We start from the raw sequence: 144,179 nt of genomic DNA on the forward strand, positions 1-144,179 counted from the left end.
CCTCCAACACCATAATTCAAAAGCATCAATTCTACGGCGATCAGCCTTCTTTATGGTCCAGCTCTCACTTCCATACATCACTACTGGGAAAACCATGGCTTTAACTATACGGACGTTAACAAGGCCCCAAAACCGCCAAAGTTGTGACAAATTGCTACGGGGAAGGCAAAACTTGCCAATGCAGGGGAAATTCCTTCTGGGTTCTGAATACAGCAACCATCTTATGACCATAGCAGCGCCCACTAACCTGGAATGCAAAATGTTAAGCTGCAAAAGAAGAAAAAGGTGACTAGAAAGCTGAATTTATTATTTAGGGAGGGTTGGGTGGGTAATCCTGAAAAAGAAGGAAGAAGAATGAGTGTTGGCTGAAGGATCGGCCCCAGTACCTGCTCCCGGCCACACCCCTGCCTGCAGCCCATTGGCCTGCCAGGCAGGGGTGGGCCAATCACACCCTGTTACCAGGTGGGTGGCACCTGGCCAGGTAAGCCCCACATGAGGTCACAAACTCCGCCCACCCGTTGGGAGGAGGTGAGTGGGGATTTTCATCTGAGAGGCATTCCCAAATAAGATCAAAGCTCATTCAGCAACAGTGGCAATGAACAGTACAAAGGGACACTCATTTTCACATTGTTTAAGTCTGTTGTTTCAGTGGAAGCTCCTGAGTCAGAATATTTAAAGCAAATTGAAAGCATTTTCCACTGTGGCAGGTACTATCTGTTTACAAGGCTGCAGATATAAAGCCAAATATTTGACTGCTTATTTCATATCAACATAGGAATGCATCTCTTCGGCCTCAGCTGTGAGGCCCCTCCAGCCTGCTTTGGACAGCAACTAACCTTTTCTATATTGAAGAGCCGAGGAGGCAGCCCAGGTGCTTCGGCCTGTAGCATAACTTGCTAACATCTGTGCTCTAGGCAAGGAGAAGTTGGTGAACTAATGCCAGGGCACCTGCCCTGAGCTGTAAAGCAACCAGTATGGAATCTAGAGTCTGTCACAAGAGAGTATCTGTATGGAAGCAGTTGCCTGGAGAAATTGTTAAAACACCATATCTAGAGGTTTCTATTTCTACAGCAAGACTGGATAAATGCCTGTCAGGAACAATTTAGTTTTAGTGAGCATTGCTGCAGAGTAGAAGATTGGACTTGATGACCCTGCAAGCCCCTCATACTTCTATTACTCTATAAAGCAATACCCCAGTTAATAACGTCTCTTTTCCTTGAAATTCATTTTGACTCATTTAACTTGTGCTTAAATAGCTATGACTAATGATTCAATCGCTAGCAAGAACAACAGGGGAGAAAATGGGGATCTTGACAGGGAAAGGCAATTGAATGGTTTCACAACCATTAATAATGATAATCATACCAGGGGTTTCATATACAACATTTTGGGTAGCCTTGTGGAAGCCAGAAGGATCACAAATGAGCTGCTACATGTGAATTAAGTAAAATCCAGTATCTGCATTCTGGTAGCCCTTTGCGGTCCTACATTCGGGAAGCTTCCAGATGTGGGCTTAATAGTGAAAACAGATCATTCAGATATCACAACTGGGTCCTTTGTAGCATGTTTTATTTTAAAGTTATTGGCTCTTTCCTGGAAAGGGTAAATCCAGATTAAATTGGGAAGGGGAAATATGGGCTGGCATTTTGATGCCACTGGGATTGTATGAACATTGTATATATGAAGATCACCCATCCATCTGGAAGCACCTTCCAACTCAACGGAGAACCAAAAACAGAGAATCATTTCAGTAACTGAAATGATCATGATGGGCTTAATGATGGGCCACAACATCATTGGTGAAACGACCCTCAAGGGCATCCTGCTCATCCATCATTTTATCTCCACAGCAACCCTGGGAGGGATGTTAATTAGAGAGATAGTGAGAGACCCACAATCACCTAGTGAGCTTTATGACTGAGAAGGTTTTGAACCCAGTTCTCTCTAATCCAGACATAGGCAAACTCGACCCTCCAGATGTTTTGGGACTACAACTCCCATCATCCCTAGCTAACAGGACCAGTGCTCAGGGATGATGGGAATTGTAGTCTCAAAACATCTGGAGGGCCGAGTTTGTCTATGCCTGTTCTAATCTAAAGTCAGCACTAGGCACTATATCACACTGACTGAAACCAAAGTACTTGTCACTGGGCACTAGTGAGTGCAATGGAAATCCATTAAAATAATTGGAAGATTTACAGTATATTGTTTCAAGATGCAACTGCAACTAGAGACTCTATGTAGGTTAGCATAGCATTATCGTATTAAGAGTACAAATCAGAACCCCATTAACAATTTACAATTTCAGAAATAAACACCCGAGATTAATTTCAGAACTCATCTTTCAGTGGCAAGCTGTTAATGGAATACAAATCATCCTATTTATACACCTGCTCTTCTGTATTTAAGTATCAGCATTCATTTCGAAAGTTCCATGACTAATGTGTAAGCATTCTATTCTTAGACATTTAATTAGATGCTTTCACAGGGGGAGTTCTCAAATGTACCTTTCTTACATGCTTGCACACCTTTACCTAATGGCTTTTTAAATGTGTAGTAACAAGTCTTCAAAGAGTGCTCATGCAGAATGCTATACTACGCTCATTATTAGGAGGCATTTTATTCTGGCCCTTTCCCCCCCGAAAGTTTTCCCTATTAGTGCATTCCTACCACTGTTCCATTGATAGAAAAGCAGGCATAATATTCAGCTACAATTTGACCATAATGGCACCAAAATAAATGTCCAGCTTCCAGTGCACATATGAGCAATGGTTTACACTTACCATAAAAATGGCAAGTCTCTTTTGCTCCACACCCAATAACAATTCCACTAACGGATACAGTCAATTCAGGTTTTATGTTCCGTGACTAAAATATAACTAAACTTGCTTGCAGTTGGGGCCTACAGCTCTGTTTACATGACCTGATCAATTTGTGGAGATTGGAGACGGGGGGGGGGGCTAGCAGGTACAATCCCGCACAATCTCCTTTATTCAAACATCACAAAAGTTGGTGGGTTAAGATAACCAATTTAACAGAAAGATGCTCAAGGCTAGTTGAGAGCATCTGATAGGTGTTCACTGATAATTATGAGCAGCTACTTAATCGGCATTTGACAGACACTCTGCATTTTTCTAAGGCAATTGGCCATGACTGTCTGAGAAGATGCTACTCATCAAGCAGCAAGTGCTCCCTGATGGCAAATAATCAGCTGAATAGGTATTGTGGAAAACCAGGGCTCCAAAATACATGAGGAACTTCCATAGGTACAAGAGGTTCCCAGTTACTTTCCAACTTGTGAGAGGCAATAAAGCCAGGAGTGGAAGTGGGAGGACCAAGTCCTCCCATCTCCATTGTCTCATCTCACATGGTAATTCCTCCTTTTCCATTATGCCTGAAGATGCTGGAGGCTGTTCCACAGTAGTTGACAAATTGCTTACTCTAAAATTAACATGAGCTGCTACATACAATAGAAATCAGTGTCTTGAGCCTAGTTCTAAGTAGGCTTACTGAGAAGTAAGTCTTACTAATTTCACTGATATTTTGAGTAAGAATTATTAGGTTTGTAACCTGAATTGCTTTCAGGATCAGTGTCTTTGTATGAAACTTTAAACAACTATTTCCCTCAGTCCTTTCTGTTGCCTTGGTGTCTTGAATTGTGAGGCAGTATTAATCAAAGGACATTTTCTCTGTGGTTGTATGTTTAGTGATAGCTTAAAGCCTCTTGGCTTGCACACTTGATTGAGTTACATCTTGGGGAAACTTTGAGGTCGAGAAAAACACCATAACTGACATAACTAAACCATTCTTAACTTTAAAAATAAACAGCAAAATATGAACTGCATAATTCTTTTCAATATAGTATTTTTCATTGGACTAGGCTACTGGAGATCAAACATAATGGATTATGTTCCATACCATCTTGTTTAGGGGGCTTAGAACATTATCTATCATTCCAGACCTTCAGCAGTCAGAGGTTTATGAGGAGGAACATAGCAAATAGAAATAACACCTATCCTCTCACCTATCATCTCAGAAGAGGAGAATCAGTTTAGGCAACAGGCATTAATTATATGAACAGAATAGAAACAAGTATTGGATCAAATGAAGCTTTGCTGCAACAGTTCAGTTTGACATTTTAGTCTGTAGCCCTATATACACTGAGCTGGGAGTAAGCTCTGTTGAACTGTGGAGGCTACTTCTGAACAGACATGTATAAAATTGCTATGCTGACTGACGGTGCAATTGAAATGGTGGTAGGAAAGTTTTCACCACCATCATCACTATGGAGTGGGCCTGTAAGTGAGACAAAACCTGTGTTTCATCAGAGCGGTCATTAGTTTTCCCTCTCCAATTGGTCTACCATCATCCCTCCATTTCACTACCTGTAGTTTCTCAGAAAACCAGGTGAGTGGTTTCGTCAAGACACTACTGCATCCTCAATATTGTTGAGAACTTGAACTCAATGGCAAGCGATGGCAAAAAGAAAATGCTGAAGAACCATCACAAAACCATCTGAATCTATCATTCTCTGGGAACAGACCATTCAACTAGATAAACCTGTAGATAAGGACATCAGGAAACCTAAGCCCTACATTATAGTGGTATAATTTCCGCTGGGGGTTGCAACTGTGAAGACACATTTTCTTTTCTTTCTTTTCTTTCTTAAATTCTCAAGTTAGAAACCCATTTCTCTTGTTGCTTTAACTGGGTACCCTAGTTCAGTGTTCCCCAACCTTGGGCCTCCAGCTGTTTTTGGACTACAATTCCCATCATCCTTGACCACTGGTCTTGCTAGCGAGGGATGATGGGAGTTGTAGTCCAAAAACAGCTGGAGGCCCAAGGTTGGGGAACACTGCCCTAGTTAATGACTCAACATGACTGCACCAGCCATTCATAGTGAGTAAGACAAAGTATTTTCTGTTTACACCTTTTGTCACAAATAGTTCTTTAAGATTTATGCAAATAGTTGGCATGTAAATGATCTAGACAAGTGATGGGAAACTTGTGACCCTCCAGAGGTTGTTACACTACAACTCCCATCATCTTATGCTTGTCTGGGTTGATGGGAATTGGAGTTCAGGAATATCAGGAGGGCTATAGTGCTATAGCACAAAAGACCATCGTGATTTTAAGGAGGTTAGATTTCAAGGAGGTGTCCAGCAATTGAACTGCTCATGCCCAGATAATGCCTAGAAATTCTGTGGGCCTGGACCTTTAAGCGGTTAATTCTGTCTGTTTTCCATCATTCCATAAAGTAGTAGTCTCTCATAGCTACATAGTTATGCTGGGATGGCACTGTGTGGGAATTTTAATCTTTAAGATGGGCTTTAGCAAACACTTGAAACATGGAGAATACTCTGAGCCCTGTCCAAACACTGGAACAATTTTGTGTGTATAAATGACAGCTGGAAAATTGTAAGACACATCACAGAACTCAATTACATGCACACATCACCTTTGTGACTTCAAGATGAACAAGGTTTGCTGCCTTTCCAGCCTTCCATTCCTTTAGTCTCCAACTTTCTGCTGCCCAGAAAGAATGAAGCTTGCTCTCACACTCCAGACACTAAGATTACTGGTATGTATTACAGTCAGTTGACTAATAAACCCTGGTGAAGAAGAAGAAGAAGAAGAAGAAGGAGGAGGAGGAGGAGGAGGAGGAGGAGGAGGAGGAGGAGGAGGAGAAGGAGAAGGAGAAGGAGAAATTTTAGGTGACCTCCAGAAGTAGTTTTGGATTTTTTCCTCCTTTGAATAGCAGGCCCGTGGCCCATACAATAACATGGGTTTTTTTTAAGGGTTTTTTTTTTTTTGGAAAAATTGGTGTGTGTGTTTTTTAAAAAAGTCTACTATCTAGCACAGGGGTTACAAACCCAAAGACACATTGGGGATGTGTGTAAATAGCTGTGTAGCCCAACAGAACCCAGACATTGCTTGGCACTTGATTAGGTTTTCTTTTGATCCTTTGTCAGTTTTAGTTTTTATGGGTTGGTGTAGGGAAAAAAAGAACAAATCAGTATACAACTTAGTGGGGGGAAATGTATACTTTTAAATCCATTCGATTCACATGTGAAGAGCATGTGCTTTTCTCAATAGGTGTTAAGTGCTTAACATTGCCTGGATCATACCCTAAGAGAAACCTGTGTCCCTCCAGAAGTTGCTGGCCTCCACCCCATCAGCTGCCACCATTATGGCCAAAGGTCAAGAAGTTAACCAGGAAATATGTCTAGTGGCGTTAACAATGAAAGAAGCAGTAAAAGGATGTGAGTGTCGTACACAACATCTAAAGTGTCACAGATTCTCAATTCCAGCCACAAACAAATAGGTTGTGACTACACAGCCAAAACCAGTAAAATATGGAAAGTTTGAATGTACTGTGCATCCTCTGTCTTGTGTGTGTTCAAAGAGATTTTTTAATACAATACTGCAGACATTTCCCCATTCCACAAGCTCCCCATTCTATAAGCTTAAAAACAAAGAACAAGGCAATCAGTGAACCAATTCAAAATATGCCTAGTGAATTTAACAATGAGAAAAACCAGCACTTACAACAGGCTTTCGCTTTAAGAATTTCCATAGTGTTGAATAAGGCATACTTAGGATGGGGTATATAAATTATAACTGCAGCCTATTTACACTAGAAACCTCCTGATAGTAGTTTTAATTAATACTGTGAAAAGAAAAACACATCTGCTTAAGTCTCTGTGGGAAACAGGACAAATTAAATGGCTTAGTTAAAAAAGTTAGTACTCCAAATATGAGGAGATGTGTTTTATGCCTCTTTTCTCACCTTTGCTACATGCGCATGCTTATCAAAGCTGATTGTAGAAACTAATTTGAATGATTTTTTTACATTTCTCTTAAAGTGCCAGTTCAGAGTTTCTTAAAAAGAAGAGATTGAATCCAACTAACTTTTACTCAAAGAAGACTCATTGAAATTAATTTAGCCCAGTTGATTTCAGTACGTCTACTCTGAGTATAACCAACATTGGCCAGCCCCCAATGTTTACATAACTAACAGCACAATCCTTATCATGCCTGCTCAGAACTAAGTTCCATTGCAATTCAGTGGGGTTTATATCCAAGTACAGTGTTAGTAATGCAGCCTAAAATAATAGAATGTTATTTTAATGGAATGCAATTTCTAACATTATTCTTGTAGTGGGTGGATTCATTGCCCAAGATGAATGTGAGGAAGAATGCCTAAAACCAAATTTGAGTACTGTGCCTGTGTGCATGTTTTTTAAACCAAGTCATTAAATTGGTCTAATTTTATAATTTAACTGATATGCTACCAAAAAGAGCAGAAGCCAATTTGTATGCATCCCAACCATCTGCAGAGTAGAAGGTTGCTCATGTTGCTTTGTCAATGAAGATAACAGCAGAAGCGGCTCCACCACCAATATACACATGTGGGCTGAGATCCTGAAATCAGTTACTGAGTAAACCCTGCTAAATACAGTAGGACATTCCTGAGCAAACATGCACAGGATTGTACTGCCGATCCTTCTCTCTCCCTCCCTTCTTCATTTTAGATAACTGATTGCGCTGGACATTGATGGTTACTCGCCACACTTACTGGCTGTAACAGTCCTCTTTCTGAACTCTAGGGCGAGTCATCCATCCACACCTTCGACCCGGAGAATCATGACAACCTCACCACATTTGTTCCAGATGTTTACACACACACACACACACAGAGAGAGAGAGAGAGAGAGAGAGAGAGAGAGAGAGAGAGAGAGACTCCACTGTTTCCACAACACCATTGCACAACATAAACTTTCCCGTCATGAAGAGACAAAGCACTAAGGGGACACGTGTCCCTTCGGGCAAGGTCTTTCTTGTCTTTCCTCAATAGTAAGGAGCACTCCCTTTCCCAAACAACACTTCCCCTCATCTCCCTCGTCCTCCTCCTCCTCCTTGAGGCGGTTGGGAATCCTTTCCTCCGTCCTTCTCCACAGCATCCTTGCCTAGAGGATCCCTCGTCAATCCCGGTGCTTCTGTGCAAACGCGCTCCCACCCGGAGCCCCTTTCTGCGTCTTCGCGAGGCAGCTCTGCATATCTGCTCCGTCGTCCTGGGAGCTCCCCTGACTGGCTGAGGAAAGTCCACTGCTTTGATTCCGTCTCCGCCCCCTCCCCCTCCCCTCTCCTCCCCTCCCGAGCCCTGGCATTCCCAGTGTTCAGGAATGTGGCGAGCTGGCTTCTGGCCGGAGAAGGAAGGACCGGAGGAAGCGAAGGCGGAAAGTAGGTCTTCCCTGCCGCTGCTTCGCTTCTCCCGATGCCTCTGCTCGACTGCCTGGTCTTTCCCCCTGGGATCAGCCTCTCTTTTTAAATGCACAGCGCAACCCTTTGCGAGCTGGTTGCCAACAACAACCACCCCAAAATGCCCGAAGTCCCAGGCGCTGGAGAATAGACGACCCGGGGCAGAGGCGTCCTCGCGCGATTGGATTTACAGGTGCTGGAGGGTGCCGGGGAGCTCTCCAAGGTGCTGAACACTCGGCAGCCTCTCCAAGAGCTCTCAGGCTGAACTCTCCCGTCCTCTGCTTTCCCTTCTGGATTCCCTCATGACTCGGACACGTTCGCTTGGGAGGAGGTTGTGAATTCCTCACCATATCATGGCCCGGATTAGATACCTGCGTGCAGCTGTCTCGGGATTCTATCTGTGGGAAGCTGCGGTGCTGCTCAGGTGAGTCTCCGCTAGATCTCCCAGATGTGCCTTACTTGGTGTGATTGAGCGGCAGAGGCAACGGGACTCATGGACGGAGCTGTGGAAACTGCCTCTTCCACTCGTAATGCCCCCACAGACGTCGACTAGCAAGCGAGATTTATGTGGACATTCTGATACTGTGTGCAATAGTCTCTTGCATCCCATGCCATTGTTGTTTTGTACTCCTGTGCCTGACGTTTAAATTTGGTTCTCCTGGAGTTCTGTATCCTGTTTTGTCCGCTATTCTGTTACGAAGCACAGAATATTACTGAGCAATATTTGAATTGTACAGTGTTTATTCAGAACTAGAAATCTCTCTGTTATTCTTTCATACTGAAATAAATATATGACAATTAATCCCTAAAAGCCAATCCCAGATCCCAATAGCTGCCAGCTTCACAAAGAAAAGAAAGAATTTGATATTGGATTGTTTTCCCAAAACTACACTGTGTACTCTCTGTGCCAGATATTCAAATGTGAATTTTAGTGGGTTGCCCCACTCTCACTTGGGATATTTCACACAGAACCCTAAAAATAATGATTATAGCCCATTCCACAGTTCAGTTTACATGTTTGAATTTAAGCCAGTTTAGTTTTATTAAAACAAAATGCATCAAAATTGGCTTAAATCTAATAATTTTAACTTATTTAAAATACAACTCAAGTACCTAACCATAAAAACTAGAACTAAGTGAGGACTTAAAGGAGTATCCAACCTATATATATATAAAACCCTTCATGATAAAAATAAAATTCACAACAGTGATATCCAGCTATTGTGAAGAAAAGCATGCCAACATAACAGAAATATTAGGCTATTCATGTTTTTATCTGAAGAACTTTTCATACAGCATACATGACAAACATGCATGAGATGTTGAAATATTATGCACATATTCATATTCAAATACAGAAACATGCAGGAAGAAAACTGTTGTGTAAGTGAAATTCCTTTTCACATACAAATATTCATGAGCTGCGCTACAAAAACATGGAGGGACCCCTGAAATTAGCAAGTATCACCTGAAGCTTCTGCATGTTTGTCTGCATGTTCTTAAGCTGCTAATTTGCATTATGAAATGCAAGACTAATTTCTTTAGGTTGTGCCTCAATGTCATGATGGTTATAACATTAATGGAAGGGAATGGTATGAAGTAGATCTGGTGATTATTTTATGGCATGGCTGGTAAGATGAATCTTGTTTTTTTTGAAGGGCTCATGTACAAAACAAGTAACTGAGCCTCCATTCTCAACTTGGTGAAAGGGTATTACAAAGGGCTCTTTAAACCATTTTTATTCAGTGGTACTATACTAGGTGCATTTCTGAGAAGCAGAAGTCAACAGGACAATTATACTTGAAGCCTTGCACCCCCAACTCATTTCAAGTTCATATTGACTCCAGAGGTTATTGGGTTATATCTTCAGTTGACCACCAGCCAGGATGGAGTCATTTAATTTCACTTTCGCAGACTGGTAAAATGATCAAGCTCTGGTTAAAAGATAATAGCTATGATGGTACTAGGAAGGGTGAGAGGGTCAAAGGGAGGAACTCCTAATCAGGTTGTTATGGGGAAAGTGCACAACATTGTGAGGACATGCAGAGCTAGAGGGGGAAATGAAATGAAATGAGCCCTCACTAGATATGCCATTGGCATGTTATTTACAAGCCACATATTTTAGCTTTAGCTGTTAATTTTATTTTACTAAAGCAGATATGTTTTTTAATGTATGACAAAAACTATTTGGAAGCAGCAAGAAATGTATCCAAATCTCTTGAAATAAAAAGTGCACACGCTTAAAATCCACTTACTTCAATGGGACATAGGTGCACCTGATTTTTCTTAGAGTGAGAGAATTCCTGGTATACTATTAAAAAGTGACGTACTAGTTTATATGCTAATAGTAATCTGAGTCTTCCCACATTTGTGCTTATGTGAACCACTGATGCACAAGATGGAATACTTGCAGACACAGCAGAACCCAGAGATACACACAGGCAGGGCTTTTTCAGGGGGAACTCACAGAAACTCAGTTCTGGCACTTCTCAGGTGGGTTCCAGCACCTCTCTGGTGGGCGCCATTGCCATTCTAAGAGAATGAGAGAGGTTCCGGGATTGACAATATTTAATTTTGTGGGGGATAGAATGTTGAATGGATGAGAGGGGGATAACCATATAACTGGGGGGGGGGGGAGACAACAGAGTGGGATACCTGGAATAGAAGAAAATATTTGTATTTGTCTACCTATTTGAGTAAGTCACTTCTTCGATGACACTGAGAAGTTACTTAATGCCTCAGGTACTGGAGACAGAACTGTCTGTAGGCATCAACTGAAAAATTAAGAATATAATGGGACTGAGATCATGTCCAGCTTGCTCCCTCGTAGAAAAAAACCCCTCAACCCAGCCCAAGGAAAACCCCAACATGGTGACGGGCATACCATCTCAATGACAATTGAGCATGCTCAGTGGGCATGGAATGTTAACTGCTTGTTGGAAGGGAAAAGAACAACTGGGGAGAGTGAGATGTCATGGCTTGAACCTAGAACAGAAGCACTCCTCACCTGCTTTGTTGCCACGTGCCCCACTTGTTTGGAGAGTAGAGGCAGTAGACTCAAAATTAGTCAAATGTGCCTAACATCACCCCATTTCATGTCCAATACATAGGAACCAGCAGACCTGTATATGCTGAAGATCAGTAGACAATACCTGTGATCTTTTTGTGGAAAATGTATTTCTAATTTTGGATAAAATTTCGCAAATGTGCCAAAACGTAGAGGTAATATACTTTCATTTTTTAAAAAAAGCCAACAATAATGAGAAGAGTACATTTTGCTTTTTTTATATATATAGATGCCACAATGCTTCAGCCCCCTATCTGAGTGAGAGAGAAATAATCTCAGACAATAGTCGAGAGGTAATGACGCATATAAAAGTGTTTGTGACAAGTGAGAGTGACCTCTAGTTGGAGGGATCTGTTCTTGAGTCACAACAGGGAAATGGAGCGAGTGGGTGTGTTGAGCAATAACGTAGGAGCATAGAATATAAGAGCTATCATCCTATAATTTAAAGTTAGAACTAATTTTCACTTGGAGGTGTATGTTCTCATCAAACCATTCTTACAAGAAATTCACCAGAATATGTATTATGTGAAAAATCTCCAGAAGCAGACTTTTTTTGCTGCAGCATTCTGTGTGGTGAAATAGTCTTTTAAATGCATCCCTGTGTGAAATAGAAGACTACTGTTTACCAAACCATACAAAGCATGAGTTATATTCTCACTGCTTTGGATTCACTATGTGTTCATCCTACGATAATTAAAGGTTTTATAGAACAAAATAAAAGACAGAGAACAGACATGGGATGAGATGGGAAGGAAAGGAGTTTGTGCAGTTTTAAGACTACAACGCCCAGAGTGAAGTGAGACTGAGTGAAATTATGTGGATGGAAATTTCTGGCATATCACAAACTCTAATAGCAAACTCATCTGATGGGTGCTGAAAAGACTGTAGCCAATTCAAGGCCACTGAAAAACAAGAGAGCAGTATCTGTATGCCCAGGGGTCCCCAAGGTTTGCAGAACTACCAAAAATATTGGGGTGAGGGGACTAAACAGCCAAATGAGGACTGTGAATGCTCGGTAGTAATGGAATGCTAAATGTAATGGAATGCTAGTAATGGAATGGAATGCTAGTAATGGAATGGTAGTAATGGAATGCTAAATGGAACAGGAAATGGAATGGAGTAGCCTAGAAGACCACATGGTTGGCTAGCTGAACTCATGAACTGGAGCATGCCACACTGCAAGGTTTTATAAACGTTGTATAAATATACTTGTATAAACATAATTAGAAATAGTTACTATAAGAAGCATGGCAACATGCCCAGGATAGTGCTTTATATTCCTTTTTCCCATGAGTGAGAATACTGAGCAATAAAAAGCACTGATGTTGATACCGAAGTATCACATTTAGATTATTTTATGAAATAGGGAACAGGGGAGCTTACACACACACACACACACACACACACACACCCTCAACCAGTCTTTGCCATCCTATTACCCTCCAGATGTTTTGGGCTACAGCTCCCATTATACCTGACCATTGGCTACGTTGACCAACACTGATGGGAGTTGTAGTCCAAAACATCTGAGGAGCATCAGGTTGGCGAAGGCTGCCTCACACTGGGAAGACATTAAGGTAGGTCATATATAGTTCATGCTCGGAAGGTTACTATTTCAGGCCTAGGAACCAAATCTCAAAATGAATGCATACTGGGCTCCAAACTACATCAGTAATAGGAAACCTGAAGCCTTTCAGATGTAGTTGGACTGGGCTAGGCTGGCTGGGGCTGATTAGAAAGTCTCAGGTTCCCCATTGTTGCTCTAGGATAGGTTTCCCAAACTTGGGTCTCCAGCTGTTTTGGGACAGCAATTCCCATCATCCTTACCTAGCAGGACCAGTGGTCAGGGATGATGGGAGATGTAGTCCAACAACTGGAGACCCAAGTTTGGGAAACCCTGCTCTAGGATAAACAGCTTATTGTGACTCTATGGGGCATATCTTTGCATCTCTAATTTTCTTTGTTATTTTTTTTGAATTCTGAAACATATACAGTGGTACCTCTGGTTACATACGCTTCAGGTTACAGACTCTGCTAACCCAGAAATAGTGCTTCAGGTTAAGAACTTTGCTTCAGGATGAGAACAGAAATCGTGCTCTGGCGGAGTGGTGGCAGCAGGAGGCCCCCATTGGCTAAAGTGGTGCTTCAGGTTAAGAACAGTTTCACGTTAAGAACGGACCTCCAGAACGAATTAAGTACTTAACCTGAGGTACCAGTGTATAGAACTTTAATAAACATATACTAAGTAGGCAGGAATTAGGTATGTTCTAAATGGGCCTGCATTGCACCTGAAGGACCAGGTGAATAACAGGGGTGGGGACCTTGGTAATATGGCACCCTGTGTGAGGCTAAAATTTGGGCCAAAGCCGCCTTTCCAAAGTGGGTGCTGGGCTTTGGGAAGGAGGCACAAGGCTCTGGCAGAATCCTAAAGCCCACCTGTCTTCTTTCCAAAGCCAGGCAAGCACCAGCTAGACATTGGGAAGGAGGCCAGAAGACACCTCTTTGGCCCCTGCACCCTGTGTTGGGAAACCGGTCACATTGTCCTAAATCTGCATTTGTGCATAATCTAGAGGTGATTCTAACTTGTTGCTAGAAGTGCAAGGGTCAGAGGGCCTGTTTTCAGCTATGGCTCAATAGATATAACCAGGCGACAATAATCTATGTTCTACTTAGTAACCTCGCATCTAGACTGCTACAATGCGCTCTTTGTCAGCTGCCCTTGAATACTATATGGAGATTGCTACTAGTGCAAAATACAGATACCAGGATCTTGATGGACCCGATAGATGTAACGCCAGGTAACACCAGTCTGTAAAGACATGTCCTGGATGCCTATTTCCAGGCCTGATTCAAGTTTTTTATTTTGACATATACATTCCTGAGCAGCTTAGGACTTGGTTACCTGGAGGACTGCTTCTCTTTTAGTCCTGCCCATGACTTGAAATCTGCTCATGATATGCGGTCCTTTTGGAAATGCCATCTCTTAGGGAAACCCAGGAATCTATAGCCCAGCATACGGCTTTCTCAGATTGTGGAATATGTTACTCCTAGAGGTCTGGCTGGTGACATCATTGTCCATTGTTAGGTGGAAGGTTAAAAGAAAAAAATCTCTTTTGTTATACCTTTGACTGATACACCTGCACTGTTTTACTTTTGCTTTTTGCTTTTTTGGTGATAGCACTTAACAGTACAGAGTACTATCACTTCTATTTTTGCTGCATAGAGCACCCACAACACTTTTATTGATATATGAACACTGTTTTTTAGTTGTTGTCCCCCCCCCCCCCAGAAAACTGCTCTGCATGTCTGGCTTGTGTATTATTATGTTTACAGATAGTTGGAGGATGGTTGTGGTTGTTTTATGGTTTTATTATTGTTCTTATTTTAATGTTTTGACCCATTCTAAGGTCTTCAAAGAACGAGATATAGATTTGAATTAATTCAAGCCACTTCTATGGCCTTCAAACTTTGCAGATGCATTTAAAGCAGGTTTTCAGCCAGAAATAAAAAGTTAATTCCAAAAGTTCAATATAGGGGAGGGATGTACCATCAGATACTTCCCCTTAATAGTGTTAATGCTTTTGTTGGGGGGAAAATCAGAAAACTGGAGAAAAGATTGTCCTGTTTTCATATTATTTGACTATGTTTTTTACAGGAAAAACATGATATAGACCATTATTCTTTGAGTTCATTATTTAGTATTTCCTATATAGCTGTCTGCTACTGCCACTACTTTACTATTAAGAAAGCTAAGGATTGGTACAATTAATCTGTCACCAATCTTTATGCTCGTTTTCACATTCTATTCATTTTCTACACAAATCTTGGTCAGGGCTTCAAATTCTTTGTCAGCTAAGGTTTCCTTATACGTTTCAGAAATTGGTCTAACAATATCTCATATCAAAAGAAATAGTAGTTGGATTGTTCTGCTTTTGGAAAACCAGTATTTTGCTATCTCCTTTGATTTTTCCGCTTTCACACTCTGATGTATAGATATGAGTAGCTGCAGAAGTGCACACAGAGGCTTGTTAGGACATAGCTTCAGAGGCATTCTGTGTGAAGCAATTCTGGCCTACTATGCTGCCGGTCTGTTTAAATCCCATTAGCATGGCTTACCCTGATACAACTGGCTTGTACAATTGCATAGAGCCAGTTGACCAGGCAAGGCCTCTGTTATGGTGCATCACAGATGTGTCATCTCCTGTACTAGTTTATCCCACCATCTTTTCTCCAATGCCCATGCAAACAGTCGATTGCTACACTTGTACAACCGTCAGGAATATGTCTGTTACCAGCATAATGCCATTGGTCATGTTGTTGCGTTAGCAAGGGGATTGGGAATTCTGATGGCCACAAAGGTAGCAACCTACAAAGCATTCAAAAAGGAATTAAAATGGTTCCCCTCATCTTGCTCCTGCCTATGCTTCATTTAGAAGCACAGTACAGGCTTCTAAATGGTTTTGTGAATATATATATATATATATATATATATATATATATATATATATATATTTAATATTCTATTGAATTTTGAATGTCCAGTACAGAAAGGTTTAAACCTAATAATAAAATTACTAAATGTGACCAAAGCTGCAGATTTCAGATGACTGCATCTTAGCCAAGTCAGTGAAAATGAACTTAGCTTAAGCTCTCTTCTTGAAGTCATGGGAGCAATGGGACTGCCATGCCCAAACTAGAAATTGAACGGCTCCATGCAGACTTTGACACATTACAGAGTGGCTATGTGATTGCTCTATGGTACATAAGACCTTGTTGATTGTCTACATTCCACATTCTGCACACATGGACTCAACACACATTATCGGCTTGTCCATAGGAAAGTCCAAGTGAGACAGTTCATCTTTCAGATGAAGGAAAAGCCAAGGCTGGAAACTATCATGGGGCTTGGCAGTTTATAAGACAACCAAATTAAAATGATGCTTGGATTTCTATTTACATTTCACACCTCATGCTGTGCTAAACTCATTTTCCTATTATTAACCATTCTTAATATGCTCCAAGCTAACTGACTTGCTCTACAAATAGAGGTGAGTCACTCTGGAAATAATATTGTTATTCTTTACAACACATGTCACTAGAATTCCAAACCACAAACCAGTTAAGCAAAGAAAAATACAAAAGTTAGTGTCAGTTTTGATCCCTTCAGCTTTAGATATTAAGGACTTTAGATATTGATGACTCTATACTACATGGATTTGTGCATGGAAAAGCAATCAAAGAATGTGCAAACTCCTCCAAAATAATACTAATTTCCCTATGGGAAAGTGAAATTATGAAGCAAGGCGTGAAGATGCAGTAAACTGTGCCATACTAGATACTGCTGCTTACTTTTAAAGCCCCACATCAGGGTGTGCAAGCTCTGGCCTGAAGGTCTGATTAGGCTCACCAGGCCTTCCCATGTGTCCACAAGGCCATTTCAACCAAGCCAACTCAGTCAAAATGAGGGTTGCAAGCGCTGCTGTCCAACTGATTGGAGGTGGGGCTTCCATGGGGCTTTCCAAGACCATGGGTAATGCCTTTGCCCTCACAATTTGATTTCAAACCATGCAAGCAAAAAAAGGGTCACCTGCACACTTGTCTAACTCACCCAGTTGTCAGACTTGCACACCTGTCCAACTTGGCATATGGGTGGTGAGAGAGATAATGATCTGGAATGATCCGGCCTTCCATCCAGATGCAGTTTCTCACCCTTGTCATAAATACCTGAAAAGGGCTCCTCACTATTACCAGCCTGTCCATGCTTTAGAAGCAGCAAAGGGGACTCTTTCTTGAATTCCGCTGTCAAGAGAGGCTCATTTCATTGTGGCACCCCATTTGTGGAATGCTCTCCCACTTTAATACATAAAGATATATCTATTTTAGCCTTCACCTCTGTCAATCCTTTTAAAATTGTCTTCTTTTACTGGTGTTTTAAGAAGTGGGCTTTGGTTTTACTGGCGTCTTTTATAGGTTTAGTTTTTTTATATTGTTCCCCACTCTGGTTCTTGTACTGATGAAAGGCAACATAAATCTTTTTAACAGATAGATTGAGAACATTTACTAATATACACAATGTACAAAGAATCAAGTACATACTATTAGCTAAGTCAATATGATTAATAATTATTGGTAAGAGGGTTACATGATGTGCATGTCTGATAATTGCATGGTTGGCCCACAATTCAGATTATGAGTAATTAAATGTACCATATGTTTCCATGTACAGTGGCACCTTGGGTCAAGTACTTAATTCGTTCCGGAGGTCCATTCTTAACCTGAAACTGTTCTTAACCTGAAGCACCACTTTAGCTAATGGGGCCTCCTCCTGCTGCCGTGCCGCCGGAGTACGATTTCTGTTCTCATCCTGAAGCAAAGTTCTTTACCCGAGGTACTATTTCTGGGTTAGCAGAGTCTGTAACCTGAAGCGTATTTAACCCGAGGTACAACTGTATAAGACAACGTTATTTGCTTTTTAAAAATAAATATATTTCAGATAAATATTTTAAGGGCAATGTAAGTTTAACAGTTAATGTGCAAAATAACTGACCAATTTGCAGTTTCACTAGGTCTTATAGAGACTATGCCTATTAAAGATTATGTGTAATGACAGAAGAATGTGCAATATTAGGGCAATATATGCATGCTCTCAGGAGCCTGTTGGAGCCAGGGTTGGCTGCCCTCCCCTCAGGGAAAAGTCTTTGCAAAGTATTTTCTGCTGGGTGGTGGAATTCTGCAAGGGCATCTGGAACACTCCACTCTTGTCAAAGCTTGGCAAGTGGGGGGGGGGGAGCGTTCCAGAAAGCTTTGGTGCTGTAGATCAGCAACAAAGCAGAGCTTCTCCACCAGTGGTTGAAGCAGTGAGGTAGGGTAGAAAATGCTACCTCTTGCATCTAAGCAACTTGAGGCAGCTGCTTCACCCCACCTCAGCCAGCTCTGGCTGAAGATTATTTATTTTGACCTGGAAATCTTCACAATTCCCTCTTCATAGACAAATTATTTGCACATTTTCTATGAGGCCTGGTAAAGGTGCACAATGGCCAGTTGTTATGTGCATTAACTGTCCAATTTATATTCCCCCTAACACATATATGTGCTAACTTAACAGAGAAAATAAGTGTTAACTCCTGTATTAATGCAAGTTTCCAAATAGTAATGGTTGCTGGTTTTACTGGGCTAAACTTCTCCTTGAACAGTGAAGTAAAGATATTATAACATTCATTCCTCACTAATTCCACCGTCCATTGGAGCGCTATTTATCTTTCTATTGAATTGTCTTCTAACATTATTGAGTTTGGTGGGCCTCCAATGTATTCAAGACAGAGTTTAATTTAAAACTGTTATGCCCCACATTTCAGTTATCGATAACTGAAATACATCATCACTTCTCTAAGTCACTTACAAAGTAATAAAGTAAGAGTTTAAAAACTCAACAGTCATTTAAGTGTCATAAGGAATAATAAGTCAGCCATATTTTCAGAAAGCTACTAACTAGCCATGGGTCATAATAAATGAAGTGTACCAGTATTAGAAAGTCTTCCAATAACAGAAGGCATCACTGCTGCCTCATTATAATTTTAAGGTTAGTCTTATTCTGATGGTAAGTCAATTGGTTCCAAAGGGTTGGGATCTCTATGGACAAGAAATTTTATCTCCAGCATAGGTGGGATATGAAAAGAGCTCCTTCACTAGATCTTTATGGATGGGTGGGTGGGTGGATGGATGGGATTTTACAGAAGGAGATATTCTTAAGATACACAAGGGCTCTTTAATGGTAAGAATCAGCTCCTTCAATTTCATTCTTAAGTTGACCTAGCCAGTGCAGGGGTTGCAAAAATCAACAGAATTATTCATCCATCTTGTTTTTTGTTAGAAGATCCAATATCCCCTGCATTTTTCATCTGTTCTGCAAGAATAGCTCTATGAAAAAATGTGTTGTAACATTTGCAAAGGCTACTTGGCCACAACTCATCACAGCTATGACATTAGGATGCATTGATGGGGCTCTTGATAGGTCTAGCAAGTGCCCCAGCTTTTCCCCATTGATTCTGGAACATGATACTCATCATCACCTGATTCTGTTTTGCATAGAATGTGGTAGCATGTCAGAAATCAGAGCAAATGTGCACAAATTGGCCAGGGAGAGGTCAATTTTAAGTCAATCCAGAAAGATGAGATGCTGTTGACAGACAGACTGAACCATTTGTGTGCTGATCACAAATTGATCATGTAGCTTTCTCCTCACAAATGATTTCTTCTTCTTCTTCTTCTTCTTCTTCTTCTTCTTCTTCTTCTTCTTCTTCAGTGATCACTCGTAGCCAAGTTAGATTGTCATCCATGAACATGGCCTTAACAGTGAGTCCGTAAGTGACTGTGGAGGCCAATTCTGGATCCACACATCCTTCCACAGTGGAGACATACGTTTCAGGGTGGGAGTTGATCATGGTGAGGGTTTGCCAAATGTGCCTTTGCACGTTTCTCTCTTTCGTCCTGAGTTTGAGCGTCTTCTAAGTCCATGACACCTTTGGTAAATGATTACAAGATGCCAGCAACCTTCTCCAAGCTCAGCCTCAGTTGAGAATTTTGGAGACTGCAAAAGTTCTCCTGAATAGAGAAATAATCTTTTTCAAGCCCTTCAATTCTTCTCCAGCTCAGAAAAATCTGAGTCCAAAAGAGTGGTCAACATCCTTCCTGCCAGCACCTCTCAAACAAACTCCCACTCTCCTTTACTAAACTTGTGGCAACAGGAGCAACAGCAGGACATGACGGTATGGGAGATAGTCTCCTCCCTGCTTCTGTGCTCTGGCATGCTGTGGATGAAGGGCACAGAGGCACTTGAAACTTAATAGTCTTCACATTGCAGTAGCCACTGGGTAAATTACCAGTCCAAAGGGCCACCTAGACTTTCTTCCTGGCATGCTGTTCCACAGCACACCTTAATGGTGAAGAGAGAGAGGATAAAGGAGAAGACCTCCATCCCTTCATTGTCTCCATGTGCTACTGTTGTTTATGTCAGTGCTTCACTGGAAAATAAAGAGAAAGGGGGATTGTGTTTGGGGGCTGTGAGGGAAGCTGTTTGAGTGATTGGTAGGTCTGGCAAAAATGGGATGGGATGATTATCTAAGCTTTGGATTGTCTCAGAGTTCTTGCTGATTTTTTTATTTAATAACTTGTATCACTTCTAAATTAATCCAAAACTGGGGAGAGCTTGCCCATCTCTACAATGAAAAAAGGAAGCATATATAATTTCTGCTTTTTCCTACACACACATACACAAGCAAAATGAAAGGGTTTTCATTCCCATGGCTTCAAATTTTCTAGAAGTTTTACATCTCTCATCTGGAGGCTATTGATCTAAACCATCCTGTTTCACTTTGAGGAATAAATTAAAACAAAAGAAGAAAATATATATTGCAGCTGCATTGAGAGCCTTGTAATTTGCCTTTTGCAGTATTTCAGTTTTACAGTTCACTCAGATGAAAATAGATTTGATAAATAACATGGAATAGTTGTAGCTCTGTGCAGCATGATTTATTGATGATATCTCCCACCCACCCTTTCTTGGTCAGGAACACTTTATGTCGACGGAGCCTTTGGGATTCCTCTCCTCTTCAAAATATGAATAATGTTATAATGTTTAACCAAACAGTATCATCCTGTTTAATTATTCAGAGGAGTTTAATTTTCTAGCATTTGGAATCAATGTGCTATTATGAAATAGCAATGCATTTGTAAAGAAAAAATCAATAGCCTTGGTTTTAATATAGCCTAAGCTTTTAAAACCAGCATTTTAAAATCTTTTTTATTTTATTTTATTTTACAAGCTCTACATACTGCTTTTCACTAAGTTTAAATCCCATGGGATCCCCCTGCCTTCCATTATGGTACTAAGAACATCCAGTATAACCTATAGCAGGAGTGGGGAAATCTCTTTCTCTGACCCCAGAGAACTCCGCAGATGTGATCGGCCTCCAGTGCCCACCAGTCCTTTAAGAAGGTCCTGATCTACACCACCAAGCATCAGCTAGGTGATGGCTTCTGACAAGACCATATCTGTATATTGCCCAGGGGCTACAACTGTGGGGAAAGGGTTGGGCACCTTCATTCATCTCCTTGATGGGAGGGACCCAGCTGCAGTGTCTCCTTCTCACCTTCATTGGCATATTGCTGAAATCCGAGAAGCTAGAAAATGTTATTGTCCACATCTCTGACATGGAAGAGGCACTAAAATGTTTCCCATCCATTCATATACACAATGTAGCTCTCCAAAGCCAAGTAAGTGAAAATTCTCTTGGTGACCTCCATCCAGTTTCCATTTTACCTTCTCTTAAGACCAGCCATTGCCAACCAACTGCTCTCTAGATGCATTGGACTGCCAACCCCACAGAGGCATGAGAGTGACGGCTGGAGCTGGTAGAAGAGTTTGGATTTGATATCCCGCTTTATCACTACCCTAAGGAGTCTCAAAGCGGCTAACATTCTCCTTTCCCTTCCTCCCCCACAACAAACACTCTGTGAGGTGAGTGGGGCTGAGAGACTTCAAAGAAGCGTGACTGGCCCAAGGTCACCCAGCAGCTGCATGTGGAGGAGCGGAGACGTGAACCCGGTTCACCAGATTACAAGTCTATCGTTCTTAACCACTACACCACACTGGCTCTCACTGGTAGGCGTTTGTAGTCCAAAATATCTAGAGGGAACCAAGCTGGTGAAGGCTGGTCTAAACACTTGAAGTCCAAGTGTTGTGTTGTTTTTAAAGCTGCTAATAAAGATATGCAGAGAATGAGGAGAATAATTCCACGCCTTCTGCATATATAAAACTTGCATTATTACTAATGGAAACTGTAACTGCAATGGTAATAAAGAAATGTGCCTTTATATTGTGCACCCACTCATTAAAGAGTCTTGTATTGCAAAGGCAGCATGTGATATAACTGGGCAATTCTTCACAGAAACTATCTGTGAGCAAAATATGTCTCATTAGTTTCTTGTTAAGGTTCCCTGCACGAGTTTGTTTTTCTGTCAAATATATAAATACATAGCCGCTAACTGTGTTTCTACTTACTCCTTCACTTGCCGATGTTACAGTAACTAGAAGTGACCTACAGTGGAGCTAGGCTAGGCTAGCAAATCTACCATCTAGGCTAAACATACATAACTTAGTCATTGTGACACTGGACTAAAAACCTGAAAAGCTGGGAGGGGGGTTGTTTTGGTTGTTTTGTGGTTTTTTGTTGTTGTTTTTGTGTTTTTTGGTTGTTTTTTTGCATTTTTCTATGTCAGGAACAGGCAGGAATCTGAAGGTTGTGCAGAGGAGGCAGAAGGGCAGGAGAATGATCCAGAGAATTGAGCCAGTAATTTGAGTGGTTTTGTTCCACCTGTGAAGCAGGGAGAAAAGACTCAAAGGTGGGGGAAGAGTTGCAGGAAGGCGCAGAGGTGGAAGAGACAGTCCCAAAGAGAGTTGGGCTGTTAGAATCTCCTCCATCACCTCCCCCACTGTCTCCAAGGACAAGGAAGGGCTTAAAGTTTCAGAAGCAGCTGGAGATGTAGTGCAGGAGAAGTTGCTGGTTGCTTGTTGTGGCATTTGCCCGTTCTTTTGGAAATGTCTGTACAGGGGGAGAGAAAGGGTTAATAAGTAGACCAATAGAAAAGCCAGAGGCGGAGCCTACCTGTTTTTAAAAAGACTTAGCCAGAGGTTTAGACAGTTGGGGAAAAGCAATAAGGGAAAAGCAGTTGGGAGTTAAAGCAGTTGGAAGACAGATGGAAATAGAGAGACAGTTAGTGCAGTTGGTTCTTGTGTGAGGGGAGGTAGAAGAGTTAGAGACAGGATAAAATAATTGTGATTTACCGGGGAGAACCTGGTTGGTGGTAGTGGATTAGTGGGTATGGGTCAATAGTCCGTGAAACGACCAGGGGCTCCGTACAAATGCCACACTTGTGCACACCATGTCAGAGGAGGGGGTTTAAATGTGCTGAAGGGGGCATGGCACACTGTTGCTCCAACTGTTGGATAGGAGCACAGGTCTGAAGAGGGATGTGCCTAGCAAGCTCTTTAGCAGGAGTGGTGCATGTAATTCTTGTGCCCTAGTGCTTTGCCAATGAAGAACTAAACTTCTAGTTGTGTGTCGTCCTTGTGGGGGCTGGACAATGTACTATATATTTTGGAATATTGCTTGTGTATTTGGGGTGTATGGGGTGTTCGGGGAGGGTAGTACTTTTGGTGGGTAACATATCATACTCCTTCTGGGATAGTTTGTCCACCTTTGGTCCCCACCCTGCACTAGCTCTCCCCTGTGGCTCCTAGAAGCTGTTGGTATGTGACAGCAGCCACACCCTGGGAATGGCTATGACTGGCTAGCTAAACCAGGTGAGGGTATCTGGTGGGTCTCAGCATACAGTTTAACACCCCAAACTCATAACAACACAATACTAAGATTTTACTTGGTGAGTCACTTATGGTGACTTTACTGCTTTATTGCTTCCAGTCTCTAATCTAGAGGTGGGAGAAGAAACTAGTACCTAAGCTTGTTTGTTTGTTTTTCTTCTGCTCTTGAAAATATTCTGCAAATAATTTTTTTAATAATGCACAATACAAATACAGATGGCAGTATTCTTTGCAGTTCTTTGTCAGCAGCAGACTTTGATATTATTTGGGGTGTGTCTGTTTGGAAGGACAGTTTCTTAACATGTGGCTGTCATTTTTTCCTAACTACTATTCAAGAATGATGTCCTCTCCAGCTGTGGTCAGACCAGTATAGTATGGTATGTTCTTCAGATGTAGTATACATGTTTGATATTCAATATGCATGCCCACACAAGACTGATACTTTGTCAGATGTAGACATAAACTGATATCAGTTTTTCCTTCAGTGCACTGCTTATAAAACTTTGATGTTGTTAATGCCCATCTACTGTAAGTACTTGCCTATTTGCCTGTGCTTGAATGTGTTTCTTCCATGAATTCCCTTATTACACTCCACTGAAAAGTGTTTTTCAGCTTTTAGCAAGCATTCAAGTGAAGCTTTGCTCTTTCATTAGTCAGACCAGAAATATGGGTGTTTAGGTCCAAGGTGGGCTCCTTCACAGCACCTCAGAATGTTGTAAATGATTCCTTGATGTTAGAGAAAGTTGGGTGGCCATCTCTCAGGCATGCATTGTGTTCAGTGCAGCTGTCGGGGTTATCTTGTGTCCTAGGCAAGGCTAAGCACTTGCATCCTATCTAAAAAAAATTCTATCTTCAATTTTCAAAAAGAGATACCTTGTAGGGGTGTGTGTGAAAAGCACAAAACTTGAAACTGCTAAATTTCATTTAAATTGCAATTAAATTATCTTTCTCAAATGCAGAAGAAGATGTTTTAGCACACAAATCTTTTTGAATAATCTTGTCTCTAAAAAGTTTCAATTTTAGGCACATCAAAATATCACTTTGCATGCCTTTTCCTTTGCTAATTTGGCCACCAGTTCCTTCAGGTCAAGGGTTGATGCTTGAGCATGTTCAAATGATATAACTGACAAACCAAGTAGTCTGTTTTGAAACATTGTTGAGCATATGTAAGTTCTTATAAGTTTGCACTTTCAGAAACTGCGGTTACCACATGCCACTGATACTGGAAGTGTTTAGAAGGACCCTTAGAGCAACAGAAACATTAGGCACATTATCCAGGAATTTTTGTTGTCATATGAAGAGAAATACTCCTTGTGGTGGCATAAACTTTGGAAGTCCTTGAGCTATTGCTGTAAGTTCACAGCACAGATCTTCAGCATCAACATATTTGTTTCCATTGTGCATTAAGGTCCTTTCCAACTGTATGTCAGCCTATATAGCTCAGTTGGTTAGAGCATGGTGCTGATAATGCCAAGGTTGCAAGTTTGACCCCTGTATGGGAGAGCTTCCTATTCCTGCACTGCAGGGGGTTGGACTAGATGATCCCTTCCAACTCTATGATTCTTGATAACATTTGGTTTTGCACTCAAGCAACAGCATTGTGTCAGTGACTTGGGCCTAGAAGAGACATGTTGTTTTCAGTTCAGTGCCAGGACTCAAGTCATGTACTACAGATATGAAGAATCAAGAATGCCTGAGTTTGTGCAGAGTATAGGCAGGTTTTTATTTTAATTTTCCAACACACCTAATTCTTAGTGTTGAGGCTTGGGAGCAGGTGAAGCAACAGCAGAGACTGAGCGCCTCATAAAGAAACATTTTTTATTAATCAGACATGACTCCTGGTAACTAGAGTAATATTGTTATGAGTACTGAGTGATGTATTGAGGGGGTCAAGCACTTATAAAAAACAGTATGAAGCCAAACACTACATTTCTTTCCCCTTCAGGGGTGTTTTGGGTTCTTTTCAGCACAGACTGCTGTAGTCATTCTTTGTATTTATTGACTAGATTCTTTTTAAGGGACCTACAAACAATTCTATTTAAAATAAAAATAAACTAACGTTGTAGTTGAAATAGGTTATGCTGGGACTGTGATCTTCTGTGTATGTGAACATCCTTTAGAATGTCACAGAGAGTTCAGAACACACAAGAAGAGCAAGATATTAAAAATGACACTTTTCATGCTGGGCCAAGATGACAATTTTGCCTGGGAGAGAGTTGCTTTCATTGACTTTAGTTGTAATTCTACTGCAGAGGCTTCTTTTAAAGGAAGACGAACTTTGTGCACAATGAGTTATCTGGAACAATCTGGTGCCATATGACCTTCTGGGGTGAAGAGTTTACTTCAGGGGAGATATTGTTTTATCCAGATTATGGGGTGCATAACAACACCTCAAGCACTATGCTAGCAGTTTTAGGTAAGCTGTCTTTCTGTAGAACGTACCATAATAAATCTAAGTTAGCCATGTCCATTAACTTCAATTGATCTAATCTGGACAAGAACTGAATGCCACCCACACATTTTATCTCATTTTCAATTTTCCTTCAGCACCTTCTCTTGCAATTTTGCCTCAGAAGAAGGAGACTTTCCTCTACCCCCAAATTATTTTGATTTCTTGCCATTTTTACTCAGCATACAAAAAGATTCTGATGCTGGCATTAGTCCAAGCAAAAGGGGGGTGGAATAGCAAAGGGCAGGGTAGGCTGTGGCACCAAGGCCCACTGGTGGGTCATGTGCCCCACTGTTTTAGAAGCACAGCTGTAGCGTCATTCAAATGGATTTAGAAGAAAATGATGTATTCCCCCTCCCCTGAAATGTGTGACACAGGTAAAATGTAGAAGAGTATTCTTATCTTATTATTTTTATTTATTTAATATACTGCCTTTCATCAGAAGATCTCAAGGCGGTTCACAGAATAAAATACAGGGTAAAACACAAGTACATAATTAAACCAAAACAACAAAACAATAACGCCCCCCCCCTTCCCACAGACACACTTAAAAGGCTGTAGAGTATTAATCAGCCCAAGGCCTGGTTGAAGAGTAGTCACTGGAGGCTTAATACTTGTTTTACTCTTGTGGTCTCATTGCTGCCACCATGCCAAATTGTTGTGATGCAAAGCCTCTTAGGGAGCTGTGTGTGATATGATTTAAGCTGTAGTGTGTAAGCAGCAAAAGTCACATGATGCAGGGATACTTTATGTGTTTTTCCTGTGGGCCGAGCTTTCATAAGGAGTCACCTACTTCAGCGTTTGTATGAAATGGATTTGTGTTGCTCTGGGAAATGGCTGAGACAAACCGTTGAAGTAGATTCAGAAGAAAGCATGTCGAAGGATGAGCCAAGTTAAAAAGACAAGAATGAAAGATAATGGGTGGCATCTTGTTCTGAAACTCTAATGCTTTCCCCCTGACATTTTCTCATTTGGTGTTATTCTGTTAAAATATGTTTGGTTAATTTAGGGTAAGGGGAAAATAGTAGTACCAATGAAATTCTCAATTTAGTTTTCAACAATTATCATTTAAGCTCATTCTTACAAAGACACCATTTTTGAATCTCAAAAATGTTGGATGCTTAAGCTGATTAAAAGTGTGGATTTTGCTTGCTTTTAGTTTGGTGGCCACGAAGGAAACAGACAGTGCAAGATCACGCAGCATGCCAATGTCTCCATCAGATTTCCTGGATAAATTAATGGGTAGGATGTCTGGCTACGATGCAAGAATAAGACCGAACTTCAAAGGTAATGTCATCTCCCAGGTGTCCATTTGGGTTATAATGTTGCCTGAATTGTTTTAGAAGCAAGAAAAATGTCTGGCTCATAATTGAGAATATGGTTTTGATCATTCACACTTCAGCAATCTTTTCTTTTTTAAAACAACTACATGTTCTTCTGCTGGTTCAAACTTCTAGAGCAATGCCCACCATTCCTAAAGGAGGGAGACGACCACATGGGTTTCAGATGGCTCAGCCATAGCTGATCCTGGCTCTGTCCTTGTATTGGAAACTTTTTCCATAGTGATGTGTATGAATAAGTCAATTGTGTGCGTCTTTCACCCACAATAATCACCTAATTGGGAAAGACACACACAGTTTGTCCTGCCCACATGATTCCAGTATTTGTGTCCAGTATTTGTGTGCATACCATCCCTGTGGAGGATTGCATCATGCAATTATATGTGGGAGGAAAATATGAAACCCTCTGACCCATGTGTATGGATTGGCTAGGTGCCTGGATTCAAAATGCAGGAGAGAGCCTTCAGTAGCAGAGTTTAAACTCAGAATAATGTGGGAATGTAGGTTGCTAGACCATTTTATCTCATTTGCTTGCATACGGTGCTCCCGCCTTTCTAGATATTCTCTTTCACACAAAATGGTTTCCATCGGGAGGTTTATTTAAATCATTCCCCATGGTGACTTGGACCACATAGTAAGCTATCAGTGTTCTCAGTGTCCTCGTAACCTTAAGCCCAAACATGTGCAGAGGAGCAGACTGAATTCCTTCATCTGCATAGGAACTCAGCGAACCACTTCACACAAACAGCTTCCTAGCCATAGGGAACCATTTAATTCTGCCTCCATGGGCAGCTGTTCCATATGTGCTGAGCCTTGTGTGCTTGGGTTTTTTGCTTGTTGAGAGAGAAAAGAAGGTTGCTATATAAGTGAACTTGCACAGTTACATAAGATATGCACTTCTAATATTACTTTCCTGATGTTGTGCTGGTATCATCTTCCTAATTACTCTCTCTCCCCCACTGCCACTGCTTTGCAGCCGAAGCTGTTCTCGTTTACTTACCATAGTTATTCCCATTAGCACATAAACTTCAAGTTCAATCTACCTTAGCTACGCTGCACAGAAGATGACTTCAGGCAAATAATAGGAGGCAATCCAATCTCTTTCCACTTTTTATTGGAATCTTTTAAAGATCTCCGGGGGGAAGCATTAGTAGAAAGCTGAAGGCATGGAGGGTCATTTGGAGATTGGATAGTGGAGCTTATTATAGACACCAGGAGGTCATGCCAACTGTGGAATAGGGCAGATGTTGAGCACGTAGTGAATTCTTCTGCAACATGTATTCTAAATATCAAAAGCCTCATTTTGTAATTGCTGGAATACAGAAGGGACACAAGTCTAATTTGGCATTTTTCTCTTTCTTAAAAGTGTACTTTGCAAAAAAATAAAATAAATCTGAACTATTATGCGGTAGTTAGTTTTAATGTTTTTAAGTCCTGTCCTTCTGCCACAGAGTGGCTTAACAGAAACATAAAACTGAAACAATCATGCTATAAAAATATCAATAAAATCGCAAGATTGCAATTAAAATACTAAAGCACTAAGTAATATCTGTAAAATCATAGCCCAGAAACAATACAATTCATGTTCCAAAAGCAAAGATAAACAGGAACATCTTGAGATGCCATTTAAAGATGTCAGTTGCGGGAATACCTGCAAGGAGAGGTTCAGACTTATTGTTCAGATAAGCATCCTCTTTGCTGAGTTTTTGGTTTGTGTGTGTTTCTATACTGTGGGAGAAAATATTGCCAAATAGAATTTCGTATTATTTTGGACTCTGCACCTAAAGCCAACCAATGACTTAGCATGAATGCTCAAATGTCCTGGCTCCTGCGGCAGCCACATTGCTTCTCACCAGGAATAGGAAGAATTTCAATTCAGTTATAATTTAAAGGTGAACCTACCTAATTCACACTTTTTTTAAACAAGGCACAACACCCCTTGAACTTCACACTGTTCCAAATTCCACAGTGCTGTTTTCCAGCCAAGTAGCATGTATAAGAATACATATACCAGGGTAAAGTGTGCATAAAAATGCAGATATTAATGAAAACATGATACAAAAATGCATTCTGTTAGGAGAAACTGCATTGAAAAATGTGTATATAAGGAAAACTGCATACAAAAATGTGTATATTAGGAGAAAATCACACTAAAAGGCTGAATTATCATGAAGGGGTTTGTTTCTTCCCCCAAAAAAATCTGCAAAATGATGTGGAAATGTGGAAAACAACACATGTGGGGAAAACAAGAAACTAAGGGCTTATCCATATCTCTCTGTGCTCCACTGCTTTCACTGTGGGGAAACCAGCAGTTTAGTGCTAAATTGGAACAAACAGCAATTGGCTTTTCCATGGATGGCCGTTGGTTCTGACTTAGGGCTAAAGAGTGCGTTTTCTGGGGGAAAGTGGTGGGACAACGGCAAAACCTCTTGGAACCATGCCTAGAAAAGCACAGGACTAGCAGAAAACTGCTCAGATCTGTGCTTTCTAGGCACAGGAAAAGAAAGAGCATGGATGAGGCCCGATAGAAATCAAAATTGGCAGAATTTCACATTCCTTCTCCTCCCTGGGCTTTTTAGCTCAGTATGGCGCATCAACTATTCCAAAGTTTGGATTAGGATGTAATCTGAACTTGAGGTTGCAGTTAAGGTCTCTCCTCCTTACAAACTGTATGCTCACAAACTGTAAGCATGGAACAAACCTTGGCTATAGGTCATGGTTAAGGTGGAGAGACCTTAGCTGTGATTACTGGTTTGAAAGACTCATAATGAGCTAAGAACAGCCAATGGCCCATCTGGTCCAGCATATTGTCCTCACAGCAGCCAAGAGTGTGGGAAATGAGGAGGGCAGAACAGGAGCACAAGTGCACTCTGCCCTCCTGTGGTTTCCAGCAACTGGTATTCAGCAGCATTGCTGCCTCCAACTGTGGAGGTGGCGCATAGCCATCATAGCTTGTAGCCATTGATAGCTCTTCCTCTCTCTCCTCCATGAATTTGTCTAATCCTCTTTCAAAACCATCTAAATCAGTGGCCATCACTGCCCCCTGGAGACCAAGTTGCATAGTTTGACTGTGCACTGCATGAAGTAGAGGTTTCTTTTATCCATCCTAAATCTTCTACACACTCTGCCACACTTCAGTTAGCTAAGAAAAAAACCCACAGAGGGGCATAGGAGGTGCAAATTGTTCTCTGGGACCTCTCACATTCAAGTGGTCATGGCAAACCATAGCCTAATGCAAAATCATTTAAAAAGCAAACTCGATTGTAGAGTATAATTAGTGCTTGATAGACACCATTCCATCAGCTTTACATCTGAAAAAGCTTTGCCAAGTATGGACTGCATACTTTAGAGAGGGGTATGGAGGTTCTTTCTAGGATGCTTCAAGCACTTTCCGGCAGGCAAATTATTATTTCAATTATTGATTGTCAAGCACATTGTTTTCTTACTACAGGCTTCTGTGCAGGAAAGCATTAGCAGTGACACAACCGCTTATCCCTTATGACAGTCTAGCTCATTATAAATAAATCAAAAAACTTTTGTTTTTTAGCCTGTAGCAAAATGGTGGCAAGGCATCATTGTAATCTTCCAGTGATTCAATTGCTTTATTCATTCAGACACAACCCTATGGTTATTCATAGTGGTTTTTAATGGTTGTTTTCTACCTTGCATGTTAATTATTATTGTTATCCAAGAAGGACCTTAGGTTTAGTTTAATTTTCCTGGAATTAGATATGAATGGAAATTAATAAAATGCACTAATATCCTCCTTTTGTTATAACTACTTTGGATAATATATAATTATTCCCATTTTACAGATGTGTACCTAAGTCTGGGATATCCAAGTCCACTTGGTAGTTGATGGTGGGAGAGGAATTTAAACATTCTAGGTTAACATTCAGTAGACTAATACAAGTTGCTCCTCGTGATTAAAATTAAACTATCCAAACATTTATTCCCTGAATAACAAACAGAAACTTAGATATGTTGCAGAGAGAGAGAGAGAGAGAGAGAGAGAGAGAGAGAGAGAGAGAGAGAGATTGGCTACATTCACATGACAGTTTATTCCATTTCCCATTTATGAATTTCACCTTCAGCCCCACAAGTGCACCCAGTACATGTTAGAAGAAAAGAGGGAAAGTACAACAAAACTGGCCTGTTACCATATATATAAAAGAGAGGAGGCTACACCAACTACAGTGTCAATAACCAAGTACTAATGAGTCTCAAAAGACACCTTATTTGACTTTTTTTTTTAAAGGAGATCACATATGTACACTATACAAAAGAATATAAGCCTCACCACCCCACCCCTCCTCTTCCCCCCTCTTCTTCCCCAACCTTATACTGTACTCAACACTAATGTCTCACAACAAATGTAACTGATTTGTAAGAATGACTGCACAACCTGAAAAAAAGAGACAGGGCATGTACTTTTGTAAACCAAGAAAATATTTAATAAGAATAATTTTTTTAAAAAGGAGATCATTACTTCTGCAAAAAGCACTTTTCCTGTCAGAAGAATAATCCATTATTTTTTACATCAGCCATACAAAAGCTGCATTTCAGACATAACAAGCACTGATTGAATGATTCTTATTCCGAAATTTAATCCCTTTATGCAACAATTCTGAATTGCTCCATCTCTTCAGCTGTGCAGTGTGAATGCACTCCCGAGTGTTGGGTTTGAGGGGCATTTCATCCTCGCAGTACCCACATGAAGGAAGGGCATGTCTGTGAGCAGAACCACGGGTGTTTATTATTAGTAATAATAATTAATCAATTTACTAACAGAAATGGCTCAAACAGTGCTTTTTTAAAAGAAAAAAAAGGTGCTGGTACTCACCATGAAGTTGTTACAGTAAATGACACACTTTTAACATTGGGGGAGGGGGAGAAGGTGTCAGTACTGCATAGACTTGAGAACCCCCAGAAAAAAATAACTGGACTCAAAGCAAATTACATACAGTTCTCCTAGTTCAGGAATGGAAAACCCCTGGCAATCCAGTGCCCAGTTATCCGTTGGCCATTGACCATGCTGGCTGGGTCTCATTTATTTATTTAGTTAGAAGATTTCATGCCGACACTTTGCTGCAAGGTCCCAGAGCAGGATAGAACAACGGAGTGCACAACAACTAAAACCATTACAACTATCAAACCCATCCCAATGGAACAAAAGAGTACAAATTCAGCAAATGCCTTAGCTGTCAAAGGCGGCGGTAAAGAGGTGCATCTTCAGCACAGGGCAAAAGTTGCTAGGCACCCCTCTGTGGGCACCAGAGTCCATCAACTCCTGGAGGTTCCCCATCCTCACTAGTGGATCTCCCAGCAAAGAATAGAAAAATCCAGTGATATACATTCAAATGCATGTGAAACAAAGGGCTACACAACCAGTGTTCAGAATGGGGTGAGGGGTTTTTGTGTGTGTGTTTTTGGCCCTCTGCAAATGTTGGATGTTGAGGCAGGAAACATGTCTAGACTGCCTTTGACAGATACCTGAGGGAGTGTGTCCCTTTTCTTCTACTTGACAACCCTGTCTAACTTGTCAGAGCGGTAAAATGTGATTTGATTTAACTTAAAGGAATAGATCTGTTGAAACAGTGTCATTTTCAGTCATTGCACCGAAAGGCTGCCGTGTACATTGTTCCACTGAAAGTGACAAGCATACTGCCCATTATTATAGGTCTCATAGCAGGCACTTAGCTGATCGTTCTGATCAGCCACCAACTGGTAGCACCAGCTGGATTGCTTTTTCTCCTCCAAAGGTAAACGATTTTAGCACCCAGTTTAAATTAAATTTGTGCAATTGTGCAATAGGTGTTGGAATAATGGTATTCCATGCGTGCATTGGAGGATTTAATCACCTTCCTTCTGGCAACAGTCTTTTGTTCTTCCCACTCACAAATGGGGGGGCGGGTGGCAGTGGAATGAGGTGCTTGAAAACCAACAGGACAAAGATTGTGACACCACCATGCATGCCCAATGTTAAATGCATGTAAGCAGAACCAAGGATTTTGGGAGCCAGATTAATTCTACTCTCCCTCTGTCCTGCCCGAAAATTTCCCAAAGCTGATATGAATTCTAGGAGGGAAAGTTTGGTTGCTAGTATCTGCTACATGAGTGTATTTGGGGAAACTCTAATGCACAGGAATAGAGTTATTGCGATCCCTGCGTTGCACAACATGACCCTTTGGACTCCTTCCAAATCTACAATTCTGTGATTCTGTCAGCACAACATGGTCAGACTGTTGGCTCAACTAGTTCATTCTTTTTTTTTTTAAATGATATTTATTAAGATTTTTCCATTATCACAAAATCAAAGAAAAACACAAAAACACAAAAAAGAAAACGAAACAATAAAAAAAAAGATTTAAAAACACATAAAATTCAAAGTCTTCACTTTCAATAATCTATTTTCCTGACTTCCCCCCACCTCCCCCTCTTGTATTCCAGTTCAAATTGTTGGCTCAACAAGTTCTTGCCCCCAATTTTTAACCTTTTTACATTTCAGTCATTTTAGAAAAACCATTTTTAACTTTTAAACTTTTAACTTATAAATTTATAACTTATAACTTATAAACATCAATAATTACACATCTGTTCTCATTCTTAAAGCCTTTTTCTAAAGTCGACCTAAATTCCCTTCCACGATTTCCCCAATTCTCATACAGATAACAAAACAAAATAAAAGCAAAACAAATTATAGTTATGCCCCCTTTGGATTCCCAAACTCCACCCCCCCTTTCCCGGTTCCAATCCCAATAATCGTCCATCAGTCAGTCTACTCTCAGCCTGGGGATCTCATGTCCGAGGCTCTCAATTCTCTCTCAGTTCCTCTCTGCCGGCTTTTTGGATAGTCCTTAGTAATAAACACCAAATCTCGGAGAAGCTCTAGTCCAATAAAGTCCATATTTCTTCCAGCCAGACCTCCATACTCAAAAGTGGAGCCTAAGTCTTGTTTCTTACTCTTTTTAAATCCAAATGTCCCAAAAGCTCCAACTTCCATCTTAATCAGATTTGTAATCCATAGGTCTTCAGATCTCCACACAAGAAGATCTCTCCATTCTTCAGTCTCCAATTCAAACCAAATTTTCACCATCGAGATCTTATTTTCCTTTGCAGCCATCATACCAGGCCTCTGGCTCTCCTTTACTATCTGTAAAATTACAGCTCCTCCTTCCTTTTTCTCAGGAACACCATATATCTCTTTCTTCCCACTCTCAAAGCTCTCAAGTTTCTCTTCTTGTTCAGCTGCATGAGCTTCCTGAGTCGGTTCCTTGTCAGATTCAATGAATTTGTTTACTGTTAAGTCCAGAGTTGTAACATTTGTAGCCAAAACATCAATTTGGCCTTGTAACTTTCCCAAGAAAACAAAGACTCTGTCCAGTTCAGCTTGAATTTCCCCTCCTTCAGCCATTCTTGTAATGTCCCAAAACCCCTCTAGAGGGATTTTGGTTACTTAGTGTTCTTTCCAGTTCAAATCCAAAAATCAAATTAGTTTGTATCAGTTCTTCCTTGTTTTCAACAAAATATAGTCAAATTGTAACAAGTATAGCCAGCAGAAGCAACAGAAACAAAGTTCTCTTTCCGTCTGACAGCTAATTTGACAGCTGTCAAACTCTTCCAATACCTTCAACAGGCTCTCTCGTGGATCACTCCCGGGTCCGGGGGGGTGGCACTTCAACTCCCAAAATTAGCTCTTATCCTCCAGTAAGATTTCTTCTAGTGCCAAATCGTGAAATTAATGTCTTTTGCCAAATGATAAAAGAAAAAATTCTCTCGACCTTAGTTAGCAGGTCCTTGCTTTAGATTATTTACAGGAGGAGGAGGCTGACTTCCTGTTTACACCTCCCCCGATCGTACCTAATTCATCAAGAAATTTTCTTTAAAAATCTAATTTCCGTACTACTCACGGGTTGTTATTTTGGAGTCCAAATCACAAGAAGAAGTCAGCGCTCTCCGGCCATGGCAGCGCGGCTTCACTCCACAGGAGAAGCAGACGACTCACAGCACCGTGCCGCTCACCCCGTCCCCCGTTTCGGAGCCTTTAAAAAGGCTCCTTTGCAGGTCGGGGGGGCGCAAATGGTGCCTGCCGAGTCACCAGGTTCACAGGCTTCTCCGTCTGTGATTTTTAAGGGTCTCCGCGTTGCCGCAGCGGTACGACCCTAATCCTGTGGAGCCGATTCCCTCCGGAGCTAGGAGGGAATCCGCCATTAGCCGTTGGCACTAACCCGGAAGTCAACTAGTTCATTCTTGCCCATACTGACAGCGGCTGTCCTTCAGCTCCATTCAGGAGCCCTTTTCAGCTTCTCAGAGATACCAGTGACGGAACCTGGGACTTTCTGCATCTACTCACCCACGTGCCTTTTCTCCAAACATCTGGCCCTCAGATGAACTTTGCGTAGTCTTTCAAGGTCTCTGGATGGCAGCCTATTGTGGATTACAGAAAAAAGATGTTGTGGAAAAATCTCCACTCCAGTTCTGCAAGGGAATGGAAGTAAGCCCATCCTATCCCATTTGTCTGTGGAGTTTTAAGGGGAAATCCTTTAAAATGCACATAGAAATTGAAAGGTACTCAAAGAAAAGGATATATGAAAAGTGGTCTTAGGGCTGCAGTTCTACCTCCATTTCTCTTAGCTCATGCATGGAGCCAAATTCTGCCCTCCAAGCCTGCCCCTCAGAGGCCACACATCCTCTCAAGTAATGATCCATACCCCACCCCACCCCCCGCTTTGCCTTCTCCTGACAATGTCTCTTTCTTGCTTGCTCCGTCTCCTTTTGCCATGCCATGTGGTTCCCCAAAAGGTTGTCCAGAAGAGAATGTGGACCTTGAGCTAAAAAAAGGTTTGCCATCCCTGGTTTAGCAGCCACAGGTTTTGGCTTGTTTGTTTGGTGTGAGCAGTAATTTCTCCTCATTTTGATTTCATTTACAGGGCCTCCGGTAAATGTGACATGCAACATCTTTATAAACAGTTTTGGATCCATTGCAGAAACAACCATGGTAAGATGTTCTTTATCACAAACAATTACATTTCAAATTATTTAGACTGCAATCACGTGCATACTAACCTGGAAGTAAGTCCCGCAGATCTTACTAGCACTTACCTTTGAATATACTTGCATTCAGTCCTGATCAGTAATCTTTAAATGGCAGGTGCAGCCTTCTAAAATGAAACACACTCATTTGTGGTTAATCCCTTGAGTGCTGAGCAGGGCATATGCTTCCATGTACTTGCAGGGTTCCTGCATAAGCATCTCCATTCCTTTCACTGAAAAGGGCAGCTTCATGTCTGCATCCCTTTGCCAAGTATGAAAGATTATTCCTCATGTCAGACATTCAAGAAAATTTGTATTGAAATTCCAGAACTTTGTATTAAAATCTAACTTGTAAATGCCAAGGATTGAATTGGCTGTTGAATGCCTTTGAAGGAAACAAACCTATCTGGGTTTGTTTATTTTAAATGCATGATCTTTTACTTCTTTTCTGCTATTATATGACCTGGTGCTCTTTTCATCCCTTGTTTTCTACTCTGCCCTTATTTAATTTTCCTTCACCTTACTGCTAGGGATGGGAGGATCTGCCAATTTCAATTGTCTCATTTTGCCAATCTTAAATTCAGTTCTCAGTGTTTCTGCAGCAATTTACAAAACAAAAAACCAAATCCTCATGAAAATTCAGAGTGGATTTCTCCTAATAAACACATTTTGTATGTAGTTTTGACTAACACATACATTTTTGCAACCAATTTCTGCTAATATAATGCATTTTTTGTGTTACTTCCACTATTGTATTTGTTTTTATGTACATTTTAGTAAAAAAATTGGAGAATTGCATTGCAAAATTCAAAGAAGGGTGAATATGAAGGAGAAATTCAGTCCATTTCATCTTTCAAGCCTAATTTATCATATTTGCACATTATGAAACAATATGAGAACATTCACACTTATTTGAATGGAAATGAAAGATCTACATGTGCAGAGCTGCTCTTTACATTGAAGTGAATGGATAAGTCATTGCATAAGAATCCTATGAAAACAAGGTACCACTGGACTGGAGCAACTGAGTGATTTATTTGATGCAGTGATTTATTTGTAGCTTTACCGGCCCCCGGGGGGTCCACACGCTTCTTCTGCGCGACTCTCTTCTCCCGGGGCTCCTCTGATTTCAGCAGAGTGTAAACACAGCGGGAACAGAAGCACAGTTGCCGTGTGTGCGTAATAAATCAGGCTTAACGCACGGTGTCTCCTTTATCTTACTTTAAGTCTTTATTCTCGTAGCAAAACAAACAGTTCATAACTCTCCTGGTGACAAAGCACACATCTTTGCTCCTCTCACGCAACGGAGCAAAACACACACTGAGAGAGACACAGTAAAACACTCCCCTCAGTATTCTAAACCACGCCTCAGAATGTGAGACGTCACTCAGAACTTCTTAACCCTGTGAGTTCTGATTCTCTCCACAGAACTATATTGTGGACAAAGTGGGGAAGGTCCTAGGGAAGAGAGGAAGATGCACAGATATATACAGAAGTGTTGTATCCTGATCATACTGACTCCATAGTTTCTCAGTCTTTGGCAGACCCTCCTTACACACATTGAGATCTTTTCATTCCATGATAAGAGTCAGAAACTCACTCATCTAAAATGAAAGCTGCAATTAGGTGGGTACATGCAATACATATTCATCTCTAGGGCCTTGGCTGAAGTCAATTATAAATTATTGCATAGGGGTTTTTTTATTTTTCACTGCTCACAGTACATCATTTTCAGAACTCCCTAGTAAACTGCTGCTCTGAATGTAGAGGAATGCCAGGGCTCTGTAATAGTTCACTTCTAAATTATGCATTGATGCAGCTCAAAGGAGGACTTTCTTGCGGTCAGCAATTGTCAAATTCTGTCAGAATCAAAGCCATCATTTTGAGAATATGAGCATGTTTAAAACACACATAGCTCTATTTGTGACCTCTCTCTTGGTTTAGCATCTATATTCTTTAACTTCACTGTACCGAACAAGAAAAGCTCTTTAAAATTAAAGTAGGGATTTTATGTACCTTAGTTACAGGTTAACATCTGATACTTCAATATAGCTAGGGAATATTTTGATGCTGTTTTCTTGAACAATTGGGTCACCTTTCAGATATTGTTTTATTTTATCCATGCCACTATTACATTTCACTTACTGTTTTGGATGAAGGAGAAGTTTTAATTAAATCACTATCTAAATAGTTTTCTGAAGAAAGCTTAGAATTTAGCGGTGCAACACCCCCTGTAGGGACACAATTTTCCTACCCATGAACGAGGGAGTTCAGAACACTGCAAAAAAAAGGGGGGTGGGAATAAAATGCAAGGGCACCATTCTATGTAACCACACACTTGCCACACCACCATGCTTGCCTAATGGCCAAACTGCACATAGAGGATTTCAAGGAATGTCCAGGCAGCCCAAAATTATCACCTGCCTATAATTTTAGACCCCTGCAGTGGGTTTGCCTTCCTTGAATCAAGTTAGTTTGAAGAGTTAAACATTCCTGAAGTCTCTCCACCCATTTGTGAAAACTACAATCAGGGCCTTAAAATGCTTTAAAGGTGTTACCATCTAAGGAAGTTCTTTCAAACAGGATCTTACCTGGAAGCCTCTCATCAGCTTCTTAGAGAATTCTTGGGTCTGGCATCCATCTTTCCCAGGATACTATGGAGGAATGCGCCTTTGGGGGTGAAGTCATACTGTTAGAAGGCTGCAACACCTGCTGTGGCTATAGAGACAGATATGAGAGAGACATATATACAATAATAATGTTTGTGCTATATGGTTCTTTGTACGTCTTGCTGGGATGTACGTTTTGAGATTGTAATGATTTTTTCCCTATTTTATTGTAGACTCTTCTTATCAATATATTTTTCGCAGAGTGCCCTTCGGCATTTTTCGTGGCTGTTACATGTCACATTGGGTTAGAAGGAGAGGGGGCAGCAAGTCAGCCCTGTATTTGCCAGCTTCCTATCATCAGGAATCTCCCATTCTTCAGGAACTCTTTCTTTAGATCTTGCCAGTGACCCTTCCTGTAGTTCTGCGATGATCTCCCCAAATGAGAGAGATTGTTCTTCGTTGTTCTTAAGCTGCTTAACAGAATACAGCAGCACTTCTGAAATAAGCAGCAGATCCTAAGAGACTAGTAAATGTGCTACTGTTTCATTGACACTTGGAAAGGGATCGAACAGCAAGCGACTTTAATGGAGCCAATTATCTGTGTAAAGGAACCATGTCTCTTGCTTAGTCCTGCCAAGGTTTTCCTCACAGGCATTTCAAGGCTGGCTGCTAATAGGCACATTGACTGGACCAGGAACAGGAAGTGACTGATCTGACTTGCATGCTGAAGCTGGCACTAGATCTGCTCTTTTGTGTGAGGCTGTCTAGTTGTCTTATTCTTAGAAAACTCAGGTCAAAGAGGCTATTAATCTCATAATCATAGAGAGAGTCAGCCTTGGAAACACATTATTCACATTTTGAAGAAGAACTAGGAAATTAGGTTTGCATGCTAACTCACTTCTGGCAGGTTCCATGTACCTTGCTGTGTGACAAATAAAAACTCAACAAGTGGAACTTTCACTCCCAGTGTTTCATACTGAGAAAATAGACTTAAAGACACAGGGAGATGATTGCCAGCAGTGCCTAGCCTGAACAGCAAAAATGACAATTATTGTTTGGATGTGACAACCTCAGCTGTCCCAACTCCAAAGCTGCTAGCCCAGCTGGCCTCCAGAAAACTCCCAAAATTCATGAGAAGCAAGTGTGTAGCTTTGCATTTCATTGACAATCCAGGGTACAGAGAGTATGAATGAACAATGTGATGCCCTCCCAGTAATGTGTTTGTATTCCAGCCCCTGTCAACCCCAGCTATGATCAATGGTCAGAGATGATAGAGGCTGTAGATCAGCATCATGTGGGGGCACCGGGTTGCATGCTGCTGGTGTAAAAAAGAAGTGGCTACACGCCTTGCATATGTTCAAAAGGCAAAATGTGGCAGACCATACATCATTCATAATGAGCAGACAAAAGTCAATGAGACTGCTTTGAATTAAGTGGTCGAGAGGGCAACTGTTGTTGAGTGTTCAGGAACTGAAGCACCATAATAATAAAGGAAATGATAATGTATGGGGTTTTTAATGGATTGAGAAAAAATTGAGGCCTGACTTTTTCTTTTACACTTTTACTAGTTTTAAAATAAAACAAAAAGAGAGGGTTGGAAGAATCCCCACCCCCAACACCCTCTCCAATATATATTTGAAAGACCAGCATTTTTCCTAGCAACTTTAGCAGGGGTAAAATACTAGCATAACATTACTTTCATCATCGATAGCAAACATAACACTAATTGGAGGCTTTTGCCACAATGCTTGCCAAGTTTTATCATCTATTGTCAAACCGATATCAGCTTCCCATACTTCCTTTTAAACTCATGTTGGAAACCATTAAACAAGATAAAAGGCCTCTATAAATGTTAGAAACACCACCTTTTAGACTACCCATAGAAGCTTTGTGGAAACTTTCATAGAAAGTCTCAGGCTTCAGTTGTCCATTGGTCCTGAGAAGAAATTTAACAGAATGTTGTATCTGCAATAGCCGGAGAATATTTTTTTTTAAGCCTTCATCAACCACTTGCTTGGCAGACATCAACAGGCAAATCTTTTTGTTCATTGTAGATAAATAAACATTGTCACCTGCTGAAGGATGCACATCAAGCAGCTGTTAATGGTGCAACTACCATGGATGGTTAAGAAGTTGGCAGGTTGTTTTGCTTCTGTGTTTATTTCGGATTTCACATTATTGTAAAGTTCTGTGACTTTTGGCTCTGAAAGAAGACTGCAAATAAACTGTCAGCTGCAAAAGGAATATAGGCTAGAAGAGTGCATTATGCTGATGGAGAGGGATTTACGAGTTTAAGTGCCATTAACTCTAATAGGAGTTAAGGGTAAAATCATCTATATATCAAGCTGAGATTAACCTACACACTTGGAGAGACAGCTAAATGCCGAAGACATTGGAAAAATTATTTCCCTCTGGCTACTTTTTGATTTTAACACGTATTATGTTTAGACTGGTCCCAGTATGTTCACAAATTAAGCTAGGGAAGCATCTGACACAATAAGGGCAACTGTATAGATATGCATAAATTGCATGATGGTAACAGAAATTGTTGCACACTCAAAATTAAATCTGCTGTGTTAACTCTTGTGTGAAGTGATTACCAAGGTAAATGAAAGAAACCAATATAAAGTTATTCTCATGTGGAAACTGAAGTACAATATTTTGCATACAGTAAATAAAAGGTAAAGAACCCCTGGACAGTGTCCCTCCCTATGAAGATGGTCTACCATACACATGAAGATATGTCTTGTGGAACTCTTGCGGTGGAGCGACATGTTAGCTACCCTTAATTAAATTGAAGGATGCAACATGTCACCCTTGCTGCTGTTATGCACAATAAACTTCTAATAATATGTTGAAAAACCTGCTCCTTCTCTTCTGCTCCAAAGTGGATATAATCATTTTGCCTTTTACATTCCTTTTTTATGTACAGCTAGAACCACTTATGTACTGTGGGATGCGGGTGGTGCTGTGGGTTAAACCACAGAGCCTAGGGCTTGCTGATCAGAAGGTCGGCGGTTTGAATCCCCGTGAGGGGGTGAGCTCCTGTTGCTTGGTCTCTGCTCCTGCCAACCTAGCAGTTCGAAAGCACGTCAAAGTGCAAGTAGATAAATAGGTACCATTCCAGTGGGAAGGTAAACGGCGTTTCCGTGTGCTGCTCTGGTTCACCAGAAGCAGCTTAGTCATGCTGGCCAGATGACCTGGAAGCTGTACGCCGGCTCCCTCGGCCAATAAAGCGAGATGAGCGCCGCAACCCCAGAGTCGTCCACGACTGGACATAATGGTCAGGGGTCCCTTTACCTTTAGAACCATTTACAGTGTATCAGCAAGTGCATTCCATAGTTTTAGTCACTTTTGAATTCTAACTGTAAAGTGTTAGATGAGTCAAGAGACACACAAAGGATACAACAACATCATACTCCAGCACTGTTGTTCTTTTCCCACTGAACACAGTCAGTAAATATGCATAGGATCAGGCTCCCACACCTTTTTTTTTTTTTTTGGTAGCTTACTGATGGTACGTAGAAAACAGCAAAAAGTCTGCGTGTTTTACCAAGCAGGCCTTTAGCAAATTGTTTGCCACAGTTCACTTCCCTGGTGACTGGTTTACAGTAGCACTGATGATAAACACAGGGATTACATTTTTAAAAATCCATACGCCTGCTGTCACAGTCAGTAATCACACCTTTAGGTACATGGTTCATTATTGAGCCTGTCTGTCAAATAAATTCTTTCACCATCCGAAAAGAGACTTGTTTCTCCAATCGTTAATTCTGTAGACGGCAAAGATTCAAGATAATCTAAAAAGGTATTGAATGACTGCCTACCTACCATTTATATGAGTGAGACAAAATTATTTTTGTTCTGATCTTACCTTATTTCCCATTCCATCACCTTCTGAGCATTGTATGGTGGCAGCTGTAGAGGTTAAATGGCTGCTGGTTAAATGGCTGGTGGGCAAAGAAGCGGAAAAGATCCCCCCCAAAAAAAACCCCTCCCAGCATTGCCAATTGACCAGATCAAAGCTAAACAGTCTGACCAGCAGTTTGAGCTACTCCGAAAAAAATCAATAAGTGAAGCTGCTTTTCACAGCATGGAGATAAATATTATCACCTGCCTGCAGATGATGTTGCTTTATAAACAAAGTAGTAGGAGCTGATTAAAGATTTGGCAGCCATACATAGCAAAGAAAAGTTACAAGAGCAATTTTGGGTGAGGAGCTTCCTTGGGCTTGGTTACACAAGATTAGGGATTAGTTGTCACAGCATTTTTGTTCTGTCTGAGAGCTTCCAACATGCCTGTCTGCACAGTTCATTTGCTCCAAAAGCTCTGGAGCTCACCTGAGCTATGCACGATGAGCAAAGAATGCAGGAGGAATTCTGTTCTGGTGAATCCTGATATGAACTGACCTGATCAGCACCTCTTGGAGTAATCTGTCGATCAGAACATAGCTGTCTGTCAGATTTGCTCTGCGGCGACACGTTTCTTGTCTTCTTTTTTAAACTGCATTTTAAAATATATATTTTGAGAAATCCTAGCTTTAGAAATGAAATGCTTTTTTTAATAAGATATTTATTAAGATTTTTTAAAATATTACAATAAAATGAAAAAAAAGAAAAATAACAAAAGTACAAAATAAAAATAATTAAAAACAGACAAATTTTCCATTGCTTATTTTCCTTTAGCTTGTTTCCCAGACCTCCTCATACCTCCCTTTTTTGTATTCCACTTCAAATTGTTGGTTCAGCAAATCCTTAACATTATGTTTTTACCTATTTATAACCCTTTTTTCATATTCTCTTAAAGCATTACAGCTGGAAACCACTTAATTTCTACCCAACATCATTCTAACATTCATTAATTTTACAATATTTCTGTAGATAGTCTTTAAATTTCTTCCAATCTTCTTCCACCGACTCTTCTCCCTGGTCTCGGATTCTGCCAGTCATTTCTGCCAATCCCATATAGTCCATCACCTTCATCTGCCATTCTTCCAAAGTGGGTCGATCTTGTGTCTTCCAATACTTTGCAATAAGTATTCTTGCTGCTGTTGTAGCGTACATAAAAAAAGTTCTGTCCTTCTTTGGCCCCAATTGGCCGACATTGCCCAGAAGGAAGGCCTCTGGTTTCTTCAGGAAGGTATATTTAAATACCTTTTTCATTTCATTATAGATCATTTCCCAGAAAGCCTTAATTCTTGGGCACGTCCACCAAAGGTGAAAGAATGTACCTTCAGTTTCTTTACATTTCCAACATTTATTATCGGGCAAATGATATATTTTTGCAAGCTTGACTGGGGTCATGTACCACCTGTATATCATTTTCATAATATTCTCTCTTAAGGCATTACATGCCGTAAATTTCATACCTGTGGTCCACAACTGTTCCCAGTCAGCAAACATAATGTTATCTCCAACATCTTGTGCCCATTTAATCATAGCAGATTTCACCGTTTCATCCTGAGTATTCCATTTCAACAGCAAGTTATACATCCTTGACAAAATCTTAGTTTTGGGTTCTAACAGTTCTGTTTCTAATTTTGATTTTTCCACCTGGAAGCCAATTTTCTTGTCCAAATTATATGCCTCCATTATCTGATAATAATGAAGCCAATCTCGCACTTTGATTTTTAGTTTCTCAAAACTCTGCAGTTTTAGTCTATCTCCCTCTTGTTCCAAAATTTCCCAATATTTCGGCCATTTGGCCTCCATATTGAGCTTTTTCTGGGCTTTTGCTTCCATTGGTGACAGCCACCTTGGGGTTTTATTTTCCAATAAATCCTTATATCTTATCCAAACATTGAACAAAGCTTTCCTGACAATATGGTTCTTAAATGCTTTATGTGCTTTAACCTTGTCGTACCACAAATATGTATGCCACCCGAAGACATTGTTAAAACCTTCTAAATCCAAAATGTCTGTGTTCTCAAGAAGCAGCCAGTCTTTCAACCAGCAGAATGCTGCTGATTCATAGTAAAGTTTAAAGTCTGGCAGGGCAAATCCACCCCTTTCCTTTGCATCAGTTAATATCTTGAATTTTATTCTGGGCTTCTTGCCCTGCCAGACAAATCTAGAGATATCTTTCTTTCTTTCTTTTTAAATGATATTTATTAAGATTTTTCCATTATCCAAAAAAGTCAAAGAAAAACACAAAAACACAAATAAGAAAACAAAACAAAAAAAAGATTTAAAAACACATAAAATTCAAAGTCCTCACTTTCAATAACATATTTTCTTGACTTTCCCCCCACCTCCCCCTCTTGTATTCCAGTTCAAATTGTTGGCTCAACAAGTTCTTGTCCCCAATTTTTAACCTTTTTACATTTCAGTCATTTTTAGAAAAAACAATTTTAACTTTTAAACTTTTAACTTATAAATTTATAACTTATAGCTTATTGTGATGGGATGGTGAGCTGCTTGTGCGTAAAATCCTAGTCCCTCAGAGTTTGGCTAAGTCCACAAACCTCTGTCTGTGACGGAGCTCCTTAAGCATGGCTCCATCAGTCGCTCGTAGAATCGGACAGTGGGCGTTTACGGAACTTCTTCCAGCATAAAAGCTCCTTAACGGAAACGCGTCTTCTGGACTCTCGGCGTGACAGTTTCCGGCGAGGAGTAGGTGTCCCTATGGGAGGTCCTGAAACCTCCCCACTATTTTCGCTGGAAGTGTCTCTGAGCCCTCCCTCCGACTCACTTTCCCTTGGAACTCCACCTCTCCCCCTGCTGGTTCCCTCCTCAGCTGAATACTCTCTCTCAGCCTCTGTGAGCCCTTTCACCTCCTGCTCCTCCGATGGCAGTTCCCTGACATCCACCTCCCCTCCAGGGCCCCCTTCACCCCCTTCCCTCCCCTCCTCTGCGGGAGGCGAGGGAGCAAAACCCCTGAAAGAACCTCCCTCATCTTCCGAAGTTTCGAACACTTCCCTCCACCGGTTGCTGTTTCCGGTTTCCAAGTACTCCTCCTCATCGGAGTCTGTTCCTTCTTCCAACTCCGATTCCCTGAATCCTTCCAGTTCCTCCTCATCGTCGGTGGTGCCAAAGTACTCCCTCCGGAACCTCGCTACTGGCTGAGGTTTCCTGGGGAACCTTTGGTGGAACGTTTCGATCAAGATCTCGTCACTGACCTCCTCTGCCGTCACCCAGGTGTTTTCCGACTCCGGTTCCCCTTCCCACGCGACCAAATACTCCACCTGATTACCCTTCCACCTAGAGTCGATGATCTCCACCACATGGTTGCTGCTTTCCCTTTCTTCTAAGACTGGCCCCCGTGTGGATACCCCTTCACCTTCCCCCCTATATGGTGACAGTAATGACCTGTGGAATACTGGGTGCAGTTTCATGTGGTTTGGTAACCGGAGTCTGAAAGCCACTGGGTTGACCTGTTGGATGACCTCAAATGGTCCCAATCTTTTGGGTCTCAATTTCTTGCACCCCCCCTTGAACGGCAACCCTTGGGTTGACAGCCAGACCTGACTCCCCACCCTAATGGTTTCACCTTCCCTTCTGCTCTTGTCTGCCTGCCTCTTATATTCTTCTTTGGCCCTTTCTAAGTTGAGTTGGAGTTGACGATGGATCGCTTCCGTTTCTTCTACAAAATGTTCGGCGGCCGGGACACTCCATCTCTCCCCTCCTCCCCCTGGAAACGCCCTGGGGTGGCACCCATAATTAGCCAAAAAGGGGCTCATCCCGGTGGACACATTCTCCGCATTATTGTAGGCAAATTCCGCTAGCGCCAACTTTTCGACCCAATCGTTCTCTCTGTCATTGACATAACACCTCAGGTATTGTTGGAGGATACCGTTTGCTCTCTCCGCCTGCCCATTGGTCTCAGGGTGCCTGGCAGTCGAAAAGTTGACCTCTACGTGCAACAAGCTCATAAGTTTCCTCCAGAACCTGGACGTGAACTGTTTCCCTCTGTCGGAGACCACCCTCAAGGGGGCGCCATGCAGCCTAAAAATATGTTCTACAAACAATTTCGCTGTCTCTTCCGCCGTGACTGCATGTGAGCAAGCTACAAAGTGACCCATCTTAGTTAACAGGTCTACTACGACTAGTATGGCGGTTTTCCCCTGGGATTTAGGCAGATCAGTCATAAAATCTATCGATACCGCCTCCCACGGTCGTTCTGGTGTGGGTAACGGTTCTAATAACCCCGCTGGCGCCCGCCTTTCTCCTTTGGCTCTCTGGCATTGGTCACACCCTCTTACATACTCCCATACATCCTCCCTCACCTTGGGCCACCAAAACTCCCTGGTCACCAACCACATGGTCTTGTGTTGCCCAAAATGCCCCACTGTGGGGTTGTCGTGCAGCTGTTTGAGTACTCTCCCCCTCAATTCCCCTTCGGGTATATATAGTGCCCCTTTGTAATACAATGCCCCATTTCTTTCTTCAAAACCTCCGGGGTCTTCTCCCTCTCTCCTTAAACCTCTGAGCTTATTCTGGGCGTATTCATCATTTACCGTTCCCTCTACCAGTTCCCTTTGCCCCACCCAGGCCGCCCCACACACCCAGCGGTCCTCTGGGATGATATGTCTCTCTTCAGGCGCTCCCTCCCCCTCCAAATATTCAGGTTTGCGTGAGAGAGCGTCCGCTCTGATGTTTTCTGGACCTGGCACATAGCAAATTTCAAAATGGAATTTGGAGAACTCCTGGGCCCACCTCACTTGTCGTTGGTTGAGCACTCGTGCCGTTCTCCAATACTCCAAATTCTTGTGGTCCGTACACACTTGCACCTTATGCTGTGCGCCAATTAGTAAATGTCTCCATCTCCGGAACGCTTCGTGAATGGCGAGTAGTTCTCGGTCATATACGGTGTAGTTCCTCTCGGATTTGTTCAGCTTACGCGAAAAGAAGGCACACGGTCTCCATTCTGACTTATTCCTCCCCGGCTGAAGCAGCACCGCCCCCACCGCCCGGTCTGAGGCATCAGTTTCCACTCTCATGGGTTTTTGTAAATCCACATGCAGGAGCTGTTCTTCCGAAGCGAATGCCCTTTTCAATTCCTCAAATGCTTGCTCCGCCTCCGCCGTCCAAACGAATTTCTTCTTGCTGCTGAGACAGTCCGTGATGGGAGCCGTTAAGTGGGCAAAGTTCTTGATGAATTTACGGTAAAAGTTCCCAAACCCTAAGAACCTTTGCACATCCTTTTTCGTTTTCGGTGTCTTCCATTCCAGCACCGCCTGGACCTTGCCTGGATCCATGGCTAATCCCTTGTCTGATAAGCGGTACCCCAGGAATTCCACCTCCTTGGTGTGAAACTGACACTTCTCCACTTTCACCCACAGCTGGTTTGCTTGCAGTTGGCTCAGCACTTCCCTGACATCCTTTACATGCTGCTCCTCATTCTCTGAATATATCAACACGTCATCGAGGAAGGCCACGCAATTCTTGTAGAGCAGAGGTCCCAGGACGTGGTTCATGAACGATTGAAAACATGCTGAGCCTGATTGCAATCCGAAGGGCATAACTAAATATTCAAAAGCCCCCAAAGGGGTGAACATGGTGGTTTTCCATTCATCCCCTTTCCTTATTCGTATCAGGTTGTATGCCCCTCTCAGGTCCAGTTTCGTGAATATCTTTCCCTTCCTCACCCTGGTCAAAATGTCATCAATCCTGGGCATGGGGAAAGTCACTGGTTCTGACACGGCATTTAGCCGCCGGTAGTCCACTACAAGCCTGGGTTTATCCGTGTTTTTTTTGTCCACAAAAAACACTGGGCTCCCCCCCACCGCTCTGGACTCTCTGATGAAGCCCCTCTTCAGGTTTTTATCAATAAACTCCCTTAACTCCTGCATTTCCCTGTCTGACATGGCGTACAGCTTGCCCACGGGGAGCTGGGCCCCAGGGACCAGGTTAATTTGGCAGTCAAAGGCTCTATGCGGTGGTAGTTTATCTGCTTCCCTTTCGCTGAAGACCTTGCTCAGGTCAGCGTATTGTTTGGGCACCTTCCCTTTGTCCGCCACTTCCATCCCTGCTAGAAAGGCTTTTGCCCCTTCTGGCACCTTTCCTTCTCTGCAGTGATCCAGGCAATGTGCTGACCCAAAGGAGACCACTCTCTGATGCCAGCCCACTAGCGGGTCATGCAACGCTAGCCAGCTCATTCCCAAAATGACGGGAGCCCCTCCCAGGGTGGCCACATTGAACGCTATCCTTTCGGTGTGCCTGGCCACCCTCATAACCATTGGGACGGTCTGTAGGCTAACTTCTCCTCCCAACAGCTCCCTCCCATCGATAGTGGTCACCTGCAGGGGGTTGCTTAAAGGGAGTATCTGTATCTGGTGTTCAGCTGCAAACTCCTTACTCATAAAATTACAGGAGCTGCCTGAGTCCAACAGCGCCTTTGTCTTTAGTGGGTATCCGTTTGCCAGCTCTAGCAACACCTCTATTACCAGGGCTGGTCTTGGAGGTTCCGGAGTGGGCACTTTTACTGCTCCTTGGCCTGGCTGCAGTGCCCTGACGGTGGCAGCCAGGCGTTGGCTTTTACTGGCTCCTGGACTCCCTCCTCCTTTCCCCCAACAGCTCCCGCCATCCCTTGCCATTCCTTTCTTTGCGGGCAGACTCTGGCAAAGTGACCTGGCTGCTGGCAGAGATAACATTTCTTGGCGCTCTTTCCCTCCTTCTTCCTCCCTTCACTGGGATTTGAAACTGCACGCGCGCGCTGTTCCAACTTCCATCGGCTCTCCTGGCGGGAAACTTGGCTCTGGAATCTCTGGAATGCGGAAATCCCTCCAACGCTCTCCTTTCCCCTCCCGCTTCTCCAAGGCTCTTGCCTCCTGGCGCGCTCCAATGGTCAGCGCTGATTTGGTCAGCTGGTCCATAGACTCCGCCCTGGGCGCCCGGGAAAGTTCGTCTTTCACCGCCGAAGAAAGCCCCTCTTCAAAGAGCATTTGAATGGGTTCCGCCGATAGGTCCCACCCCAATTTATGTATCAACATTGTAAACTCAGTCCAGTACTCACGAACCGATCGGCTACCCTGTTTGCAAGCCATCAATTGTCTGCGCACCAGTCCCTGTTCAATCTCGCTGGAAAACATCAAATCCATGGCGCGAAAAAACTTCCTCGTGTCCTTCAGCATTTCACTATTCCCTGCCATCAGGGGTCTAACCCAGTCTCTCGCCCCCCCTTCGAGATGGCCAATCACAAACGCCACTCGCGATGCCTCGTCGGGAAAGTCGTTAAACTGCAGTTCGAGAGCATACTGCATCTCTGTCCTAAAGGCTTGGTAGTTCCTGGGGTCCCCCCCAAACTTCTGCATCAATCCTGGCATCTTTCTTGCTAGTGTAGCGCCTTTTGCCTTTTCTGCATCCTGCGCCCTCCTTTCCTCTAGCCTCGCCGTTTGCAGTGCTAGCTGGACTTCCAACACCCTGTACCTTTCTTCCAGGCTTGGACCCTCTCCAGCTCCTCCTGCTCCCCCGGCTCCGGCTGGGTTGCTCATGATGCCTCTCTGCACAAGCTGCTTTCAGGGACTGTCCGATTGCTGTGATGGGATGGTGAGCTGCTTGTGCATAAAATCCTAGTCCCTCAGAGTTTGGCTAAGTCCACAAACCTCTGTCTGTGACGGAGCTCCTTAAGCATGGCTCCATCAGTCGCTCGTTGAATCGGACAGTGGGCGTTTACGGAACTTCTTCCAGCATAAAAGCTCCTTAACGGAAACGCGTCTTCTGGACTCTCGGCGTGACAGTTTCCGGCGAGGAGTGGGTGTCCCTATAGGAGGTCCTGAAACCTCCCCACTGTTCTCGCTTGAAGTGTCTCTGAGCCCTCCCTCCGACTCACTTTCCCTTGGAACTCCACTTCTCCCCCTGCTGGTTCCCTCCTCAGCTGAATGGTCTCTCTCACCCTCCATGAGCCCTTTCACCTCCTGCGTCTCAGATGGCAGTTCCCTGACAGGTCTCATGCAACTTTTAAAAAAATTCAGATTTCCCCTCATTCGGTGCATAAATTCCTACAATCAGAAATTTCTCTCCTTGAACTTGAATTTCAATTGCCAGGAATCTTCCTTGTTCATCTTTAAAAATTAATTTCGGTAATAGTCTCTCCTTTGCATATATCACAACTCCTCTTTTTTTAACTTTGTCAGATGAGATAAACTCCTGTCCCAATCTCTTATTGATAAGTAGTTTCCTGTGTAACCTTGTTACATGAGTTTCTTGTAGACAAATCAAGTCCAGTTGTTCCTTTTTTAGTAAATGAAAAACACTTTTTCTCTTCCGAGGAGAGTTAAGACCGTTGCAAATCCAACTTAAAAGTTTCAGAGCCATGATGGGGTTACTTCGCTTTGCCTCCGACTGCACCAAGTGTCTGTTCTTGTTCTGTCAATGGTGTCTCTTTCTCTGGACCGTGCAATCCAAAAGATAGGTTTGCTATATCTAGTATTCCTTTTTCCAGTGCTCTTGGCTCTTCTCCGGATTCCGCTTCTTTCTGTAGATCTTCTTCGTGGTCTTTCAGAAACCTGTCTTTGTCATTTACTGATCTTATTTTTATCTTTCTTCCTTTATATTTAAAGGATAGGGCTTGGGGAAATTCCCACCTAAAGAGAATTCTATTTCTTCTCAACAGGGCAACTAGATCTCCGTAGTTAAGCCTTAAGTCCAAAAGATGTTTTGGAATATCCTTAAATATCTCCACTCTTGAGTCGTCAATTTCCAAAGTCCTTTGATAGTGCAGGTTCAAAATTTTGTCTCTCTCCTCTTTTGTTCGAAGAGTAATCAAGCAGTCCCTCACCTTATTCCTCCTTTGTCCTCTTCCAAGTCTAAATGCACTCACTATCTTAAATTCTTCCTTCCCCAAGTCCTGTTGCCAAAAATCTGTAAATTCCTGTGTAAGAAAGTCAGCCAGATTATCTTTCTCACGTTCTGGTACAGCCCTGATTCTTAAATTTCTTTGTTTCTCTTTCAATTCAATCATGGACAGTGTCAAACCGTGGTCCTCCAATTGCTTATATACTCGTGGTATCTTCTCTTGAGTAGCAGTTGCAATATCTTTTGCTTCTTCAGCTATCTTTCTGGTCGAAGCAGATTCCTGTAATAATTTTTCAATAGACTGTGTATTGGTATTCACCTTCTGTCCCAAATTATTAATGCTTGTAGTATTCAGATCAATTTTAACTGATACTTCAGCTACTTGTTTATTTGTCTCAGCTACCTGCTTAGCTAAGTTTTCCAAGGATTCATTAATTTTTCCAAGTGCATGTGCCAAAACGTCTTCGGATGACATGACTTTTGGTTTGACCTGTGGAGGAGCAGCCCCTGATGTTCCAGATGCTCCAGATGTTGAAGCCCTTCGCTGCTGCGCAGTGTCTGTCCGATAGTGTCTGCCAGACCTAGTAGTCTTTTCCTGCGCCAGCTCTAACTTTCCTCTCCCATCTGCCATAACACTCTCATGAGAATCCAAGGTCAATCCCACAGTTGAAAGTTTGTTTTGAAAAGGAATTTTCCTATAACCCAGTTGTTATTGTAGCAATGTCAATCCTCCTCTAGGGGGACACAGTAACAGCTGGAGCTTGCAACTTTTAAAAACAAATATGTTTTTATGAGTCCCCCAATTCACTTAAAAACAACAGTTTCAGTCCACTTAGACAGTTACTTTAAAACCAGGAGAAGTCCAGAAACACTGTATCTCTTTTTGCAGAGCTAAGTCAAAAGTCCTCTGCTTACCGATAGAAATGAAATGCTTATCTGGAGAAGAAATGTGTCTTTGAAATACTATGCAAATATGCATGCAGATCACAGATTAATGTGGAAACAGGGTGGAACAGAATTATGAGTGAGCACAGTAAGGAAACAAGCTGATTCATCCATCCCTGAGCTAGCTCAGGGCCTGAACACTACCACAGAGTCTTAAACAAACATCCTTTGAGGGGTTTTACAGCTGTGTCTGAGGTTTAATGTGCAGAGTTTAACTGAAAAATAAATGAAATTTCAGGAAGCCGTGGAAAATGCACTGAAAAACGGAAGTGCTTTTTGGCAATACAGTGGTACCTCGGGTTAAGTACTTAATTCGTTCCGGAGGTCCGTCCTTAACCTGAAACTGTTCTAAACCTGAAGCACCACTTTAGCTAATGGGGCCTCCTGCTGCTGCCGTGCCACTGGAGCACGATTTCTGTTCTCATCCTGAAGCAAAGTTCTTAACCCAAAGTACTATTTCTGGGTTAGCGGAGCCTTTAAGCTGAAGCGTATGTATCCTGAAGTGTATGTAATCCGAGGTACCACTGTAATGAAACTGAAAACAAAACCAAAGACACTGTTTCAGCTCAGCTCTGCACCTGACTCCTACAATACTGCCCTATTTCTATCTGCTACATTTGCATCAAAGTACAGCAGAGAAGAGGTTGTCAGCTCCCTCCTCTGGTAAGCTAACCTTGTGGCACAGAGCATGCGATTCCTGGGAGGGACCCACTGTAAGAGTCTGCAGTTTGAGGAAACGAGGCTGCATTCATCCTTTGCCCTAGTCAAACAACATCTTGTGATTTTTAAAAACATCTCTGTGTTGTAAGCATGTAAAGCATGCAATCCAAATTAACTGCAAACCATTCATTGTATTTTTAATTATAGAATGCAGTTCTACCATGTGAGGTTTATAAAGATTAGACGCTAAGGCTGCTTGGGGGTGTTGGCACATGCACCCAATGTGCTCATCCAAGTTTGAGCAAATGGTAATGAAATTAGAAGGTCAGGGGATGCTGGAGATTTCATTCAAGCAGCTAAAGGTGCTGCTTTTGTGTTTGGCTTTTAAGCAAAGAAGAAGAAGAAAATATTGAAATGAAGCAAAAGGAGGGTGACAAGGAAAGGAGCTACAGTGGTTCCTTTAAGGGCTGGTGCAGCAGGAAAAGCAATTGTTTTGTGCAAGCCTATTGTTCCCTTGAAATGTGCCCAGTTCTTTTGATTGCATGACCTTGATGAAATTAGCAGCACTATTGTGACTCACACTACTGACAGCGCTGACAGCTTTCGGTCTGTTCATCACACACTTACAACAACTATTCCACGTAAAGGATTTTACTATCAAGAGATTTGTTTTTTTATGAAAAAGGTGTTCTCACTTCTATTCTAAAGGAATAAAAGATGTATGGGAAGAATAATGTCACTGAGCATGTATGCTACCCCAGCAGAACAGCGGGGGAGGTCGTCTCTAAACTCCCAAATTTGAGGGCACTCTCAAAGGCTTTATTAAAGAAAGCGCAAAATTTCCGGAGGGGTTTTGATTCTGCCTTGATGGCTCACTGAGTTGTTCCTAAAGTTAGAAAGGCTGTCAAAATGTATCAGGTGAACATGCACTGTAAACTATTAGTAAATATAATCGTCATATAAATGTTGGACTTTCCCTTTTTTGAAAAGGGAAATGGAAAATGGAAATGGAAAAGAAAGAGTGGAAATTAATGTCTAAAACATAATAACTGGGGTAAAGATCCTTACACTTCATAATTTTTCCACTGTACACCCCCCCCCAATTTATTCCAGATTCATATATATTTCTACTGGCTAGAGACAAATGCACAAATAATCTACTTGTTTTACCACCAGCAGGGCTATATTATGTCTTTCACTATCCAGCTTTCCCCGCAACGGATTCAGCCTCGATGCTCACATGTCCAACTGTTGCATTTGTTCCTCTTCATTCACAGTTACTATCAGCTATCCCAGTTCTCATAATGTATTACATTATGAGCTCCCAATATACATTTGCTTCACTCTTGTTTATCATTTGCACATTGTTTTGTGACATTTTGAGACATCTTCATCCCCTTTTGAAAAACTTGCTATATGAAATAAGAAACAATAGTGAATTTCATAGCTCAGGAGTGATGTAAGTCCTCTGTCAGCTGACGCATTCTTATTACTACACTGCACTGGCCCTAGCAGCCATTAAAAGAAACCTTAGCAACAAAGGAGGCAACTCCTTATCCAGGAGGATTTGCCTTCTCTCTTCTTTGCCCCACCCCTGAAGCTGATGAGTTCATTGAAGAATGTCAATGGCATGCCATATTGTAGTCCCCCAAATATCTCTCCAGAGTTTTGGGAAAGAACTTCACACACATGTTTTGTTAGGCTTATATAAGGTCAGGCCTATTTCTTGTCCATTAATACAAATTAAGAACAGAAGAAACTGAATTATTATATAGTAATCCTCTTACAGGAAAGCAAATTACCTCTGTAAATATAAATCTGCTCTTTGATTGTACAAAAAATACATGTTTCAATCATTTAAGCTTTATTCTCTGTAAATAATTAGTGTTTCAGGACTGTGACCATTTCTTTCCAAATTGATGGATTAATATTTGTAATGCAATTTAGGTTTTAATACAGTATTATGTTCAGTGACTAAACAGTATAAGGTTGAAGCCAGGGATGAGTAATATAATCAAGGACTCCAAGGATTTAAGTTTATTTAAAGGATACAGCTAGTAAATTCCATATTATTCAACCAAATGAAAGGTAGGAGCTAAAAACACTAAATACTTTTGGTTTTACTTTAGGATTATCGTGTGAACATCTTTCTCCGTCAGAACTGGAATGACCCCCGTCTTGCTTATAGTGAATATCCAGATGACTCTTTAGATTTGGACCCATCCATGTTGGACTCTATTTGGAAACCTGACTTGTTCTTTGCCAATGAAAAAGGCGCCAATTTTCATGAAGTAACAACAGACAACAAACTGCTACGGATTTTTAAAAATGGAAATGTTCTCTATTCCATCAGGTAAATTGCAAATAAAAGGCTCTGGTGTGATATGGAAGCAATGAGGTTATGATTTAGTTTGGATGCGGTACACATTCCCTTAATGAAAACAGTCACTGCATTCCCTTGTTGTGGATTGTTCACATACATAGATACAAGGACATAGGCTGATTTCTCTAAGTCATCCATATGTAATTCAATTGGTAAAATAACTGGAGGCTGTTTAAAATGCCATGGTTCCATGTAGAGGCCATTTCTTTCAATTGCGCACAGAGGTCTCACTGCTGAATTTTCTTCTGAAAGCAAAAAAAAACAACAACACACCATTATTTTTAGTTTTATTTACTGGTTCTAGCCTTCTATTAACAAACTAAAGCTTAGATGCGGGAGAAAAGTGTTGTGCTAATAAGATTTTGTGTCTCTTTTTTAGGGGTGAGTCTTTTCTCTGGTAAAGTAGTACTGTTGAATGGAAGTCTTAGATAAATGTCTACTCTGAATTCCTTACTTCATTTCAGTAACAGTTGAGTCATTATACACTTCTAAATGTCTAGAAATTTGTAATATTTAATTTCTCATATATTGTTGACCACAATAGGTCAGCAGTTACCAAAATAAGAAAAAAAAAAACATGTAAGAAAAGCCCTGCAGGATCAGGCCAAATCCAGCTTCAGCAGTGACCAACCAGATACCTATAGGAAGGCTGCAGGCAGGACATGAGGACAATAGTTTCTCCTACTGTTGCCTGATATTGGTGATTGATACTCACAAGCATGCTGCCTCTGATACAGAAGGTGGCACATTACCAGTGGCGAAGGAAGGCTCTCCGGCACCCAGTACGGGGTGTCGAGAGGCAGGGCAAACCGCCCGGCAGTGCATGCACAGTGCCGATACGGACGGCACATGTGCGGCTCCGATACACCGCTCCAGCGGCGCTTGAGCGGTGCCCATAACGACAGTGCACGTGCGCTCTAGGCCCCCCTACAGTGAGTGTAGCCCTCGGCTGGCCGCCATTTTGTCACACACCCCCTCAGAGTAACACCCAGAGCAGCCCTCCGTCCCCCCTTCCTATGCCCCTGCACATTACTAGTAGCTATTTATAGCTTTGTCTTCATGAAGTTGTATAATCTTTTAAAATCATCTAAGCTGGTGGCTATCTAGTGTTAGTGAAGTCCATAGTGTAAGTATGCAATGTGTGTTAAAAAGAAGAAGTCTTTCCCACCATTTGGGGTGTGTTGATGACTCAGTTAAGCATATGTAGCAGATAATGGTAGTTTTAAGAGAACGATGAAAACATTTAAAGTGAAGTCAAATAAATAAGAGCTGTGCAGAATTGCCTTTTCCCCATCCATGACCACAATCATGTAGCAGCAGCAGCATAAAATCTATTAAACTGATAAAGGTCATTGGAACTGAAGTAACTATCAAACCTGGGTTTGAAATCTCTGCCCGATGTTTCTCAGGTTCTTGGTTCAAGACCTGACTTGGACCCAAGTTCTGACCATGATCCAGAAAGTTAAGCACCCAGTAATAGCTGCCCCTTGGTCAGGTCTCAGACACAAAGTGACTTTTCCCTGCTGCCTTTATGAAATGGGAGACACACACAGAGCCAGTTCTGGCACTACTCTTTTCATCCTTTGAGAAATCTATGTGTAGATCATTGTACAATGTTGTGCAAAGTGTAACATTGTTTAGATTTCACCCCTTCTTAGATGGTTCCTCCCCAGGGGGAAGACCAAAAACAACTCTGTGAATGTTGTTTTCCAAAGGTCCTTCATTTGCACTCTTGTTAGGGGATTCTTCCATTAACTCATTCTGTCTTTCTGGCACCTGTGGACAGAGGATATCAGTGCAACATTTTCACTGAAATCATAAAGGATCAGCTTTCCTTGTAGGAAACAGAAGGTTTCTTCCAGCAGGCTCAGAGGGCTTTTATTTGAAAGACTTAAATTGCTGTTGGTTGTAATATCACAAACAACTAATAAGGACTTGCAGGATTAGGCTACAATACAATTCGATCAGGGCAGGAATTGTATTTAGAAAATGCTGTGATAAAAAACTTGTTTACTCAGGAGTAAGCTCCATTTATTTTCATGGGGTTTACTTCCAAGTAAGATAGAATTGAAACCTTAGTCCCCCCCCCCACAAATTAAGCATATTGACTTCATATTATTTTCCAAATGCCTAAATGGTTTGTACACCTGCCTGCTTGCCAAGACTCTTGTTCTTTATTGCATAATGGATGTGTGTGTGTAGTAATTTTGAATATGAGACAATGTGTGTTGGCCAACATTCACTTTATAATAGTTCTTCTGTATTCTTTCAGATTGACTTTAATACTCTCCTGCCCAATGGACCTCAAAAATTTCCCAATGGATGTCCAAACATGTATCATGCAGCTGGAAAGCTGTAAGTGTGAACATAGTATTCTCATGTTCATAGCACATAGTCCTGTGGCACCTTGAAGGCAACTTATGTATTGCAGCATAAGCTTTCATAGGCAAAAGCTGCCTTCTTCAAATGCATCATGTTTCATGTTGATGTTATATGGATCAAATATTATAGGCAGTAATGGGTGAAATCCAATGGTATCCATGCAGAAGTGGAATGGACTTCCCTCTGCACAATCAGACCTCCGCCTTCCTCTCCTTCTGCTTGTAGGACCCTCCAAAGCTAATTTGGGGAGCATGAGGGGTTGCAGGGCAAGAGAGAAAAGGGAAGTCTGATTGAATGAGCGGCCGTCTAGTGGCCAAAGTTTGTGAATTATGCCAAAAATCAATCCTAAATAATTATAATGATCCCCTTGTTTCGGGATCAGAATGCACGTTTCTCCATGAAGAAAATACTCATCTCCCCAACCTCTTTGAATGAGACCCCGAATTTTGGAGAGTGGAAATACAGTCACTGATGCCTTCTTTTTCATGTTTTCTATGTTATAGCCAAACTGCCCCGCTACTGGTAGTTACCTGTAATGGTCCTGATATGGGGCAGCAGAAAATTACAATTATTGGGTGAGATATATTGTATGCATGTGAGATTTATATTAACAATAGTGATCGTCCTCTAGTCAGACTAGAATAAGCAGGGTGGAATGTAAAACCATAGTATGCACTTGTTTTTCTCAGTGGAACTTGGGTCACACTGAAAAGCATGTGTGATATATGTAGCTCCTAGAATTCTACTCTTCAAGTAGAGCCTTGTGCATTTGGGCCTGCTAAAGGCATGTTATTGGGTTGCCTTGCAGAAAAGTAGTAAAATCACTGCAGTCAACATTTTGATATTTTTGAACCACAGCGGGATTCCTAGAGATCTGCTCAGATTCAGTCAGCAAAGCAAAGCTGCTCTGGAACATGTGCCCTAAATAGTAATTTGTAAAAAAATAATGAGAACAGAACTCAAATAAGTCACTTCGGCTCAGAGAACTATAAGGCAAAATGTCTAAACCAATTGAGCTCTTTGTGAACAAAAGCTTCCTATACAAAAACACTATGGAGCCTTCCATTGTGTTGAGGGCACTTTTGTGTATATGATAAAACTAAGAGAAGGGGATGGCATCCAGCAATAAATGCTGGTCATTCTGCAGAGTGGAAAAGTAACATTGAAAAATAAAATTAAAGATTTCTTCCAGTTTTCCTTTTTTCTACTTTAAGACCACAGAGTCCACCACTTGTATTAGTTATCAACATGTAGACTAGACTAGGCTTTGTGGGACACATATACGTCACCAATTTCCCTAGTAAAGCCCCTCACCATAGTTTAAGTCCTTTTCCTCCATATGATCATAATCTGTGCCTCCTGCCCCCACTATATCCTTAGCATTTCCACAGATCCCATACCCCTGGTGGCTACGCGTTGCCAGGTAGGATATCTGAAGAAAGAGCCTGCTTGCCTCCCTGTGCTTTAGAACCTCTGTCACATATAGAATAGGCGCCACTCTTCAGACACTACCCCAACATGTGGGCAATGGAGGGGCAGGCCATGTGATGATGGCAGCAAAACAGTGGATGTGTCTCCACTGCCTTCCTCCACAGGAATTGGATTGTGTGGAGACAATGCCTGAAGAGGGCTTGTTTCTTATCTAGGATGATGGGCTGCAGGTGGCACATAGTCAAAGCTTAGGGATAAGTAGGGTAATATGTGCCTCTTTTTCTAGGACACTTCTTTTTCAGGGGTTAAATTTCTTCTGAGTGGATTTTTCAAATTTGCCAAAATGTCTCTGTCTATACTTTTTGGATGAGACGTAGACATAACTGGTGGTTGAAAACTTGCTTTCCTCTTCTCTTCTCCTACCCACCCCCCTCAGCAATATATCACAACTTCTATAGGCTAAATATAGTAAGGGTATTTAAAATCAGAGACGTCAGAGTGCCCTCTTTTTTAGCTCTTCAAAATATGGCAATCCTAGAAGGTAGGGTGCAGAAATAAGACTTTGATGCCCATGGGTGATATTTTTGCTATGTAGGCATCATGCTACAAGCTTATTATCCAAGTCTGTCCTATCATACTGACTGTTAATCATATCCCTATTGGTTCTACCCTGTATCAAGCATGTAGAATTACAAAAATGTAGCTTGCTTGGCGGTTTCTGAAAGGCTGTTTGAACACACCATGGTCTGCTTGTCTGCTCCCATCTCTTCACAATCCCACTCTTCCCCACTGAGGCAAGCGCAGTGGCTTTCTGCCCTCTGGTGCACAAACTGTATTTGATAATGATGTCATTTCTGGTGCATTAACACAGAGTTCTCCTAATATATTTATATGTCTTGGGTCAGCTCATGATTGCAATGCAATGAAATAAGTTTGACACTGTTATCAACAAATTAGTCTTAAGTGCTAATCTTACTGAATTGGGAAAGAACGGGGGACTGCCAACTGCTCAGAGGATCAGTCCAAAGTCTCACTGTTTTGGCAGGCTGTTCCAATAATTTCTAAACTACAGCCAATGTTGCACTCATCCTTTAATAGGTTATGTAGGTTATATAGTTGTCCATGAAGATCACTTAAAAATTTTGATATTATAAATTAAAATGAACTAAATAGCCATGTAAAAAGATACATAGCTTTTTCATTGACAATGTCATGTATGGGACAATGTTAGTCTATTATAGTAAAAGCAGAAAATAGTCATGTGGCACTTTAAAATGCAATCCCATTGACCTGAATGGGATCTTCATGGAATGTGCTATAATATATTTATTGCAGTACAGACTTAATGCATGAAGTGTTAGTCTGATCCCACATAACATGTCTCTCCTCTTTGGTAATTTCTGTACCATTGTTCAAAGGAAGTGTTAGTCCAGGGAAAGTGGAGGAGGAAACTGTGGTGGAATTCCTTTCACCAATCCTAACTAACTTCCCATTGTTGCAAAATATAAATGGGGGTGCACGTAAATATTGTCTACCACCTGACCCAGCCAGACATGCAGAACCTAGTGCAACTAGAAATTGGTTCCCGCAAAATTCTTGCACACTAGCCTTGGAAAACAATATAACTGTTATCACATTGTGATAGGGAACTGTTACCTGGGTAATGTGTACAAACATATTCATTCTCCCTGCCCAATTCAGAGAGAGAACAGTAGAAAAGTTTTGTCTACCCTTTGTGACACCACCATGAATTTGATCAGCTATGTGATGCAAGGACACCATGTTCTCCTTGAGATTCCTGATTGTTTGGGATCACACACTGGCGAAGAAAGACACCCTAAAAATAGTGCTGATGCCACCACTCTTTATTCTTTTATTCTTCTTTACACAAGAAGTGTGTAAAATCTCAGACTTATATAGTGTTAGGTCACATCTTTAAAAACAACACATACTGTTGTATAATAGGTATATGGAAGAGACGCAAAGGGGGTCTCCTTGGTGGGTAATGTGCACATTAAGATTAAAGGCTTCTATCCTTAGATAAGTTCACACAAGAATAGTCCCTCACAGGCACAGGATTGTCCTCAAAGCCTCTCTGAACAATTGAGGGGGACTCCTGAGCCATGAGGGATGGAGCATGACCCCCTCAACATTCCAAAGATTTTGAGGGGAAAGGATGGAACAAGAACCTTTCTTCCTGTGAACATCCATAAGACCATGGGGTAGAAGAAAAGGAGACTGAAGGTGTTTTCTCTGCCTTATCAAGCACCCCCACTGAGCTCTCTCCCAGTAGGATGAAAGTGAAGGTGGAGGTGTGTTTTGTGTACTTTTCCTGATTTTCCTGATGCTTCATTTACACCAGCTCCTGAGCTGGCATACATTCCCTTAAACCCTTCTTTCTCAATGTTGTGTCCTCAGATGTTGTTGGACTACAACTCCCATCATCCCTGGCCACTGGTCTTGCTAGCTAGGGATGATGGGAACTTTAGTCCAACAACATCTGGGAACCCAAGGTTGAGAAAGGTTGTCTTGAACCACTCTGTCACATGATCCAAACCACCCCAACAGATCCCTTTGTGGGACTGTCCTGACTTTGGGGCCAGGCTTTACATCTTTCCACAGCACTGGGGAGGAGGAATTTAAATCAGACCACCATTCCTATTGTAGTGCTCTCTCTGAATTCAGAGAGTGAGATCTGATGTTTTGTATGGCCCCTGAGATGCCCTCCGAGGAACTATAGTATTGCTGAGTTAATGACATCTGAGTATCCAAGGCTTTCACCTTAATTTCTGTATTATCTGTGGAGAAAATCCCTTAAGTGTCTGTTCCATGTGCCTATTATATAATGCTAAAATGGTTTACTTTTGATAATGGAACCCAAATACTAGATGTGTTTTGTTGGCATATCTGCCTAGGGTGCTGTCTTGTTGCTCCCATAATGCCAGATTTATTAAAATTGGCATGTCTGTTGTTACAGATTAGGTACAGCACCCTAGGCAAGTTTTGGCACAGGCTATATAGTGTGTATATTTGAAAAGCACAAATTCAACCCAGCTACAACCCTGTAGAATAATTTATACTATCTCAGCCTTCACTAGTCTGATATCTTTTTCTTTGTGATTTTAAAACATAGCAGTGAAAAAGTGAATTCCAGGTTGCCTCATGTCTTCAAAAGGACAAAAGGTAGAAAGAAAATATTGTATCAGCAATTGCCTATGCATTTTTCATAGTTAAATGAATTGTAACATAGAACGAATTAGTGGCCATGGCAGATAATTATAATTAAAATACATATTAAATGAAATGAATGAATCTCATTTCTGAAAATGCATTTTGACATAGCAGTTGTTCCTTGTCAGTTCAATGAGTTGCACTCATGAGATTTTACTCCTGGCTAGAATCTACATGCTTCAAATGATAATTTGTTTTACACACAGCTGGTTTTCATCTGAATGTATACAAGGTGTGATAAAATATATGCATCTGTGGTTCTCTCTCTGTAAGCTTCTTCTATGGATTTGTAATAGGGTAATATTGCATGATATTGTTCGTTGAGAAACACAGCAGTAAGGTTATATACATGATAACACCATTTTAGAGCTAAGGTTGCTTTCTAGATAGTTATTAAAAACTTCAAACACAAAAGAACACAGGAATCCAAACTAAAAGAGGAAACATTTGCACTATACGTTTTTGCATTGTTATTATCAGTGCCCAGCTAAGCATCAAAGGAAAACCTCATGGTAGACAAACAAATAGATGGAATATTTCAGAACATCGGGTCAATTTTGATGAAATTAATAAGGACTGATTTCATAGATCAGCACATTGAATGGGGATACACTGAGCTTAATTTGAGCCAAGATGTCAAAAACTTTTCCTCCTACACTTTACACTGATGGTTATGATTATGGTGATGATGGTGATAATAATAATAATAATAATAATAAGAAGAAGAAGAAGAAGAAGAAGAAGAAGAAGAAGAAGAAGAATGATAAAGAAGAAAATGTCTTTTCTTCATTTAGGAAAATCTCAGGCAAAATTTGAAAATTTCCCTTCATAATGGAATCTGGAGATTAAGCAAATGTTATGTTATGACAACATCTTCTGTATGCTTTGTTTTTAATTCCTAGTTGGATACACAATGAACGATCTCATCTTTGAGTGGCAAGAAAAGGGAGCTGTCCAGGTGGCTGATGGACTCACTTTGCCACAGTTTCTCTTGAAAGAAGATAAAGATTTATGTTACTGCACCAAGCATTACAACACAGGTAGAAGAATCACATAGTTTGTTGACAACTGAAAGTCCCGTTGTTTCTCTTTCCTGTTAGTCATTAGGAGTATTCAGCAATGTACTCAAAACAAGTGATGACAAAGCAGCAATGACTTGTGGAGAGCGATGGGGATGTTGTCTGCTGAACATTATGGCTGCCACCACCAAGTGGCAACCAAGGGGATCATAATCTCATAGGAAAAGCAGCACCAGACATTTGAAGTAGGGAAAAAAGAATCCAAAGTATAGTTTTATGAGTCCATTTTACATATAGGAGCTTAAGAAAGGCAAGAGAGAAGCAGGAAGACACAAGGGAGCAGAAGTACATGGAGGTCTGGTTTTGGGTGAAAGCCAAAGAAGCTGGGGAAGAGGCATGCAATGAAACACAAATGAAATCAGGTAGATTGTTGGAGTCTTCCATTTTTCCTGTCAGAGCTCTTTTTATACTCAGTGAACCGAAGCCAATAAATTCATGTCTGAACAGAGATTTGAACCTAAGTCTCACACATTCCGGAACATACTATTTTAAAAAAATTATTGTAACCTTGAAACCTTAGGGTGAAGGGTGGGTAATTAATAATAATAATAATAATAATAATAATAATAATCCACCTGGGTCCTAAGTCTCAAGACCCATTATCCATGGACTCTGAAAGAAAAGCATAACAGGGAAGGAATTTGGCAATATCCAGGGGAGAAAGAAAGTCATGTGAGGGGTTGGAGAGTACATAGTAAGCTTACAATACTGTGAGGTGGTCTGAGGACTTTACATCCATTTTTTAAAAAAACTTTTCTTAAAAGTAAGAGCAAGGGCATGTGGCTACAAAGCCATGTGCTTCCAAACCAGCCCTGGAATGTCCCTGGAAATTGTGCTACCTGATAATGTAGCATTATTTCTAGCATAAAAAAAAGATGGTCCCTCTTTGAACCCACCAAATGTTCAGCAAGGTGGAATGTTCAGAAAAAACCTAGCCTATATTTTAGCTTCTAGACAGAAATATAGTAGAGCTAGACTGCTGCTGGGTAGATAGCAAAACAGAAATTTAATCACCTTTGTGTCAGCTGGCAGAGCTATGCCTCTGCCTCTGTTGATCAACCTGTGGAACAAACCATATGCCAATCCCTGTAATAAGAGTTCCTTGATTAAATAAAATGATCAGAGGGGAAAATGGAGAATTATTAACAATGATTTAAGTAAGCAGTTTCCCAAGTTTCTCTCTCTCTCTCTCTCTCTCTCTCTCTCTCTCTCTCCCTTGCATTTATCATGAATTTAATTTTTGCTCTTTATACTCCCTGTCTTCCCAAATTAATGTTCCAGTTTTCATCATGCCTTGTACAAATCTCAAACTGGATTCCTTAATGCAGAAGTAGGTTATGATGAAGACATTTGTAATATTGTGGGTTAAAACACCTATTTGCACGAGAAGCACTCCAATTGACTTAGGTCATAGGCTCACCACACAATTCAAGTACTCTTACATCACTTTAACAGTCATGGCTTCCCTCAAAGACTATTGGGAACTGTAGTTTGTTAATGGTGCTGGGAACTGTAGCTCTGTGGATTGTCTCCTAACAACTCTCAGCACTGTTAACAAGCTACAGTTCTCAGGAGTCTTTGGGGGGAGCCATGGCTGTTAAAGTGGCCTTCAAAGTTGTGTTGTGACTGTGCAGTGTTATTATGAAAAGTCAGAGTAATGTTACAAATGATTGAATATCCCAAAGCCTGTGTTCTCCAGCACTCTTAAGAAACGCCTGGCTTGATTAGATGAAAAGTCTACTAGTCCAGCATTCTCTTCAGAACATAAGTCCAGTCAGTATCACCTGTTCAGTATCACAAGTTCACAATCATGACATGAAAGGCTACCCGCTGTTTGTCTCTGGCATGTAACATTATTTAAGTATACTGTGAATCATATGAATGTATTTTTTCCCCTAAACAGAAAAGGAAAAGAGCAAGAAAAGCCTGGAAACTTTTATAGATTAGTCCAGGGGTCGGCAAAGTTTTTGTAGCTTGGGCCAGTTCATGGTCCTGCAGACGCTGCAGTGGGCTGGAGTGCGCATGGATGCACGCATGCTCAAACGCTATTTCCGGCACTCCTTCTGGCACAGAGGCCCATGGGCCTTAGGTTGCCAACTCTTGGATTACTCACTTTCATCCATTGTTATAAACAGAAAGCTATTTTTAAAAATTGCTGTATCGTTGCATTTCTTACCGCTGAGAAAAAACCCCGCAGCTAATTCCGCTAACAATTTGTCTCTGTTGTAACTAGGCAAGTTTACATGCATTGAAGTTCGATTCCACCTTGAAAGGCAGATGGGCTATTATCTCATTCAAATGTACATACCCAGCCTCCTAATTGTCATACTTTCTTGGGTGTCGTTTTGGATCAATATGGATGCAGCACCAGCAAGAGTGGCTTTAGGAATAACAACAGTTCTCACCATGACAACACAGAGTTCAGGGTCACGGGCTTCCCTGCCAAAGGTATGCAAGCTCTTGGACTTTATATGTTTCTCTCTGTGTGTTTTGCTCCTCATTGAACATGGGGCTATTTTCCCCCCCATATATCGTGTGTTAGCCCTCCCAGTCTTAAAACACGTGCCACTAGCAATATATCTACAGTATAGCACAGTTTATGGAAGAACTGCAGTAGCAGTTTTCACCTTGTAAATTAACCTTAAATTGCTTTAATCATTTTCAACTATGTCAGATTCTCTGCTGGTGGTGGAAATGTAGATTCTCATCGGAGATATTCCTTTCTCTGCAGTAGGGCGTTTGTTTTATATTGATCTACTTCCTTTTGTGCCACATTCCCTCAGGAGCTCTTAGGATCAGTTAACGGTGCTTTCTGGTGACAACTACTTTTGGAAGCAAAAGTACTTAAGACAGGCAGTTATATTAGACCCACACATGTGGAAGTGTCCAGAGATTTGCTGAGATCCAAGCTGAGGGCTAGAGCTGAAGCTGCAGTTGCCATGATGCTGCTACCAAGAATAGCTTCCCTGAGGCAAACAATACCAGTTCCTGGTCATAATCTTTGTAAATGCTCATTGTTGTCTTAGCCCATCATCTTGTAAGTTTTGGCCTTTCTCCAGATACCACCAAGAATCCAGTGTGGGTGGATTCACAAATCATGGAGTATCTCATGCTATTGATACTTGCAAACATTATAATTGAAGTGAAAGTGTGTTTTCAGCAGAATCTGGATGGGGGTGGCTAGTGTACCTTCATAAACCTTGAAAGATCTTTTCAGTGGGGCAAGTTTTGGGGATTAAAGCTAAACCATTAGTGTAGTGCACTTCAGCCTTTATTTCAATTATATGTGTAAATCTCTATATAGCTGCACTTGAACGACTAAGCTAGGTATGATAATAAATCTATGATTACAAAACCTGCTGTTCAGAAGTAGTATTGCAACTCTCTTGTGCAATAGCCACTTGATACCCATTGCCATAAAATAGTGAATATAGTTGTAAGTAGTAGCTTTATTTATTTTTCTCCTGAACACATTTTTGGCAGTTACAACACCCTGATTTGTACATACAGGTCTTACAATTCCCTGTAGTTCACAAGGTGATGGCAGACATAAAGCATCACTAGTGTGAGATCTCTGTTATTTGATTTACTGTTTCAAGGTCAAATTCCGTTTCCTTTCACTTTGAAGAAACCCTGATGCTGACTTCAACAGAACAGTACATCAATATAACTGAAACTAAAAAGTGCTCTGAAGTGTTGTACTGTTTGAAACTTTTACTACTAGATGTTCAGTTCTGAGAAAGAATTGGCCAGTGTCTCTGAAGAAAAGAAATAGTCCACTTGGCTGTGTAGCTTAATTTCTTTTGTCATAATGGATGTGGTGAGCGCTAAAATACTGTGTTCAGCACCTAAAAGTGGAATATTTGCTGCTTCTTTAAATGGTTCCAAATGCTTCTAGATATATACTACATCCCAGCTATTCATAAGAGAAAAGTTAAAATATTTCTTTCTAGCTCCAAAGACTTTTTGATGCAAAGCTAAAGTTCTGACTGTTTTGAATAGCTGGAATGTACTATTTTGTAGTTAAAACATATGCCCCCCCCAAAAAAAGTTATAGATGCTTTAACAAAGTGAATCAGCTCCTTTTTGGCTTACAGTGAATATTTTCATCAAATCTGATTAAACATCTAAAGAGAACTGATCTATTCCTCACTAGCACTTAAAATTTGTTTTAAGAAATATTTCTTTATAAAAAATACTCCTTGTAAAGAGCATGATCTTAGAAACAAAATACACATAATTTTCACTTTCCTATTCTGGCAAACAACTTTAAAAAGCTAAATGCCTGATCTGAGCTCATCTGCTCTTGATTTTAGTATGTGTCAGTGTTGTGGAAATGGATGCAATAGGACTCTCCTCTTGTTCTTCCTGCAACCCTGCCCCCCCCATTTTCCACAGTGGGTTCCCCAACCCCACAATGTAGATTTCAAGGATAGGTGGGTGCAGCGGAAATAGAAGGGCAAGTGCTGTTACATGAGCAGAAGTCCATTCCAAAAGCAGCTGGCATCACTGGATCTTACCACCAGCTTAAATCCTAAAATAAGTTAATTTGTGGAACTCTACCCATCTAAGCTGGGGATGGGAACCATATGACCATGTGGGGACATGTGGAGCTCAAAGGCATAGTCCTATCTAGAATAATAAGACATTTTTGTAGATTCAAAAATATTCAGTGAGCGAGATTGTGAGCATTTGGGCTGGGGTTTTGTTCCTTTCACACCAACAATTGGGAAACACTGGCCTGTGAGCGCTCCAATTGGAAAACAGCCTTTACCAAAGGTGTCATGGGTATTGAAGACATTAGAACTCAGGACGCTAGGGAGAAACATGCTAAGAGAAAGGCACTCTTGGCAAATCCACACCATGTTCAACTCCTGCCAAGAAACCAATGTCCCCATTGTGGAAGGACGTGTGGCTCCAGAATCGTCCTCCATAGTCACTTACAGACTCACTGTTAAAACCGTGTTTATGGAAGACAATCTTACTCAGCTACAAATGATTGCCAAAGAAGAAAGAATAATGATTTGCAATGCTGTGTTAGCACAATAGCTGGTAGGTTTCACCCTATATATTTATATGTAATGGCACAGGAAATCTTAGGATAGTGCTTTTAGTGTGAAGTGTTCAGGAAATGTTACTTTTATGGGAAATATAGATTTGGCCTTTGCCCTTTCCCCCCGTAAAACTAGCTTTCTCTCTGGGCTTGGGGAAACACATTTCTCTTTCCTTGACATTAGGAGACACTGCCCTTCCCATCTGTGTTTCTAATACGAGCAGTCTTATACTCTGTGCTATCTATAGGTCTCGTACGTCAAGGCTATTGACATCTGGATGGCTGTATGCCTGCTTTTTGTATTCTCGGCACTTCTGGAATATGCAGCTGTAAACTTTGTGTCAAGGCAGCATAAAGAACTTTTGAGATTCCACCGAAAGAGGAAGAAGAACAAGGTAAATATGACAGCCATAGGTTAAAGAAATACAGGCAGCAGAAAGGGCTGTCTGCTTTGTAACAATGGTACAGTGTCTTAGGAGTGGCTGTACAAGTAACATGTTAACACAGGATAACATTCTGTCTGCCTAAGGTCAGCACAAGGCCTGTGTAATTCACAAATCCCGCTGAAACCTTCAGAGAAAGGATTAAAAAGGGATTTAAGTGGGACAAGAGCCTCATGGAAGCTTGCTGCACAGAGTTTAATTTCACCCTCTGAGAATACTAGCAGATTGCCCCTTCACGATGGAAACTGATGGTTTGAAATGTGTTAAAATAATTTCCTACTATGGTTCAATGGAAGACCTTGATAGATGTATTCACATTTGTTTAATTTACTTACTTATATAAGACTTGTTTTTGGTACTTTTGTATTGGGGAGTGGCAAGAGAGGGAATTAGACGTTGCATGTATTTAACAGTTCGATTCCACACTTACAGAGTCAATATGAGTTTATCTATTTATTATGACCTTTTTAAAATGGGTTGTGCAGCAAGTTGAAGATGAGCCCACAAAATAGCCAAGGGGTTAGGAATATGAGCAGGGGTACAAGGACCCTGAGGACATAGTTGCATCATAGGAAGGAAGGACATCTATGACTGATCCTCTGGAGAACAAGAAGGGGCTGGAAACTGCAGCAGGAAATAATATATGGATGCAGACGGCCACCGCAAATCCATATCACATTCTCTACATCAGGGGTCTCCAATCATGTTTTTACTAGTGGGCACATTTTGAATTTGCTGGGGGTGCCTGTCACAAAATGGTTGCCGTGGAGGGGGAATGGCATAAAACAAAATGTCTGCCACAAAGAGCATGGCGTAATACAAAATTAGAGAGACAACCACTCTAACAACTCTGTGCTTACCATGGGAAGTCAGCTGTGTCCTGCTGGTCCTGATTATGGCGTTCACACACAAACTGGTGCTGTTCCCGTCTAACAACAACAGGGAGCATTCCTCAGTACTGGAGGGAAAATGTAAGGTAACCATACCACTCTCATTTCACATAAATTGCTTATAAGGTGCCTTCCCATAACTTCATCTCTGGGAGGGCTAGAAGCATTCTAGGAAGGAAGGAAGGAAGGAAGGAAGGAAGGAAGGAAGGAAGGAAGGAAGGAAGGAAGGAGAACTCAGTGTGTAGCACTACTAGAAGACTTTGTGGGTGCCATGACACCTGTGAGCACCAGGCTGGTGGCATGCTCAAAGTAAAGCACTCTAGATGTTGTAAGTGGAACAAAACAATGCAAGATGTTTAACACTCACCCCACACACAACTTAATAGACATCAACCATTTTATAAGTAATAATACATTTTCATTTCTTTTTTGCACCAATAAAAATAGATGCAAATGAGTATCCTAGGACAAGAAGAGTGCCAATGTGATCCCATAACCCAACAGCTCCTTATGGGTGGTGACTAATGTAACTCTCATTGAGGGCTGGGCTGTAAAGTCTTCCTGTTTCAAAGCTGACATTCATCTTTATTCCCAGATAAAAGCAGGAATAAAATTCAGTCACACGACACTGAGTCTTGACAAATCTTAAAATGTTTTATCATATTATAAAATGACTGGTATTCATGGGACAATGAGTTAACTCCAATATTCTTCTTGGTACCGAATGCAACACAAATTTAAATACATACACATATGCACAGATGTTTTATAGGCTTATGCAGTTGGAGGTGACCTAGAACTTAGAAGTATTTAACATTGCTAGCAGATGAGCTCCAATCATCCAGATTATAATGTGATAGAATCTGCAGAAGTGAGAATCTGTATCATGCTGAAGCCCCTATGGAACAAAAATGAATTTTAGTGAACACGGGCAAATAGTTGGTTCCATTTCAGTTTGTAAGAGGAATGGATTTTCTCATTGGTAAATTAGAACATGTAATTGGATTTCATTAACAACCTGCAATATCCTGCTTTGCTTCTCCCTTTTGATCTCAGATAATTATACAGCTTAGTTTCTAATTTTTTATCCATCTGATAGTGGTTAAACAGTCACTAGTTTTCTAGTTTAGGACATTTAATTTTCTTTTTCTTTTTAATCTGCAGTCAGGTTAAAAGAAAAAAGAGAAAACTTGGCCAGTTGGATTTTATCTAACCAGGAAATGAGAAGAGATCAAGAAATAAAAATTTCCCATAGGGCTCTATCCAACTAAGGCTTACTCAGTGTCAATCCATTGATTTTTTTTGGTATTAATTCATTTAAGTCCATTGATTTCATGGGGTCTACTATGAATATGACTTAGTTGGATACAACCATGTTGCGTTCTACATTTATTTCCTTTCATGAACATTAGAAGCATGCTGTGTAAATTGATCAAAGAAATGTGCTGCTTAACACAGTACAGTCGTACCTTGGTTCTCGAATGGCTTAGTTGCCAAACAAATTGGCTCCCGAATGTTGCAAACCTGGAAGTAACTCCTCTGGTTTGTGAACATTTTTTGGAAGCCGAACGTCTGACACGGCTTCCGCTTAAGTACAGGAAGCTCCTGCAGCCAATCGGTAGCCGTGCCTTGGTTTTCGAACAGTTTTGGGAGTCGAACAGACTCCCAGAATGGATTATGTTTGAGAACCAAGGTACCACTGTATTCTATTTCTGACATAGCAATATTAAATACTGGATGAGAAGTGTGGTCAGAATAATGAAACTGCCATTCAATAATCATATGCCATCCACTCAGAGTTTTTCAAATATGGATAGCTATTTTATACACTATCAGGCCAATGATCTAGAAACCTGTTAATGATTTTGGAATCTGACTTCAACATTCAAGAATTGAGAACGAATGATTGGTTGGGTTGTCCCTTGGTGAGATGATTATTGACATTTAATTGTTACATTCCTTCCTGGTTGGAGAACCATTGTTAGCTAAATCCCCCTCCTTTGCTTTGCTGGATAATGCTCTGTCCATATAATCTGTAGACTGCAAATGCTGTATGCATCATACAGCATGGAACAAATACCAGTATGTATATTTGCACAGAGGTACATTTGATTTCCATAATTATTCCACTTTTGGGAAGGATTCTTTTTGCAGTCAAACCTGTGTTTATATGGCTGTAGATGTGTATGTCCCACCTTCCTTACAATCTATATGCAATGGGAAATGCATAGGAGCACAGTTTCTCATCACACACACAACGTTTTGAGACTGCAGGAATTAGTGCTGAAACAGTCTTCTGGTTAGAGGTTTCTGGTAGAATATTCAGGTCAACAAACTGTAGTAGACTGAAAAAGTGAAATGATCAGAGCTACAGTGCTGGACCAGTCTCTGTTCTACAAGATGTAGAAAATACTTCCCCCCCCTTTTCAACCCTTTCAGTGTCAAATTCACCACAGTTCCTCCTATTAGTTCTTGGAGCGAAGTTGTGATCAGCCAACCACTGATACGTAAATATTTTGTGAGATTCCATTTAGGTTTCCCTTTTTTTATTATTCTCGCCAAGCATTCATTTAATGGAATCACTCCATGTATCACTTCAATTTATGTCATTCAAACATGCTTTTGATGTTACTTATTTTTCCTAGTGAGCTATACAACTGAGGGAGAAAACAAGTGGCTTGACCTTTTCCCAAAACAACACCAGCTTCGGAGAGCTTCTAGTTGAAAAAATGCCCACATGAGAAATTAGGCCTTAAGGGCGGGGGGGAGCCCACCAGCCCACAAATGCCAACAATTATCTTCTTATTCTTTTGTTTTTTAAACTAAAATCCTGACCACTTGTCTGGAGATTATTCATGCTATAGGCAGCCGAGCAAATAGCCACTTATAGCCTCCAACTAACACAAGAAATAGCAAAAAACTAAATGTTAAATAGTAAATTCTGCATCATGTGCAGATTATTAGATAACAGATCATTTGATAATGACAGATATCAAGTGTCATCAAATTCCAAGTATCAAATATTGCTCATTGAGAAATAATATGTGGGGAAATATGGTAAACCAGCAGTGCTGACAGACAATGTGTCGAACACTGCATACTGATGCATATAAAATATCACATGTCAAAGTTCAGATATTTTTGGATGAGCACTGAATATTAGATATTGAAAAGTCAATTGATGCTTAACCTTGAAATCTGCACCAGATAGTTCCAGGGTTGAGCTGCAGTTGCAAATTGACTTCAGCTGCTCTGTCTAGAATACTCAGAAGCTAATACTACAGTCTTAAGTACCGGTAAATGCATGGACAGGTTTCCGCACTACCTGCTGAAAACATTATTACAGCAAAGAGAGAGATTGTGGCATGTTCTACAGGCACAGCACACGCACGGGAAAATAATAATAATAATAATAATAATATCTTTATTGTCATTGCCCCCTCTCAGGGACAACGAAATTACTCGACTGCTCCATAAAAACACTAATTAAAACAATACAGCATAGTACAGCAAGGAAGATTAGATGACTTTCAAAGTCCAGGCTTCCCATTCAGGGCTGAGATCGCTCTGGAGAAGAAGCTGTTCTTAAGACGGCTCGTTCTTGTCTTCATCGTCCTGTATCTCCGTCCCGACGGCAGGAGCTCGAAGAGACAGTGACCAGGATGCGATGGATCTTTTACTATGTCCAGTGCCTTCCTATGGCACCTTGTGGCATAAATCTGCTCTAAGGTGGAGAGTGGGCAGCCAACAATGCTCTCTGCTGCCTTAACAACTCTGCACAACCCCATCCTGTCCTGGGTAGTACAGCTTCCGTACCACACACATAAGCCATAAGTGAGCACGCTCTCAATGGCACAGTGATAGAAGGCAAGCAGCAGTTTCTGCGGAAGATGGTTTTTCCTTAGAATTCTCAAAAAGTACAGTCTCTGCTGCGCCTTCTTCACAAGCCCCCTTGTGTTGACACTCCAGGACAGATCCTCTTGTAATTCAATGCCCAAAAATCTGAACGTTGTTACCCTCTCCACACAGACCCCATCAATCAAAAGTGGCTGGATATTGCTCTTCTGTCTCCTGAAGTCCACCACAAGCTCCTTTGTCTTCCTTGTATTTATGAGCAAGTTGTTAGCTCTGCACCACTCTGTCAGCCGCTCCACCTCATCTCTATAGTGCGTTTCACCCTCCCTTTCAGGGATGAGCCCAATCACGGTTGTGTCATCTGCAAATTTGACAACCCTATTACTAGGGTGAGCAGCGACACAATCGTACGTGTAGAGAATATAAAGGAGCGGACTGAGTACGCATCCCTGTGGTGTTCCTATGTTAGTCTTAAGCATTTTAGAGGTATAAGGGCCCAACCGAACCCTCTGGGAGCGGTCTGACAAAAAGTCCAATATCCACCCACAAAGTGATATCCACCCAAAACTGATGTGGATTGGAACTTGCCACAACTTTTGACATGGTATAGGCAAGTATCCTGACAAAACAAGCAGACAACATCTGCTGTCCTATGTCTCCCCTAGTCCACATGGTGGGCAAACCATAGATCCCTCAGAAGCCTGCATGTGGGGCAGCTCAGCCCTTCAAGCATATTCTGATGCTGTAGTGAGACACTCCCAAGACCCCTTATGAGGTGGGTCCCCCTTTCAATATGTTATTTGGTTGGGATTCATAAAAATTGTGACAATAAACATTTAAAAACAAAAACAAAAAACAACCTCATAGCTTCTTGGCCAATTGCAGCTGCAAGTAACATTCCTTCTAGGCCTATTAACCAGTGATGAACCAAAGCCCATGGCAACGATGCCCATTATCTGAAAGAAGGTGGGTAGGAAACATGACACATACCCAAATTTATAATCTAGGAACAGGCCTGTGGAAACAGGTTATCCCTCAGATCTGCTTGCCCAGTCCACCCTCTGGACTTCCAATTGGCTTCTATGAGCAGGTCCGGCCTGGACCTCAAGGAAGGTTCTGAGGGGGAGGAAGTGGGGCTCCCTCCCATCATGCCACATGGGCATTGCACAAAGTGGGCTCCTCACATAATGATGGGGAGCTGTACCTTCTGAAATATTTTTGAGAAGAGGGGTATCAGTAATGCAAGCATGGAAAACATACAGCAGCAGATTAAAAAAATAGTGATTGCAACTGGAAACTTTTGGAAGAGACGTTGGGAAATTGTATACTTATATTTTGGAGATTCTGCAGTCATCTGTGTAAGTTGGGATTTTGCCTTTGCATGAATCAGTATCACTAAATTCATGAACTGGATCTAAAGATATTTAGGATGAATACATCTAAAATTCACACCCATTTTGCCCTTTAAAAAGCACTTACAGGGGTTGCAGAGAGTAAGTTGGAGGTGTATCATAAATAAATTATACATATGGATATTGCTTTGCTTGTTGGCATTTCCACTTTAAAAGAAGCAAGCATGCATACTAATTTTGTGCTTGTGTTGAAGAAAATATAGTGTTACATCTAAGGCTACATTTTACTAGTCTTTACTTTTCAACTTTTCTTCAACTTTTTAACCCAAGTTCTATATGCCATACTACTTGTAGACTAGGTTGATTATATGTTTTTTCACTAATAATCATTTCCTTTTTCCCCTTTTATTTTCTTTTGTTGTCTTTGTGGTCTGCCTTCCATTTTGATGAAAGTTTTATGAGGGAGTGCTTGATGGAAATGAAATCAATGAATCATTGCGGCGTAGCAATGGCTTGAGAAGTACAGAATTCATAGACGGGACTTTGCCTCAAATCTACAATATAAATTTAAGGGTAAACTATGTAGAAGATGTCCCATTTGTCCTAACATGCTACCCAGTCATTAACAAAGGCCCAGTCCATTTGTCTGAACTAATGTCTTTCCATGTGGACTCTGTGAACTTCCATTACTACTTCTGTGTGATGATACATATTGTTACTAGAGAGGTTCAGTCTCCCTTCATCATGGAAATAAAATTTGTGGTGGTTAATCTGGATTTCATAACATAGAATTCACATCTGATTTTCTTTCTCCTCAAAACACGGTTTAGAAATTAATACATCTAAATATGGTACACCTAAATACTTCTGCAAAAACAATATAAATATTAAGAAACAATTAACATTTCCTATACTGATGCAATGTTAAAGCATTGCCAGGATCTGAGAGACCTTCAGTAGATAAGCAAAAAAGTCAGTGATAGGGTGCCCCTTGTGCCCATGGTCCAGAAGAAGCAACATCTCACCATTTACTAATGCAGCTCCAGATCCACTTCTTTGAAAGGAGCATGAATATGCTTCGCACATGACCACTGTGAAATGATCTAATATTGTCTGCTTCACTCCTACTGTGTCTTTGTAAAGAAGCATATGCATTTCTCAAAAGCTACTGGAGATGGTGGGATAGGTTCTGGAAGCTTCAATGATTCAACCTCGCAACTGAGTGTCAGGTGCATTCCGTAATCTTAAATACACTCAACTGGGTACTTCATGAGGGCCCTACACCAGGGTAAGCTTAAGGGGCCTGATATAAAGTACATCTGTGGTATGTGAGATCTTATAGTTTTGGTCAGTCAAGGAGAACAGGAGACAGTGCAGCAGAAATCAGGTACAATCTTTAATATCACAACAATTCAAAAAGACATGGTGAGAGAGGTAATGGACTGAATATTTGTTTCTAAGTGGTATGTTTAACTAGGTCCTCTTGCTATAAAAATTAATCAGATTATTATTTTTATCTGAGAAAGGCCCAGTTCACATGAGTGTGTGTGTGTGTGTGTGTGTGTGTGTGTGTGTGTGTGTGTGTTACAAAGGTAATACTAGCTTCAGAATATTCTCAGTCTGCTACAACTGATTGTGGGCATCTCCATCAATGTGTATGGGCTGAGAGTGTTGTTGGTCCACATGGCCACCACATATGTGTGGCAAGGTCTAGCAGCCATTTGACAGACATTTAGAAATCATTCTGTCATTTTACCAGATGCCACTACAAATCCAAAATCTAATTTGGGTGGGATTAAATTTCTCCAAAACGTTTCTAGAAAAGAATCTGGTAGTTCAATACATCTCTATGTCACTAAAAATGGCAGACAGGTGTGACCATACTGTGGCAGCACAATGTTAGTAATACTAAATGGATTGCAATTGCATTATTTGCAGGCAATAAGAGAATGTTGAATTATGAATAATATGGGAAAAAATAATATTGAATGTGACTTCATTCCGTTGAATGAAGCAGGATACAGAGACAGGATAAAATGATAAGATGATGTAATACATTGCTAGGGGTTTAAAATGGCTTCCATATTAGTAGAATCTACATGCCTGACATTTGCTGACCATTTATATCAAGCTTTATATGTAACTGCCTAGAATTAACTATAATGAAGAAGTTATATTTCACAGTATTTGAAGCAAAAACAAGATTTTTTATTATTTTGAATCATGTCATACCATTCATGTCCTATTTTCATTTTGTATCTTTGTTATTCTTCATTTGTTAGCAATCCACAGCTTATTTATTTCCTTGTTGTGTTCAATCTTCATTTATTTTTATCAGGGGTGGGGAGGCAGCCATACCTGCAGGAAAGCCAATGTAGACTTTCTTGTTGAAAAGAGCTCTCTTTGGATACCAGTTAATGTTTTCAGTTCATCCTATTTGTGAGTTCTTCTGGATACACCTGCAGGCTTTGAAAGCAATTTCCTCTTTATTGTTGCACTGATTTCACTATTTCGCACGGAACATTTTTAATCAAGCTCAGCTGCAGACTAAGTACATAGTCTAGAGAAAGTTAGGAGCGCAGAAGTCTTCTAGAAACAATAATCCCTTGTCATGGAACTCTGTGTCATGTTTCTTCTAGAAGGTACTCTATGGAAATAATGCATCTGTATTTCTTGATAAAATATTTGTGTATTGCCTTCTTTTGTTTTTAAGACCCTTTAAAATCAATTAATGATGTAATAATTTTAATTACAACCTTTGCCCAACATTTGGCATAATCACACATCACCTTTTAATGTGAAAAAGTTACCAACAGGTAACTCTTTAAATCTCATTTTGTGTGAATATGGTCTCACATTAAGGAAACTAGCATTTAACACACTGAGCACAGGGTTTTCTTCTTAAACAAATGTTCCCTTGGAGGGCAAAGCACCACATCGCACCACACGAGGGAGTGCCTTGAAATGGAATATTCAACATACTAAAATGCCATGGCAAAAATCTTCACGTGACATTATCTTAGCAGAGTTAACCTGGAAACTGTCCAGTACTGAGCAGTACTAAAGTCAGGAATCTTCTGGTTTTGAGGCCCACCCCCCAGTCTGCCAACAGTTGCTCCGCTGCATGCAAGCTGTCCCTCGCTCAAAAGGGGAGGAAGAAAACACAGAACAAGATGATTCAGAAACTCCCCCCCCCCCACACACACACTGATACCTAGCTATGTTCACATCCTGTTCTTGGGAGGTCTTGCCAGCAAAGCCTTCCAGCCAGTGGCGAAGCTGCATGATGCTCCGCTACTGGGGGCAGAGATCAGCCGGGGCATGATGGTGCCCTGGGGGCGTGGCGCACATCCTGGGGTTGTGGCACATTGCCTGCGGGGACATGACATGTGTTCTGGGGGTGTGACGTGCCACCTGTGGGGGTGTGGCACCTAGCGTGTGGCATGCGTCCGGGGGCCCCCAGCTGCGATGGCACCCTACTGGAATAGTGGTGCTAGGGTGTTCCACTCCCTCTGCACCCCGTTCCTCCGCCAGTGATTCTAGCCAGTGGAGCCTTCCAGCAGTCAACCGGGGGGCTTCTGATAGAATTGTTTCCACTCCATTGGCAAGCTGGCATTTCCCTTTCTCTCGGGAGGAGTACAATCAAATGTAAGGAGGATAGGTACAAGGAAGTTTCTACCAAGGCAGCCTTTACAGTTTTAGGGTGGTTTTAAAGGGTTTTTTTTTCTTTTCCCAGGTAATTTTTATTATTATTATTAAAATATGTATATACCACTACATCAGACAAACTATATCAACGTGTTTTAGAACAATAAAACATAAAACCATACAATAAAAAACTTAGAAAATTTAAAAACAGACATTAACCAATTAACCATTATGGAAGTGTGCATTCTTAATCGCCTGCATAGTCCTGCTGGAATAGAGAAGATTTCAGCAAGCACTCAAAAGGTAGCCCAGAAAGTGCTTGCTTGTTGTGTGTTGTTGTCCAATAACCCTCATCAACTTTTGTTGTTTTGTAGACAGTTGGTATGAAAGCAGTATATGTCGACTTCCGGAGGCGGTGCCATCGGTAATGGCGGAGTCCCTCCAGTTGTGAGGGAATAGCTCCACGGGAACTGGGTCTAACCGCGACGGTGACGCGGGGACCCTTTAGAAAACCACAGGCGGGAGAAGGCTGTGATCGTGGGACTCAGCGGGCACCTTTAGCGCCCCCCTATTTGCGAGGGAACCCCGCAAGGGGCTCCGGAGCAAAACGGGGAGTCTGGCGAGGTGCTGAGAGCCAACTGCTTCTTCCGTGGAGCGAAGCCACACAGCTGTTGCCGGGGAGTGCTGACCTTTTTCCTGGGACAATTTGGCTAACAAACGACTACCCGTGAGTAGGTCAAGTTTAAAGACCGGGGAATTTAACAAAAAGAGGATTAATTTGGCACTGAAACTGGAAGGTGTAAACAGGAAGTCCACCTTCCTTTTCTGTATATAGATCAAAGCAAAGACTGATCAAGCTAAGACCGGAGAGTTGGGTTTAAAAGGACTCAAATCCTAACATCAGATCAAAAGACTTCCCTCCCTGAACTGCAGGAGAGGGGAGGGAAGAGGGGAAAGTATATTTTGCCTGCAAAAAAAAAGGAGAGAAAAAGGAATAAAGACCACCACTTAACCCTTGGGAATGGACTGCCAGGATTAATAAAATTGCCGTACTGAGAATCGCACTATTTATGGACAATGCAACTTTGTGACAGTTAACTCTGCAAGTGAGATACCTTTATTCTGAGGGCTTCTTTGGACTTGGAATGGTTGCTTTTCTTTTGTTGAAGGGGGACTTTGGAAAGTCGGAAAAGATACTCTATTGCAATACCTTGATCGTTACTGTGTCCCCCTAGAGGAACATTGAAATTGTTGCAACTAGCCAGGGGATTTTCCACTCTCGACTGGCCTGGGAAACTTCCGCTGCAAAACAAGTTCTGGCCGTGGGATCGACCTTGATCCTCAGATCCTCAGATAAAGTGGTATGGCACACTTGCCTCAGGAAAAGACAACAAGATCGGGAAAGGTTAGACAGCAGCAGACCAGTGTAACGCAGCAGCGCAGAGCATCCGTATCTGCCTCTTCTGCACCACAAGGAAAAGATCCTGCACAAGGAAAAGATCCTGCACAGGCTGGGTCTAAAGGAATGACCACTGAAGAGGGATTTACCTCAGTATTAAATAAAATTTATGAAACCTTGGAAAAATTAAGTAACCAAGTTACGGAAGCAACTATTAAAATTGACCAAAACACTACTAGCATCAACAACTTGGGGCAGAAGGTGAATTCAAATACAGAATCTATTGAAAGACTGTTGCAAGAATCCATTTCAAATCAAAAGGCAGCTGAGGAAGCAAAGGAAAAAGCGTCGGCTGTAGAGGAAAAGATCCCACCAAGGGCCACCGGTCGCTTTTGTCCATGATCGAACTTAAGGAAAAACAGACTAATCTGAGGATCAGGGCGGTACCTGAACTTGAAAAAGATAACTTAAGTGACTTTCTTACGCAGGAATTTGCAGAATTTTGGAAGTTGGATGCTAAGCAAGACTTCAAGATAGTAAGTGCTTTGGTTACCCTCCAAACGAAAGAAGAGAGAGACAAAATATTGAGCCTGCATTTCCAGCAGACTTTGGAGATACAAGAATCAAGAGTAGAGATCTTCAAGGATATTCCGAAATATTTATTGGATCTTAGAACTAACCATGGAGATCTGGTGGCCCTCTTGAGAAGAAACAGAATTGTTTTTAGGTGGGAGTTACCCCAAGGCCTCTCTTTTACCTTTAAAGGGGAAAAAATCAAAATAAGATCAGTGGAAGACAAGGAAAATTTTTTGAGAGATCACGAAGAAAACCTTCAAAAAGAAGCCGAAGAAGAAGAAGAGCCAAGAGCACTAAAACCAGGAATATTAGATTTAGGACCACCACTTATGGGGCTGGACAAACCAGAGAAGGAGACACCACCGACAGAAGAAGAACAACTACTTGGAGCAGTTGGAGGAAAGTAAAATAATTGCACCATGTCTCTGCAATTATTAAGTTGGAACATTCACGGTTTTAACTCCCCGGAAAAAAGGAGGAAAAATTTTCATTTATTGAAAAAGGAGCAATTAGACTTGATTTGCTTACAGGAAACTCATGTGATAAGGCTACATAGAAAAGTATTGATTAATAAAAGATTGGGTCAAGAATTTATTTCATTGGACAAGGTTAAAAAGAGAGGAGTTGTAATTTACGCCAAAGAGAGCTTATCACCGAAATTTATCTTCAAAGATGACCAAGGAAGATATGTGGCAATCGAAATTCAAATTCAAGGAGAGAAAATTTTGATAATAGGACCAAATGAGGGGAAATCTGAATTTTTTAAGAAGTTGCATGAGACATTGTTGGACTACATGGACTATAATATCATCATGATGGGGGATATGAACGGAGTGGTGTCTACAAATATGGACAAGTCGCAAAGACAGGTAATTACTAAAGACGGCAGACTACCGAAAACCTTTTTTGACATGACTGACAACATGGACTTAATTGACATCTGGAGAACTAAGAACCCCCTGGGTAGGGAGGGAACTTTCTTTTCTGAAGCCAAAATGACATGGACAAGAATTGACCAAATTTGGATAACTAGAGGACTGGCTCCCAAAATTCGAAAAGCGGAAATTTGTCCTAAAACCTGCTTCCACCATAATGCTGTGAGAATGGAGATGAAATTAACACCAATTGGTTCCTTTAGATGGAGAATGAATGACACCCTGTTTAGAGATCCAGAGGTCACCAAGAAGGCCCCCAAAAATTTGAAAGACTATTTCGAGATAAATTTGAATACTACAGTTGAAAAAAGAGTAATCTGGGACGCAAGCAAAGCGGTTATGAGAGGGTTTCTGATTCAACAGAATGTAATAAAGAAGAGAACTCAAAATGAGAAAAAAGACAAAATTTTGGAGAAAATAAAAGAAGGAGAGAAGAAACTAAGAGTGAAACCAAAGTCGCAAGAGATTCTGAGAGAAATAAAGCTGTATCAAGTACAATATATGAAAATGATAAATCAGGAAATAGAATGGAAAATTAAGCAGATGAGACAAAAGACATTTGAATCGGCTAATAAATGTGGGAAACTGCTGGCTTGGCAGATGAAAAAAAGGCAAAAACTGAATGCCATTACAAATTTGGAAGTGGAAGGAAAGAATATACAGAATCCAGTGGAGATTAGAAAGTGCTTCCAGAGATATTTCAAACAACTATATACACATGGGCCACAGAAAGAGACCGATATAGACCAATTTTTAAGAACAAATGGATTACAAAAAATTTCTCAAGAAAATAAATTAATGCTGAATTGTAAAATAACAGATCAGGAGGTGGAAGGTGCCATCCAAAATATGCAGCTGAGCAAATCTCCAGGGCCGGACTGTTTAACCTCAAAATACTATAGATCTTTGAAAGATTGGTTAATTCAACCACTAAAGGAGGTTTGTAATGAAATTTTGGAGGGGAAAAAAGCACCTGAGTCGTGGAAGGAAGCTTATATTACACTTATACCGAAAACTGAGGCCGAAAAAACACAACTTAAGAACTACCGCCCCATATCCCTACTTAACGTGGATTACAAAATTTTCGCAGATATTTTGGCTAAAAGACTGAAAAAGGTACTAGTCGAGGAGATACATAAAGACCAAGCTGGCTTTCTCCCGGGTAGGCACTTGTCTGACAACACGAGAAATATAATTAACATTTTAGAGAAGTTGCAAGTGAATATTAATACTAAAGCAGTTTTGATATTTGTTGACGCAGAGAAAGCCTTCAACAATATTTCTTGGAGTTTCATGAAGAAAAATCTACAGGGGATGGGGGTTGGTCAAGGTTTTGAAAATGGTATAGGTGCAATTTACTCAGAACAAAAGGCTAAATTGATAGTTAACAACGTGGTGACAGAAGAATTTAAGATCGAGAAAGGGACACGACAAGGCTGCCCAATTTCCCCATTGCTTTTTATTTTGGTCCTGGAGGTTCTGCTAAACATGATTAGAAGAGACCATTTGATCAAAGGTATTCAGGTCGGAGCTAAACAGTATAAACTTAAAGCATTTGCAGATGACTTAGTATTGACATTACAGGAGCCAGAATCTAGTACTAAAAGAGTATTAGAATTGATTCAGGAATTTGGTCAAGTTGCAGGATTTAAGTTCAACAAGTTAAAGACTAAGGTTCTTGAGAAAAATTTAACACCGATCGAGAAGGAGAGGTTTCAGAAGGAGACGGGATTAACATTGGTAAAGAAAGTAAAATACCTGGGGGTTAACATGACTGCTAAGAACCTAAATTTGTTTAAAGATAATTACGAGAAATGTTGGTCAGAAGTGAAAAAGGATCTTGAAATATGGTCAAATCTGAAGCTTTCCTTGTTTGGTTGAATTGCTGTTATAAAGATGAATGTATTGCCAAGAATGTTATTTTTATTTCAATCATTGCAAATTTTGGACAAAATGGATTGTTTCAAGAAGTGGCAGAAAGAGATTTCTAGATTTGTCTGGCAGGGCAAGAAGCCCAGAATAAAATTTAAAATATTAACTGATGCTAAGGATAGTGGTGGATTTGCCCTGCCAGACCTTAAACTTTACTATGAATCAGCAGCATTTTGCTGGTTGAAAGAATGGCTGCTTCTAGAGAACACAGACATTTGGGATCTAGAAGGTTTCAATAATGTTTTTGGGTGGCATGCATATCTGTGGTATGACAAGGTTAAAGCTCACAAAGCATTTAAAAACCATATTGTCAGAAGAGCATTGTTTAATGTCTGGACAAGATATAAAGACTTACTTGAAAATAAAACCCCAAGGTGGTTATCACCGATGGAAGCGAAGGCTCAGAAAAAGCTCAATATGGAGGCCAAATGGCCAAAATATTGGGAGATTTTGGAAGAAGAAGGCGACAAATTGAAATTGCAGAGTTTTGAGAAACTAAAAGATAAAGTGCGAGATTGGCTTCATTATTATCAAATAAGGGAGGCTTATAATATGGATAAAAAAATTGGTTTCCAGGTGGAAAAATCAAAATTGGAAACAGAACTGTTAGATCCCAAAACTAAGATACTATCAAGAATGTATAACTTGCTGTTGAAATGGAATACACAGGATGAAACGGTTAAATCTGCTATGATTAAATGGGCACAAGACGTTGGACATAACATCATGTTTGCTGACTGGGAACAGTTGTGGACCACCGGTATGAAATTTACGGCATGTAATACCCTAAGAGAGAATATTATGAAAATGATATACAGGTGGTACATGACACCAGTCAAGCTTGCAAAAATATATCACTTGCCAGATAATAAGTGTTGGAAATGTAAGGAAAATGAAGGTACATTCTTTCACCTTTGGTGGATGTGCCCAAAGATTAAGGCTTTCTGGGAAATGATATATAATGAAATGAAAAAGGTATTTAAATATACCTTTCTGAAGAAACCAGAGGCCTTTCTCCTGGGCATGGTCGGCCAATGGGTGCCAAAGAAGGACAGAACTTTTTTTATGTATGCTACAACAGCAGCAAGAATACTTATTGCAAAGTATTGGAAGACACAAGATCTACTCACCTTGGAAGAATGGCAGATGAAAGTGATAGACTATATGGAATTGGCGGAAATGACTGGCAGAATCCGTGACCAGGGAGAAGAGTTGGTGGAAGAAAATTGGAAGAAATTTAAAGACTATCTGCAGAAACACTATAAAATTAATGAATGTTAAAATGATGCAGGATTGAAATGAGATGGTTTTAGTAACAAAATTAAAAGAATATGCAAAAAAGGGTTGATAATTAGATGAAAATATGATGTTTAACATGTCAAGATTTATAATTAGGATAAAAACAAAGAGGGAAAGGATTTGCTGAATTAACTATGTGAACTGGAATACAAAAAAGGGAGGTGTGAGGAGGTCAGGAAACGAGTAATTGAAATATAAGACATGAAAAGTTTGATTTGTTTTTAATTGTTTTTTTATTTTTTACATATTTTTTATTTTTTCCTGTATTTTTGTATCTTTTTTCTTTGTCTTTTTTTATTTTCCTTTTCTTATATTGTAATTTTCTTTGTTTGTAAAATCTCAATAAATATCTTTTAAAAAAATGAAAGCAGTATATGTCAAAGAGGTGCTTCTAGGTTTTCAAAAATGCTAGATTTCAAAAGCAAAGGTGCAACATTTTTTGTGTTGAGTGCCTTTGAATGGGAGAGAGCTAAATGAAGAAAAGGATTTGCTTACCTTCCTGGGGTTTGGGCAGAGTTTGTATGAAAATAGCAAATGTTGTAGAAATGCTTGCAGATCAGTAACTGGTAACATTTCAGGAGAATTAATTGGTGCAGGGGATAAGGACTTGCGATCAATAAAAGCAGTTTGTGGGTTTTGCGGGGAAAATTATGCTCAGTTGAGAACAGTCAGTTCCTTCTTTTTCATCACTCCTAATGTAGAAAAGTTATTCACACTTTGGAAGGTAGATCTGTCAGAAAGAAAACTAAAGTCCCCTTCCTGACCTTATGCAAAAAAAGATATTTGCATTGGACACTTGAAATTTCAAAGAGACCAACAATCTGAGTCTATTTGATGCTTCAGGAGCAGCTCAGTTCAAAGGAGACCCACTTTGCCTTGGAAGATCCCCAAATCTCTCTGAATCTTACTGATTCAATCCAAAATTCGGTATCCATCTGAACCAAGTACAGTGGTACCTCGGGTTACAAACACCTCGGGTTACAAACACTTCGGGTTAGAAACTCCTCTAACCCAGAAGTAGTACCTCGGGTTACAAACTTTGCCCCAAGATGAGAACGGAAATCACGCGGCGGCGGCGGGAGGCCCCATTAGCAAAAGCGCACCTCAGGTTAAGAAGTTTCAGGTTAAGAACGGATCTCCAGAACGAATTAAGTTTGTAACCTGAGGTACCACTGTACACACTTGTAATGGTCATCTAAGCCATTAACTATTATTGCATGTATCCTGGTAACAGCCCAGTTCTAGCCCAGGATCACAAGTTAACATAGTTATTATGAGAGGTGTGATTATTATATACTATCCTCCACTGCAGCAAGCAACTGAAAGCTACAATCTATCCAGCTACAGCCAGTTTTTTTCAGCTGAAACTTGCCAGAACTCAGTTCTGGCACTTCTCAGGTGAGTGCCACTGCCTTGTTCTTTAACATAACAAGGGAGGTGTTTGTGGTGAATTCCGGCACTTCTTTTTCTAGAAAAATAGCACTGGCTACAGCTAACAAGATCATCTATAGGCAGATGTAAGATAACATCCTAAGAAACATAATACTCAGTGACAGGCAGGAACAGATACTGGATTTTAAAATTTCTCACATGGGCAGATGTCAAAAGCCCTATGCAGATATGTAGATTTAATTGTTTTAGTCAATACAGAAAGGAGAGCATACTGCTCCACAACCCCTGCAATTGACTTCCACATTGGACAGGAAGGTCAGAAGGGGTTTCTGTTAGGGGTTTCTGTTAGATGAATGTTAATCCACCAGATCGCAGAAAAGATGTTCAACTGGCCATGCTTACAATCTCCATTCAGACAATTTCATTCAATGCAAGAAGCTTGAAGGAGTTGATGGAACCAGGATACATGCTTCATAGATGAAACAGCCAACGAGTACTTTAGAATTATTGAATTGCGACTCAAATAGAAATCAAATTGCAGCCAACACAGCAGTAGTTGGGCTACTGGTATTACTGCATTTGCAGCAGCTGATTATATTGTGGGCGGGGAGGATATAGAGCGATAGTTTTAATATTTTAATATTTTTTTGAATAATGATATAAAGGGTCTCGAAGATTTCAGTTGTTAGAATTTCCAGGTGAAGACTTTTCCTGTTTGTTTATTTTTACAGGATGAAGATTCAAGAGAAAATCGGTTCAGTTTTACAGGCTATGGAATGGGGCCACCATGTATACAAGCAAAAGATGGAGTGGTTCCAAAAGCACCAAACAATCCAGTTCAACCTGCACCAAAAAGCCCTGAAGACATGAGGAAGGTATTCATTGATCGGGCCAAGAAAATTGACACCATCTCCCGAGCCTGTTTCCCACTAGCCTTTCTGATATTCAACATTTTTTACTGGGTCATCTACAAAATTGTTCGGCACGAGGACATTCACCAAAAACAAGATTAAGGTTTCCAGTGCTTAACGGTTCTGGTTCTCTATTACTATGGTACAAATACTGATTGGCTCATAAAGGGCGTGGAGGGAAAAAATCACATTTGACTTGCTATGCAAAGTCACAAAAGGATAGAAGAGTGGAATCCGAAGAAGCTACAATATCTGCTGCAACAGCGATTCAACTTCTTATTAGCTAAAAGTAGCCAGCTTTTGCAAAGAAACACCACAACGTTCTAAATTAAAACTCTACTGCCAATGTGTTTATAGATGCTGTTCCATATTGGTATAGTATTTTCTGATGTTTCTCGCAGCAAAGTGCCATATTAACAGAAATGCTATTCCACTTTAAAGTTTCCTTTAAACTTTATGTCAAGATTTGCCATGGGGGGGGTGTTTTAAAAAAGAAGTTTCCCTTTAAGTGACAAAGCACATTTTCTCAATTTAAAGACACTGCCAATGTCTTTTATAATAAACACCAAGCATATATTAGGCTGCACATTAAAGAGAGAAATCTCATATAAAATACTTCATAATGACACAATCCACAAACCACTTACTCTGTGAAATGCTGCTGGTGTTTCTGGTGAGGCTTCAATTCTGCACTGGAATAAGCAGTTTGTTGATTGCTGGCCATTTTATAAAAAGAAAAAGTATGCCTTGGCGAAATTTCTCTGTGCATTCAAGGCAGGAAACTGTCTAATCACATCCTTTACCAGTACAGAGAGTATGACTCAGCAGGCTAGACCTTCTGTTGAGTAAACAGATCACTTGCTTCTGGTATTTACTCTAAAATGTAACATAGATTCTACATGATAGGATGTGAGGTCAGATATTCTGAGTCACTCAAATGAGTATTGTCACCTCCAGGGCCCTGGAGAGGGAGAGGATTTTGTTCCATGAAGGTTAAATATGCTTAAAGCTATTGAAATTATGGGACAGTGGTGCATATTTGATTCTGTAATATACACATAATATACACTAGGAAGTTAGTGTCATTGAAATCAGTTCAACTTACTTCCAGGTAAACATGAAGAAAATCATATGTAGCTCCCATTTATTTTAACTGACTTTACATACATATGTGCTGAACAACGTCAAAAGAAGTGCTAGAACAAAATTGGGGGAAACGAAAACCTTTCTATGAAGATACCGGATAGCCAACTATGGCATTCTATTTGTGCAACTGACTGTCACTTGCACAAATAGGAATTGCTCTTGTTCCCTTCCCTCCCAATTCCACCCACCCACATTTCCCAATATCTGCTCTGCGTAGTTGGGAAACCCTGATTGGGCGTAGTTTGCAGGGCCCCAGTGTGAATGGTGGAAGTAAAATCTAGCACACCTCCTGGTGTGGTGTTTCATCTTGATATTTAAATTAAGGAAATTTATTTCCTTTTTCTAGAATTGCACAGTCCTTTAAATTAATTCTCTCAATAATTATATATTATGTTATAGGCTTAAAAGAAAATATAGAATAGAACTTTGCACCTAGAAACTGTTTTTTGTTTCTTCAGACAGTTCTCATCAGCAAAGACAGAATATATTTGCTCTACAGCATATCTAATGCAGTGGAATGATATATGTTCTGAAAATGTGCCAACAGAAAAACCACAAGAGTTTATTATTGAACACCAGAGAGGGGAGAGAAAACATGCTGCTTTGAAGGAAAAAGAAAATCAAAGCTGAAGTTTTACTTTGATTTTTAAATAAGAACAAATGTGATACAGGACTATTTCCGTAATGTGTCTGTTATAGAAATATTTACTAAAATGACTTTAAAAAGAAAAAAAGAAAAAAGAAAAGCAAATTTGATTTAAATAGATCCATTTAAGTATGGGTGGGTGGAAACCATATGCAAATTGTGCCCTGTGTGAAAAACATCTCTAACATAGTTTTATATTGGTGTCAGGAGATATTTTCTTGAGCAAGTACTTTCAAACAAATGATTCCCAATGCAAAACTTGAGGTGGCGTGGCCAGTCTGTGCGGACTGTGCAATCTCAGTTATACATTTCTGAATCTGCCTTCAGTGTGATCAATACAAAGGTTACGGATTTAAAATGCGTTACTAAATCTAAGTAAATATTCGTGCAAATGAATTTTGTACAATTTCTGAACACAACAGAATTCTACAGACACTCTAGGGCTGTGAATAGAAAAAAAGGGGGGAGCCCTCTCAGATTTCTTTCCAGTAGTCACAGATTGTGCGGCCATACTACTTTGGTAACTCAACATAAAAAGTTAGGCATGCCTATTGAGGATACGAATGGTTTCTATTTGAACAGGATGAGGTGCCTAATCTATGGGAAAGGTGGTGAGTTTGAAAGAGTGGAGGCAAGCAGCCCTACAGAGAAAATCCAGTATTTCCCAGTTCATAAGCCGTGAGTGTGATACTAAGATATAACCTTTAACCTGCCCTAGGGGAATGTTCCGCACAAAGCATTATAAACTAAGTTTTAACTTTTACTCACAAAATTATTTTTCATTGAATATAGAGTGCAGGTAATGGGATAAAGTTGGGGCATAAGGGCATATCATCAAATTCATTTCACTTCTTTACAATGCAGAATGATAAAGGAAGGTTTTGTGTTGTCTCATGCCACCAAAAAATACCAGCAACCCACTAGTGCCTATTTTATGAAGTCTAAAATACCAGCAGGCATATGACGACCTATCACACAAATAAATCCAGGAATGGTGTTGCAGACCCTGTCAGACAAACTAATGCTTCTTATGGATTTAGTGCACTGTTACAACCCCCCCAGTGATTTTAGCAAAGTGACAAAAGTTAGCAAACATGTTTCCCCTGTATTCAGGTTACTGCAGGCTCTATGTTAGATACACCCTATAGTGCTACGGCTGGGACTGAGATGAAGCATCAGCCACTGCAAAATTCTGGGGTGAATTAGGACATATCCAGTGTGTGAAATCCCCAGCAGGGGGGAGAATCCAATTTACACCAATTTTGTTATTCATGGCTGCTCACAGTCATGATGATAAGAACCATTTGCCAGAAAATTGGAAGATCTCCAGCAAATTGCCGGAAGATAATGAAGCATCCCCACATTTCCTAGTCAAATGGACATTTCTTCCTATCTTCAATCACTGTCATGCAGGCAGCAAAGTACAGAAAGTCAGAGAAGTGTATCTGCATTGCCTAGGCAACTGGGCAACACTTTTGATCTGATGTCACTGTTTTGCAACATGGTGATCATTATTTTGCCTGTGAACGAACCCAGAAGAAATTAGTGTTGGAAGTCGTGGATAAGGGAGGAGGCACAAGACACCAGAATGGCTGAATTTCATGCCCCTCCACACACACACACAAAAAAAGCAACAACAAAAATCAGATGCAACTTCGCAACCTCTAAACAAGGCTGCAGTAAAGTGCTGATGTGGAACAAACGGCAATCACGTTTTCCACAGATTCCCATTTTTTTCCTGATTTAGCATGAAAGAGCAAAAGCAAAACCACTCAGATTCCTGCCTTGAAAGCATGGGGAAAGTGGGAACCCACTTGGACCCATGCTTTCTAGACATGGGACGAGTGGAATTGTAGACGAGCCCTTTCATGAATAGAAGCATCCGACTGGCTTTTGTTGGAACCAAAATGCTGTCTTAAATGAACCATGGATTCTTATGTGCCATATGGAAATATGTGAAGCTCAAAACATTCATGGGTGGAGATATGTGGAATTTATCTCTTTCAGTCTCTAACCCCTTCCAGGCATTAGTATTTCCATGGAGACAGCTAATGCATTGATAGGGACCCTATTGCTTGTCCTTACCTCCATGTCTTCAGCCCCATATGTTGTACTTGTGTAGGTCCTGTATGTGATCAGGGCTTCCAACTACATTGGGTTTGCTTAAGGTTTGCTTGATTCCACCTTAAGACCTTCAGGGTGCAAAACTGGACATGTATGCACAACATAAAGGACAGCATAGTAGTTCTACCTCTCATTCATGTATTAGCCACATGAATAGGATTCTGTTTCCTACTCCACTCTCTAAATATTATTATTTATTACGGAGTCCACTAACACAAGAACTGTTTGTAGTCCACATCCATATGGAAATATGAATGACCTTATCAGCCCCAAATTATGATCAAAGGGCTCAGTTATCTTAGGCAAGTATCATTATTATATCCTTATGGAACATATGCAAACACTTCACTATCCAGTTTACACACTCAGATTCTCCCTACTGTGGCTACGTAGTTTCTTCCCCGAAAGGAACAGCATACCTAATGTATTTTGGGCACAATTTTAATCTGTGCTGCCCCACCTAAAAAGTGCTTTGAAATGGGGCAGACAGAGATCAATGCCCACTGGCATTGCAGGAGATGCACAAACGCAAATATTGACCACTAGGTTGTTAAAATTTATGTTAGACACCAATTGAGATGAGAGCCTACTTTTTTTACCTGAGGACATTAAAAAAAACCTCACTGAGAGCATTGTTTGTAGAATATGCGGAAGAAGGTACCACAGGATGTTTTGAAAACAATTTATTTGGTCATAAGACCGTGCAATGGGAAATGCATTTCAATTTAATTGTTGTTAGATTACCATGATGAAATCCAGTTGATCTCTTCTGATCACTAGCATGTCCTGCTTCCTGAGCTGGTACATGGCAGGCAGATATTTAGATTTTTCCATCAGAGAGTTGAAGGAGTGGAAAGTGAAGTTATAGGTAACCATGCAGGCACTCTTTCTGGAACAAGCACAAAGAAACTTAGCTTTGAGGTGCACACTAATGCTCAGGACAGCATTAGTCACTCTGTCTTCTGTGTGGCCATGGAGGATGGGACATGGTTTATTGGAAGACCACAAGCTTTGCAAGCAGATGGTCCAAGGTCCAGTCCCTGGTATCTCCATTTAAAAGTATCAGGCAGAAAGCATATCAAAAACTTCTGAGGGAAACCCTGGAGAGCTTCTATAGGTCAAACTAGACAATACTGGGCTTGATTGACAAATGATTTGATCAGGCATAAAAGCAGCTTCATATGAAGCACTGATATCTGACCTGAAATTTGGAGGCCTGGATCTGGCTTCTTTTATAGATTATAACCACATAAAATGTTAAGGGAGAACGAGGAACGATTTCATTACAATTTATCCTGTGTTGCAGGCATATCACACTATTATCAGTCTCCTGAATTTAAAGCAGCTCAATTCTTGCCAGCTTAGTACACATTTAGATGCAAGATATCGTAAAGTTGTATGGTTGTACTACTAAGTATAGCAGCTAATGTGCTATTGCTTCTCATTCACCATGAAGCTTCCATAAGTGGAGGGAAAGAGGTGTTATTTCAGAGGGAAATATGACCCAGTATTTAAAATAGCTAGAGGAGTTTTGAGTGCATGTACCATTTGTTTAAATGGGCTTGGAGATGTTACAAAATAAACGTCTTGTTTCCCACCAGGTCCATTTTAATCATATATATTTCTTCATTGAGTTTTATTTTAGGCATTATTATAATTTTTTATATTTGAGAGTACTGATACAAATCTTTATTAAAAGCACATATTTTGTCTGTGTAATACCAGGTAGAGTTCTATAAAGCAATCTAAACGTGCACTTTAGACATAAGGAAAGACAAATGCTAATACGACATAGCTCTGCCTGTTACAGCACTGATAAGTAATCATTTTAAGGAATATTCTTTAGGGTTAAGAAATATTTAGATTAAAAATATTTTGGGGGTAATAAATTCTCTAACCTTAAAAATAAAAATTGTATTTTTACTTCATGATATTTTCTACTAGATGAAAGAACTGTTTGTTATTATCATTCAGCCCAGCTTAAATTGTAACTGCAAGAAAGTGACATAGTCAGTAAGACTAAGAGCACAACATAAACCCTCCACATGTAATTCCAATTCTCAGTTGGGGTAGAATTTGCTTCAATGCATTGATAGCTCTCCAAAATTTGCTTCATAGTAATTCTTACAATAATCTTGTAACTCAATGCAGAATCTGTACTAACAGAGGTTAGTTTGATAAGAGAACATTGAGTTAATGGTGTTTTTGTTTGCTTTCAAAACAGCTCTGAAATCTATTTTGCAAATTAACTTATATGGAAATACAAAGATGTGCATACAGGTTTTGGGATGTGTCTATTGTACGGGAGCTTCTTCTTTTTGCAGAGGTTACAGAATGGTGCCTCCTGGCAAAACATACATTGCACAGTGGTCTCGTAACCATTATCAGTTTGGAATATTTGTGCAAACAGATGAGACTGAGGGAAATAGTTGGGTTAAAGGCCATGAAATGCTGGCTCATGCTGTATTCTTGATATGCTTTGATATTTATTGCACTTCTTCACTTTCATCTCCATGAAATATGCAAGAGCCATTCCTTAAGTTAGCAAACGTCAACCTATAACAGGACAGTATCAATGGATGAAATGAACTGCGTAAATTTTGACATTCTATGGATATTTAATTGTGAGCCACATGAAAAGAAACTGTGCCATAAGCTTTTAACATGGAGTTTAAACATTATATACAGTAGCTTGTGTGATAGTGAGCCAAGCTTCCTTAAAAGGTGAGAGCAAAAAAATATATATGGTTATACTAGTGTGTTAATGACTTGTCTGTGATTTTTAAACATATCATCCTGTGAGTTCTGTCTAGACAGCAGCAAATACCAATTTGTGTCTAGAAGTATTTCTTTTCAGTAAAATCCAATGAAAAGTATCATGCATGAGTTTAATTAAACTCCTTTTCTTTCTTGTATTCCTATATTCAGCACTACAGCTAACATGCTCTGCTGACAGAGGTATTAAGTTGTGTGCTGCCTATGGTGTTCATGTAACTGTATATATTTTGTTCTAAAACAAGAATAAAAGCTACCATTTTTCAAGACTCTGCTCAGACTGTTAACACAATTTAAGCACTGACTATTGAGTGTCAAATCGCTAATATTTAGAAAACAATCTGGGGTCAGGGAAAGGAATGCTTTTTCTGGTGGAAAAACAGGAGCAAACATGAGAGGAAACGATAAACAAAAATCCTGTGAACTACCTCCTTCAAGAGCAGCTAATATGGAAATTCCCACGATGAGCAACACTCAGTACCCAATACCCAAGTGCCTTCTTAAGTTCAGGGGCTTCACTACAGAGTGGGAGATGCTTCTAAGGAAATATTAAAAAATAATGTATGCATGTCATGTGGGTGCCATGAGGTGAATAATTTGTCTACAAAAGCAATAGTCCATGCACATCAGCTTGTCTAAGCAGTTATCCTGAAAGAAGATGCATGGGCTGAAATCCTCCAAATACCAGTACCTTTTAAACTTTAAGTAAGTTTAACTCTGGATTCAGTCTCCAGCAACAACAAGGAAAAAATTTGATTCACTTCACTCTTTGTCTATCAAATTAGTACTTTCCAAAACAATGTAAGAACTGAAAAACAGCCATTTTTCGAAATGTGTACTTATCCAAATTTTGCAACAGGGTACTCCAACCTCTGTTTACAAAAATGCATATATTAGGGGGAAAGTGTGCATAAAAGCACATACATTCATGAACATAATATAAACACATTATATAGAATCATAGAATTGTAGATTTGAAAGGGATCCTGGGGAATCATCTAGTCCAGCCCACTCCAATGCAGTTGCCCCATATAGGGACTGAACCTGCAATTCATAATAGTAATAATAATAATAATTTTATTATTTATGCCCCGCCCATCTGGCTGGGTTTCCCCAGCCACTCTGGGCAGCTTACAGCATATTAAAAAAATTTAAGATGTTTTCACTGATTGAAAAAGTAGAAAAATATGCAGTTTTATTATTGTATGGGATAAGCAGAAGTTGTGAAGAATAGAAATGATGATTTCATGTAGCAGTTATTATGTGGACACAATGGAATCAGCGTGTGAACATTGCAAACCTCAACATTTTCACTTAGAGGTTGAACATGTAAGCACAGTGCACTCAATGGGACATTGTCTCAGGTAAGTGAGTACAGAATTACAGCATGAGATAATGAAATTTAGATAAAAGAGAAACTAAAGTGATCAGTTTAAAAAGTTTTTCATGTGTGCGGTTCTTTTTAGTCAGTGCTTTTTTCTGGGCGAAGTAGGGGGACGCATACCCCTAAACATTTTGTGAATCTCTGTACTTTTGTCCATTTACTGTATTTATTTTCCCTGATTTAAAATATAAAATGGTGGTTTTCTTGAGTCAAAATGAGAGTACCCCTAAACATTTTTTTGGGGGGGGAAAGCACTGTTTTTAGTATATAAATAGATTGATGAATTAGCCACAGCTTACATTCCAGATAACAACTTTGTTGAAACAGATTGGGGAAAATGCTCACGAAATAGTAAACATCAAACTTCCCTGCAAACTTTGTGCAAACAAATCAGGATGAATAGTCAATAAAACAGGTTGTTTGAAAGCAGTCCAAACTTTATTATGATGAAACTTTTCCATATGACCTGATCCTTTTATGGTGGTAGCAAAATACTCTCCCTTCTTTTCCTAGTAGTACTTCCCCCCTGTGCATCTCTTGGCAGTTCTTGGGGTACATGATATTATCAAAATCAGGACATCCCCCCCCCCCAGTTACTTTTAGATGAAGACAATTATGTTTGGAGATCCAATCACAGATTTTTCCACATAAGACGTTATTTGGCTTTCTGTCACACAGTCTGTAACCTTGGAATTATATAGGCATATACATTTGCAATTGTTTAATTGCCACATTTTCCAAATCATTTACAACACCATTTACCTTGGCGCATTTACACGCCTGAAAATTGGGAAGAAATCAGCTAGGATCAGTGTCATAAATTAGTATAAATATGCACCGAAGACTGGAGTAAGTGTAGACTTATTTTTTATAAATGGACATTAAAAAGCACACAAAAGTTTCTTTAAGCAGTTTTCTTGGACCTTTCTCATGCATTCTCCGACTGGGTTATTGGGTGGCCTACGTCAGCAGAAAATAGAAATTATAAGCTATTAAGACCAACAACACTGGACATGCCATCTCTTCTCCATGTGAATCGCTTCCAAATATGCCGTGTGTATCCATTATGTGGTTTTATTTCACATCTTATCACTTCCTGAGAATGTCACCTAATGCTACTCTGTTCACAAGCACAGTCTACTTATCAGTATCATGGCAAGCCTACCACCAGATGGCTCTCTTTCCCTATCCGTTAGAGAGTATAATGCATAAGGTTACTGAGCTTCATTCCTACTGTCAAATAAACCATAGTTGAAAGGTGCCGTGTTACTAATTAGGAACCCTGATCAGGCACCAGGAGAATGTGCACGCTAGAGGAAATTGTGTGCCTAATTAGGCTGCTTTTATTTCACTATAGCGGCAGTGCTGACGACGAGATAAAACACTTTAGCAAAGTCCATGCCTACCTCACGTTCGTATCTCTCCTTTGCCTCCCACTCAGCTATATAGCTAATGGCTGAACGGTGAAGCTTCAATATGGGTGCCTCTTCTAATTAAGGCTGTGTGCGTACTCCTGTTTACTCTGCATCCAGGGCACTCCCACAGGAAGCCGTATGCACAGATGTTAGCCAAAATCCATATCTGCCCTAGGAAGGTGCTGCAAGTCAAGTGTAGGCAATACTGAGCTAGCTCACAGGTGGGAAACATTTGTTCTTCCAGATGTTGCTGAACTAAACTCGCAACTTCATCTTTGGCCATTGGCCATGCATGCTAGGTGTGATGAGAGTCAACATCTGGAGGGCCAAAGGTTCCCCACCCCTGAGCTAGGGAGATCAATGATCTGGCTCAGCTTCCTATGGGCTATGTCTTCAGATCTAGTTTCAGCAGTGAAACAGTTTTGGTTGCCCTGACCTTTATTGAAAGAGAGAGGGGTGAAAAACAACTCCTTGATCTCTCATTGGCTTTGGATACTACCAACAGTGGCATCCTCTCGGAGTGGGTCTGTGGGTTGGGAATTGGCAGCACAGTTTTATGGAAGCTGTAGGGCTTTGCCTACACAAAGCCAACATCTGCTGGCCCAAGCCTTAAGATCTGAGGGAGATCTTCTCATGGTCCCACCAGCCAGCATAGCACACTGGGTGCTGATGCAAGACAGGGCCTTCTTGGTAGTGGCACACTGCCTGTGGAATTATCTGCTAGAGGATTAATCCTGCCTTCTGCAGCTGCATCTTTACCTGCTTGCCAGCTAATGTCCCATATGATGTCAGATGTGGAACAGCTGAACATGGTTTCAGGAAAAGGGTTTCATGGGCCAAGTGAAGAAGCCTGCCAGGTCAAGTTTGGCCTAAAGACAAGAGGTTCCCCACTCCTGATTCAAAACGTATTTTTAACTCATACACTGTTGCCCAAATGCTGGGTTCATCAGAGATGTGAAAAGATCACAGAGGCACGTGTGCACTCCAATACTGCTGATTTTCTGACCTGAGGGTATGTCACACAATCCCTGCACCAGGACAAATTAATTAACAATAAAGTTAGCTATATACTGGCCTTCCATTTATGTTGTTGTTGTTGTTTACTCGTTTAGTCGTGTCCGACTCTTCGTGACCCCATGGACCAGAGCACGCCAGGCACTCCTGTCTTCCACTGCCTCCCGCAGTTTGTTCAGACTCATGTTTGTAGCTTCGAAGACACTATCCAACCATCTCGTCCTCTGTCGTCCCCTTCTCCTTGTGCCCTCCATCTTTCCCAACATCAGGGTCTTTTCCAGGGAGTCTTCTCTTCTCATGAGGTGGCCAAAGTATTGGAGCCTCAGCTTCACGATCTGTCCTTCCAGTGAGCACTCAGGGCTGATTTCCTTCAGAACTTCCATTTATATGCATATGTATAAAATAGCCTTTGCCAAGCTGGTGCCCTCAATATATTTTGGCCTATAGTCCTGTACCAGTCAGTACAGGTATCTCAATCTCAATGCATCCAGCCAGGTAGGTGGCATGGTGTTTTTATGCAAAGTTTATTTAGCAACTGTGTAGGACAATACTGACTGCCAATGACCTTTGAAGGTCATAATATAATGGAGTTATATTTACTGTTACATGTGTGTAATGTTTTGCAAATATAAAGGAGATTATATACACAGGGAAGAATAAACACTCATATGCTTTCTACATTGCTGTATAACTTGAAAGAAATATAAAGCTAAGTATCTTAAACAGGGAATTTAAATAAAACCCACTTCATAACAGCACAGCATTAAAGTTGCTCAACTGTTTGTTGTAGGTATTCTCTTAATATACAGAGCCAAACATTGATCCTCTTTTAACACTGCTAAATTTAAGTTTGGCTTCTATGCCATGTTCACAACTAAGATTGAAAGGAGAAAAGTGAATCAGTTGAGATGGGGATTTTGTTATTGTAATTTTGTGGTTACAAAATATTCTTTTTAAAAAAACATTGTTTAAGTGAGGTGCCCATTTATTTTGGCTAAGAATTAGGAATTCTCCTGGCTAAAAGCTTTGAAATAATGCCCCTAAATATTCTCTCTTTTGATATATATATAGCAGCTTTCGAACTGCTAGGTTGGTAGGAGCTGGGACCAAGCAACGAGAGCTCACCCCATCGCGGGGATTCGAACCACCAACACCACAGAGTCGGTCACGACTGGACCTAATGGTCAAGAGTCCCTTTACCTTTACTATATATATATATATAAAGGTAAAGGGACTCCTGACCATTAGGTCCAGTCGTGACTGACTCTGTGGTTGCGGCGCTCATCTTGCTTTATTGGCCGAGGGAGCCGGCGTACAGCTTCCGGGTCATGTGGCCAGCATGACTAAGCTGCTTTTGGAGAACCAGAGCAGCACACAGAAACACCGTTTACCTTCCCGCCAGAGTGGTACCTGTTTATCTACTTGCACTTTGACGTGCTTTCGAACTGCTAGGTCGGCAGGAGCTGGGACCGAGCAACGAGAGCTCACCCCATCGCGGGGATTCGAACCACCAACCTTCCAATCAGCAAGCCCAAAGCTCAGTGGTTTAGACCACAGCGCCACCCGCATATATATATATATATATATATATATATATATATATATATAGTATATATGATAAATTAAGTCAAAAGGAAAGCTAGATCTCATAGTAAAGGGTGCTGTCCAAAATTAAATCAAGAGACGTGTAAAGATTTCCAGGGAGTTTGTGGTGAATGTCTTTGCAATTCCTCTCACACACACCCTCTCCAAATAGTAATGCCAGAGGAATCTGGTATTGCCTGGATTTGGGGATGTATTTGGGGTTTGCACCAGCCTCTTCAACATGTCTATGAACTACAATGCATAGCTTTCAACTTGTGTCCTGTTAGGTACCACTAAGCAGAAAAAGATGGATGCCTTGTCCTGAGGAAACAAACCATAGCCTAGGTTTGGATTACACACTGAGCCAAACGATGGTTTATCCTTAAGCATCAGGAGGACAAGGGAGAAGGATAGCACCCACAATCTCCTCTTTGGGAACTCGCACAGTTGAAAGGCAATTTGTTCATATCAACTAATAAAATGATTAAAAATTAAGCTGCCTAGACAAATTTCTAGTGCCGTGTTTTTAGATAAACAAATCTCTCTAGGGTTTTTTCAGTCTTGGGGGGAATAAATGGAATCTGATTCATTTCGCATGCTTCTACTTAATTTTATCTCCAAACCACATGGAAGGCAAAGACTGTACAGTTTCCCTGTCTCTAAGGTGACTTAAGCTATTAAGAAAGATGGGCTAAGACTGCAAAGCTATCTACACTTAACTGATAATAGGTGCCATTGAACTCACGTGGGGTTACTTCTCAACAGACAGGTCTATGATTGCATTGCAAATTGCCAGCGGCTCTGGCTCCAAATATGTCTCATTTCAGTCTCTAAGTTTCTGAGATGTAAGAGGAGTTATCACAAGACCATCTCCTTATTCTTCATTATTTTTTAAAGTAACTACAGAAGCCTCTGATCCAAATTAGGGCTACATTGTGGGTGATCTGGGATCAACGCTTTCCTCCTGCACCAGTTCTTTGTTTATTTGCCTGGTAGGAAAATATATAGGCACCTGGAATCAAAGTGTAGGATAAACAAGCATAAAGCCTGATTTTCTAGGGAAAAGACAATTATAAACATTTATACCTTTTCTTCAGTGTAGTCCTAAGTATGGAATGCATGTTTCCTTTTCACAGACTACATGCACCATAGTTTGAGAAAAATATAGGCCAATCAGGGGAGGATGTTGGGCTAGAGGGTTGCTGCATATTTCAGGCATAGTGTTCTTTATTCCTGACATGTTATGACTATTGGAAGGCCTGGATTAACACCTTTAGGGGCCCTAAGCAATTAAGAGATTTCCGTGCCCCCATATACATCTAATTCAAGGTATAAACAATAATAAACTATAAAAGAAAGTTTTATTTTTCAAAATGAAGCAAAACCTACAGTAAGATGGAAAATAAATTTTATTTTGGTATACTTCCACTTTATTTATATTGGAAAATTTTATCCTGATTTTTCTAATTGCCAAGTCTTCGATCAGATCCTCAAACCTAATCTTATGTAACGCATCTGCTTCAGTACTTAGTAGAGATAAGGTATCCAACCGGCCTTGTTGCATAGTTGTTCTGTTGCGATTTTTAACATGTTTGACTGAAAAAATGAATGCTCAGCAGAGCAATTTGTGACCATTAATGTTAAAAAGAAGGCTGCCATAAAGAAGACTGCCATAAAGAAGTCTTGAGACTTTAATTCTAATAAAGAAGAATTAAGGCTTTTGAATTATGGTGCTGGAGGAGACTCTTGAGAGTCCCATGGACTGCAAAAAGATCAAACCTCTCCATTCTTAAGGAAATCAGCCCTGAGTGCTCACTGGAAGGACCCTGATGAGCCACTGGCCACCTCATGAGAAGAGAAGACTCCCTGGAAAAGACCCTGATGTTAGGAAAGATGGAGGGCACAAGGAGAAGGGGACAACAGAGGACAAGATGGTTGGATGGTGTTCTCGAAGCTACCAGCATGAGTTTGACCAAACTGCAGGAGGCAGTGGAGGACAGAAGTGCCTGGCGTGCTCTGGTCCATGGGGTCACGAAGAGTCGGACACAACTAAACAACTAAACAACAACAATGTTAAAAATCTGGCAATGGAAAAAAAATTCTGGTGCTCCTCTTCCCTTGATGTCCTAAGAAGAAGAGTTTGGATTTGATATCCTGCTTTATCACTACCCTAAGGAGTCTCAAAGCGGCCAACAATCTCCTTTCCCCTCCTCCCCCACAACAACCACTCTGTGAGGTGAGTGAGGCTGAGAGACTTCAGAGAAGTGTGACTGGCCCAAAGTCACCCAGCAGCTGCATGTGGAGGAGCGGAGACATGAACTCGGTTCACCAGATTACGAATCCACTGCTCTTAACCGCTACACCACACTGGCTCTACTGGCATGTGCTTATTTTGCTTAATAGTTAATCCAGTCCTGACTACTGGGTGTACCTAAACTTTGGTATCAGCACTATTACCTGTGATATATAAACTCCAAAATCCATAAATAAACATTTGTGGTTTTTGAAAGGGTATACTTATTAAAATATAACATAGAAGAATTTGTGTGAATCCAAACAGAAGTGTGGTGAGGCACAGCCTGTTCTGCCAGGCGGGAAATCTCCTGCCAAACCACCCTAGAGCAACTCCCTCAACCAAGCTATCATGAAAGATGGCAAAACCATATTCCATAGAGTGAAGCCATAGGTGTGTGGCCTGACTAGTGTCAACCACCACCACCACAACTCAGCATTTGGCATCTGGAAGACTCTAAGAGAACCACACAAGCAGTGCCACCAATTCAGTTGATCATGGAGTTGTGGAGTGCCTTCCATCCAACAAGCCTCAAGGTGAAACACAAATAACAGTTTATCTCCCAAGGCAAATAGCAGATTGTGGGAGGAAACATTTGTGGGGGAAATTGCATGAATGGCATTAATCCCCTTCCGCACACCATCAAAAGATGTGTGCTTTGTATTTTGTCTAGTTTGATTGAACTCTGCAAATGTACTACAAATGTTCTGAAAGATTCATTATATAACAGTTCTTTTAAACAATAATTAACCTATTTAGATTTGGGGCGTGATCCAACAAGTCAATAGGCTTAAGTGTGCCTATTTCACTTTAGCCTGCTTGGCCCAAATGCTCAGTTTCATGACTAATATCTCTCAGCTGTGTGGTGGGGGAAAATAATCCAAAGTTGGAGATCCATCATCAACAACTCCCAACGTTCCTTCATTGAAAGCAGTTGAAGAGGATGTGTGATCAGTACTATTGGACTGAGGGAGGGAGGAACTAACCCTTCCCACTATCAATTCATTAACTTAAATCAGCCATTTACCCCCACAACACACACTCACACACCATGAAGCTATTACGGAGTAGTTGTCAAAGAGAAGAGAAAGAAAGGTACTTGTAGTGGTCTTTCACTCACCCAGCTCTGTGGCTAATGGCTAAATGAAATAGCTTCAAAGCCAGGCATACAATTTGAGTTGTAGAAAGAGCATGAAAAACAATTTAAGTTGTGGAAAGAGCATGAAAGAGCACTCCCTCTTAGCCCAGAATAATACCCCTGAACAAAATGAGAGACCCTGACACTTTAAATCAGGAGTGGAAAGATTTCAGAGTTGTCAGGTTTACTTTATTTCTTTACTAGAATTCCAGAATCTCCTAGTGAGAGCCAGGTGCCAAAATCCTAGAGCTTGAAAATATAGGGTGCCTCTGACCTAGGAATTTGTTCTCAGGACCAGAACTGAACTGAGTTCACAATCCATCCACACAAAAGCTCACTCTAGTCCTCATTGACTTCGTTTTAGCTGTGAAATGTAGTTGGGGAAAGTTGTCTTGTTGTTGCTATTGTTAAACAGCTTGGAACCAGAAACCTTTGTTGATCTACTGAAAATCATCTAAAGATCTACCAGTAGCTCCTGATCTTTTTTCTGATTACCCCTTTTTAAATGCAGTAGATATAATAATGGATCTTCTTCTTTTGTCTTTTTCCCCTAAAACTTCATGACTACATTGCTATTGTGCGGGTAAAATAAAATTGGACACAGTTTCAGAATTAATATAAACTTGCCCTAAATATTTTTTTTAACAGAGACACTGTTACACTTAAGACATAAAAACCAGTGCTGTTGTGCTTTTGCCCCACCCCCACTCTGCATAAGTCACACTAAAGGAAACAGTTCCTTGACATCTTAGGACAGATAGGTGCCAAATATCTCAAATTATATCACCATTAGGAGTTCATTTAGAACTGCTGACATGTAAATACTGGCTCTACATTAAATGTTCCAGAATATTGTTTGAGCCAAAACAACTTCCTTCCCAGTATCTTTTATTAAATGCAATTTTTCATTTTCTGGGCTGTTTTCATTGTTAAAGAAAATACAGCTGCAATCCATCAGGCATTGTCTTACTGCTCATACTTACTAATTATTGTGAGGCATGCATCACTAATGCCTTACTGAAATGAACTGAAGCTGTGCAGCTTTATGGTTTGCAGCCAATGTCAATCTATATATTTGATAGACGAGTCTCTGAAGGACTAATGTCTCTTTTACACAACACAGCCTTCCCAACACTGCATGGAAAACTGTCTTCTACCACCTCTCTCTGTTTCAGAACTAATTTCTGGTGCTTTGAGAATTAGCATTGTTGGCTAACAGAAGTTTAAAAGCTTTGATGCATTGATCCTACTGAATGTGTTAGTGGATTAAGATCGTCACACACAAGTATGTCAATTTCGAATAAACCTCTATCCAAATAATGTACTTAGCATTAGAATGTTCCTTTATTTCCTGTGGATGCATTTATTTCATTTTTACTATATGTGTGTCTCGCCTATCAATCTCAATTGAATATAGAACACGGTGTTTTTATTTATTGCCTATACCATACCAAGTTTTATTACGGCAAAAGCCAGTGACACTAAACACCACAAGATCAAACAAAAAGAAATCAACAACAACATCAGAAAAGAAAAAAAAGGATTACACAAGGGAACTTCGCAGTGTGCCATTCAACAGAAGAGATTTACGCTTCCTGATTACTAAAGTGCAAAATTTGGCTACCTCATATGATATTGAGCTTGAGGAATCTTCCAGAAGGTATTGCCTATAAAATGCACAAATTAGAAGGTGCTTCTAATAAACAGAAACACTCTACAGAATGGCCATCCTGCTCTTGTCATGAGGCTCTACATTTGCTTAGGCATTGGGCATCCTGTCCTTGGCTTCTCTTTCCAGAGGCACCAATGTGTCCATTGAAGAAGGACATATCTTTCCCAAGTCTCTCTCCCAAGAGAACCTGACCTCTGAGTTTCAGGGACCTCTTCTCAAATGAGATCAAAAAATATGCAGCACCAGAATACGTTCAGGTCACAACCTGCAACTTGTTTTCCTCATCTGTGCATTTTCATCACCTTGTTCTGCACATCTCTGATTACTAGTAGTTTGCTTGTTTGCAATTGAAGTCTGCAGTGAAAACTTCAAGACACAAACTATCCTCATTTAAACAGACCTGCAGAACTAGTTTTGGTGACAGGGGAGCTGTGGGCAGAATATTCAGTTTTTACCACTTTTTATTGTATTTGTACATATGTTTTTAATAGGTTCTGTGTGTTTTAATTCTGTTAATGTTTAATTGTTTTTTTAAAATAATTTCCCCCTGAGTTTTAAGCTGTTTTTATTTTATCTGTAAGCCTCCTTGATTCTGTGTCAGGGAAAAGGTGGGGTATAAATTTAAAAAAATAAAATAAAATGTTTTGAAGCAGGTGGATAAAGGGAAAAGAGGAGATGTAGCAATGTAGGGCTGGAGAAAAGATGTTGTTGTTGTTTATTTCTACCCCACCCATCTGCAGTGCAGAAGTTATGCCTTTTGGCTATCTTGGGACATAAAAATAGAATCAAATAATTCTTAGCTTTATTATTCACATGGCAGCTAGTAACATGCTGCTTCTTTTCAGCTTCAGTTAAAATGTAATAATTCTCACAGTGCTGTTATGGCACTGAATGAAAAAGAAATATTGCTATCTGTACTAACATTTAGCGATATGTGGACTATTCAATCCATTGCAGAGAAGAAAGCTATATTCTATTTTGAAAGGTACGTTTGTCCAAAATATAGACCTTTTGAGTGAGTTAAATGGTTACTTATTAAATGAGAAGAATTAACAGGAAACATGAGCTTAAGAAGTCAAATAAACTTCATTCATTATGGTGATTGGTTCCATTTTTCACTTGGACTTTGCTAGGACTACACTGATTTAAAGTCATTTAGTCCAATATACACACTATTATCTCTTAGCTAGATTCAGCAAATATTATCTGTGTGAAAGAAACTGCAGGAGTTGTATAAGGTCAAACATACTGGCTTTCTTTCCAGTGCTGGCTTTCATTACCTAAATTCATCATGAAAACAGACAAAGGAGTCTCATGAGCCTTCTGAAATGTAAAAAATGCCAGTGCACACATAAATATGCCTCCAATATTTTATTAAAAATAAAAACCTAATAATCAAGCGAAGAGCATTGACTGGAAAGTTCCAAATCATTTCTCAACATTTCTCAGCAGTGCTGAGCAAAGTACAAAAATCAGTATTCCATTTGTATCATCAGCCTTTTGTGGCTGATAAAACTAGCAGTGAGGGGACAGTTGGCTAGATACTTTCCAGTTTTCTAGATACATTTCTATCAGAGTTAAGGCCCTGTTTTGGCACAGAAATTGCTTGGGTTGCCCTGTATGACAACCTCTGTCAGGAGAGAGACAAGGAAAATGTGTCCCTGTTAATTCTCCTCGGCCTCTCGGTAGCTTTTGGTCGACCATGGTTTCCTTCTGGAGTAATTGTCAGAGTTGGGTGTGGGGGCACTGCTTTGCAGTGGTTCTGGTCCTACTTGAATTACTATTTCCTGTTTAAGAGTTATGTTGTCAGCAATATGGTGATGACACTCAGCTCCACTTCTCCTTTACATCTGCTGGTGTGGTAGAGGATGTGCTGGACCCATGTCTTGCTTCAATAATGGGTGAGGGCCAACAAACTGAAGCTCAGTCCAGATTTGCTCTCCTGTTTAGTTTTAAGCTGTTAAATTAGATTGGTTTATTTATATTGTTTTATACAAACTTGTGTGGGTTATTTGTTTGGTATGTATTTATTGATATTTATTTTTAATTGTGTGTGTGTGTGTGTGTGTGTGTGTGTGTGTGTGTGTGTGTATATATATATATATATATATATATATATATATATATACACACATACATATATACACACACACAGTAGTACCTCGGGCTACAGATCCTTCAGGTTACAGACGCTTCAGGTTACAGACTCCGCTAACCCAGAAATAGTACCTTGGGTTAAGAACTTTGCTTCAGGATGAGAACCGAAATTGTACGCCAGCGGTGCAGCAGCAGTGGGAGACCCCATTGGCTAAAGTGGTACCTCAGGTTAAGAACAGTTTCAGGTTAAGAACGGACCTCCAGTACGAATTAAGTTCTTAACCCGAGGTACCACTGTATTTGAACTGTTGTACTTAATTGTTCACTTCATATGTCGTGAGCCACTTTGGGCACAACATCTGGATCATCAAATCTAGATAACCACCTCTCTCATGCTCATCCCAGGTGAGAGACATAGAGACCAAGAACTTCACGGCATTAAGAAAAGACCTATTCCTAATGAGGCTAGGGCCGCAATCCGTACCCAACTTACCTCAGGAATAAACTCCATTGAAGTCAAGAGGACTTATTTTTGAATAGGTGCGATTAGGATTGCCCTGTGATTCAGAACTGTGTGTGCTCAGAGCTTCAGAAGAGAACAGGGTGTGCAACATTGCCTGGCATTGCACAGGCCAAAGTGAAGGCTGCATGAAGCCTTTGGATTGGTGAGAAATGGCACAAGTACTAGAAGCATGGCTTTCTATTCACTTTTTGTCTGTGACTCTTCAAATTCCAGCTCAAGGTGTTTCTTTGACTCAAGCTTCAGTATCACACTTTGCTTAAATATATATATATATAAAAGCAGGCCACTGTGTAGCTACTGCAGAACACATCTAAAGTAATCAAAGAAAGAAAGAAAGAAAGAAAGAAAGAAAGAAAGAAAGAAAGAAAGAAAGAAAATAAGTGAGGTACATTCAATGTCAGACAGGAAATGGTACTTGTATTATCAAATTAAATAAATATATTGTTTTTGCATATACTCTGGGAATGGAGGAGAAAATTTATTTTGTTTGCATTTAATGAGAAACTACCTAATTCACACTTCTTGAACTAATATGTGAATGAAAACACAGCTACCCTTCAAAATGCTGAATTTTGTAATACAGTTCTCTATCCATACAATATGTACAAAAGATACGTATTAGGGGAGAATGTGCATAAAATATATAAACATGTTTTACAAGGGGAAATTTCTTCTAAAAAGTCAAAACTGCATACAAATATTAGGAGTAAGTTGTAGTAAAATGCTGACGTATTTTCAATTTTTTAGAAAAAGATAAAACAACAGATTGCAGATTGCTGCAGAAATATGGAAAACAGAATTTAAGGTTGGAAAAATTAGAAAAGTAGTGAACCGAAACTGACAGATTCATTCTTCCTTACTATGGATATAATATGACTATTTATGGCATTTTGTTCCTTGGGGCTTCTAAGAAATAATTTCCCAGAAGCACTTAGGGACAAAATGTCAGAAATAACCTAATGTTCTGAATTCCTCACAATCAAACATTTCTCTATGGCATTCCAAAGTTCTGAATCATGTCATTTTGATGTGCAGCTTTTAAATTCTCAACAAAAACAATGAATGAATGAATCACATCTGTATTTCTTCTTGTTCCACAATTCAAAATAGTCTGGCAAATGCACCTATTTATACAGAGGCAGGATCTAGGTATTTCTGGAAGCTCACACTACTGATATCAGCCATAAAGTTCTGGTCTTGCATCTTGTATCTTAAATAAGTTAGAACAGCTGCACATACCTGCACATAAAATAAGAATATATCATTCCTAAACAGCAACAAACCTGCTCTGTCACATTTAATCAGCTAACGTAAGTTTCACCAAAGCAACCTTCGCTGAAATTTGAAATAACAATCATTAATAAGGCTTTTCAAGTCTAAAATGAAATATTAGACAACTTTAATTTTGGCATCCCACCCCCACCCCACCCGCAATGTAGTGAAATTTTTGTTTCAGGCCTGATTACACTACCATATTGACATCTGCTGAACAATGCTATTTTCATTCATAACAAACTGAACTGGGATTTATCAGATAACTATTTTAAAGGCAGGCCTCAACTATCAACTCCTAGAAAAGCTCCTGAGAAATTGCTTCTTCAATGTATTCTAGCTAGTACGGATGTAATCTGGCTTGTTCCTAACTTTCGTTTACTTTGGAAATCTTGCAAATGGGAGCACTGATAACACTAGTTAGAGCTGGGAGCCTGACTCATATCACTTTCTCAGGCTGCTTTGGTAATAAACTCTTCCTCAGAGTGCTGACAAAGTAATGCTTTTTTCTTCCTTAGGCTTTCGAAAATCACACCAAATGCAGAATATGACACTGGACCATCACTGAAAACATTCATATCCTGGAAATGGTTTTGATGTTTTAACTTATTTCTGTAGTCTCATTCCTAGAGAACACGGTCTTAAGACACACTGAGGCTCAGGGCTGGCATTTGCATGAGATGCAATGAAGCACTTGGGATGCGGGTGGCGCTGTGGGTTAAACCACAGAGTCTAGGGCTTGCCGAGCAGAAGGTCGCGGTTCGAATCCCCGCAACGGCGTGAGCTCCTGTTGTTCGGTCCCAGCTCCTGCCAATCTAGCAGTTCGAAAACATGTCAAAGTGCAAGTAGATACCATTCCGGTGGGAAGGTAAACGTCGTTTCCGTGCGCTGCTCTGGTTCGCCAAAAGTGGTTTAGTCATGTTGGCCACATGACCCGGAAGCTGTACGCCAGCTCCCTCGGCCAATAAAGCGAGATGAGTGCTGCAACCCCAGAGTCGGTCACGACTCGACCTAATGGTCAGGGGTCCCTCTACCTTTAATGAAGCACTTCTCTTAGCAGTGAATGAACTTGCCTCATCATCCACCACTGATGTCATCCCCAGCTACTCACCCAGCAAAGGTATTGCAACTATTTAGTTCTCTGCAGGGTGCCTGCCCCATTCCTATGCCTTACTCTGAAGAAGTAGGGCAGGGTGAGCGAGTCTAAACAAAAGTCATTCATATTATTTTTTTCCCCTGTGTGCATGATTGGAGAATGAGTTTTTACAAATTCTGCCTGGATGCAGATCTGCTGTTCTGCAGCTTGCTATCCACACCAGTGGGCAGACCTTGACAGAATGCAGCTGGCCTGTGTTTCTGTCCCTCTCTGCAATCACTCTTGCACCATCTTTTTCCCCCCATACTAGGCACACAGGCAGTTATTTATTCATTTGTGCACAGGGAGTTAAAAAAAAATTGCAGGAAGTGTGCAAGTTGAACCAACTTTGGTCTGTTACTTTTAATTTAGACCATCAGCCCTCCTCCTTTTTTTAAAATGTTAACACAAACACAAATGAAAGGTTCACAAAATGTTATAAGATGCACCATACACACATGAGTGTGGGTGTTGCCTGTTTTGAACCAATAAGCCTCTCCTAAAATAATAATGTAAACATTTGCACTTTTTAGATTTTCTATGCCACTTTAGATTTATTAGGCAGGTTAATGTGTTCCTTGTGACTACGCCTGTAAAAAGCAAACATCAACACACCTACAGTATCTGTTGGCAGCCGCCATTAATGAAAACACCATGGAGAAATCTACCTTTGCTCTATAGCCGAGAAACTGCCCTTGATGCAAACAGGCAAGTCTCTCTCAGCAGGTTTTACAACAATTTAAATTGCTCTTCCTTAGCACACTGGGCATAATTAGCCTTAGCAGCAAACTCCCGCAGTACTAGTGCCAGTGTGGTACAGTGGTTAGAGTGCCAGACTAGGACCTGGAAGATCAGGGTTCAAATCCCTACTCAACCACAAAGCTCACTGGGTGACCTTGGGACAATTATTGCCTCTCAGCCTAACCTACCTCACAGGGTTGTTGTGCAAATTATATGAGGAGGAGGACATTACAGTGGTACCTCAGGTTAAGTACTCAATTCGTTCCGGAGGTCCGTTCTTAACCTGAAACTGTTCTTAACCTGAAGCACCACTTTAGCTAATGGGGCCTCCTGCTGCCGCCACACCGCCGGAACACAATTTCTGTTCTCATCCTGAAGCAAAGTTCTTAACCTGAAGCACTATTTCTGGGTTAGCAGAGTCTGTAACCTGAAGCGTATGTAACCTGAAGCGTATGTAACCTGAGGTACCACTGTATTATAAATTATTTAAATTTCTATACCGCGCTTCATTTGAGGATCACAGGGAGGTTTGCACTATAAAAACACAAAAATACATAACAAACAAAAACAATTACACCCGTTTAAAAGGCCAAAGGCATGGGGAAAGAGGGATTTTTTGTCTGGCACCTAAAGATATGTAACGAAGGCTCCCTGGAGAAAGCATTCCACAAGCAGGGTGCCACCACAGAAAAGGCCTGCTCTTGTGTTTCTGCCCTCCAAACATCTTGTGGTGACTGCGAACAAATAAGGGCCCAGATGAGGCTCACACAATCCAAGTTGGTTCATATGGGGAGAGGCAGTCCTTGAGATATTGCGGTCCTGAGCCGTTCACATCACCTTGGAGCTCCTTGGAGAAAAGGTGAAATAAATAAATGAATCTCACATTGAAAGGAGACACAAATTGCTTTCTATAAATAGCTGGCAAACTACAGGAGGGGGACTTAAAGTGCTTAAATTCTTAGAAAATCCTTCCTTTTCAACTGATATATTACATATGTCTTTTGCTGCTAATGATTGGCAATTAGATCGAAATCCTTTACATGCATGCCTGCAGGCAGAGGCTACTTTATTATTTTTGTACACTGTGTACCAATTAACTTCTTTTCTGTATCTCTTCCTCACATATGCCTGTCACATTTAAAAATCTAGACCAGGGAATGGCCTTTCCTTACACCAAACTTCAGGCTATAAGTTATTAGAATACACCATGGAAAATACATCAGTTGCTAGAGGTGATAGCCTGAAAGTCACTAGCTGTTTGCCCTCAGAATGGTCCTGAATAAAAATAAAAAAGAATAAAAAAAGAATGGTCCTGAATTATTCAGAGGTACTTCACTTTTAAAAAAATGCTTTTAAGTAAAATGAACAACCCAGGACAATTGTGTGGATAAACAGAAGGCGGATTTCAGGCTATCACCTTTAGGAAAACGGAAGCTGCCTTATACAAGGTCAGATTGTGTGTTCATCTACCCAGTATTAACTCTAACTGGTATGAGCTCTCACACTGGGAAAGGGGCACAAATCAATGGGTGAGGTCTTGGGTTCAAGTCCTGGCATCTCCAGGTCTGACTTGGCATAAGACAACTTCCTATGTAGGATCCTGTTCTCTTCAAGATCTCACTCAAGGGTCTTTCTCTCATTTGCCATTCAGTCCTTTTACAACTGGATTGCTAGGGTATGAACCTGAAGCCTTCTGCAATGCACTAACATAGCTTACAGTCTAACTGACTTTTAGATATCTGAAGGCAGCCCTATTTGGGGAAGTTTTTAATGTTTGATGTTTTATTCTGTTTTAATATTCTGTTGGGAGCTGCCCAGAATGGCTGGGGAAACCCAGCCAGATGGGCGAGGGTATAAATAATAAAATGTATTATTATTATTATTATTATTATTATTATTATTATTATTATTATTATTACTACTACTACTACTACTACTTTTATCATGGATAAAAGAGGTTGCATTACAGAAACCTAAGTAGGCGAGCTGGGTAAAATGGATCTCACCCAACTGTGCCTGCCTAGATTCTTGGCACAGCACAACTTGACGCAGCCAGTGGGGCAGCACTGTGGTATATAACACTCCTATAACTATTCTCCTTATGGGAAATGTTTATAAGATTCTGTTTCATTGGTGTAATACAGGGGTCAGCAACCTTTTTCAGCCATGAACCAGATCACCATCCCTTAGACCATGTGGGGGGCCGGACTATATATATTTTTTGGGGGGATGAATGCCCCACAAATAACCCAGAGGTGCATTTTAAATAAAAGCACACATTCTACTCATGTAAAAACATGCTGATTCCCGGACTGTCCACGGGCCGGATTTAGAAGGTGATTGGGCCGCATCCGGCCCCTGGGCCTACCCCTGGTGTAATACTACGAAAGGCTCCCACTTTCCGGAAACAACTGAAGACATTTTTTATTTTGACAGACTTTCCCAGCTGGATAAATAGGTAGTTACCATGAGCATCTACTTTGCTATGATTTTAGTCCTGTCTGAAATGTTCTTGCTGTTTTTGTGTTTATAACTGTTTTCAATTATGGGTAAGTCACCTTGATAGGCTAGTTTTAGAAGGCAATTAATAAATCAATGATAATTACAAGAGCAACAAAAGAACAGCCTCCTGCAACAGGTCAATGGCCATGTAGGCCGGGATCCCTGTTCTCACAGAGTGGCCAACCAGGTGCCTGTAGTGCAATGAGTTTACAGGCAGAACACAAGTGCAACAGCTGTATCTGAAACAAAGCTATAATTTCCGAGAAGATAAATTTGGAGATATCAGGCTATGGGATCAGATATTGTACATATTTTGGAGGGATTGCTCACATCTCCTTTGGGAAGAAACTTTGTAGGTACCGTATTTTTTGCACCATAACACTCACTTTTTTCCTCCTAGAAAGCAAAGGGAAATGTCTGTGCGTGTTATGGAACGAATGCCTACGGATGGCGGGGGGATCTGCTGCAGTCGTGAGCAGAGGATCCATGGTTCCCCTTCCTTCCCTCCTCCGTGGCTCGCTTTGAAACAGCAAAGCGAGAGAAGTGCCGCTGAGTGGGGAGGAGAGAGGGACACAGAGCCTGCTTGCTTTAAAGGAGCAAAGCGGGAGAGGAGAGGAGCCGCTTACACGAGTGTAAGCGGCTCCTGTCTGGTTGGCGCCTTTAAAGCAAGCAGGCTCTCTGTCCGTCTCTCCTCCCCACTCAGCTGGCTAAATAGCAGCATAGTTTTTCAGTGAGCCGGGGAGGAGGGAGAGAAGCAGAGCCTGCTTGCTTCTCCTCTTATACCCCTCTTCTGCATTATTAACAGCATCCTTCTCCACCCACCCCACGCGTGTTCCTTGTCCCTTGAGTGCTTTTCCTTCCCTCCCCACTTAAAACGTGGTTACAAAGCATGGATCCACATGGATCCTCAGGATTTTTGCATTGGGCTACCCCAAACTCACCGTCAGATCACATGCCTGTGGCCACAGCATGAACCACAAAAATCATACATCCACTGTTTCGTTTAGAATATTTTTTTCTTGTTTTCCTCCTCTAAAAACTATGTGCGTGTTATGGTCGGGTGCATGTTATAGAGCAAAAAATACGGTAATTAAAAAAGATTATTGGGTACTATCAGTGCTATTTTTCTAGAAAAAGAGGAGCTGGAACTCACTATGAAAAACCTCCCTTGTTCCCTTAAAATGGCAGTGGCGCCCACCTGAGAGGTGCTGGAACTGAGTTCTGGCAAGTTCTGACCGGGGAAAAAACCCCTGGGTATTATATACCAGATACACCTGCAGGTTGAAAGTGGCACTTAGTTCAATGCAGCTACTGGTGTCAGCTTCTTATTTCAGCCCTCCGATGCAAAGAGATGGATGTCATGCGCTAACAAGCAAAAATAATACCTAACGAAAGTAGAGTTGTTTTTTACAGCAGATATATTCCTACATGCTTTTGTGACTCATTCACAAAAAGCTACCTGACTTGGATAGCCCCATTGATGAAGAATGCAAAAGTACAATCACTCTTATAAGAACATCTTGCCCTGTTGAACTTATTGCACCAAAAGGGCAATGAGCTAAGCTCATGCCTTTTCTCTGACATTTTCTTAAACCTTTAAAACCAAAACTTGTGAGTTTCACCAAAGAAACAGATATGGGAGGAGCTGCTTAACCCTTTCCCCTCCAACTGTTTTCTGCTCAGAATCCACCTCCCCTCAAGCTACTTTTTATCCAGTCACAAAAGAGGAGATGACTATTTACAGTTGTGTCATAAATAGCAGGCAGCCATGGGGTGCTGAGCAAAAAATGTCTGACACAGAAAGGATAAAGCAGCCTCCTTCTCCTCAGTCCGCTTCTTATATTGAAACATTTGCCTTTAAAAGCTCCTTTTGATTTTGAAAGAAAATACGGGTCAACACAGTTGCCTTCCAATTGCATGTGGCAACATGTCTCATATCAGGGATTAGAGAGTAGTAGGTATCTGCAGATGTATGACATCTTTATGGAATTTAGATCCTGTTTTTCATGAACAACTGAACCAGTTCAAGAGAGGTCATATGGCCTTTCTTTGTCCTTTCTTAAGAAATATGCTTTTGCAAGCAAATAACTTCATGGAAGGTGTACAGCAGTCAGACTGCTTTATATATCTACTCTATATTAACAATTCATTTATCCAAACTCATGCCTGACTTTCACAGAAGCAGCTTATCTTGGTTTACAGGCAACCGTGAATAATCACACATACATTCTTCTGCAAGATATATTTCCAGCCAAAATCCAGACTGTGCAGTGAAACAGTGGGTTAATATAAAGTATGTTTAATTATGGTTTCAGATGCTTGGTTGTTGTTTTTTTAACACTTGAAGAAACATATTCCACAAAAATATCTCTTTGAGAGACCATGAACCACGAATAGGCTATTCACCTGTCTAGCTATGGGAATGTCAAGTGGTTCCACATTGGTGTATCTTTCTTATGAACAGATAGATGTTGAATTCTCCCCACTTTGCTAATACTTTCAAGAAATCATTTGCTGGGGCATGAACACTGGAGACGCCATTAGTAGACTAATGCACACAGGCTAGCATAAGAACATAAGAAGAACCTGTATTTCACCTCACTGGCGGCTATGTCATGGGGTGCCACAGGGGAATATCTTATATCCCGCGCTATTTAATATCTACATGATGCCATTAGCAGCTGTCATTAGGCATTTCTGGGTGAGGTGCCGTCAATATGCTGGTGACACTCAGCTTTAAGTGCCTTTTACCAGCTGCGGCTGGTTTGATGGTTATGGCCATTCCTGAACCAGGAAAGCCTTGCCACAGTAGTTCATGCGTTGGTTGCTTCAAGACTGGACTACTGCAATGCGCTCTATGTGGGGCTTCTCTCATCTTCCAAATGTAGTTGCACATAGATTTGTTTTAGGATACCAGCAGTTTTATTTTCAGTTCCTTTCCTAATAATCTCTGGCATGGAATCTGCCTTTTTCATGGCTGCTGCACACTGGGTTGACATTCCGCCATCTACTATGACCCCAAGGTTTCATTCCTGGTCTGTTGCCACCAGTTCAGATGCCATGAATGTTTAGGCCACATCACTAGCAAAGTTAGATTATATACACTGGTTTCTATATACAAAAATGGAGAGAGAATGGGGGGAACACTTTATAAATCACTTCAGTTAATCAATCATCTGGCAGTAATATTAGAGAACACCTTGCATGATATTTCTTCAGCCAACACAAATAACCTTGCCAAAACATTATTGCCAACTTCCCTGGTTTACCAACTGGTTCTCTTAATTGCATTACAGTCATACCTTGGGATGAATACGCTTCAGATTAAATATTTTCGGGTTGTGCTCCGTAATGACCCAGATGTAATGGAGCGTGTTACTTCCAAGTTTCGCCACTTGCGCATGCGCAGACGCTCAAAATGACGTCTTGCACATGCACAGAAGCAGCGAAACACGACCCACGCAGATGTGCAGTCACGTCTTACGTTTGCTTCAGGGTGCGAACAGGGCTCCAGAACAGATCCCGTTGAAGCAGGTTTCTTGCTTTTGTGTAATGCCCCAGAATTAATGCTCCAGAATCGGAGCATTAAGCAACAACTGTACATGGGATGCACTGCAAACTATGACAAATTTTCATGGAAAATGCCTGAAGAGCAATGGGAAAAGGAAGCATCCAAAATATCCTCATTTAAATTTCTCTCCAAATTTCAGCATTCTGAACTACATGATCTTGTTTCCAATGGGAAACCAATTCACTAGGAATTCTCCGTTGCTCTATCTTGAGTTCCAAATTTTGTACAGAATGCTGTTCATGTGCAATTTGCAACAGCATTCTCTTCTGTTCATTCATCTCTACCCGCATGCATGAATGACATGCAACGTATGTGCCTCCTCCACCCCTTTCCCCACTAGCAGGGGTTGTCTCCAGACTTGATTACCAGCTTGCATGGTATTAAAAGGGAGTTAGGCAGATTAATACTATCAGTGACTACTAGCCATGATGACTATGTACTACCTATTGTTAGAGACAGCATACCTCTGAATACTAGTGGGTGGGTTTTACAAGTGGCAGGAGTGCTGTGGTGCTCATGTCCTGCTTTCGGACTTCCCATTGATATCTGGTTGAGCATTGTGAGACCAGGATGCTGGACTAAAGGGACCTTTGATATTATCCAGTGATCCAGCAGGGCTCTTCTTAGGTGAGGCCAGGTAAGAAAGCAAAGCCATCAGGCATTCTGTGGCTTGCTTTTAGCAAGCAAAAAGTAGCATAATGAGCAGAGCAAAGCAAACAGTGGCTTGAACTTCACAATAAACCCTTGCTTATCTAGGATTTAGCCATGAATGATGAATCCAACCTAGCATGCATCACTGAGACCTGGATTGACAAGCTAGGTGGAGTTGGTCTGACTCAGTTTGACCCATATGAGGTTTGGTGCAGCATGAACACAGAATGGTAGGTGGCGGAGGGGAATGGGATGGTCTCATGATGTTTCAGTTCCTGGTGAGATTTGGACTCACAGTAGCAGTTCTTTCTTGCAGGAGTGGGGGATCTTATTGGATTTTCCAGTCCCATAGACTGGTGGATGACACTGATGAATTGCTTAATGCTCTGGTAGATTTGCCAGTGTACAGAACTGGTGGTCCCAGCAATGCCTTAATCTCATTATGAAATGGCAAGATCTGGCAGGGCAATTGCTCCTGAGTGGCTTCTCCACTGCTGTGGAGCCCATAATAGGCCTGGATAACCTAGGGAACCATGCACTCTGAAACAGGCCTGCAATACATCCTGTGGAGCTGATCAAACACATCTTAGAGCACATAATTATGCAGCAAAAATGGTCCACTAGCTTCACTACATCCTTGAGTAGGGAACAATGGTTTGAGGTTTGTTAATACTGGCTTGTTAAATAGGGCCATGGATCCTGTGGAGGCCCATAGTAGCTGTTTTGCTAGGCACTTTGATGATAAAATCGTTTTTTCCCTCAGCAGTCTTGATACCATGGTTTTGACAGTCCATTGCACCATCAAGCTTGGCTTTGAGAATCAGTTTAGTTAATGGCTTTGATGCTGTGGAAGAGGTGTGTGCACCTTCTTGCCCTCTCAACCCTTGCCCTTCTTGAATGATCAGAGTGACAGGGTGGATTCAGGATGTGCTAAATGTGTCATTATGTTTCGGTAGTGCCTGCCACCTTGAAGGGTGTAGTAGGGCACTCACTCCTAAAACAAAAACCACCCTAGACCCAATTATATTTAACAACTACTGCACAGACACAAATTCCCTTCTGCTGGAAGGATTTTTGGAGTAGGTAGTGGTGGCACAGTGGCAGATATATGTAGATGAACCCAATCTAGACCCATTGAGTGAATTGGCTTTGGTCACTCTCAGGAGAGACATAGGATGAACGAGACATATCAATCTCCCTATTCATACCATCAGTTATCCACTTCTGCCTCTGCTTCTTCTCATGCTGCCTGTCATCTTCACTGTGACTGACCTTCTTCATAATGACTGACCTAGACTCTGTGTCTTACCTTTTATTTTCCTACCAGGGCTTCTCTGCAGCCAATCACTTCAAATTTGGGTGGAAATTTCCCTTAGGGCACTACTGTGATTCACTGGGATGAGGCAGAATGCCCACAAACCAAACCACTCAAAGCCTGCCATTTTCAATGCTCTGTTTTTGAGGGCCTTGCACTCAAATCTATAACTATCTATCTGTCTGTCTGTCTATCTATCTATCATCTATCTATCTATCTATCTATCATCTATCTATCTATATCGTCTATTGTCTATCGTCTATCATCTATCATCTATCATCACATCTATCCATCCACCCACCCACCCATTCAAAGTCAGTTAGCCACCTGCACATTCTGATACCATGTATCTAAACACCTCTTAGTATAAAGCATAGACAGCTGACATACAGTTTTCCTCAAAACAAAGTTTTACCTCAGAAATGACTGTGAAAAGAATAAACACTTTGAACTGTGGCCACTGTGGCCAGAAAAAAAGACTAGAATTTAGTACACCTGTTTTAAAACTTTGACTATACACAATTTTGACTTTACATGCTGTACTTGTACTTGTACTTGGAGACATTCTTGTCTGGCTTCAGGCCTGGTCATGACACTGAAACTGCCTTGGTCACCCTGATTAATGGCATTTAATGGGAGAGAGGATCAGGGAGTGTGACCCAGGTCATTGTCTTCAATATCTTCGTGGTTTTCCATAGCATTCTTCTGAAATGTCTCAAGGAGCTAATGTGATCTGTAGTTTGAAAAGTAAATACCCTGTACCTTCTCCTGTCCATCAGCTGGCCAATATATGAATCTGATGTGATATAAGGTAGCATATGTGAATAAATCCATTGTTGGTGCCACATGGTGAAAAGACTGGAATAAAAGTGAACCATCAACTGTTACCTCACCTGCATTTGGAAAACACTTCTCACCATCACTCATCTCTTGCATAACCATTTCTTGGAAATGCGCAATTATCTTTAGACATTTTTCTGTACACCTTGCCAATAGGGGTTTAATGTGCTGAGTTTGGCTCCGTCTACATGCATCCACAAATCAAAAGCCATCGGACTTGAGTTGCTCAATATGCCAGTTCAAGTGAATGGAATTACTGAGTATAAAAAGAAGTGACAGTTTGTGATGTGTTCCTGGCTGATAGTTGTGCAACGAACTGCAATAGAATTTCAATTAACAAACAGCATCATGGTGCCTCCTTCCTTGGTGGCTTCACCGAGGATGCTGCTGCTGGAGATTTTTGGGTACAAACCACTTTGTGTGCTATCCACAGGGGAGGGAACATAACAGATAGACAGGGGCAGAGCAATCCTAGTCCAACTGAGGGTCAAATGGAGCAGAAGACCCACCAAAGGATCTGAACCCCTACCAGTCAAGATGGAAGGTAGATATGGTTTTTCTGGGGAGTTAGCTGCTGTGCACCAGTCTAGCACAGCAGAGAACCCAATATCAGGCTCTTTTACTGGAACTGGGCTGGCATTGGATCCAGCAGTTCCATGGTTCAACTCTGTCTTTGGAATGTCATGTTCCAGGCCTCTGCTGCAGCCCAATGTAGAAAAGCCTGCACTTCTCCCTAAGGTCTCTCCCCACCAACCATCAGTATCAGGCAGGGGCAAGATTTCAGCCTAAGTTCTATGAGGAGTTTTAGTTTAGGGTATGGCATAAGAAAGATAGCATAAAAATAAAGTTAAAGCATATATACTCAGTTCGATCAGTGTGATGAACTTTTAAACAATGAAACATTGTTGTTACAATTAATTTATTAATTTCATTCTAATTCACTGTCTCCAGGCAATTTACACATAAAATAATTGAAAACAAAAGCACAAAAGCAACAACAAATGTTTAGGGAAGTTTTTAATGTCTGGCGTTTTATTGTATTTTTAATATTTTGTTGGAAGCCACAACAAAATGGCTTCCAAAATGGGCTGGGTAATTATTATTATTATTATTATTATTATTATTATTATTATTTATTCAGAACAAGAGTGGGCACGTAAATACCCATTTATCTAGCTGGGAAAGGCATGTTCAAATTGGTTCAGAGACAACATTCAAATTTATTGAATAGTTTCAGAATTGAATCAGTTGCAACTGTTTAGATTTCTCAGTAAATCAGTCAGTGAACAACGTAACTCTAATGAACAAAAATAGGTTATTGATAGGAGAAATCAATTTTTCTAGAAATAAAAATAAATAGACTATGTCAGCTTTAAGGGATTGAACAGCACCATGGAATTATGAAACACCAACCTTGGAATTTATTGAAAGTTTCAGAATTCCTGTTTTCTTTTGGGGGGAGGCAGGTGAGGCAGCACAAGTTTCAGGGCTTTCCCAAAATTAAAGAAAGATACAGAACTGTGCAACTTCTATGCTTTACAAGATCTCATCTTGATCAATTTAAAGAAAAATCTGCACATGTAAATACATATGTCTCCTCCAAAAGATCTATTCCACTCATTGGGAATCCTGTGACAAAAATAAAGGAGTCTCTTGTCATACAACTGTCCTCCTATAACTTTTTAGATTGCCTTGCAATTCTAGGAAGTTATTTATCCCAAACCAGATACATTTCCTTTTAGTGCCTGTATTGACTCAACATCCAAAAGAACAAGTTAGTCTGTATTTTCCTTCAGGCACTTTTCTGACTTGTCTGTCAGGAATGTTTAGTAATTAATGTCAAACTGCCTTGAATACTGTTGCACAGGGCAGGATTTTCAAGCAAGTGGCAAGTGTGATAGTTCTGGGTTTCGGGTGATATATTCCTACTGCTAGTTACCGTATGAGAAAGCAGCTCTTCTATTTCCAGTGGTTATGCATCTGTGTTGTTGCGTATGTAGCCAAAACAGCCCCACCCACAACAGAGAAGTAACAGCAGGATTGCAGAAGCACACACCCTAAAAGGGTGAGTAGAGAAATAAGATGGCTCAATGAGGACTGAGCAGGCTCTGTGGCAATAGAATACCATATCACTGTGGAGCAGGAAGGGATATAGAGGATGCAGTCCTCAGCAGGAACATCTATGCTGCAACATGGTGTTGTCAGTTTCACTTGTTTATACCAAATTTGCCGTACAATTTATAGCATACACAACCTTACTTAATATTCCCCCCCCCCGGGCCAGTGGCTAACAAGGTTGGGTGTTGGCCAAGGTCTCCAGTGGTTCAGATGAGCCTTTCACCCATCTGACAAGGGTAGGTTCCCTGGCCCCATTCACAGGCGACACCATTTACCCCAAAGGAAATGCCCTCAGCTCACAGATCTAGGAAATAATTTCAAATACATGTGGGCTGCGGCCTTGCATTTTGAGTTAATTAAAATGGCAAGTGGCCTTTGAAGAGGGGATCCGAGCTTGGTTCCTGCTCAAAAGTGGCATCACTTCCTCTCTGCTGCTCAGTTACAGCCCAGGAGCTGAGCATGGAAGGTAGCAAATTATTTTTTTTGGGGGGGTGTAAATTGTTATTAAATGGTACATGTTAATTTGTATTTTGTATCTGTATTTGCGGGACGCGACGGCGCTGTGGTCTAAACCACTGAGCCAAGGGCTTGCCAATCAGAAGGTCGGCAGTTTGAATCCCCGCTATGGGGTGAGCTCCTGTTGTTCGGTCCCTGCTCCTGCCCACCTAGCAGTTCGAAAGCACTTCAAAGTGCAAGTAGGTACCGCTCTGGTGGAAAGGTAAATGGCGTTTCTGTGTGCTGCACTGGTTTCGCCAGAAGCGGCTTAGTCATGCTGGCCACATGACCCGGAAAAACTGTCTGCAGACAAATGTTGGCTCCCTCAGCCAGTAAAGCAAGATGAGCGCCGCAACCCCGGAGTTGTTTGTGACTGGACCTAACTGTCAAGGATCCTTTACCTTTTTATCTGTATTTGTATTTTTTGTTTTCATTTTCTAGGTTTTATTGTGTTTTTAAATCCTGCATTGGCTCCCAGTGTGTTTCTGAGCACAATTCAAAGTGTTGGTGCTGCCCTTTAAACCCCTAAACAGCCTCGGCCCAGGATATCTAAAGGAGCGTCTCCACCCCCCATCATTCAGCCCAGACACCGAGGTCCAGCTCCGAGGGCCTTCTGGGGGTTCCCTCACTGCAAGAAGTGAAGTTACAGGGAACCAGGCAGAGGGCTTTCTTGGTAGTGGCTCCCACCCTGTGGAACGCCCTCCCATCAGATGTCAAGGAAATAAGCAACTATCTTACTTTTAAAAGGCATATGAATGCAGCCCTATTTGGGGAATTTTTTAATGTTTAATGCTGTATTGTGTTTTTAATATTTGGTTGGAAGCCGCCCAGAGTGGCTGGGAAAACCCAGCCACATGGGCAGGGTATAAATTAGAGTCCTGGAGCTCCCAGATAACACAGTTTTAATTTGGTTTTAATTGGACTTAACTTGTTTTAAATCAACTGCTTTTATGTCTAAGCATTTTTAATATTTTGTAGGGAGCTTTCCAGAGTCACTGGGACAACCCAGTTGGATGAGTGGCATATAAATAAAATTTATCATCATCATTATGCTGTGTTAATAGCAGCAGAAGAAAGACACTGCTGTCTTGGGGTGGATCATGTCTTTGGGGTGTGGGCCTATGGGGGGCACAATGCCAAGAGCCACCTGAAGCCTGGGACCAACCCTGCTTGAGAATAAGCCTCACTGAACACAGTTCACTTCTAAGTAAACCTGCACTGTAAATAGGATAGCATATTCCTATATTTAAGCAGCAATTTATGGTGAACTGCTTATGTTATTGTACATGTCACTGTAACCCCCGTGTTCTTTAAGTCAAAGAGTACACGCTCTCAATAAAGCTTTCTTGGCTAGAGGTCTTCCCAGTTGTCTTTGCAGTATTTCTCCATTGTTCTGTCCTAGATCAGAACAATGGCCTAAACCCTGAACTCTTTGGATTAAATAAAACTTGTACTTGGAGACAGAAAACTGTGTTGTATTAAAGCAAGTGGTCATGAATAAAAGTATCTATATTATCGGACCTTCAAAGTTTTGTCTGAAATCCCAAGTGCAAAATCAGGACTATTACTTGAGCCGGTCATTATCCCACCCAATCTAGTTTGTTTGTTTTTGTTTTTGTTTTGTTTTTTGTTTTAAAGCTACAATCTACCATTATGCAATGCAAATAATAACTAAACCAAAATGTTATCACTAAAACTCTTTCCATCATGAATCACATAAGCCAGTGAAGCCCAGGAGATAGCACTGAACCTCAGACAGGATAAGAAACAGTGCTGTTGTTTTTCAAAAGGACTATCAGAGAGTTAAGTAGGGTTTTTTTGTTTTTTTTAAGTACAATAAATGAATGAGCTGAGAAATCACCTGTTTTGAAGTTTTTAAGGGTAATATTGCTTTAGCTATACTATAAGGGCAGGGAGTTTGGACTACATGAAACATCAGCTGCTTTTTCATTATACGTACAGTTCTATTTTTATACTCCTACTTTCCCACTAGGGAAATTCAGCTCACTTTACTTCTCTCTCTAAAGAACCTATTCAGCAATAATGCTCTACCGACAAATGGAAACGTTAACATAATCTACTCACTGAGGCTGGATGTTTTCATTAGCTAACTTTATGAGTCAGAGCACCTTCTCAAACTGGCCAGATTTAGCCTTTTGGTTCAGTGGAGACCAGAGTAAGCAGCATGATTATATCCACTGTGGGAAAACCTCAGATAAGGTTGTCCCTGCGGGCAGAATTGTCAGCTAAGGAGCACTGATATTATTATTTTTAAATTAAGTTCCCTATCAGCCTGCTGCTGACCTAGCTACTTGGGAGCTAACCACAAAAGCAGACAGATTTCAAAAAATACTGAGGAAAATGTGCTCAGAGTTGAGGATGCCACATTACAAGTTTTTAAAACAGACATTTGTTACTCCAACTAAATCAAACACAAAAGGGGGGGAGAGAGAAAATTCCACAATGAATCCCCAATCTACTTCTCTCTTCCTGCTCACAATCAAACAACCTTTAAACATTACTTCAACGGAAACCAGCCTTCTGATAAATTTGTTTTCTACTAATAGCATATGTAGCGGGTAATTTATAATTAACAACACCTTAAAAGTTTAAATTTCATATGTAGATTCTGAATATTCACAAGCATGCCACAAGAAAGCGCTGGAGATATCCTATTCCTTTCTCATGAAAGTATGCTTAAAATGCTTGTGATGATATTCATATTTCAGAACAAGCAGGAAAACGATCCTTTCCTTTAGAGAGATACTAAGACTATTCTGAATTCCTATCTTAGACACATATTACATATAATGAGCAAGTTCAGTCTTGCACCCCAAAGAATTGCCTTACTGCATGCTGCCGTATACAGTGTGAGTACAAAGAGAGTACTGAAGTGATGGTAAAGAGTTGCATAAGCTGTATCAGAATGTTACATCCACATTCTAAGATCGTTTACTTCAAAGACAGTGCCATTTACTTCAATTGAATAGTACATAATGCATTTCTGAATTGGTTTCAGGGATACTTAAACACAGGAAGATCTGTCAAACTTCATTTTGAGGTATGCAACAGAGATTACTTGAGCAAAATTTAATTTTTGCTTAAAGGAACCAATAGAAATAGCAAATTGTAAGATTTCACTGCAAATAATATAAATTAAGCAAGTTTATGCCTATTCATTTCATGGTTTAAAAGAAGCTTTATATCCCATACAGGATGTTCCCAAACATCCTGTATGTGAGGTGGATGGGTCCCTTTCCCAGTCATAGGAGCCAACTCCTAAGAGCCAAGGGTCCTTCGGCCTCCCCAATAAAATATTTGAGAGCGCCGCTGCTCCCAAGTTGATGGGCGTTGGAATTGAAATGGTGTCTGTGCACTGCGTCATGTGATCAATTATGCAGGGTAGGGCTTACTTGGGCCCCCCAATATTTTATTCAAGTTGGCACCTCTGCAAAGAAGTAATGGGGGATGTGTACTAATTCCACCACCACATGTGTAAGATCTTCCCACCACCCAGTGCTTGAAACAGCCCTGAGATAATAACAAATAAATAAAATATAAAATGCACTAGCTAAACTTTGAAAAGCCTAATGAAAACCTAATGATAGCTAGTCCCCATCATGTTGGGGACTGGTTTGTTTTCACCTAGAACAGCAACATGAAGTCATGTCAGGGATTCTGTTTGCTTAGCTTTCCCTCTTTTCATTCTCACAGCACAGATGGCCTAAAAAATAGCCTGTAAAGGAAGAATACCAGCTGCAGCTGAAATAACACCCATATAGTTGAGGGAAGTTCATTTGGTTGTCTTCCTCTGAATCTTTCCTGATTCGTGACCAATTGCCCTGTTAGGAAGAGAGAATGTTTAACATTTTAAAGAAATGAGCACGCAGAGCTGCATCATTCAACGATATCCATGATGTCATGTAGACCAGTGTTTGAAACTCCCATTGTTCTAGGCGCATTTTGCGACACGGAATTTCACTAGTGCGAGCAGTTTCTGAGCTCTGGGTGCCTTTTTCTGCCTCCCCACTTCCAGCTACTCTCTGAAGACTGGAGAAGAGACCCTCTTAAGAATATTAGGGGGGCAGGCAGGGGGTGGACTAGACCATGTGGAAAATGAATGTAATATTTTAGCTGCAGTTCATTCATTTTCAGCTTTGTGTTCTTTAAAAAGCGTGCCTAGGCATTCTCTTGTTGTGCCCATCACCTAGGTTTAAGGTGCTATTTAGCTCCTAGCTTTCATATCTCTGTTTCTAACACTGATGCAGACCTACCTATCAATTAAAAAAAGGGTTTCTGGGATCCAAAGAAAGCATGCTTGTCCCCTTAGGAATTATTCATAGAATCATAGATTTGGAATGGGTCACAAAGGTCATCTAGTCCAGCCCCCTGCAAGGCAGGGATCTTTTGCCCATCATGGGGATTGAACCCACAACCCTGAGATTAAGAGTTTCATGCTCTACTGATTGAGCTATCCTAACATGGATGCCGAAGTTACTTTCCCAAAACATGAAGAATGTTTTCCATATAGGGGACTTTGTCATCATCTCCACAGCTCTTGCCCAGAAATATGGACAGAAAAGATGGACAAAAAACTATTTGGGCATTTACACTTCATAGATTTTCAGGTCTTCATGAAAATTTCCCTGCCCAATTGTTTCCTAAGATGCAGTGCAGCTTTTCATAGCAGAAATCTACTTCTCTAGTTTTCTTACTCATCTTTGCCGCAACTTTTAGGGAGCGTCTCTGATATTCTATTATTATTGCATTGGGATATTTCTGCCCACTGGTTTTGTCTTCTTCCACTTATCCATCGGCTACTAAACAATTCTGTTTGGGAGCTTATTTGATATAATTACAAAGGAGCAGGTAAGTACTGCACAACAAATTGATTTATCACATCTACTTACTTTGACATTCTTTGTATGGTAGATAAGTAATAGGGCAAGTGCAAGCTACAACTATCCTTAAAGCTAGAAAAATTGGAGTGATTATCTGAGTATTTTGATCAAAGGAGGGAGGAAAATTGCTGAGAAGAGGGGATGTGAAAATACTCAATTGTATTTCAGCTTGTCTTTGTTTCCCTTTCCCTGCCTTACATACTGGCAGGAATTGCTTGTGGTATTATAAGAATTCTTTACCACAAGAGCATCTACATGTAGCAACATCTGAAATGTCAAAGTGCTTCATAACAATCAACACTACCCCCTGTGTTGGGCTTCTCCATTAAGAGTGTCCCTGCAGAGCTCTTGCTGTAATCTGTTACTATGCTCTTTGGATTCTTCTTTGCATTCTCTCCCCCGTTCTCTGATCCAAGTGACATGTCTGGAGAATTTGTCAAAATTCACCAAGATGAGCTGCTTGGCACTCTGCACTCTCACAAATACACTTCCATTTGCACTGCAAAGTTGGCTGGAAGGAGAACTTGTGCTTGGCTGTACATATGGTATTGTTGGCAGCTGTGCCTTTGGCTCTGCCACAGGAAGCATTACACTGTGCCTAAAGGTATTCGTATATCATTTCCACACCCTACGTGTGGACTTATTTATAACATGTTTTTGCAAACAAGCATGGAAACAACATTTAGCATCACATCAACCTGCTCTACCATTTCTACATATGTTTGTGTTGAAATTGCTTTCCATGGGCAAAGCGTTCCCTGTGCTCTGTAATTCTCCAACTAATGTGGGCCTTTGAAGCTGCAATTCCACGTTTCCGAAGAAATACAGAACATTTGGTCAAATTGGCAGTAGGGCGCATGAGGACATTTTTCCTTTTCTACTGACCCTATTTTTAAAAAAAGACAGCACAGCTACACAGACACAAAAGTTTCCTGAGATGAACCCTGTGCACATCTGCAACCACACTACACACCTCTTCTGAGTTATCTGATCGCAAAATTACTTCGTTCAAGCACTTTTATGTGTTTCCCAGTTTATCTTCAAATTTTAATTCATATCCTGCAGACAAAATTTGATTGCATTTAAACTCCACATGTTCTCCAGTAACAGACTCCCACACATTACTTTGTCCATAATAGGCCTTAGGAGTATAATTTTCAGCCTCTCAAACAGAGCCGCTTTTCTGTCTGCCTTCTGCTCATACTTTCTGAAGTTTGATGCCATATTTTGCAGCTAATCTGTCCAGGAAGAAATGCTTTCCCTAAAGGTAACTTTTTGCTCCTGCAGGTTCTAAATCAGTTCAGCACAAACACATTAGGCATGCTCTTTTGTTGAACGTCAAGAAACAGGGCTTGCACTAATTCATCATAATATGTTTCACTTTAAAAATGTTCCCAACTTTTGTTCAACCTTTTTCTGTAGTTGTGCCAGTAGACCAAGACATGAAAATAAATCTATTTCTTAAGAAAATCATTGTATTTCTTATTGCAGCCATTCAACAACAACAAGTGGTATTTCTAAAGGCAGGGGATCTGATGGTCATTCACAAAGAAAGATCTGTTTCCCAGCATCTTTTCAAGGAAAAATGAAACATTGGACTTTTCAGATGTAACACATGGTTTACTGTTACAAAAATAAGCCTTTTCAGATGTAACACATGGTTTACTGTTACAAAAAATAAGCGTCAAGCTCATGCACTCTCCTCCTTTTTCAGCACAGCCTGAGGAGATCAGAATCTTTTACATCACATTAAAACATAATTATTGACCTGGCCAAACCATGAGAGCAGGATAAACTCACTAGGTGACTTTGAGCCAATCACTACCTCTCAACCTACCCTACTTCACAGGGATTTTGTGAGGATTAAATAAGGAGGAGCAGGAGAACCATGTAAACCACCTTGAGCTCTTTAGACAAAAAGGTAGAATACAAATGCTACAACAATTAATAAAGGAATTCAACAGCTGATTTATAAACTTGAAAATTGAAAGAAAAGGGGTTAATGAAATCCTGCTTTTCTTTTGAGGGCAGGCAGTTTAATATCATATAGGTGCTCCTATTTCCCACCCTAAAAATATACAATCTGGAAATCCAATTTTCTCTTTCCTCACTTTCCAGTTTGCATACAGGGCAAATAGATCCACAGAGGACGCTATCACCACCACTCTCCATGCTGCTCTGTCCCATCTGGAGCAGCCGGGGAGTTATGTGAGGCTGCTGTTTGTGGACTTTAGCTCAGCTTTTAACACTATCCTCCCCCATAGACTGGTGTCCAAGCTAGAGGCGATTGGACTCTCCAACTCCACCTGTCTCTGGGTTTTGGATTTTTTGTCAGAACGTTCTCAGAGGGTTAGAGTAGGGTCACATATGTCCACAGCCCTTAGCCTTAACACCGGCTCACCACAGGGTTGTGTGTTGAGTCCCCTGCTCTATGCTCTCTATACGTATGACTGTACAGCCACCTATTCCAGCAACAAAATCATCAAGTTTGCTGATGACACTACGGTGGTAGGGCTCATTTCAGGAGGGGATGAGTCCGCCTATCGGGACGAGGTGGAGCGGCTCTGTGTTTGGTGTGGAGAGAACAATCTGGCTCTTAATACGGCTAAGACCAAGGAATTAGTGGTGGATTACAGGAAAAAAAAGGCGGACATTCAGCCCTTGCATATCAATGGGGAACGGGTGGAGAGGGTGGCGGAATTCAGGTTTTTGGGAGTAACTATCGATCAGGGCATGACTTGGAGCGCAAATACCACTGCTCTGGTGAAGAAGGCCCAGCAGAGAATTTATTTCCTCAGACTTTTAAAGAAGAACAATCTGAGTGAGAGACTGCTGGTGTCCTTCTACCGAGGCTCCATAGAGAGCATTCTTACATACTGTATTTGTGCTTGGTTCTCCAGTTGTACAGCTAGGGAGAGGAAGGTGCTCCAGAAGGTCATAACCACAGCACAAAGGATTATTGGTCAACCTCTCCCATCTTTGGAAGAATTGTACGGTTCCCGTTGTCTTAGGAAAGCAAACAACATCCTGCAGGATTCATCTCACCCGGGATACAGTCTGTTTGCACTACTGCCTTCTGGCAGGAGATATAGAAACATCAAGTCAAGGACAAATAGACTGAAAAACAGTTTTTACCCGAGAGCTGTGGCCCTTTTGAATGCTGTAACTCGATAGTGTGACCTGGGAGATTGATGGGTGTGGGTGTGGCTGGAATGTGGTTTGTTGGTTGTTGTTGTTGTTTTGCTTTTGTTGTTTTTAAGGGATGGCATCCAATTTCGTTGCACTTGTGCAATGTTGCACGTGTGTAATGACAATAAAGAATCTATCTATCTATCTATCTATCTATCTATCTATCTATCTTTCCTTTCCTCATTTGAATCCTATTGGACATGTTTACTCCATGAATATACAATGAAACAGGCCAAAGCCAGTGAAAATTCAAGGGCTGTAAAAAGAATCTGTAACATTTCATGTTGCTTTGACAACATGAGGTATTCAACATTTTAATAATTTTTTTCTGGTCATTTTTTTTCTGGGTTAATGCTCTGCATACTTTATGTGCCTCCTGCAATACAATTTAGCTCTTGCCTCATTGCGTTATCCAGTTACAAACTTTTATATTTAAGTATTCCATTGTTAGATGCAACCATCGCTTACAAAATATGTGTTCTTATTCTCCCCATTTATCACAACAGAATATAGAGTTGTATCACATGGTGGATTTGAACTAGCATAACCTTTCCTGCTAGCACAAGGCGAAGAATCCAATCCAAACATCCACTCATTACAGCCCTCTATTGTCGTATCCCATGTTGTTCCAGAGGTGTCCCCACAATCCTCAGGAGCAGCTTTGACGAATTTTTTGAGGGGAGGGGGCAGACAGCATTGGGTAGGAGAAATCCTGAAATATTTTTTTCATTTGTGTTATTAAGCTCTTAAGCAACACTAGATGTGCATCTATATTGTGTGCACCTATATATTTGCAGTCCTCATGTGAATATTGTCTTCAGAACTGCTGTATTTATGGCTTTTTAAAAAAAGAGGCACACACTTGGTTTCTTTCATTGTGTCACCTGCCATGCTCTCATCTAGGCTCTGTAACAGCTGCAATGCAAAATGTACTCTTTATAAAGGCTTCAAGATGCAAGGGGGTCTGTGCCTACAACACCTGTTCTGTATCTACCTACCAGTGGCACTGTGGTCTAAGCAGCTGAGCCTCTTGGGCTTGCCGATCAGAAGGTTAGCGGCTCGAATCCCCACAATAGGGTGAGCTGCCTTTGCTCTGTCCCAGCTTCTGCCAACCTAGCAGTTCAAAAGCATGCCAGTGCAAGTAGATAAATAGGTATTGCTGTGGCAGGAAAGTAAACGGTGTTTCCATGCACTCTGGCTTCTGTCATGGTGTCGCCATTGCACCAAAAGCGGTTTAGTCATGCTGGCCACATGACCCAGAAAGCTGTCTATGGACAAACACCGGCTCCCTTGGCCTGAAAGTGAGATGAACACCACAACCTCATAGTTGCCTTTGACTGGACTTAACCGTCCAGGGGTCCTTTACCTTTACCTATCCACTACAATGGTTATGCATCTGAGATCAAAACATAGAGTTTTAACCCTTAAGAACCTTAATCACAACTGTCACATTCTCTGATTGGCCTGGTAAACAAGAACTGCTCTCAGAAATAATGACTAGATATATCCCACATATAGAAATCTATTTGGAAAGAAAGGTTTAAAATGATAACAAAGGCCCATGAAGCCTAATTTCACCCCAGCATAACGATTGTGTCTAGTGAATTCATAGGTACAACGTTAGAAATTATAAACTGGGATAGCACAGTTGGTAGAGCAAGAGACTCTTAATCTCAGGGTCAGGACCCCCACATTGAGCAAAAAATTCCTGCATTGCACGGGGTTGGGCTAGATGACCCTCAGGACCCCTTCCAACTCTATCATTGATTGATCGATCATTGCCCCACAATTGGGGGATGCTGAAAACGAAAGGATCAGACACCTACAAGGAAAGCAGCGGGTGCTGGATACTCTTCCCCCAACCCTCCCCTGTAGACCAAGGCTTACAAAGGTGAAGAAAGCTATGGCAGCAATAATATTTGCTTACAGGGGCACACCCACCCATACGGATGGTCTCTGAGGAAAAGCTGCCCTGCCCCTCCTCCCTATCCTGATCGAGGATCTTTTGTTTCTTCGGTAGTTGCAATTCTTCGCCCTGCCCTTATCCTGCAAATTGGGACAAGGAAAACGTGCCTGGCTTCAGGGGTTGCCAAAGAAAGGAAGGGAGGAGGAGGAGGGAGGGAGGGAAAGTCCCTCTCCAGAGAGAAGTTGCTTGTTTTCGCGGGAGGCTGTCGAACAGAAATGAAGACAGCCTGGAAAAATAAATATATATCTCTCTAATTTGCTTATCAAGAGGAGGCGGTAAGAAGGAACGAGATGCGGAGGAGTGGGGGGGTGAGGGGGGTTCGTTTCTCTCGCCAGAGCAGCTCGGTTCGCCCTTTATCTCCAGGGCTGCCTGAGGCGCTGGTGGCCGCGCTCTGTCCGAAACCAGACCCAGGGACAGAGCAGCCGACGGCTCCCGTCCGCGCCGCCGACAGTCCCTCCCGAAGGGGAAGCGCCAGCGGCGGCTGGAGGTGGAGGAGGGGAGGGACAAAGGGCGGGTGGCAACTCCGGGGCAGGTGACAACCAAGTTGGGCTCCTTCGGCGCGCTCGTGCGTATTCGTGTCTCCGACTTCACCACTTCCCTCGTTCCCGCCTCCTTCGAAAAAAGAAAAGAGAGGAGGGAGCGAGGGAGGGAGGGGAAGGGGGGAGAAGAAGAGGGGGGGAACCCTCGAGGCTGTGGGGAGATTAAAAACGAGGAGCGAGTAATAAATCAATCCCCAGTTGCCTGAGGAAGGGCGGCCAGAGACAGAGGCAGGGCACTGGGGGAGAGCGCTCCCGCGGGCCGCCGGAATGCACCTGAAAGACAAAGTGGCTCTGGTCACGGGGGCAGCGCAGGGCATCGGGAACGCCTTCGCCCGAGCCTTGCTGGAGAAGGGCTGCAAGGTAAGGAAGTGGGGGGCATCTGGGCTCGCGCCTTCTCCGCGTCGCCTCCGCAGGGCGCCTAGCTTCGAGGGCGCAGCGACCAACCGGGCTCCTCCTCTGCGTGCGCGCCGTGGCTCCCGCGAAGCTATTGGTCTTCCTCCCGCGTTTGCTGTGGGCTGTGAAGCTCCTGTGTGTGAGAGTGTGTGTTTCAAAGTACGCTGCGTATGTGCAAAATACATACATTTACGTGCTCAAATGTATCCACTGTGTCTGTATTCAAAATGATACTTACAAATGCTACAGACACGTGTATTTACGCAGTATACGTGTGCATCTCTGTTTGCATACACGTATGTATGCGTTTGCTTAGCCGTCACTATAGAGACAAAACCTTAGCCATACATACACTCAAAGGTCAGATCTATTCCTAGTAACTCAGAAAGAAGTCCCTTTGAATTCAATGGGCCTTATTTTGTTTTGTTTTTATTCTTTAGTTATCAGATATGATATACTGCTATTCATTAAAAAGAATCAGAGTAGCTGTCTTGCCAGGAAAGCTTTTAATATTTGAAGAATTCTTGTATTTTAATATTTTGCTGGAAGCCGCCCAGAGTGGCTGGGGAAACACAGCCAGATGGGCGGGGTATAAATTTATTATTATTATTATTATTATTATTATTATTATTATTATTATTATTATTATTATTGCCAGAGGCAAGGTGGTTCTTTTAAAATGAGATTGAGAAGTAATACAAAATATGCAAGTGAGTGAGAAGATTAAAGATTTTATTCTAAAACAGCAAGCGATGTATACATACCAAGCAAGCAGTTCAATCTGCCGCTTGGAAGAGAGTCTCCCAGGTAGCCTCGGTTTGCAGGGCCCTGCGGCCAATCAGTCTGTGCACCAGCTTCAAAGAAACTCTGCCCAAACCATCCGATTTTATAGATAGCATTGCCAGACTCTGGCTTGCCAGACTGGCCATGTGCCGATCATCCATTAGCCATCCCCTCCCAATGCCTCACTTTCTCAAAACTATGTCCAACATCAAAGAAGGTACCCAGCATATCCTCCACAGCTGATGAAGGCAACTGTGTGGGGCTCCCATCTCTCTCAGGACATTAAAGACTGTTCTCATACCATCAAAAAGCTTAACACAAGCAAGGGAGTGGGAAGGAATAGAGGCAGGAAGGTTAACCATGTCAGATCACTAATTTCTCTCATACATTTTGTCTTCTGGGTGCATTTCCCATACAGTAGTTTGCAGCAATTCTGTATTAAAAGCTATTTAATAAAAATTAAAATTAAAATCAGAAGCCAACTATCTATTGTGAAAAGATAAGAGTCTTAATTGCCTGCATAAGCCTGATACAATAATAATAATAATAATAATAAGTTTTCAGCTGGTGTTTAAAAGTTGAAACAGAAGGTGTCTTACTACCTGGCAAGTTGTTTTGCACATGCACTCAAAGATGCTTACTAGGAAGCGAGTCCCATCTGACATAGTGCCATTTACTTCTGCGTAAACATCCATTGTATTGCACTGTTAGACATACGAAGCATCCGGCAAATATTAAACACTTTAAATGCCTATTGACTTAATTAGGAAAGATGGAAGCACAAGCTTAATCTTCCCTTTGAACGGGATATAAGGTGCTTGTTAGCTGGATCATGCATGAACTTTATGTGCAGTGTTATGTCTAGTATATACATTGTATACTGAATATCATGTAAACATAATTTCTTCACACATTATCTTATGTAATGCTAAGGGGCAGACTTTGGTAATTTTTCATAATATGGCACACTGTGCAAGGCCAAAATTTGGCGCCCCCAAATGGATCTTCTCAATTATGGATCATCTCAATTTGGTGCCCTCTCTGAAGGGAACCACCTGTACTACCCAAAATCTGGTGCTGCCTAGATAGTCAGCCTTCTTATCACCCTCTAAAACAGATCTTCCCTTCTCCCTATGAAGAACATAATCATTCTTTCTTATCTCTCATAATCTTATTGTCATTATCCTTTTCACTCAGGTAGCACTTGTGGATCAGAATGTGGAACGAGGAAAAGCAAGCAAAGATGCCTTTGACAAGCAGTTTGAAGCACAGAGGACTATATTTATTTCTTGTGATGTTTCAAGTGAAGAAAAACTAAAAGGTAAAGAAGAAAAGGGGTGTGGGTGTCCCCTGCTGTTTATCCTGTCAGAGTCAGGGGAAGAAAATGTGTTATAGATACAAAATCTGTGCAGGTTAGGCTTTGGTGAAGAAAGCCAATATCCAACCAGGATTTATAAATGTGTAGGAAATCTACAAATGTGAAACATCAGCAATGTGTTTCCTAGATTGAATTAGTTGACATATTACAAAGAAAAATAAATTACAGGATATTTTGTGATATTTGTATGAACCCAATATGTGAAAAACTGTTTTACAAGTACAGTACCGTGTTTTGTTTTATTCTTAAACTTTAATACAGAACATTACCACCTAGTCCATGACATTAGATATTGAAATAAGCGTTATAAAAAAAAATGAAATTGAAAGCCAATTGTCATATGCAGGGAAGAGAGAAGAAAACATTTATTTCAAAACAGCTACTTGGTATTGAAATAAGCCCAATAGTATAGTTTAGCATTAAAGATAGCACTTCCATTTATGCATAACTAACATTCTTTTAGTGTCCCCAAATTTAAAAAGCAATTTACAGTGCAGATTGGAAGGCTGCTCTTAGTGTCTGGAGGAATTGAGACTTGTTGGGAGTTTAGAGATCTGTGCTGTAATCTTATGCATATTTACATAGAAGGAAGCTGAATTCTAAATGGCTACAATGGGACTTTGCTCAGTGCAGAGAACATTTCAGCAACTGATAGTATTTAATACAAGTTGTTATTTCACACATTTGTTCAGCAGTCCAAATAAGTAACACAGAAGCCCTAAACACTTGGACCAAGAGACTTTTCATGAAAGATTCTGTCTGAATTTTGTTTTTTGTTATAACTCTTTATTAGCTGTATTAGTCTTCCTGATACCATTTTCTGAACAGGAATGTGTGGTTATGGGATCACCACTTTTTTAAAAAAAGAAAAGAAAACAGGTACTTACCTCAGAAAAACAATAGAGCAGAAAGATTTGGTGGGAGATGGTTTGTAAGGACTTATAAATTGTAATAGCTGTTGAAAACCTTATCCTCCAGTCTCTTTTAAAGCCATCCAAGTTAATGGCCATCTACTTTTTGTGGGATCAAATTCCATAGTTTTAACCTATGCACTTTATGAAAAAGCACTTTCTTATAAGAAAGTGTGACTGTACCAAAACCCTCCCATTAACTGAAAAGAATCCTGCTATTCTAGTATTTTGATGAATATCCTACTTTGTGTATGTGCCAATGACTGTTTTTTTCCTTCCAATTTAATTTTCATTCAATAAAAATGCAACAAATTTAAATCATTATTCATATAGTGCAAATTATAAACCGTATGGTTTTCATTAGACCAATATTTTACCATTACCATATTTGCTATTTTCTGCCTCCACTGTTGGAGACCGTATGCTCACAAATGCAATTTGCTGGAAATTTCAGGTCAGAAGAGCATAGTTCTGCTCGGGTTCTGCTTTTGGACTTCCCATTGGCAAGTGATTAGCCACTGTGAGAACAGGATGCTAAACTAGGTAGCTCCTGTGTCTAGTAGCAGTAATGCATTGCCCCAGTTATAATCCATTTTAAGTAAAATAACTGAGTCTACACAAAGTAGCTGATTGCAATGCTAACGGGGGGGGGGGGACACTTCCTAATAGGGAGAGCTATCTCTAAAGGCAAGATAAAAAACACAGAAGCATACACTGTGGTGTAGCCACTGTAATGTAGTGGTTAGGAGCAGTGGACTCATAATCTGGTGAACCGGGTTCGATTCCCCGCTCTTCCACATGCAGCTGCTGGGTGACCTTGGGCTAGTCACACTTGTCTGAAGTCTCTCAGCCTCACTCACTTCACAGAGTGTTTGTTGTGGGGGAGGAAGAGAAAGGAGATTATTAGCCACTTTGAGACTCCTTAGGGTAGTGATAAAGCAGGATATCAAATCCAAACTCTTCTTCTGTCAACCTGGCAGGATTGCACAACTATGGCTGGTGGTAAAGCTAAATCACTTCTAGGTTATGGGACTTAAGGGGATGAGTTGACAATATCTAGGAATGAAGCAGTTTGTGGACTCTTGGTGCAAATATTTGTCTATTAATTATCATGGACCCTGGAGAGCTATGGGGGAGATAGATCTTTAGTAACAGCTTTAGAAAGGAGATATCAAGAACCGGTCAATTTTTGCTCAATTAATTATTTCCTTGGTCTGTGATTGTATTACAAATTATGTCTATACATTTAAAAAAACCAAATCATATCATTTTGTTCTTAAAGGATTAACCTGTATAATTACCATCCTCTGATGATAATTCTGTATTCATATTTACTTAAACACATTGGAATCTGCATGAGGTTCCTACTGTTCACATGGAAACAAATCCTATCATGAGCACCAGGAACCCCTTTACTAATTCAGTTTTTCATCTTTGCAGACACTAGGGTTACCTAATGCTTTGCTCTGAAACAAAACACAAAGCCAGATTCAGGGAGGCCATTCCTCCGCCTCCTACCTAAACAGCCCTACAAAAACTTTTATGTTACCAAGGAACAAGCAAGACTAACACACCAACATCGAGTGGCTGAATCAATTTATCCATTCAATTGATAAAATGTTATCATACAATACAAATATACTTTATGAAGAAAGGAAGCACTATAGATGAGTTAAAATTCTTTGTATTCACATTTAAGCAAAATTCATACTTTAGATCGTGTTGTTGCCATCATTCTAGAATGATGAATTGTATGGAAATAATGAAAAATTATCTTTTCACTCTAACCCCTATTTACTTGCAGATGCTTTTAAGAAGGCATTTGAACATTTTGGAAAGCTGGATATTGTGGTTAACAACGCTGGAGTGAATAATGAAAAAAACTGGGAAATCACAGTCCAAGTTAACTTGGTAAGCTTAATTCATACATTAAATATTTCCATTTAAAAATATATATCTGTAAAACCTCTAAATTGAAGAATATGATCTGTATTTAGGATACATACATACATACATACATACATACATATGTATGCTTTATATTGACTGTTTTAGAAGTGCATAATAACTAACTATACATGTTGATCCTATACATCTTAACATAGAAGTAAGTCCTAGAGTCACCGGGACATACTGCCAACCAAGCATGTGTAGCATTTATTCAAGACATTACTTAGAACTGCTAACTTTCCTTGAACCCAGGTTTTTAAAAGGCTCTTACTTAAATATACATCAATGTATATTCCTGCATGTCCCCCGAACCAGAATCCATAAACTCTGTTTGATCCCTGCATCCTAAGTCAAGCTTTCCTAATTCTCACATACTGTATCTGTCTAATGTAGACTATTCTAGAACTGCAGCTTTTAATATAGCCCTTGAGGAGGGAAAAGTCAGATTTTGCTTAGCCCTAACGTTTATTGGTCCCTAGACACAAGCAGTACTGAGTACCTGTGTATCAGATTCTGCCTGTCCTCTATCTATTCTTCAGCCCTAAATCAAATCCACTACATATTCTTCCGTCCTAAACCAAAGCTGGCTATATCATCCCATATCATCTAGTTCAGTTTTCTCTGAATCAGTGTATGACTATTGGCATGCATTAATCTTTGATACTCTAATCCATGGTGGGAGAATATATAGGAAGAGATCTAGTATGCACCAGAAATTGCTAATGTTATTCCTTCATTCATTCATTTATTATGTAGACATTTACATATGACAATTGTATTATCAGATTACAAGGGTTTTTTAATTGTTTAAGTTGACTGATATACTTTTTTTTTGGTACTGCTAGAATATTTGAATTCCTCATACCATATCAAAATCAAATTGTGATAGGGTCAGATGTTCCTTGGCTTTCAGGCCAGGTAATGCAAGCCACATGGAAGCTAATCTCTTCTATATCACTATTCATATAGTGATAGCTCCTTATGAGAACAGATAGGATTGATGGCCACTAACAGTTTTAAGATTGTTGTCCTGTACGCAGTTACTCTGGACTAAGTCCCACCGAACGTAGTGGGATTTGAAATACTATGGAGATGATCGTACTGTACAGAACCCGTGTTACAGTGAGGATGAGGAACATAGTGTGTATGTTTACAGTGGTACCTCGGGTTAAGAACTTAATTCGTTCTGGAGGTCCGTTCTTAACCTGAAACTGTTCTTAACCTGAGGTACCACTTAAGCTAATGGGGCCTTCCATTGCCACTACCCTGCTACCAAGTGATTTCTGTTCTTATCCTGAAGCAAAGTTTTTAACCTGAGGTACTATTTCTGGGTTAGCGGAGTCTGTAACCTGAAGCGTCTGTAACCTGAGGTACCACTGTACTTACTTCCAGTGGCACTTCCTTCCAAGTATGCATACACAGAATTGTGGCCAGAAAGAAGTTCACACTTGGCTTAGTGGTCTAATAACTACAGTGGTACCTCGGGTTAAGTACTTAATTCGTTCCGGAGGTCCGTTCTTAACCTGAAACTGTTTTTAACCTGAAGCACCACTTTAGTTAATGGGGCCTCCTGCTGCTTCTGCGCCACAGAAGCACAATTTCTGTTCTCATCCTGAAGCAAAGTTCTTAACCTGAAGCACTATTTCTGGGTTAGCGGAGTCTGTAACCTGAAGCGTATGTAACCTGAGGTACCACTGTATGTAAAAGTGCACCTGAAGCAATAATACAATGCTAAATTCTGTCTTTTAGTACGCTACATTTCTTACAAGACAAAGTTAAATTGCAGCTTCATTTACTTGTAACCATTGCTTGTACTGCTATTTTAGTATGACAAACTAAACTACATCTCAATGGCTGGGTATAGTGATGAAAAAATACTGGCAGATAGATCCAGCGCTGTGAGCATTGTGTCACAGTACTCTGCTGAAACCTGGCTGGTCTCCAGGAATGATTGCATACTTATTTACTTTTGATATTGCCTCAATATGTAAAGCACAATTCAAATGAAAAGCAGGACCTAAACAAGGTCATTGTCCTAGTTTAAAGTACAAAGGCAATAACCAGCACAGTACAAAACTCTATAAACTAAAACAAATAAAGGAGAGGGTGTTGGCCTTAAGACCACAATGAGCTTTTGAAAAGAAGGAGAAAGGTAACAAAGAATGGTGTTTTGATGTCCCCTAGGGTAGTACAAGAAAATGCAGAATAAAACATAACATGTGAAAACAGATTGCTCAAAATGATCGAGAGCTTCATTTGAGCATATTTCATAACAGCAACAATGTTAGTGCAGGCTTGTTCACATGTTGCACTGATCACACGTATAAGCTGTCTCTACACACATACAGAGTGTGGAGCTCAACTATCTGTGTACACAAATTTTACATTCGTTGAATGTAACTTGTGAACACACCTTATATAATTGGCATTAGAATGTCCTATCAGGGAAACAGGCTTACACTGAAAGTCTTATACAGTATCTGATTTCTCATTTAAAGTGTGAAAAGTAAGTCCGTAGTAAGCATGGTTAGGATTCCATTCTTAAATCTCATAATGAAGTAGCTTAATCGCCTAAAAGATTGGAAAAGGCCATAGATTCATGGCACATAGAACACAGAAGCAGGTTGAGTCTTTGGCATGTTCAGTTTCAAAGATTTTAAAAGTCTAGTAAACACCTCCGTCTGGTACCTTGGAGACTGTTGCTGGTCAAGTTAGTTCTGGTTCAGATGGACTAGTGGTTTATCGCAGCATAAGGCAGCTCAGTATACAGTACTGTTGGTGGTGAAGTCAAATCACTGCATAAGCAGTACCAACATGACCTCCCTGGGGTACAAGCCTGGGAGGTATATGAAGGTCCTGGGCTGCCCAGATGATCCTCCCCCCTTGGCCTTGCTAATGTGGTCCAAAGGAAAGCAGAGCAATATGTTTGGCACCAGCTTGGCTGCAGGTGTTGTCAGAAAGAGATGTACAAGGCACCATCAACTGTCTTAAGACTCCATTCCAGATTTGTGTAGGTCTTACTCCTTAGTCTTTTCTTTTCCCAAAGATATCCTGCAAGGCAGCAGGTACAGATTTTCCCTGGAGTTTACACCCAAAGCCCTTATCAGGAAACAGCATAGCTGCAAGGCATCAGAGATTATGGATCAGGGTATTCCTTATCCTTAATGAGCTACTTTGCTAGGGTAGCAAGCCCCATCTGCCCCTCATTTTCCTCTACAGTGCGTGCTGAAACAGCCTTCTTGACCATTGGACCCACTATTAGTCTTGTCCACTCAATCTGCCAGAAGCCCATAACTAACCATTTGAGACCCATCAGCTACCCTCACCTGGTTTAGCCAGCCAGTCAAAGCCATTTCCCAGGTATGGCCACTGTCACATGCTGACAGTTTCTAGAAGCCAAAAAGGAGCTTGTGTCTCCCACCAGAGGTACCACTCCTCCCCTAACACCCCAGACAACATATACATTATATGAACTGTTAATTAGTAACAGCTAAACAGTGAAGTGATTTACACTTTGCAGTGATGATTATATGCCTGCTATTTTCAGGATCAAGGCAGTGACTTCCACAACTTTTTATGTATTTCTGTCCTTTGGTGAATCTCTATGCCAGGCATAGGCAAACTTGGCCCTCCAGATGTTTTGGGACTACAACTCCCATCATCCTTGACCACTGGTCCTGTTAGCTAGGGATGATGGGAGTTGTAGTCCCAAAACATCTGGAGGGCCAAGTTTGCCTATGCCTGCTCTATGCAACTGATTGCATTTTTTTAAAAAAGCAATGCATAAGCCAAATCTGCTGTCAGTAAGAAATGGAAATGCTCAAAGGCATTTTAAAGAAGGCGAATTTTGGTTGCATGTGGTTTGTTCAGGCACGTTTTTATTCAATTAACTGGTAGACCAAAACAATAATTGTTCCCTTTTATACATCTATTAGTTCCCTTATGTAAACTCCTTACACACACATACTAAAGGCAAAAATTGGCTAACAAGACATATTGTCCTGTCGCATCTCACAAAAATCATCCTGACACAGAACTTTCTCATGCAGGATTTAAAATAAAGTTGGTAAGAGAGAGCAAAATATTGCCTTTTAAATGACTTTGCTGAGAGAGAGCAAAATATTGCCTTTTAAATGACTCTGCTGCTGCATGACTCAGTCTTGATTTTTATAGCTTCATTGTGATATTAATTGATAATTTGGGATATATAGCATTAACTTTTGTATTTTGTTTGCTACTTTGAATATTTTTATAGCAAGAGAGTAAAACTATATTAAAATAATATAACAAATAAAATAACAAATAAAATAATATAATACAAATACAAATAATATAACAAATAAATAACAAACCACTGACTTTTAAATTCCAGGTTCTATTAAAAATTAATGGGGAGGGGATCTTGCCCTTCAGTGGGAACTTTAGTACTCAAATATTTTCTACCCAAATTAAGGAAAGTTGAAAGAACTTCAGTTTAAATGGATCTACCCTTAGTTGTGAATTGATCACTGGTTATTACTAGTGTAAAGATTAGCAAATGTGTGCTGTTTGTTGTAGAACTATCAGGCAAATGACACATAGAATAAGCTGGTGTCTAAATGCTACTACGTACAAAATTAGCATAAGCTACTAAGGCTTTTAACAAACATTTGTGTTGAAAAGTGTGCAGATGTTCATAATGTTCACAATGAAGAAATATGGTAGCAATATGCTTGACAAATGAAAGGGTATGGGAGAAAAATCTATTAATGGGGGGATGTGCCTAGAGAGTGATATTGAGACAGAGGGTATTTACTTGAGTTCTAGGACTGATGAAGGGTTACATATGGGAGGTTACCCACATCTCTTGATTTTCCTCTTCGAAACTGGATGACATAAGAGGAAGTTGACATGATGCGCTTCTTCTTCTTCATAATTTTGCTTGCGTCATGATGAGTGAGACAGGTCTGGTGGTAAATGGGATAGTCATATTCATACTTGCAGGACTAGAAGCTGCCAGAAAAAATAACAATTATGCAACTGAAAAGAACTATTGGGGAAGTCAGTTATGTCCTGGTTGAGAAGTGGAGAGCATTTGAAAGACTTGCTTTGGATGAGTACAAGATCCAGGGCCAGGGGGCGGGGCATGTAGACAATCCAGATGTGATGAACAAGGAAATCCGAGTCACTTATTATTCTTCCTGTTACTAGTTCTTCATAATGCTCAAAGCAAATGAGTACCCAGAACAGACATCAGAGAGAAGATATGCTGTGCATAACATTATGATTACCATATTTTTCATCCCATAGGACGCTCCGTCCCATAGGACGCACCTAGTTTTTTTGGGGGGAAATAAAGGAAATTTTTTCCCCTTTATTTTCCCCCCAAAAGCAGGTCGGGAAACCGAACCAGGTCGAGGAACAGCGGGATGGCAGTGCTGCACGTCCCTGCTGTCCCCCAAGCTTGTGAGGCTGGCCGATGTCTGCCCGGCGCGAGGGGCGCTCTGCTTCAGGGCGCCCCGCCTGCCGGGCGGCAGGCTGCTATCCGCAGCGTGGGGAGCCCTGTGGGGAACTCCTGCAGGGCTCCCCACGCTGCGGGTGTCTGTCGGCGCGGGGGGCGCTCTGCTTCAGGGTGCCCCGCCTGCCGGGCGGCAGGCTGCTATCCGCAGCGTGGGGAGCCCTGCGGGGAACTCCTGCAGGGCTCCCCATGCTGCGGATGTGTTCCCGAAGTGCCGGGCGCTCTGCTTTCAGGGCGCCCGACGCTTCGGGAAGCAGGCTGCTATCCGCAGCCTAGACATCCCTGCGGGACCTCCCGCAGGGCTGCCTAGGCTGCGGATGTGTTCCCGAAGCGCCGGGCGCTCTGCTTTCAGCGTGCCCGGCGCTCCGGGAAGCAGGCTACTATCCGCAGCCTAGACAGCCCTGCGGGAACTCCCACAGGGCTGCCTAGGCTGCGGGTGTCTTCCTGAAGCCTGGGGAGCGAGAGGGGTCAGTGCGCATCGACCCCTCTCGCTCTCCAAGCTTCAGCGAAAGCCTGCATTCGCCCCATAGGACGTACCCAGATTTCCCCTTC

General features: G+C 40.9%; 2 protein-coding genes across 5 annotated transcripts in view; both read left to right on the forward strand.

Moving 5' to 3' along the window:
* Positions 1-7,994: 7,994 nt before the first annotated feature.
* On the forward strand, positions 7,995-88,898 carry GLRA3 (glycine receptor alpha 3). Of its 3 annotated transcripts, none has more exons than XM_053402829.1 (10): positions 7,995-8,686; positions 27,317-27,444; positions 36,428-36,495; positions 55,608-55,831; positions 58,134-58,216; positions 63,808-63,945; positions 66,350-66,432; positions 69,286-69,432; positions 76,031-76,150; positions 87,490-88,898. In XM_053402829.1, the coding sequence occupies exons 1-10, from the start codon at positions 8,616-8,618 to the stop codon at positions 87,769-87,771; spliced, it is 1,344 nt and encodes a 447-aa protein (XP_053258804.1). In that variant the 5' UTR covers positions 7,995-8,615; the 3' UTR covers positions 87,772-88,898. The 3 variants fall into 3 exon arrangements, with proteins under 3 accessions (XP_053258804.1, XP_053258802.1, XP_053258803.1); XM_053402827.1 differs by having other exon boundaries at positions 7,997-8,686; positions 66,218-66,432; XM_053402828.1 differs by lacking the exon at positions 76,031-76,150 and having other exon boundaries at positions 8,002-8,686; positions 66,218-66,432.
* A 43,658-nt stretch (positions 88,899-132,556) lies between these two features.
* HPGD (15-hydroxyprostaglandin dehydrogenase) overlaps positions 132,557-144,179 on the forward strand; it is a 20,451-nt gene continuing 8,828 nt past the window's right edge. The window contains exons 1-3 of one of the 2 annotated variants that reach the window (XM_053402818.1): positions 132,557-132,708; positions 135,089-135,212; positions 137,985-138,091. Coding sequence is in view for 1 of the 2 variants with exons in the window: in XM_053402817.1 (XP_053258792.1) it covers positions 132,983-133,075; positions 135,089-135,212; positions 137,985-138,091 (324 nt within the window). In the remaining variant the exon portion in view is untranslated. Of the gene's footprint in view, positions 132,709-132,848; positions 133,076-135,088; positions 135,213-137,984; positions 138,092-144,179 lie in introns of those variants that run through there. The other variant, XM_053402817.1, reaches the window with a different exon arrangement.

The sequence above is a fragment of the Podarcis raffonei genome, chromosome 9 (genome assembly GCF_027172205.1).
Source record: "Podarcis raffonei isolate rPodRaf1 chromosome 9, rPodRaf1.pri, whole genome shotgun sequence".
Classification (NCBI taxonomy): domain Eukaryota; kingdom Metazoa; phylum Chordata; class Lepidosauria; order Squamata; family Lacertidae; genus Podarcis; species Podarcis raffonei.

What these genes read in the sequence shown, in the direction of transcription:
- GLRA3 (XM_053402827.1), top strand. Translation starts at nt 8,616, where the DNA reads ATGGCCCGGATTAGATACCTGCGTGCAGCTGTCTCGGGATTCTATCTG. An exon ending in GAAGCTGCGGTGCTGCTCAG is followed by an intron (nt 8,687 to 27,316) that starts GTGAGTCTCCGC and finishes GCTTGCTTTTAG; the next exon opens with TTTGGTGGCCACGAAGGAAA. An exon ending in AATGTTCTCTATTCCATCAG is followed by an intron (nt 55,832 to 58,133) that starts GTAAATTGCAAA and finishes GTATTCTTTCAG; the next exon opens with ATTGACTTTAATACTCTCCT.